Source organism: Malus domestica, chromosome 07 (genome assembly GCF_042453785.1).
Source record: "Malus domestica chromosome 07, GDT2T_hap1".
NCBI classification, from domain to species: domain Eukaryota; kingdom Viridiplantae; phylum Streptophyta; class Magnoliopsida; order Rosales; family Rosaceae; genus Malus; species Malus domestica.
This window is the reverse complement of record NC_091667.1, coordinates 4,767,470-4,889,365: the sequence shown is the minus strand read 5'-3', so window position 1 is coordinate 4,889,365 and position 121,896 is coordinate 4,767,470. Positions and strand designations below refer to the sequence as shown.

Genomic DNA, 121,896 nt, shown 5'->3' with positions numbered 1-121,896 from the left:
TTGCCAATTCTTTTTTTTTTTTTTTTTTTTCCCCAAGAGGGTTATAAGTTATTTTATATTATCAAAATTTAGAGTCAGTTTCACATTGAACAACGAGGTTTTAATTTTTTAAAAAAAATATTTTTGCTAATTACTCTCAAGTGAGAGGTCGCACTTGGTGCGATGGCAAGTGCCTTCGCCCATGAGCGGTAGGTCTCGGGTTCGAGACTTGGGAGCAGCCTCTCCATAAATGGGGGTAAGGCTAGCCGACATTCACCTCTCCCAGACCCTGCGTAAAGCGGGAGCCTTGTGCACTGGGTACGACGACTCTCAAGTGACAATGATGTTCATTACTTTATTTATCATCGTTAAATAATAAGTATGGTGGTGAGAAAAAATACACCTTTTTTTTACGTACACCGTGACAATTGTACGGACATTAAACAAGTTTACACCTTTTTGTTTTTGTTTGTTTTTTGTCGAACAATAAATTTGTTAGATTAGGAAACTGATGGAGATCGAACCTGCATTGTACTGCAAGGGCAATACTCATCTCTATCACTGTAGTAGAAGGCTACTTGCTACACTTTTTGTTAGGTTGACTGTCATTAATTAAGGACATGGATACGCAAGACTCACCCTAAAGTTTCATAGGTGTTTATTTGGGGTACAATACACTTAGTGGGTTTAGAGGGGTGATTGTTGCTATGATATATGAGCAATTAATGGTTGACCATACAATCAATTTAAAAAGACGTAAGTTGGACAAATATCAAAAGGCTAGGGTGCGATATGAAAAAAATTGGAATCTGGTCGTTTGATTTGAAATTGACTCCAAATTTCGATGGTGTAAAATGTACTTAGCCTCTTTTTTAGTTACGAAGCGAGATTTGAATTTGAGTGCAAAGAAAGAATTACAATATTTAAACTAACTTGGCTATACTTATACCTACACCAATTGTCAATTTCTTCAATTATTCCTTCTTTTTGTTGGCGTTTTCTAGTAATTTCAAGTCGAAAACCTTCTATTGGAAGCAATCAGCTTGGTTTGTCGTGAATTTGATAACTGACTAATCTCATTCGATTTTGTACCAAAATCAATCGGGTCAAAGGTCCAACTGGTTTCCAAATCTTGAATAGATAAAGCAAATCCAATCTTTAAACTATCAATAAAACAGAACAAACTAGCTCGATGTTTAGAATTTTTTTCATATTTTAGTGCAGAACTGGAACCTTTTATACTAAAATTGACGAAACATAAATTTTCAATCCAACTTGCAATCTTATATATATCGAACCAAAACCACTCTACTTGCAAGGCTCCACTGTATTACTAGTCCTTTGTTTTCGTTTGTATCGGTCTTGGGTTAGTTAAAGGCAAAGCATTTGGACCATATAACACAGCTTACAAGAAATGGTTGTCGACAGTTTAACCAAAAAATGCTAGGTACTGGTTTTGGGAAGAAGCTAATTAAGAGTACAACAAATGTGTGAATTTGATGGTACCAAAAACAATGTCGAAAAATGCCTTGTCATACGACTATAGTAATAGTATAGAATCCCCAAAATAAGGGAGGACCAATTTCTTTAAGGCTGGCAAAGAGAGGGAGTGGGGAGGGGGCCAGGGGGGCTCACAGACCACATGTTTTGGACTCAAAACATTTTTTGTATTTCAAAGTTGAAGCTGTTGGATCTTTACACACAGTCACACAATTCTCAATGGGACAATGTTGTTGTTTTTGTTTTTGTTTTTGTTTTTGAAGATCCTTACATATACCATTGAGATTTGATGGGATGGGATAGTATAGTTTATCTTTGGAAGTGGATAAAATCGACAACATTTTGGCAAATGAGCTTAGCGTATCTAAGTCGAAATAAAAGATGGCTTCTCTATGTAGCAGATAATATTGATAACATTCTTTTCGTCTATGCATCCACTATGTCTAGGCAATTTTTGTGCTTTCTTGCCTATCATTGTCAAGTCTAAACTGAAAAAAAAGTATAAATTCTCTACGGTCTTCAAGCGCAGTAAAATGTTAGGATCTAATTATCTCTCATAAAAAAAAAACACCATTCTCTTACAAGTCGAATTTTAGGGACAAGTTGTACCCATGAAATCTAAATTCTATTTACTTGTGAATCTCTAGTCCCTTCTTTTCCGTTCCTTTTGGACCACAACGCTGCTAACAAGGAAAGGGTGTTCAAAATATGGTTCAATCATGCATGTTATTAAGACTTGCTTGCTTTCTATTTCAAGCGGAAAGGGGCAGATTCCTTGAAAAGCACCAGTCAGCGAGAAGAGTTTTCTCTTCTGGTCCCAAAGCATCAAACTTTCTATATATTTATATATAGTATACGCAACCTATAGTGATAATAATATGCTTGCTTTTGGTTCTTGCTGTATCGAACTAATTAAGCGATGCTTACAACAAATTCATGTGGGCCTTTGATGCTAACAAAGAATAAAAATTCAAATTTGCCCAGACAGCAGAGACAACAAGTTCGGACTGAATAAATTTTTATGATTTAATATTTATGAGTCAAAATTATTATTCACTATCAACCAATTGTGGATAGTAACTGACATGGAAGTTACTAGTGTAAGGAAATTGGCGTTTAACCATAAAATTCATTGATGACACGTGGAGTGGCTCAACCTCTTATAAGCACATATAAGGTATCTTCTCTCATTAATGTGAGATTCACTCTCAACATTTTTACAATGACTCGTTTTCCTTTTAATGTAGAATTCAACTATTTAATAATTATTAAAAGGATAAGATTAATTTAGAATAGGTGACTATGATTATGCCACTTGTCCATATCTTTCAAAAAACTAGTTTAGATTTTCAAGTAGATTTTGATTTCTCTTGTCATGCCACATGTTCTCATCTCATATTCAGTCATATCTATAAGAAATCTTGTTTAGATTTTCGAGTAGATTTCGGTTGCTTATTGTTCTGGCTTCGATGGGAAATGCCATTTTGTAAGAACAAACAAACTAGGAATGTAGAAAATAAAAGATTGTATAGAATTTTGGTGTGGGAAGTGAAAATGAAAAAAAAATGATTTACTAGTATTTATAGAAAAGAATTACATGTAACCGTTGGAGTTTTTTTTTCTTCTGGTTTTTTAGATATTTTTTTTTAACAAAAAGTATTATGAAAAATAATAACAACAGTTCGATTAAAGTAAAAATTTGAAATGGAGATCTGAGATTAGGCCATATGGCAAGTAGTCATTGGAAGTATCCGTTGAAAGCCATTCAACTGAGATTGGGCCATTTGTTTGTTTGAATGTTTCATATGGCAAGTAGTCATTGGAAGTATACGTCATTCGGTCAAATGCGGGGCATGCCAACTCATCTACCGAACTTGGCCGAGGAGTAAAATGAATGTTGATGTGGCGTTGGGCGCGCTGCTGACTTTTGCATCTTGCGATTGCAGTCGAGTAAGGAATACGTCTCGGCCTTCGGGTTCTAGAGTTTGAAGACAAGACTGCTAGTTCAGTGAAGTTCAATATCAAATTCAGCTTTCAATGTGCCAAATATAGTAATCTGATAGCACCTCACTTCGCCGAGAAGGCTGATGAGATGATCTCTTCCAACAAGGACTTGGAAATCCTTGATGATCAAAACTTGGACAAATAATCAGTCAGTCTCGAAGCAGTGTTGTTTATCTAAACTGAAAGTGCTCATCAGTCGACTGATTCTACGGCTCCAGTTCTGTTTTTCTAAACTGAAGATGCTGTCGGTTGCCTCCACAACATTGTTTATCTAAACTGAAGATGTGTTGGCGGGGAAAAAAAAATAAAAATCTTAGTGTGTGAGAGGTTTGCGCAGGGCAGTTGTGTGTTGAATTGAAGAGGCTTTGAATTATGCACCCCCACTCTCTATTGATGTGACAAGTAACGTGTACATATTACGTTAATTTATGAATACATCTAATTAGATGCATTACTTTCCACATGAGCTAACATTACTAAAAAAAAGATTAAGTCTAATTGTGCCTTATATTCAGTTTAATGGATACATGGGTGTGATAAGTAATTATATTTTAGGGGCAAGTTTTACCTATAAGCTTCTTCACAAGTAGTATTAGAGTATGGTTTTATTAAATTATTGGCGTCTCTACGTTTCATTGTCCCTCAAATCTCTTTGTTTTATTGTCTCTCACTCTATAAGTCTAAAGCCGAAATAAAGGATGACTTCTCTATATAGAGGATAAAATCAATCATTCTTTTTGTCTATGTATTCATTATATCCTGTCAAATTTCTGTGTGTTTCTTGTCTCTCTCACCGTCAAATCAAAGTCGAAAGAAAATATAGCTTCTCTCTGGAGGCCTAGGTCCAAACTAATTAAGCAATACTTACAACAAATTAATGTGGGGCCCCTTCATGCTAACATGTTCAGCCTGAACTATTCTTATGATTTAATATTTCAAGTTTATGATTCAATTAAGAGCTTATAGTCTTGCACTTGAGCTCTTGCATTTGAATTCCGTCATTCAAAAATATCACTTGTATAAACTTCGTTTTGACAACTTAACAAAGTAAACAGGAAAACCCTTCGTTCTTATTCCCACGTCGAGAAAACATCAAAAGAGCAAAATAAAGGTTAAAACTAAGACTAGGTTTCCGTTCCAAGCAGAAAGGTGCAATTTTTTTTTGAGGAACCAGTTGTTGCTCATCAGCTTGTGAGATTTATAGTCTTCTCTTCTGGTCCCCAAAGCATCCAAGATAATATTATTACATTCCAAACAGTAGGCTTACTTTAGGCGTTACAGGCAAAGGCTAAGCATATAAAAATTATAGCTTCCGAAAGATAAAGGAAGAGCATTTTCAATTCTTTTGGTTATAGTATTGGACTGGCTGAAGCATAAAAATATTAAACGATCTATATATATCTGGATCTAGTGACCTTTGTAACATCTTAATCATCCGACCTGCACAAAGAGATTCGAATTTCAAAACCTTGGTAACCCATCTCTGAATTAAAACTCAAATGAATCAAGATTATCAACTTGAAAAATCTCATTGATGATAAGTGTACACAATCCAACACATATAAGCAGGCATCAAGATCATGCATAACTAATAATCGTATGAAACAATCAACAAATAAACGTCCCCATGTTTATTCTTCTGAAGCATTCAAGGTTTTGCCAAGATTTGGACTTTGAAGTTTGAACAATCAGAATAATTTACCAATGAAGATAACCATGCTAATTGACTCGTCACTCTAATCTAGTCTTTCTTCTCGATTCCATCTTCACCTAAGTTAAATTTCCCTCGTTAAACAGAAAAAAGGGGAACAAGATGATGCAAGCATTTGAAGACAAAGATGCAAGAAGTTCACGGTAAAATTTGAAGAAAAAGAAAGTGGACTTGTTTTGTAAAGTCCTACATCGACCATCTAAGCATAAGATTATCCCGTTAGGCCATACGGCCGAAAATAGCACGAAAACCGTCTCCAACCGAGAGCTAGGCCAGAGGGCTCTGGAATCTGAGAGGGCCCCACAGAATCTGAGAGGGCTGGCTGCATGCAGCCAACCAGCCAGCTGGCAATTTTTTTTTTAATGTTTTGTTATTATAACCGACAGTAATACATTTATACTAAATAATAGCATGTATTCCTGTCGGTTATAACCGACAGGATTTTTTAAGAAAAAATTCAAATGCAACGGCTAGTAGCGGTTGCATTTGATATATATATATATATATATATATATATATATATATATATATTTTTTTTTTTTTTACAGTTTTATTATTATTTTTTATTTACAAAATTTTTCATATAACTTCTATTTTTTCCTATAACTTGTATTTCACAAAATTTATTTCATATTTTTTTTAAACTCCATTTTTTTCCTATAACTTCTATTTCACAAAATTTGTTTAATATTTTTTTTAAATTCTATTTTTTTCCTATAACTTCCTAAGCCATTATACAACATTAAATTAAATTAAGTAACATGAAACAACATTAAACAATATGAAACAACATTAAATAACATTAACCAACATAAAAATTATACAACATGAAACTTAAACAACATTTTTAAAAACATTTAAAAACATAAAACGTAAATGCCTACTCCATGCTTCTTTGGGCCCAAAGATGTGCAACAAGATCTTGTTGTAGGTACTTATTTGTGGCACGAGAACGTATCATTCTATAGCGCCTCATGTACTCATCTATAGAGATACTACCAGTTCTTGGATTGAAAGGCAAATTAGGCTCATCATATATTTTTGCACGAGCCCTTCTTGACCTATTTGGATCTTCTTGGTCGTCATCGGACTCTCCATCAATATACCCATCTCGCTCATCCTCCACTATCATATTGTGTAATATGATGCAAGACATCATGATGGAGTCCAAATTTTCTCGACTCCACCCTCTTGCCGGTTCGCTGACGATCTTCCACCGTGCTTGTAGAATACCAAAAGCTCTCTCAACATCTTTCCTATATGCCTCTTGGTGTAAGGTAAACAACTTTTCCGCGTCATTCCTAGGGTTTGGAATTGCTTGGACAAGTGTCACCCACTTTGGGTAGATGCCATCTGCCAAATAATACCCCATATTGTATTGACGGTCGTTGATGTAGTAGTCAAGTTGAGGTGCTTTACCTTCCGTCAAGTTATTGAAGAGGGGTGAACGTTCAAGAACTGTAATGTCATTTTAGGATCCAGGGACTCCAAAGAAAGCATGCCAAATCCATGTGTCATATGAGGCAACCACCTCTAACACAACAGTTGGCTTTCTTGACCTTCCGCTAAAGCCTCATTGCCATCCGGTGGGACAGTTCTTCCAATCCCAATGCATGCAGTCTAATGGCCCTATCATGCCCGGAAACCCACGGTCTTCAGCTTTGCGAAGGAGCCAATTTAGATCTTATTGATTTGGCTCGCGAAGGTATTCGTCTTTGTAAAGCTGAACAATTGTGTCACAAAATTCTTCAAGAGTATCAATGCATGTAGACTCAGACATACTATGGGTTTCATCCATCGAATCAGCTGGGGAGCCATAGGCCATCATTCAGAGTGCAATAGTAACCTTCTGATGAGGTGAGAAACTAGGGCAACCTGCTCTATCCTGCTTCTGTCGAAAGTACGGATTGACCTGCTGGACATCACAAAGTAAACGCTCGAAGACATGACGCCTCATCCGGAAGTGACGTCTGAAATCCTCTTCTGTGTACACCGAGTTGGGGTCGAAGTAGTTGTTTATCATATTTGCATGCGTTATCGCTATGTTTCGTGGTTTGTAAGAGCGACCAGCAATAGAGCCACCCCATTGAGGTTGTTCCTTAGTTGGCTGACACACCATGGCCGCAGCCACAGTAGAAAATATCGATAATATCGGCGAAATATCGCCGATATTATCGTTTTTTGGGGACCCCGATATTTTAGTAACTATCCAACTAGTTTTCGGCATAATATCGCGATATTATCGATATTATCGATAATATCGCGATATTTTCGAAACTATCGCGATATTTGGTATGGACTCGTCGGAGAACACGGCCGGAGCAAATAATCCGAAACCCTAAATCCCCAAATGCTAATTTCCAGCCTAATGAACTGAATCTACAATACAGGATTCCGACAAGAACGATTTCATTACAAAAATCAACATGTTTACAAGCCGAGAAGAACGATTTGAGTACAAAAATCAAAGCAAATGAACCGATCCCTAAATCCCCAAATTCGGATTCAAAGCAACTGAACTGAATCCCTAATTCCTAAATCCCTAAAATCTATTTCAGTACAAAAATCAAGCAACATGCAGATAAATCGCAATCTGTACAAAAATAGAACCCTAATTCCTAAATCCCTAAAATCAATTTCAGTACAACAAAGGTGTGCAACATGCAGAAAAATTAAAATCTTTACAAAAATTGAAATCTTTACAAAAATTTAAAGTAACAAAGGTGTGCAACATGCAGAAAAATTGCAACATCCCTAAAATCCTCACGAATCCAAGACGGCTGGGACAAGTTCGTGGTCCTCAGTGGTGTCGACGGCTTGGACTACGGAGACAGAGGGAGACAGGGAGACACGGAGACACGGACGGTTAAGGAGTGGTGTCGACGTCTGGGTTTAGGGCGGGTGAGATGGGAGGAGCAGAGGGAGACAGGGAGACACGGAGACACGGAGACACGGACGAGGACTGAGAACTTCTCGGTGATGATGTCTCTGTGTGTGTGTGTGGAAGAAGTGGAGAAGGGGGAAGGGAGGGAGAAGACTGAGAACTTCTCGGTGAGAACGAAGGCTCAGACTGACCTCAGAGAGAGAAGAGAGAAGAGAGAGACTGAGAGGATTCGGGAATAGGGTAGTGGAGTGGGAAATGAAAGATCGAGACTGAGAGGATTCGAGAGAGACTGAGAGGATTCGGGAATAGGGTAGTACGTGTGTGGTGTGCGTGTGTGGTGTGGTGGGGGGGGGTCTCGAAGTGTGTGTGTGGTGGAGTGTGAGTTATTCAGTCTTTTTTTACTGTCTGAGTGATGGCATGTTAGAAAAAAAAAGCATCCAATGCTCCAAATTATTGAAAACCAAATCATTCCAAACCTATGTCTACCTCTCTGATACAATAATCCAAAGAACTTTTTGCAATTTCAGAACATGCACAACAAATACTACTGCTTTAATAAAGAAAGCGTGTGACAGTCTTTCATATGCAAAACAGTGTCAATGTCTTTCACATGTAAAACAGTGTCAATGTCTGTTATATACTTACATTCTTTCATCATCAGAGGCATTCACCGAATTTTAACTTACATTCTTCTTCCCATACCATTTTCAAAACCATTCCAGATCCTTTCCAACGCCAAGCAACACAAAGGCTTCCATATTTAAGGTAAGTTTACAAACTTAAATTTATATTATTGTAATTTATACAAAAACAAATAAATTTGTGTGCACTCGTATGTTAATTTTTTTAAGTAATTACTTGCATGTTAATTATGTTAATTTTTGTAAGTAATTAAGTAATGTTAATATTAATTGTTTTAAGTAATTAAGTAATGTTGTATAATTATTCCCTAGGATAATTTTAATATGTTTAATGTTATTTATTATTTTATTTTCCTTACCATTTTCAAAGTCATTCCAGATCCATTCCAAAGCTTGAACACAAAGGCTTCAATATTTAAGGTAAGTTTACAAACTTAAATTTATATTATTGTAATTTATACAACAACAAATAAATTTGTGTGGACTCGTATGTGAATCTTTTTAAGTAATTAATACTTGCATGTTAATTTTTGTAAGTAATTAAGTAATGTTAATATTAATTGTTTTAAGTAATTAAGTAATGTTGTATAATTATTCCCTAGGATAATTTTAATATGTTTAATATTATTTATTATTTTATTTCCCTTACCATCTTCATTATCAAATTGGATTATTATTCATTAATATTAGGTTTTTTTATTATCAAATTGGATTATTATTCTTTAATATTAGATTTTTTTATTATCAAATTGGATTATTATTCTTTTATATTAGGTTTTTTTATTATCAAATTGGATTATTATTCTTTTATATTAGGATAATTTTTTTATCAAATTGGTGGATTATTCATTAAATTGGATTATTATCAAATTGGATTATTATTCATCACCATGTTTTATATTAGGATAATTTTTTTATCAAATTGGTGGATTATTCATTAAATTGGATTATTATCAAATTGGATTATTATTCATCACCATGTTTTAATTTAGGATAATTTTTTTATCAAATTGGTGGATTATTCATTAAATTGGATTATTATCAAATTGGATTATTATTATCAAATTGGATTATGATTCATCACCATGTTTTAATTTAGGATAATTTTTTTATCAAATTGGTGGATTATTCATTAAATTGGATTATTATCAAATTGGATTATTATTATCAAATTGGATTATGATTCATCACCATGTTTTAATTTAGGATAATTTTTTTATCAAATTGGTGGATTATTCATTAAATTGGATTATTATCAAATTGGATTATTATTATCAAATTGGATTATTATTCATCACCATGTTTTAATTTAGGATAATTTTTTTATCAAATTGGTGGATTATTCATTAAATTGGATTATTATCAAATTGGATTATTATTATCAAATTGGATTATGATTCATCACCATGTTTTAATTTAGGATAATTTTTTTATCAAATTGGTGGATTATTCATTAAATTGGATTATTATCAAATTGGATTATTATTATCAAATTGGATTATTATTCATCACCATGTTTTATATTAGGATTTTTTTTATCAAATTGGATTATTATTCATTAAATTGAATTATTATCAAATTGGATTATTATTCATTAATATTAGGTTTTATTATTCCATATTATTTGTATAATTACTTAACTTTTTACAATCATTTTCTTTACTTTGTATTTAATTCTTCTGTAGAATAACTTTATTATTTAGGTTCTCTTATTTTTATCAAAAAATAATTGTCTAATTTTAATGAAAAATAAATATAGGTACGTTTAAGATGTCAAGTAAACGTGATCCAGCTTGGGAACATGGAGACCCAATAGACGGAAACAAACATGGCACAATTTGCAAATATTGTGGTCGGGTAATGAAGAGTGGCGGAGTGACACGACTGAAGTATCATCTTAGTGGATTAGATCCATCAAAAAATGTCCAACGATGCGATAATGTCCCCCCAGAAGTGAAGGCATTCATCAGCACATTATTAAAAAATAAAAAACAGCAGAAGGAAAAGATGACACAAGGAATGGAAAATATTCGAGCTGGGCTATGGGGAGAAGTCTATGGCCAAGCGGTTGACAGTGATGAGGATGACGATGAGGACGAATGTGATGATGACATGGGACCTGAAGAACGACGCAGTTTGAAACAAGCATTACGTGCCTCCAAACAGTCAGCATGGGAAAGAGAACACCTTCATAAAATTCCTAATAGGGGACAAGGTTCCGGGACAAGTGGTGGTGCACAAATGAGACGGGGAGGCAGTCTTAGAGAATCACAACCAACACCACCAATAGCCCCAAGTTTATATAAGTCATCCAACGCACGTCAAAAGAGTGTTTGGAGTTATTTCAAGGGAGGTAATGTGAAGGAGGGAATGGGGCGTCTAATTAGCAAGTTCTTTATCTATGAAAATGTCCCTGCTGCGAAGGCTTCATCACATCATTTCAAAAATATGGTAGTGGGATGTCAACAGGACGGTGTTGGAGTACAACCTCCCACTCCCTATGAGATAAGAAACAAATATTTGGATATGGAGTATAAAGACATTGGCGAGTATGTTAACAAGTTGAGGTCAAAGTGGGAAACTAATGGTTGCACAATCATGTGTGACGGATGGACCGGCCCGACCAGATTATCTATCATCAACTTCATGGTATACTCCAAGGGCAAGACAATTTTTCTGAAGTCTGTTGATGCTTCAGACCATATAAAGAATTACAAGTATATTTACAAATTATTGAGGGATGTAATCATGGAGGTGGGAGAGCATAATGTTGTCCAAGTCGTGACCGACAACGGTTCTGCATTTGTCAAAGCTGGAAAAAAGTTAATGAAGCATCATAATGTGTTTTGGACATCATGTGCAGCACATTGTATTGATCTTATGTTTGAGGCAATGGGGAAGAGAGAGAATGTTGCTACTGTGGTCAAAAGAGCTAGAACGATCACTAATTATATTTACAATCACGGTTGGTTGTTGGCAAAGATGCGTGAATTTTGCAGAGGAGAAATTATTCGTCCAGCTACCACTCGATTCGCCACCAACTATATTGCATTAAACAGCCTACTCAAGAAGAAAGCAGGGTTGAAGCAACTATTCACCAGTGATGATTGGGCCAACCACAATTTTAGCCGCTCAAATACAGGTCGTTTGGTGGAAAGTATAGTGCTTGATCATGCTTTTTGGAGTCAAACAGAACATGTGTGTCAAGTGTTTGAACCTCTTTACAAAGTTTTACGGATCGTTGACACAGAAGTGTATCCTACTATGGGGGCTGTATATGAGTTGATGCGTGTAGTGAAGGATGAATTGGAAAGAAAACATGGTGCAAGGTGGGTCGTAAAAATAATTGAAGACCGATGGTATAAAACATTATACCACGATTTGCATGCAGCAGGTATAAATTATGTCATAATTTGCAATTCATTTCTTTAGTTGCATAAGTATTATTTATCTTATTAGAGTATGTGTTTCTTTGAACAGCATATTATTTGAATCCCCGATACCAATACAGACCCGGTGTTGGAGATGATGGTACCCTTATACGTGCTGTACATAATGTATACTCTAAATTAGACCCTGCATCACCAGCAGTTGGCCAATTTGGAAATGAGGTACACAATTACTTAAATTATAATAATTACTTTGTTGGATTAAACTAACACAATTTATTGTATTCAGCTAACATGGTTTAAAGATGCAAGAAGAACATTTGGAGAACCAACATCAGTTGCTGCTCGAACAAATATGTCTCCTAGTGAGTATAAACATATTTCACTATAAGTTTATAATAGAATTTGTTGGAGTTATTAGGCTTATCAACATTATTTTTCATTGTAGCTGAATGGTGGATCATGTATGGGACCGATGCACCAACTGTGAGAAAGTTAGCAATAAAAGTATTATCACAAACAGCTTCCTCATCAGCTTGTGAAAGAAATTGGAGCACATTTGCACTCATCCATACAAAGCAAAGAAATAAGTTGGCTCATAGTAGCTTGGAAAAATTAGTTTATTGCTACTACAACATGAAGCTTCAAATTCGAGATAAGGAAGCAGAAATCGATCATGTCGACCGTGGTGACCCACTAGATGTGTTTGATATTGTTGGTGAAGATGATGATACGGAGGGTAACCAACTTTTTCAATGGATTAGACCTCTTCATTTAGATGATGATGAAGGCAACCCAGCTCCCAGAGTTGCTGAAGAAGCACGTAATGAAGGGATAAATGTAGAAAGAGTATTAGAGGAGGAGGTGGGATCTAGCAGCGCTGACTCTTTCGAAGAACTTTTGCACCCAATGCCAAGCAACACTGGAATTCCACCTTTTTCCAATCCTACACAACCACAACATCGTGCTGATACTAATGATAGCTCTAGTACAAGATCAGGAGACTCACCTACCACAGGAGGTGGGAATGATGAAGGAAATAGTGGAGCTGGAGGTAGTGGAGCTGGAGGTAGTGGTGGTGGATATGGAAACTATTATGGACCACCACCTCCCGGATATATGAGCCCCTTCACTGGTGAGGCAAACTTCACGCATGCAACACAAGATGATGACCATGGCAGTAGGCGGGCAGGACCAGGAATTGGTGCCATAGGGAAGGACTATACTCGCAGAGAAAGAGGCAAAGGGATTTTGTCAAGTCAAGAAGATGACTCGTTATCTAGAACTTCAGACTCTTTTGGATTGGGAAGTAGTAACTATGGTTATACTCATAACCAACCATTTCCCTACCCTTCATATCCCATTCCTGTTGGGATGGAATCGAGCGACTCATGGAATCAATCCCAGCCTCAATCTTCAAATGATTTTTCTTATGGACAACCTCAACCAATCTCGGATCCATATGGGTGGCATATTAACAATTACATGCAAAACTATTTTGGGGATTTATCATTTGATAACTACTCTTCACAATACACTCATTCTACACATAGAGATGATGAAGATAGTGACAAATTTGAACCTCATAGGAACTCTATGTGGTACTAAAGTGTAAAATATTGTACTAATTCATTATATATAAATGATTATGGTGTGTTTAGACTTCTTTCATTAATTACTACATATTTTCTACACTCATAATATTTGTCAGATCGCTATATAATCAACTTGATAATGTTAAATCCATCATGCAATGCATTTCCTTCCAATTTTTTGTGATAAACTAATAGATAATTGACTAAATAAACATCCTACAAAGTTTCAATACAAATTTCCAAGTTTTTCTTACAATTTCCGTGGTTTCCATGTAATTTTTATCGATATCGATATTTTACCGATATTTCCATCGATATTTCCGTGTTTTCGGACTACCGATATTTCCGATATCACCGATATTTTCTTCCTTGGCCGCAGCCATGGCTACTGCTATGTTTTGTTTGTTACGCCTTACTTGAACTTCTTCATCAGACTCTTCATCTTCTCGTCTCATTGGCGCCCATTTTGCTTCTTTTTTGGAATTGGATGAGGACCCCCAATTGGAATCTGAAGAGGATCCAAAGTTGGAATTCATTGCAAACTTGAATTGAAAAAGATTGAATTGGAAGAGATTGAATTTAAATAGATTGAATTCAAAGTTGTGTGAATTATATCCCAATATCCACCCTATTTATAGCAAAAAAAAAATCAAATCCAACGGCTAGCTGGCATCACTTAGCCGTTGGATTTGAATTTAAGTTGTAGTTTTTAAATAATAAATTATGTTTGGCCCTCGGTTGGAGACTGTTTTTTGTGAAATGGCTAAAACGAGCCATCTGGTCCTTTGGCTCTCAGTTGGAGACGGAGGCAAATATGACCATGTATTGTTCATTAAAATATTAATATCTTGGAGAATCTTGGAGGGTCAGAGGGCTAAAACAAGCCCTCTGGCCAGCCATCGGTTGGAGATGGCCTTATATAGCTGAGTCGTGCACCGACAGTTGCTGAGTTCAGTCACGTGAACTTGTGACCCAAGTGGGGGCATTAAGGATGGTCTATGGAGGGGTTAAAGAGAAAGTTAGCACGTGTTCTTTTAGGGGAACTTTAACGAAAAGTTCCCAGTATTATTCATTTTAACGAAAAACCATATTTTTACACTAAAAAGTCAATCCTGGTACTATTCATTTTACCCTTTATTTTATCTTTATTCTTTAAAATCTAAAGTTTTCAAACATTTTTCATTAGTTTTCCTGTTCTTTTAGGGGGATCATACCTGACGCGGCGCTTGCGCGTGGTAAATGATCCCACCTTGTTTGAACTTCTTGACCTTTGTAACAAAGCTGTTACTTACAGTCCTTGTGGACTAATTCTTGGCTTACTCAGAATCTCTCTGAGAAATACCGTTGGCTTATCAGAGCAATGGGGCTCTTACCACCCTAGGTCCCGCTCTTCAACCCCCGACCTCCATTTTTTTTTTTTAAAGAAAAGATTATTAATTATTATAGATTAATTAGATGTCTATTCGTGATGATATAAAAATGGGTGCGAAGAAAAATGAAGGGGTTAACATCCTGGTCCAACTTTTGACACTCTGAAGAAGACTTCAAACCTGCTCCTCTTCGAGGCATTTCATTGCGTTTTATGTTTCTTGTCTCTCGTTTTAACAAACAATATTGCTTATGCTAAGAGAAGGATGTGTTTAACCTCACAATAAACTAGCAATAATGTGCTTTAAATTGACATTTGACAAAAGTCGAACTTAAGCCCTCTCACTTAAGAGAAATACTACTAAATCGTAGTACCAAATGATGCTCATCTTTGGATTTAGAAATTTAAGGTTTTGGTCGTTAGAATATCCTGCCAAAACAAGATTAAAAAAGCTAACGGCACTAAACACCCAATAAAGAGAAGTTGCAACAAAACATCATGAGTTCTAGCATCGTTTGCAACTAATAGATGACAAAATAAAATTAAGAGTTGGATCAAAATATTGGACCAACAAAAAGTGATTATTTGAAAATGGGTTTATTTAGATGTTTTATTGTGATTATTAATTAAATATTTACTCGTGATTCTTAGTTAGATGTTAATCGTGATAATCTGAACATGGGTTTATTGGAATAATCGGATTATTAATAAGATGTTCTATCGCAATGATATGAAAATAGGTTTGTTGGAATAACCGGATTATTAATTAGATGTTTTATCATGATGATGCGGAGAATATGTTTGCCAGATAATCGGGATTAATAAGATGTTTAAAATTTTTATACTGTGTGTAAAACTGAAACTTTTTAGACTGAAATTGGACGGAACAAAAATTTCCAACCAAAACTATTCAACTTGCTTTTGGTTGTCGACAGTGTAACCATAAAATGCTAGGTATTGGTTTTGGGAAGAAGATAATTATGCATACAGGTACCAAAAGCAATGTCCATTGCCCTTATATTGTAAGGCTTAGCTCATTTTTCATTTTTTTTATGTAGATAATATCGTATGTATTAGAAAAATAGGAAAATGCTAGAGAGGCCACATGTTGGTACCATATTTGCATACTATCTGATGTGACAAATTATGTGTATATGCCACACCAATTACTGAACTTATCTCATTAAATGTTGATTATATACATCATTTGCCACGTTAAATGATGCACTGATATACCATATAAATATGTGGTCTTCCTTGTGCCTTTTATGAATGGATATATGGGTGTGATGAGGATTTATTAAATTATTTTAAGATAAGGTTATTTAGTAAATGTTTGCTGAGTATGTTGCAAATATGATGGACATGATGAGACTCAAAAGTAATGTTCGGAATCAATCTTCCCACATCATAAAATTATCATATGTGATTTAAATTATTTTTATATTTTAATAACTAAAAAGAAGAAAAATTCTATAGTAACTCTCAAGTCGATTCAGTAATTACTATAAAATTTGATTGGACAAACAAAGATATTCAAAAAGAGGGTCAGAAAAGAGGGAGATTAGAGAGAGAGGAGATAAGAGGAGAGATTCACGTTAATATGTGAAGTGTGGACTTGTTTTGTTAGTCCCACATCGACCAGGTAATCAGAAACTTATCCGTTTATATAGTTGACCCGTGCGATTGTAATTGCCGAGTTTAGTCACGTGAACTTGTGACCCATGTGGGGGCATTAAGGATGGTTGGGAGGGGTTTTAAGAAGAGCGGGTCAAACCAATCATGCACCCGAGGCAATCAACCCTACTCGATATGTAGGCGTTTGTCGATCGTCCACCTTGGACGGCACATCTGTCTCAGGTGGTGGCGCGCGCGGTTGATAAGAAGCCCGCCCTGAAGCGCGATGTTTGTTATGGGCCGGTTGGCCGGCTAATAACTGTCTTCATTCCGCCTTGTTAAAGGGACGTTGATCAGTCCTTCCACCGCTTAAAAAAATAAAAAAAAAGCTGGCAGAGGGAAAACCCCGTTGACTAAATCAGAGCAACGGGGGGCTCTTACCCCGTTGGTACCCCCTCTTTGACCCCTACCTCCATTTTTTTTTTTTTTTTCACAACGAAAAATCTCAAATTATCATAATAAGATGTTTATTCGCGCGATGAATAACCTCGCCAAAACAAGTTAAAAAAGATATCAGTCCTTCCACCGCTTAAAAAAAAAAAAAAAAGCTGGCAGAGGGAAAACCCCGTTGACTAAATCAGAGCAACGGGGGGCTCTTACCCCGTTGGTACCCCCTCTTTGACCCCTACCTCCATCTTTTTTTTTTTTTTTTCACAACGAAAAATCTCAAATTATCATAATAAGATGTTTATTCGCGCGATGAATAACCTCGCCAAAACAAGTTAAAAAAGATAACAGGACTAAACACCCAACAAAGAGAAAATGCAATAAAACATCACGAGGTTACTGGAAATTAAGGGACGACAACAAAAGATAAAGAGTTCGATACAAATATTCGACTAACAAAAATGCAGTGAACTCAAATTAGTCAATTCATCTGCTCTAGGATTCAACTTATGATGAACATGAAAGAGCTCACAATTCCATTTCTAGTGTAGAAACACATTCGATTTCACCCACCAAAATATTTTAGGGAGTTTTAACGAAAAGCCTGCGGTACTGTTCACTTTAACGAAAAACCATATTTTTACACTAAAAAGTCAACACATGGTACTATTCACTTTACCCTTTATTTTGTCCTTATCGTTAAAACTCAAAGTTTTCAAGCCTTTTTCATTAGTTTTCCTAATATTTTAAGCAGCAGTTATAGTTTACCATTACGGAAAATTAGGTTCACATCTTTCTTTTTGTTACTCCATTGATTAAAATCCTATTTATTTTCAATTTTTGATCAATGTCCTTGGGTATTAATAACATCATTAATTATTTGAATAATAAAATATTTTTATTTTTAAATATATTCCTTTAATGATAAAAATGTTACAATTAGTATATTTATATTTATGGCTAAATTTTTTATCATATATTTTTATTTTTAGTTTGTACCTATTTTTAATTTGCAAATATTTTTAAATTTGTGCCAATTTTCTTTTCATTTTTAATTTGTACCCATATATTAGTTTCTTTTTGTGCCCATATTTTTTAAAGTTTTATTTGTGTTTGTACCCATGTGTATACTATCACGTGACATTTAATCAATGATAGAAAAATTACATATGGTATATTTATGTTTTATGCCTAAACTTTGTATCATGTATTTATATTTTTAGTTTGTACCCACTTTTAATTTGCAACATTTTTTTTTAAAATTTGTAGTATTTTCTTTTTAGTTTCATTTTGTACCCATGTATTAATTTCTTTTAGAGCCTATATTTTTAAAAATTCATTTGTATTCATAATTTTTAATATTTTATTTGTACCCTAATTTATTTCTAATGTACCCATTCTTCTTTATTAATGTACCACTTTGTTATATGAGAAATGTACCAATTTGTTTGTAAAATGTACCAATTTTTTTAACACTATGGATACATTATTTTTCCATTTATTATTTTTACATAGTTTTTATCCATTTATTCAATCAAAATGTTTGAATTTTTTTATTGTAACCATTTCTAATAGTATTATAATGAGGGATTTTAAAATCTCATAAAATATCAAACAATTAATGTAAAAACTATAAAACTATAAATATTAATAGTGATATAATGAGGTGTACAAAGTCAAGGGACCTTGATCAAACTTTGAATATTTTTAATCAAAGAATGTTAAGGATTAGGGGCTGCATCCAAAATATCCCTTTTATTTAATAACCTCTTTTAAATACTCATGTATTTAGTTTGGGTATCCATTTCCCCAAGTTTTACATAAAAGAGCTTGAGATAAGTGAAACATTTTGCAAATGAATGAAAGAAAACAAAAACATACTGAGATTATTAGAAGACTTAGATATTGTCAATCAACCTTGTATCGTAAATCAATGGATTTTATTTATTTATTTAGGGTTTTGATAATGAAAGAGAGTAGAATGTTTACATGTGATCTCGTGAAAATTTTGATGGAATTTTGACCATATGTGAAAGAAAAAGAGTACCATTAAATTTCTAAAGTAAATTTTTGTCTCCTCGAAATTTGGAAAATTCTCTGTTTCTATACCTGTAACCTGTGCCTGATTTCATTACTGAGCGCATAGAGAGGAAAAGAAAGGGAAAATGACATACACCTAACAATACGTGGATACACAATTACCGGATAACACTAAAATGTCAAAGAGACAAACACGATATCGAGAACTCGAGAAACATACCACAAGATCTCTACCTACCAAGTTACAAATTAAAAGGAGAAAAAATGAATTCATACTTAAAACAGACGTGGCCCGAGATGCCTCTGCACGAGTATGGTATGGAATGGCACTGACGCTACTGTTGCATGGCCATCATAGAAACGACGTTCGGTTCATGTCCGTGCACTCTCAATCGATATATGCAAGTATGAGAAGGGCTTCCATGGTTGGATGTGAAGCCCAACCTCACTGTGTCGACAAGGCCAGACACTGCCGGGTCCAAGACATTGAATGTCTGTGCATTGCTTTTCTCAAGGTCATAAGTAAATTCAGCCAGGCGAATCACTGTATAGACTTCTGGATCATCCCGTCTTCGCAGCCACCCAGAGATCCTGCAGTCCTTATGAGCACTCGATTTGTCATAAGCAACGCTCTGTTTGAAAACAAAAACAGATAAGTCAGCATATATTTAAGCAACGCTCTGTTTCAAAAAGAGGATCGGAAAGGAGGGAGATTAGAGAGAAAGAGAACGAGAGAGATGAGAGAGCAGATAGAGGAGAGAGATTCACGTTAATATGTGAAGTGTGGACTTGTTTTCTTAGTCCCACATCGATTTGCCGAGTTCAGTCACGTAAACTTGTGACCCAAGTGGGGGCATTAAGGAGTGGGTCGAACCAAAACCTACGCGCACCTAAGTCAATTACCTGACACAGGTGTACGCGCGCGTGGTTGATAAGAAGCCCGCCCTGAAGCGCGATGTTCCTGGCCGCCGACGAGCAAATTCTTCCGGCTGCCGCTGTCTGTCTTCATTCCGCCTTGTAAAGGGATGTTTAGTACCTCGGAGGTCACTCTGAGAAGAAACCCCGCTGACTTTATCAGAGCAACGGGGGGCTCTTACCACCATATAGGTCCCCCCCCCCCCCGGCCAACCCTTCTCCAAACCCAACCTCCATCTCTTTTGCTCTTACCACCGTAGGTCCCCCCCGTTTTAAATTTTTTTTTTTCAAACACTCAACAAAGAGAAATTACAATAAAACGTCACGAGGTTTAGAGATTTAGCAATGTTTGAAACTAAGGGATGATGACAGAAGATGAGAGTTAGATCGAAATATTGGACTAACAGAATGCAGTGAACTCAAATTAGTCAATTTATCAGCTACAAAATTCATCTTAAGATGAACATGAAAGGGCTCACAATTCCATTTCTAGTGTAGAAACACATTTGCTTTCACCCACCAAAATATTTTAAGCAGCAATTATAGTTTACCATTATTATCATATATTCTATTTATTTTGACGTTTATAATTTTTCTTTTTCTTTTCTACATCCTATAAGCTTCATATATTAGTAGGCTTCATTGTCATTTTATTTACACGCTAAAAAGTTCTTAAGCGATCGTGAGTTCTTTTATATTTCATACCAATTTTTTCAGTCGTGTGTATTTAGTTTGGGTATTCATTTCCTCCAAGTTTTATATCGAAGGCCTTGAGATAAATGAAACTTTTTAGCAAGTCAATGAAATAAAACAAAAACATACGGAGATTATTATTAATTTTTAACTCCTTGAAGTCCAATTCCACCCTCATTTAAAGTTAAAAAAAATTTAAAAACTTAAAAAGAAAAAATAAAAACTAAATACTATTGAAGAACTAGAAATTGGTCGTCGAACGTTGTATTGTAATTCAATGAATTTATTTATTTATCTAGGGTTTCAAAATGAAAGAGGGTAGAGTGTTTATACGTGGTCTCATTAAAACTTCGATGGGACTTTGACAGCCCGTAAAGGAGAAAAAATACATAGATGAGAACGCATATCAACGAATATATCTAAATATAGTGACCTTTGTAATAACTTGGATTTTTCTCTGAGCTAGGTGTATTAAGTGAAATCACAAATTAGCAACCAAATAATCTCTTACTTTTAAAATGCCCAGCAGGAGAAGCATATCTCGACGAATAAGATAAGCTAGTCATTTAGCTAGCCTGTTGAAGCTTATTGTTTTTTTGCATTTTTTTGTTTTTGTTAAAGTAGCCAAAAAACCTCATTTAACTAGGCTGTTGGATATGCTTTTATCCTGTCTGTGTGTACACGTCTGCTTATAGTTTCCCAATGTCTACAAGAAAAAAAGATTTATGTAAATCCTTCGAATTCGAGGTTGTGAATTGTAGCATCCTTTAATAAAAATATTGGAGCAACAAAACACGAGGAACTTAAATTAGTCAGTTCATTATTTACAAAATCACAAAATTCATCTTATGATGAACAGTTCAAAAGTTACTCTATATATCCTCTTTTAAATGCTCATGTATTTGGTTTGCGTATCCATTTCCCCAAGTTTTACATAAAAGAGCTTGAAATAAGTGAAACATTTTAGCAAATGAATGAAAGAAATCAATGGATTTTTTTATTTTATTTAGGGTTTTGATAATGAAAGAGGGTAGAGTGTTTACATATGATCTCGTGAAAACTTTGATGGGATTTCGATTGCGTGCAAAAGAGAAAGAGTACCATTAAATTTCTAAAGTAAATTTTTGTCACCAAGACGAAAACTAAAACATATCAGTTCGAGGGAGCGCCCAGCCCCGAAAGTGAAGAATCTCCTCCATAGGGGGAGGAACCGCCTTCGTGAGGTCCAAGGTCAAGTACTCTTTCACATCAATGGCAAACCATAATAATACTTCGAAATTTAGAAAATTCTCTGTTTCTTTACCTGTAACCTTGCCTGATTTCATTACTGGGCGCGCATAGAGAGGGAAACACAGAGAGAATGACATACAACTAGCCACTGGCGGATCCATTAAGGGGCAAGGGGGTCAGCTGACCCTCTGAACTTCGATGAACGTCCATAGACACCTAAGTGTTGATCCTCCGAACTTCGGTGAATGTCCATGGATACCTTGAGTGTTGCCTTTTTGAAGATTAGAGTTGGCTTCATACTTGCCCTCCAACCGACTTCAGGCCTACCAAAACCTGATAAATGTCCATGAATACCTTGGGTGCTGCCCCTTGCTTACATTAACATGTCTGTAGTATGCATTTTCAAATGACTTCAGGCTTACCAAGACTCGATGAAATGACAATATGCATGCTATTTCTAGTATAAAAAAAATTTCGCGTTGCACGCACTATTCTTACTAACCCCTAATATTATTTCCTGGATTCGTCACTGCAACTAGCAATACATGGATACACAATTACTAGATAACACAAAAATGTCAAAGAGACGATACACGATATCGAGAACTCTAGAAACATACCACAAGATCTCGACCTACCAAGTTACAAATTAAAAGGAGAAAAAAATGAATTCATACTTAATACAGACGTGGCCCGAGAATGCTTCTGCACAAGTATGGTATGGAATGGCACTGACGCTACTGCTGCATGGCCATCGTAGAAACGGCGTTCGGTTCATGTCCGTGCACTCTGAATCTATATATGCAAGTATGAGAAGGGCTTCCATGGTTGGATGTGAAGTCCAACCTCACTGTGTCGACAAGGCCAGACACTGCCGAGTCCAAGACATTGAATGTCTGTGCATTGCTTTTCTCAAGGTCATAAGTAAATTCAGCCAGGCGAATTTCTATATGGACTTCTGGATCATCCCGTCCTCGCAGCCACCCAGAGATCCTGCAGTCCTTAGGAGCACTCGATCTGTCATAAGCAACGCTCTGTTTGAAAATAAAAACAGATATGTTACTATGTTAGCATATTTTTAAGGACGCTACCAATCAACACAAACAAAATCAAAAGAAAAACAAGCACAAAGAGGTGCTCAAAACACACAGAGAACAAACGCAATGATGGTGAACTCAAGTCAGAAAAGATTTTGAGAGGGGAAAATGCCTTTTCATGATAGCTGGTTCACATGCCATGATACTCCAACATCCAATAGATGCTATTGATGCAATAAAAGCAACAGAGTGATCACTGTCGCATCCTGACCCCGCTCCACCATATTCTGAGCTCGACTCCGCCATAGCACGATATTGTTCGTTTTGGGCCCCGAGCATGCCCTCACGGTATTGTTTCTGGGAACTCACATGAGAACTTCCCAATGAGTCACCCATCTTGGGATTGCTCTCGTGCGAACTCGCTTAACCTCGGAGTTCCGATTGAATATGAAATCAGTGAGCTCCCAAAAAACCTCGTGCTAATTAGAGGTGAGCATGTATATATAAGGCATAGAGGATCAATTCCCTTGGACGATGTGGGATGTTACAATCACGTCATAAAAATATCTCGAACTAATCCCAGGGAGTTGCTTTGCAAAGGAAGTATACAAGCAGGTCAAAGAATTATTGTACACAAAGTTAAATTCAGAGTATAGTTATAAAATCAGTAAGACTATTCAGTTTCTTTTCTTTCTTAATGGAGGTCCTTGCCACTAACCAAATAACATAGAAAACAACGCATGTTTAACAAAAGATAATTATAGTAATGCTTTCTAAACATGCAGAAAGCAAAACCATGACAGATATTGGCAGAAGTAACTACAATATTTGCAACCAATTTTACCATGCCAAACCATAAGACAGAGGGAATATGTAAATTGTTTATTTAACTAATCAGAACGGCAATTGTTTATATAACTAACATATGTTATCAAACATGTTAACTGCCAAATCAAACATGTTTCTTTTCAGACGTACCATTTCCATATATTATACTTAAATCAGTTAAATAAAGGTAACATAAGCACTCTAGTTTGTCCATTAAAGAAATCAAATAAACTTGCAAACATATTCCAGTTAGGACGCCAGGTCAAAACTAAACAACCTTGTGCATAATAGCAAGCAGACAAGAAGAATCAAAGGTTTTTGTTGTCAGAAAAGTACACATACAACTCTATCATATCTTTTAAACACACGAATCCAAATGCGAAGAATTTTTCGTTAAAGTTCTCTAAAAGTAATAACTCTGTTTCAGTTTTATCAGCCTACTATTCAAAACCAACATAGACTTCTTAAATAAAATATGGAGACTTGAAAATATTAAAATAATTAAGAGCATGTGACCAAACCCTCAAAAAATATAGTAGGAAAAAAGACATGATTAAAGCCCATTCCGTAGGTTCACAGGGTTTCAGTTGTCACAACTAGTTTGCAAACCAAGTTAGAGATCCTTTAAAATACAAGTGCGCAAACCAATATATAAAATATCGATGATATCGGAAATATCGGTAGTCTAAAAACACGGAAATTTCGATGGGAATATTATCGATATCGATAAAAATTGAACAAAAACCACATAAATTGTAAGCAAAACTTGAAATTTTTTATTGAAACTTTGCAAAATGCTTATTTAGTCAATTATCTATTAGTTTATCACAAAAAATTGGAAGGAAATGCATTGCATGATAGATATAACTTATTTAAGTTGATTATATAGCGAGCTGGCAAACATTGTGAGTGTAGAAAATATATAGTAATTAATGAAAGAAGTTTAAACACACCATAATCATTTATATATAATGAATTAGTACAATATTTTACACTTTATACATTGCATGGTAAGATACATGAGTGACTTAGCAAGGTCTAAAATATCGATGATATCGGAAATATCGATAGTCCAAAAATACGGAAATTTCGATGGAAATATCGGGATATTATGGATATTTTAGACCATGATGCAAACACACACACAACCACACAAAGTTTGAGATTACTCCATGTATTGTTAATTTTATTTTAACTACAAAGGCTTTAGAGATATATGATGTAAAACCAGCCGCTATATTTTGACATTTTATATTAGTATAGATTACACAATATAAAAAACATTGTAAGTCAGCACATAAAACTACGTACGAATCAACGCTGTGATAGCATACCACATTGCTTAAAGTAGAAGCAAATGAAAGCTGCCCATCAACAAACTAATAGCAGAGATAGCAAAGGATTTCAAATGAGAATATAAATGCAATGAAAATTGTCACTTTTTGTGAGAGATTCATGACTCGTTTTGATGTGCTTTAAAATAACTAAAAAATACTTTTAGAAAAAATGTTTTTGAGTTCCAAAAGCATTTAAAGTGTTTTATGCAAGAATCACTAGTTATGTGCTTCTTCTAGGAAACACATTAAGTGTTTTTTTTTAAATTTACTTGCATTTTTACTAAAGATTGGTTGTAAAAATATTTTTACCGAAAATGCTTTCAATTATTTTAAAAGCACATTCAAACGAGCTGTCACAAGTCCAAAACCCTTCTGCCTCGTGTATCTGCATCATAATACAGCAAAAAATCAGATAGCTCTACTAAATTGACAACCATTTTAACTATCTTGACAAACATCCCAGAGCATTAGGCTTCCGCTAAGGCAGGGCTTAGGGAGGGCAAGACATACGCAGGCATAGCCTGTTCTACCCAAGGTAAAAAAAATCCGCCTAAAGATAATTCACCTAGATTAGACTACTTCTCAACCCCTCTCAGAAATTCTGCAAATTCAAAGTTACATGCTATATAGGCAGGTTGGGATCTAGCACCTAGGCGGAGCTTAGGCGGGCGCCAAGGCAGACTAGGCGAATTTAAGTAAATCCATTATATTTCATGTAAATAAGTGTTTGTTTATAATTTATACTTAAAATATATATAATTTCATCATAAACTCCAAAATAGAATAACATATGTATTATGAAGTATGGCAACATAATGAAAAAACTGGAGAATAAGCATATAATGTGAGTTCATTTAAGTATTCAACAAGTCTCTTACAATTTACTGAGAAAAATAAAATGCAAAATGAAAGTTATCTATTTTTTGTCTAAGTAAGTCATAATCTAGGCGGGTCTGGGCGGGTTAGGCTGGTGCCTAGCAAATCTAGGTGCCTTTTTTTAATTTTCAAATGCCTAGACATTAATCGGATGTCAGTATAACTAATAACCGAAACAACTTGGTACCAATAGGGTAAACACTTCAAATTTCTGAGAACAGTAACTACAATAGATATACTCTTGCATGAAGGTTATTGACTATACATTTCAATCCCACATTTCCTAGCATATTATTGCCTGCAAGATAATACCAACAGACCCTTGAAAAATCTTAAAATAATGTCTACATTTTATTGAATTTATTACTTTGATGGTTCAAAGCTACTTCTTAATGTGAAGATTGACGGAAGTTAAATTATATCCAGCATAACAAATACAAAAAAGATAAAATACACTGAAACAATGCATGAACAAACAAAAGACAAAATAGTGAACAAGAGCATTACCTTTGCAACATGTTCCAGAGTGATAGCCTCGGGAATGATGGCAGTCCGCAGATTAGAGAGAGAGCAGATTCACGTTAATATGTGAAGTGCGGACTTGTTTTGTTAGTCCCACATCGACCAGGTAATCAGAAACGTATCCTTTTATATAGTTGACCCGTGCAATTGTAATTGCTGAGTTCAGTCACGTGAACTTGTGACCCATGTGGGGGCATTAAGGATGGTTGGAAGGGGTTATAAGAAGGGCGGGCCAGACCTATAGCGCAGTCGTGGCATTTATGGCCTGATCGCTCGTCCACCCTGGACGGCACCTGACACAGGTGTTCGCGCGCTTGGTTTTGAAAAGCGCGCTTGGGTTTGATAAGAAGCCCGCCCTGAAGCAAGCGCAATGGTCTTTTCATTCCGCCTTGTTTGACAAGGGACGTTGCTTACAGACCTTCCGCCGCTGAAAAAACAGACCTTCCGCCGCTGAAAAAAGAAGCTGGCAGAGTTCTGGACCCTCAGAGAGAAGGTTCACTTCTAAGGGAAACCCCGTTGACTTAATCAGAGCAACGGGGGGCTCTTACCACCGTAGGTCTCCCCTCTTCAACCCCAACCTCCATCTTTTTAAATTTTTTTTTTTTTTTTTTTACATAGAAGAAAAATATTGAATATTAGAATAACCTCGCCAAAACAAGTTTTTTTTTTTACAAGAAAGAAAAATCTCAAATTAACATTAATAAGATGTTTATTCGCCGATGAATAACCTTGTGAAAACAAGATAAAAAAGATAACGGAACTAAACACCCAACAAAGAGAAACTGCAGTAAAACATCACGAGGTTTAGAGGTTTAAGGGTGTTTGAAACTAAGGGATGACAAAAGAAGATAAGAGCTGAATCCGTGCTAAATTCTTTGTGCCACTTGCCAACCATATATATATAATTACCAAAAATCAGTTACCGCTAACCAACCGTCTTCTTTCGATTGCCAAAAATCAGTTCAACCAAAATTATTGGCTGGTTCGATTGGTAAATGGCATAACCGATAGTTTGCAAATAAGCTACAAAAACAATAGCTCAAGACCATGTACCGACATGTAAACAACAAACCAGAAAAGAGAAAAAGAAGTTGCTGCTACAATTTTTCAATTGATGATAAGCCAATATAATCATGACTTAACAAATTAAAATGGAAATCAAATCAAAACTTAATAAGCCAACAACAATGTCAGCAAACATAATCCAAATAGTTATAAGTTCACAAACTCAAAAGTCTAACTAATATAATTGTCTAAATTCAATTGTAGCAACTATTGTATAAACAAAAAACTCAAAACTCAAAATTTCTGGTTATAAGATCCCCTTATTATAATCCCAAAACAAATAACTTCTTGTTTTGATAATGCAATATCACTGAAGTAGCAGTAACCAATGCATGTGAAATGTTCCATGAATCAATTCTTTGAAGCACTTGAAATTGATATTCCTGCTTGAGATGTAGAACCATCAACTATTTCAATTCAAATGTTACATAAAAAAGTATGATTAGAATAAGAAGAAATATTGAATAATAAATTAAAAATATCAATAAACATTGGATTGAAGTACTATAATTAGAATTAGAAGAAAAAAAATAGCATTACTTACATTTTTCCAGTTCTTCACATGTCAAGCATGTAAAAAATACATAAAATATATAAATAGAAATATATATAAATAGAAATATATATATATATATATATATATATATATATATATATATATATTGGTAGGCATGGCATACCATCGGTATACAAAATCCAATACCAAAGTCATACCCTTAATTGTCGGTTCAGTATAATGCCAACCGAGTATGAAAAAATGCCAAAACTATACCATACCATTATAAACCGACAGATATGGTTTGATCAGTAAATTGGTTTATGGCGAAATTTCTCACCCCTAGTCATTTTATTTACACGCTAAAAAGTTGTTTTATGTTTTATACCAATTTTTCAGACTTTCTTACAAAAGTTACTCTTGTATTTAGTTTGGGTATCCATTTCCCCAAGTTTTACATAAAAAGAGATTGAGATAAGTGAAACATTTTAGCAAGTGAATGAAAGAAAACAACAACATACTTAGATTATTACAAGACTTAGATATTGATCATTCAACCTTGCATCGTAAATCAACGGTTTTATTTATTTATTTAGGGTTTTGATAATGAAAGAGGGTAGAGTGTTTACATGTGGTCTCGTTAAAACTTTGTTGGAATTTTGACCGCATGCGAAAGAATAAGATTACCATTAAATTTCTGAAGTAAATTTTTGTCATCAAGACGAAAAGTAAAACATATCAGTTCAAGGGGGCGCCCAAACTCGGAAGTGAAGAAGCTCCTCCGTAGGGGGAGGAACCACCTTCGTGAGGTCTGAGGTCAAGTACTCTTTCGCATCAATGGAACAATAAGCATGCAGAAACAAACACAAATAAAAAAAATGACAAACCATAATAATACTCCAAAATATACTCGAAATTTAGAAAAATCTCTGCTTCTATATCTGTAGCCCGTGCCTGATATCATTACTGAGCGCATGGAGAGGAAAACACAGAGAAAATGACATACACCTAACAGTACATGGATACACAATTACTAGATAACACTAAAATGTCACAGAGACAATACACGATATCGAGAACTCTAGAAACATACCACAAGATCTCTACCTACCAAGTTACAAATTAAAGGGAGAGAAAATGAATTCATACTTAATACAAACGTGGCCCGAGAATGCTTCTGCACAAGTATGGTATGGAATGGCACTGACGCTACTGCTGCATGGCCATCATAGAAACGGCGTTTGGTTCATGTCCGTGCACTCTCAATCGATATATGCAAGTATGAGAAGGGCTTCCATGGTTGGATGTGAAGTCCAACCTCACTGTGTCGACAAGGCCAGACACTGCCGAGTCCAAGACATTGAATGTCTGTGCATTGCTTTTCTCAAGGTCATAAGTAAATTCAACCAGGCGAATCTCTGTATAGACTTCTGGATCATCCTGTCCTCGCAGCCACCCAGAGATCCTGCAGTCCTTAGGAGCACTCGATCTGTCATAAGCAACGCTCTGTTTGAAAATAAAAACAGATATGTTACTATGTTAGCATATATTAAGGACGCTACCAATCAACACAATCAAAAGAAAAACTAGCACAAAGAGGTGCTCAAACACACAGAGAACGAATGCAATGATGGTGAACTCAAGTCAGAAAAGATTTTGACAGGGAAAGATGCTACTGGTGCAATTAAAGCAACAAAGTGATCACGCCATAGAAGTAACTCAAAGTAATCCTAAGGAGTTGCTTTGCGAAGGAAGTATACAAGCAGGTCAAATATTTATTGTAAAAGTTAATTTCAGCGCATAGTTATAAAATCAGTAAGACTATTCAGGTTCTTTTCTTTTTTAATGGAGGTCCTTGCTAGTAACCAAATAACACAGAAAACAACACATGTTTAACAAAAGATAATTATAGTAATGCTTTCTAAACATAAGGAAAGCAAACCATGACAGATACTGGCAGAAGTAACTACAATATCTGCAACCAATTTTGCCATGCCAGACCACAAGACAGAGGGAATATGTAAATTGTTTATATAACTAATCAGAACGGCAATTATTTGGTCCAGTAGGGACTGGAAAAAGACGGAGAATCAAAATACATTCTAAAATAGTAAAAGAAAAATTCAGAAAAATGTACCCAAAGACTAACATTTTCACATACTTAATATGGTGCCGCCTTACAACTAAAGTTCATTGCAACACCTTAGTCTTAATTTAATCTCCAGTTAAACCAAAATATCCTGCCCAATAGAATTTAGGGTCTAGTTTACATCACAAGACCACATGTATAAAGAATAGGCGACCAGAACCATACATAACTGGCACTGGAAGGCATTTAAAACAGGACAGACATACACACACTAGAAATTAAGAAATTCTGCTTGTCTACTAAGTGTTTCCTGGGCAACATTACTTATTTAGAGAAAAAAAGTTTCTAATAAATTATTTGACCTTTTTTATGCACTGATAAATTATGAGTTCCAGTTCATAGTAGGATTCATGATCCACATCAGTCCAGTGTAACAACTAGAGGATTCTGCTGGTTCAATCCTTTCCTATTTGCTTGCTGCTTAAGTCTACAGATCTCCTAATTTTACAACCCAAGTCATCCTACGATAAGCAAATAGAGGCTGGTTTCTGAATCTTTCCTGTCACCTACCATAACTAACATAAGTTATCAAACATGTTATCTGCCAAATCAAACATGTTTCTTTTCAGACGCACCATTTCCATATATTATCCTTAAATCAGTTAAATAAAGGTAACATAAGCACTCTAGTTTGTCCATTAAAGAAATCAAATAAACTTGCAAACATATTCCAGTTAGGACGCCAACAACCTTGTGCATAATAGCAAACAGACAAGAAGAATCAAAGGTTTTTCTTGTCAGAAAAGTGCATATACAACTCTATCATATCTTTTTACCACATGAATCCAGAGGCAAAGAGCGTAAACAGCCTACCTCAACTAAAATTCATAAAAGTAATAACTCTGTTTCAGTTTTATCAGCCTACTATTCAAAACCAACATAGACTTCTTAAACAAAATATGGAGACTTGAAAATATTAATATAATTAAGAGCATGCGACCAAACCCTCCAAAAAATAGTAGGAAAAAAGACATGATTAAAGCCCATTCCGTAGGTTCAAAGGGTTTCAGTTGTGGAACTAGTTTGCAAACCAAGTTAGAGATTGCTCCATGTATTGTTAATTTTATTTTAACTACAAAGGCTTTAGAGATTTATGATGCAAAACCAGCAGCTATGTTTTGACATTTTATATTAGTATAAATTATAAGTCAGCACATAAAACTACATACAAATCAACGCTGTGATAGCATACCACATTGCTTAAAGTAGAAGCAGATGAAAGCTGCCCATCAACAAACTAATAGCAGAGATAGCAAAGGATTTCAAATGAGAATATAAATGCAATGAAACTTGTCACTTTTTGTGAGAGATTCACAGGTCCAAAACCCTTCTGCCTCGTGTATCTGTCTCATAATACAGCCTTCAGTGTAATACATGTCTTTTTTTTTTTTTTCAAAGAAGGCCGACTGACGCTCCGGTTCGAAGATATGACTACGGGACAGAGGTTCAGGGCAGAAGGGGTAGAGGAAGACGTAGGAAAACTTTGGAAGAGACTCTAAGAAAAGACTTAGAGTACTTGGATCTAACGGAGGACATGACACAAAACCGAGCGCAATGGCGTTCTAGGATTCATATAGCCGACCCCACTTAGTGGGAAAAGGCTTTGTTGTTGTTGTTGTTGTTGTAGATATGGAACCACTTTAGACCTAATGAAGGTGAGTCTTCAACAAAAAATCAGACAGCTCTACTAAATTGACAACCATTTTATCTCTCTTGACAAACACCCCAGAGCATTAGGCTTCCACTAAGGCAGGGCCTAGGGAGGCAAGACATACGCAGGCATAGCCTGTTCAACCTAAGGTAAAATAAACCCAGCCTAAAGATAATTCACCTAGATTAGACTACTTCTCAACCCGTCCCAGAAATTCTGCAAATTCAAAGTTACATGCTATATGGTAAGGTTCTAAAAGACGCTAGGCGCTAGTCGGGCGGCGGGCTGGGGCGCGGCTAGGCGGGGCTTAAGCGGGCGCCAAGGCGGCTTCGTGTAAATAAGTGTTTGTTTATACTTAAAATATGTATAATTTCATCGTAAACTACAAAATAGAATGACATGTATATTATGAAGTATTGGAACATAATGAAAAAATGGGGAACAAGCATATAATGTGTGTTCATTTAAGTATTCAACATGTCTCTTACAATTTATTGAGAAAAATAAAATGCAAAATGAAAGTTATCTATTTTTTGTCTAAGTGAGTCGCAACCTAGGCAGGTCAAGGCGGGCTAACCAGGTGCCTAGCAGATCTAGGTGCCCTTTCTTAATTTTCAAATGCCTAGGCATTAATCGGGACAGTGGTCAGCTGCCTAGTGCCTAACAATGCTGTATAGAATGACAAACACATTAACTATCACCAACAAATTAACTATCTAACATGCTACAAAATTAAGAACTGAATCTGCCTAGCATACCATTTTGTAGTCTAACTGTCAACATAACTAATAACCGAAACAACTTGGTACCAATAGGGTAAACACTTCAAATTTCTGAGAACAATAACTACAATAGATATACTCTTGCATGAAGGTTATTGACTATACATTTCAATCCCACATTTCCTAGCATATTATTGCCTGCAAGATAATACCAACAGACCTTTGAAAAATCTTAAAACAATGCCTACATTTTATTGAATTTATTACTTTGATGGTTCAAAGCTACTTCTTAACGGGAAGATTGACGGAAGTTAAATTATATCCAGCATAACAAATACAAAAGATAAAATACACTGAAACAATGCATGAACTAACAAAGACAAAATAGTGAACAAGAGCATCACCTTTGCAACATGTTCCAGAGTGATAGCCTCGGGAATGATGGCAGTCCGCAGCTTAATCTGGACAAATCCACTACTCCCCTTCAAGGGAAAACAATGGCCAGGTTCACCAAAACTGGGTTTCAACATCTTGTCAGCATCGCTATGCACCCCATTTTTGGAACTCTTCAAGAACCAATTTCCCCCTTTCCCCACCAAATATGGCTCTGAATGCTTCACAACGGAAGCCCCACCAGTGGCCAAAGCATAATCCACCCTGCCAAGTCCATCCGCCGCGTGCTTTTCTATCTCTTTCTCAACCACATTCCTCGCATAGGCCCTTATGTCATCCAAAGTCGCACCCAATACGCTATCTTCACTGCTCTTCACCTTCTTCTTCAAATCCTCATACACGTTTTCAAACTCTTGCTTCGACAACCACTCCACGCTTCTCAAATCGCTCACCGACCTCTCCAACCCTTCATTCTTGGCCTCCAATTTCCTCAAATCACTCTCCAACGCAACCCCTTTATCCTCTATCTTCTTCTCCATTTCTCTCCTTAACCCTCCGACCTCGCTCTCAATCTTCCGGTCCACAACCTCCACTTGAACCTGAACCATCTTCGTAGTGGTCTTCATAAACGCTTCCACCTCCGCTATTCGGCCTTCCAAATCCGAAAAAGCCATGGGAACCGCTACACCAGGCCCAAGAGCAAGTCTCCTGACTATCTGAAACAAACCCACAATCAGAACAAGCAGAATTAAGTTCTTGGAAACGATTCGGAGGACGGTGACCCATCGAGGCTTGGGATCAGCGTCTAGGGTTTTGCGAGAGCGGCGATTGGAAGGCGGCGAAATGGTGGAATTGGGGCCGGTTTTCTTGGGTTGAGCGGACCGGTCAAGACCCGGTTCGCCTCTGATGGAATGGTGGCTGAGATCTTTGGAATTGGTGGCGGTGTCGTCGGCTTTGTGGGTTTGGGGTTCGGCGGAGACAAGCTCGATGTTGGATGTCTTCTTATCGACGGCCACGACGTGTCGCCGCCGAGTCGTCGCCGGGTTCGCCGTTATTGAAACGGTCGACGCCGACATTGGATTTGAGAATTGGGTTTTCTTGGATTAGATCAAAAAAATTTGAATTGAAAAGTTGAGGATTGAAAACGAGGGAAAATGGGGGAAAGCAAAAATTTAGAAGATAAGGGGGGAATTTTGGGCTTGATTTGAAATGATTGAGCCAATTAGAGATCGAGCGATCTGACAGAAATTTAAGAAACAAAAGAATGAGAAATTAGGAATTTGGGCGAACCGGCGCGACGGTTTTGGGCGCTTTGGTGTTTGAATCTCTTTCGACTGTGGCAAGTTTGGGATATGAGCTTGTCAAGAAATTTTAACGAAAAACTCGGTACTCGGTACTGTTTACTTTAATAAAAAATCATATTTTATACTAAAAAGTCAATCCTAATACTATTTATTTTATATTTTATTTTGTCCTTATCGTTAAAACTCAAAATTTTCAAATCATTTTCATTAGTTTTTCTGTTTGTTAAAACTTTTTTTTATGTTTGAGAATATAGTGATGCTGCACGAAAGGAGATTCTTTCATGATCTCTTTCATCAAAGCCACCAAATTAAGGGATATAGGTCCTTAAAATTTGATTCAACGGTTAAAAACATGAGTTCTTTAAAAGTTATAATAACTTTAATGGTTTAATCAAATTTTAATGGTCCGGATCACTTGATTTAGTGGTTTTGGTAGAAGAGATTCGAAGATGATCTCTTTCCTTGCAGCTTGCTGCACCAACTAATATAATCGGTTAAAAAACATTTATAAGTTTTCATGTGATTGTATTATTATACTTGGTTATCAGGCCATGCTCTCTTGTGATTTTGATGAATAAATTTTTATGGGTACGCGTGTGATAATTAGACTTTTGTTTATCACATAAGAAAGTTGAGGTTTTTGTATAAATTAATGGGTAAATTACATAGTAACCCTTCATGTTTGAGGTCTATTACAACCTCATACAACATTTTTAAAACATTTCACTTTCATACCTTAAGTACTATTTTATTTCAATTACATACATCCGTTACATTTTTCATCCATTAATCTGTTAAGTGCTGACGTGCCTGCCAACGTGACACACCACGTGGCAAAAATAATAATTTTTAATTAAAAAAACCTAAATTTTCTATATATATATATATTAAAAAAAAAACCTATTGCCACCCCCCCCCCCCCCCAAAAAACAAAAGCCCAGATCTGTCCCTCAGATCCCCGTAACCCTATATCCCCCAAAACCCATATCCCTGGTGCAATGCTTGTCACCCCAGCCACCCCAGCCCCCCCCCTGCGGCGCGATGCAGGTCAACCCAGAACCCCCTCCCCCCGCGATGCAGGTCAACCCAGAACCCCCATCCCCCCGCGATGTAGGTCACCCAGAACCCGACCCCATCCCTTCTCTCATCCGCAACCCCACCACCCACCTTTTTCTCCTCTCTACACACCCCTACTCTCCTCTAAACACCCCCCACTCCTTAAATCCACACCCGTTCCACGAACTCGGCGATGGCGAGACGGGATCTGGGTTTTTTTTTTTCCTGGGTTGCAAGTAGGGGGTCGGGGGAAGAAGATGAAAATGGGGGAGAATAGAGGGGGAAAGGGGGGAAAGACAAACTGAAGAGGGTTTTTTTTTTTTCTTTCTGGGTTGTAGGGAAAAAGATGAAGATGGGGGAGAGGTTTGGGGGTTGCGGGGAGAAGATAGGAGGATGAGGGGAATAAGGTTTTAGTTTTTATTTTTATTTTTTTTTTTTTTTATATTTAAAAGATTTAGTTTTAAAAAAAAAATTTAAATTTTGCCACGTTGCACACATTTGGCAACCACGTTAGCATTTAACGGATCAATGGATGGAAAATGTAACGGATGTATGAAATTGAAATAAAATAGTACATAAGGTATGAAAGTGAAATATTTTAAAGATGTTGTATGAGGTTATAATAGACCTCAAACCTGATGGGTTATTATGTAATTTATCCAAAATTAATTGGCAATATAAGGAATAGATCAACATAAGTTCTTGCATGGTCCCTTATTGATATGAAATTTGTCTCACATTCTCACACGCTCTTTAACGTCTAGGTGAACAACACAAACGGAATGATATGGAGCACTTGTGGATCAAATTGCCACTGATACCCTAAAAATTTGAGGCCTTAAAACCAAATAACATATCATTCAGCAAAGCTTTATCATGTCATCTATGATGACTGGTTCTTCGCCATTAACAACACAAATAAAAAATGATGAAAAATGATGATCACCTCGAGATCTCATGTTTTGCATGCGTTTCAACATCTTTATTTGTATCTAAAATGATGATTTCACCACACTAACTTGAATTAGTTAGGACTATATAAAAATCTCCTCCAAAAACCACCCAAATGGTATTTCAACATCTAGTGTGTTTATGAAAGTTCAATCTAATGCTTTAAATGCCTCTGTAAATCACACAATAATGGTTAGGATGTGACTAAAATGTCTTTGTAAGTCTTTTCAGCCCTCAAAAAATTAAATTATGATGGTGAAGCCGCAAGCTAATTTCCTTTTAAAAGAAGAAATAAATAAAAATCTAAGAAAAAATTATAGCACTGATCCCTCAAATAAAAATTCATGATAATTTGTCCCTCAACTCATCAAAACGTGCAACTATGATCATTTCGTCAACTCCGTTAAAACTTCTGTCAAAATGAGTCATGTGTAATGTACGTGAGATTGAATCAAGAGGCAAATATGAAAACCTAAATGAGAAAATTGTATAAATGGTCTCTCAACTTTAATCCAATTAGAGCAATGGTCTGTCAACTTTTATCCAATTGGAGCAATAGATCCTCAACTTTAACCCTATTGTAGCAATTATTCTTCTAACATTACTCATTTTGATGGAAGTTCTGATGGAGTTGACGAAAAAGACCATAACTGCACATTTTGTGGAGTTAAATGACCAATAGTAATAAATTTTTAGTTCATAAACCATTCCAATAAAATTAAAGTTGAGAGACAATTGCTACAATTTCCTCAAAATGTAATGCTTCAAATGCATGGCCATGTGCCATTGTGGATTCAATTGCTTTTGTCTTGTTTATATATTTGTTTACTAATTGAACTTGTTGATGTTGCATATGGACTAAGTAAAATCTTCAATCTTTAATTTGTACAAACTTTGTGTTTTATTAATCACTTATGAATTATAAAATTTATATCTGCATCTTTTCCACTCCTTTTAAGGATCTTGAAGTCCTTAATATGATTTGCCGCAAACTTTGTCTTGAAGCCATCTATGCAAAAACAATGTTTAGCTACTCAAAAATGAGTATGAACTCCTACTTAAAACTTTTCGTATTCGAATCACAAAGTTTTGTACTTATAATCAAAACTATTCTTATTATGAATCACTCTGTAATTATGAATCACTCTGTAAAGATCATTTCTGCAAAAAGTGAATTAAAAACAAGATCGTTTAGTCCATCTATTGTAGCAAATACATAGACGGTTCGTAATACTTTTACCAATTTCGTTCATATGTTTTTATACTATTTGATGACTAAATGGCCTTAGTTTTAATTCATTTTCTGCAAAACTGGTCTTTATAGGGTGATTTATAATATGAACGGTTTTGGTCATAAATAAGAAATTTGATAAATCGGCAAGGAACTGTCACATCCCGGCCCGGGACGGATCACTTCCAGGGCACACTCCACCACCGTAGCACGATATTGTCCGTTTTGGGCCCCGACTACGCCCTCACGGTTCTGTTTTTGGGAACTCACACGAGAACTTCCAAGTGGGTCACCCATCATGGGAGTGCTCTCGCGCACTACTCGCTTAACTTCGGAGTTCCGATGGAACCCGAAGCCAATGAGCTCCCAAAAGGCCTCGTGCTAGGTAGGGATGAGAATATACATTTAAGGATCACTCCCCTGGGCGATGTGGGATGTCACAATCCATCCCTCTTAGGGGCTCGACGTCCTCATTGGCACACTTTCGGCCAGTGATTGGCTCTGATACCAATTGTCACATCCCGGCCCGGGGCGGATCACTTCCCGGGCCCACTTCCCCACCGTAGCACGACATTGTTTGTTTTGGGCCCCGACTACGCCCTCACGGTTTTATTTTTGGGAACTCACACAAGAACTTCCTAGTGGGTCACCCATCATGGGAGTGCTCTCGCGCGCTACTCGCTTAAATTCGGAGTTCCGATGGAACCCGAAGCCAGTGAGCTCCTAAAAGGCCTCGTGCTAGGTAGGGATGAGAATTTACATTTAAGGATCACTCCTCTGGGCAATGTGGGATGTCACAGGAACAGTTTTGAGTAGGAACTCCTACTCATTCTTTGAGTAGCCAAGTATTATTCTTTATTGAATACCTTTAAAAATCTTTCTCACTGTTGATGCAAACACTGAAAACATACGATTTTGTATCCAAAATCAATTGTCAAGCATAGAAAGTAGTATTATTAACCCGACCACCCATTAAATATGTGGGTTGAGTCGGGTTGAAGTGTTATTAATTCGAACAAAACTAACTTACCCAAATAACAATTCTTGAACATGCATGTAGATTACAAATTAATACATATAAATCTAAAAGTTATTAAACACACTTGTTATTTCAATAGTGAATTTAAATATCAAGTAACAAGTAGTGATTATGCAACACCAAATTCACATGATTTAAGCCAAATATGATATGTATTTGAATTTTTTGTCAATCATACTCACCTTCAGGAGAAGAAAGAAAGTAAATAATCCCAAACCGTGAAACCCGCCCAACTCAACCCGCCTTAGAATGGTTCAGGTGAGTTGACTTACCTATTTTCTTGGGTGGAAATGAATTTCAATAATGTCAACCCGAGCTTATTGGGTTGGCCAACTGGTTGAAGTCCAACCCGACTAACCCACCCAACAAAAGATTCCAAATAAAGATAAAAAGGGTACCTACAATATTTAATTGTCAAATGAATGGACGACCTAAAGTTTTTAAATTGTCAAGTGTGGATTTGTAATCTCTTATGATAAATTAAGTAAACTTTTCCTTATCAACCACTTTTTTTTATTTTATACAAACGATAATACAACTCTAAGTTATACTAAGGAAATAGGATGAGCTTGAACCAATGATGCAATGAATTATTGAAGAATATCTTATTCAATAGGGCAATCCACCACTTGCTTATCAACTATTTTGACAAATCAACAATTTTACCTCTATCTATCGCATTGAGTTTCAAACTCTCTCCTTTCTTGTTTAGTTTAATAATATTACTTGTAATAAAAAAATATATATAATAAAGGTGAAGTTCTGATTTTACAAATTTTTTATAATTTGTCTATATATATAAAGGGAGCACACTAATTTGGTGAAACTTTCATAATATCGAATTAATATCAACACAATAATATCTAAAATAGGTAAATAAAAATAAAGTAAAACAATTAAAAAAAACGCGTAGGCATGTAGTAAGAACTTAGTATATAAATAATTAAAATATCTATTTTTCTTTCCAACCTTTTCTTTTTCCTATTATCGCTTCAACAATAATTGATTCGCACGCATACCATGTGTGAGATTGCTAGTTTGAACTAAGGGAAATGATTTTGACTCCTATTTTCTCCCTATGCATTTCTCTATTTTTTTGGTCTAGATTCGCCTTGAAAACTATTAGAAGAAAGGAGTGCAAATGAACACAAACGAAGCGTTAAAGTCATTTTCATTGAAATAAATGAAGCTATAACCATGTATAGTAGACACTGTAAGTAGACATATCTATAACGTTTGGGTTAGAACGGTCTAATCCAGATTTCATAAGTTTATTGATTAGATTTTGAATTCAAATCGCATTCGTATAATCAGATTTAACTTGTCAATTCATATTTAAATAGAGTTGAATTCGAATTAGAATTAGATTATTACAAAATAAAGCATCCTTTTATTGATTAGATTTCTACTGTTTTTTTTAAACAAAAAAACTGCTTTATTTTAAAATTAAGCAATAAAAAGTGATTGTTTAAAAAAATATTTAGTGACACACCTTGACCCGGAATGTTCACTTGGAAATCCAAATCGAGCTGTATTGGCCGACACCTAGAAGGTGATGAAGCGATAAAGTTTAGTGTAGTGGAAAATGTAAATAAATTTAAACCTAGAAGTGCCTAAATATAAGAGTGCGCTATGAGCGGGAATGAACCTATTTCACACGTGATGTCAGAGCATAAGTACAATACAGTAAGATAGGGTGAGAATTATACCATCGAAGGTAATTGTCTACACCAAGATTTGCTAAGAATCCTCGTCAACATGCAAGTTTAGCAATAAAACCTGGAGGGGCGAAAAATAAGGGTGAGTGGTCCTAGAAACAAATATTTGTAAAAACCTTTTTGAAAACATAATAACCCCTTACTGTAAAACAAGTATAGTATCCAAAATATGCATACTACGTATAATAAGAGAATACTTACCGTAACCTGCAAAATCTCAAGAATTTATTACGGCACAATATCTCGTAAATAAGGGCATGACATCCATAATCACAACATCTCACATAAGCAACATATCATATCTGGTGCTCATTGACACATGTTGGCACATAAGTTCATGCAAAGGTATTCTGACATGAACCGGACTGGGTGTAATAATAATATACGCTCTAGTATTACAATCACGTGAAGACTAATGCTATGTGCAACACATACAAGTCGGAGTTGCCTATTGCAACTTGTACGACAAGACTAATAGCTACAATGGATCCAAGGTGAGTGTACAGTGCAATGTGCACATACACGTGAAACAATGGCCCTGACCCGGATGAGTACTAACATCGGTGCAAGAATGATGAGCAAATAACTTAAATATAGTCATGCCACAATGACTCAATAACTCTAGTCAACATCACATTATTCATGAACATAAATATAATTAAGGCATCCCTTTATAGTAAGCTTACCTGAGTATCCCGTATGATTATTTCATACTTTCCCAACCATAAGGCATTTCTTATAAACGTTATTTTAATCATGGCCATCACGTAGAGAATTTGTTTACAAATGTATATATGGAAACTAACCAATATATATATATATATATATATATATGTATGTATGTATATATATATATATATATGTATGTATATATATATATGTATGTATGTATCAAAGAAAAGACCCACTCACAGATCATGTCACCTAGTCGAACCCGCCTCGTAGCATCAAGAGTCCTTGCGATCCACTCACAGATCATGTCACCTAGTCGAACCCGCCTCGTAGCATCAAGTTTTAGCTAGGTTTTATTTAAGTTTTTAGTCCATTAGCTTTTATTTTTGTTTTCTAGATTTGTTTTGCTTGAGGACAAGCAAAAAGCTAAGTTTGGGGGTATTTTGATGAGTAGATTTTATATTATATATTTAACCCTATTCTTAGTATATTTTGGTTATTATTTTGGAATAATTTTGATAGTGTGAATTGTATTTTCAATATAAAACTTTTGACTTCCTCTGGAGCAAAATGTGATCAAATGGATGAATTTTGGAGTAATTCTAGTTGGAGGGCGTTCGCGAGTCACTTAGCTTGATCATGTCAAAATATCAGATTTTTCCACCAAACGGTTATTTTCTGGCAAGAAAATAAAAGAGCAATGCACGGTGCTGGAAAAGTGACGTGTTGGGCTTGAATTGCGTTTTTGGAGCCCAAGATGATCTGATGGATTTGTGGCCTTCTGAAAATGTGTTCAGAACGTTCCGATCTTCAAAACAAGCTATCATAGGCCCGATTTGGAGGATATTTAAGGTTAAAATGTAGCTGGACCGTTTCTTTGCAGACTCTGAGTCCTTGCGATCCATTTCGCCTAGAAATGAAACCATTTAGGTAAATATAACGTGTCACATCCCGACCTGGGGTCCACCATATCTCGGGCCCGCTCTACCATCGTAGCACGATATTGTCTGCTTTGGGCCCCGACTACGCCATTACGGTTTTGTTTCTAGGAACTCACATGAAAACTTCCTAGTGGGTCACCCATCATGGGATTGCTCTCGCGCGCTACTTACTTAACTTCGGAGTTCCGATGGAACCCAAAGCTAATGAGCTCCCAAAAGGCCTTGTGCTAGGTAGGGATGAGAATATACATATAAGGATCACTCCCCTAGGCGATGTGGGATCTTACAATCCACCCCCCTTAAGAGGCCCGACGACCTCGTCGGCACACCATGGCCAGGGTTAGGCTTTAATACCAATCTGACATCCCGGCCCAGGGTCCACCATATCCCGGGCCCGCTCCACCACCGTAGCACGATATTGTCCGCTTTAGGCCTCGACTACGCCTTCAAGGTTTTGTTTCTAGGAACTCACACGAGAACTTCCCAGTGGGTCACCCATCATGGGATTGCTCTCGCGCGCTACTCACTTAACTTCGGAGTTCCGATGGAACCCGAAGCCAATGAGCTCTCAAAAGACCTCATGCTAGGTAGGGATGAGAATATACATATAAGGATCACTCCCTTGGGTGATGTGGGATCTTACATAATGTGCTAATGAAATTAACCGTTTTCGTACAACGTACGACTAATAAAGGAACTATCCTAAAACGGTCAAATTTCGAAAAACAGACAGTGGATTCGGAATCAGCGCGTCGAAATACGCTAAGGAATGTCTCTGTCAAATTTTACAAAAGGTCAACGGTTAAGCCTAAAAGTTAGCCGATGTATATATTATATGGGATAACTCACTAATCAATATAGGTCCACTAAGCCCTACATATTCTCTAGTAATACTAATTTTAATATTTGAGATCAATTCTTAGCATAGTGTCCAAAAGTCAAGTCTCTATCAAAGGTGAGGTCCACAACCTTATACAAGTCAACATGGAACATTCGCCCATGAATTTCCAATCCGTAACTTCCCGTAGTCCACACTATGCTTCTAGAACAACATACTAAAACTTTTTTACGATCCAACGGTCGGATCCCTGCCAATTGCTAGAATTAGGTTGCTATCAACGTTTGTTTTACAAACTTAGAAATTCAATTTTGGAAGATCCGTACGTCGGATTCCCAATTTATCAGTTCCTATGGTCCTCAAATATTACGTACTATAACATATTAAGGTTTAGTGACGATCTAATGGTCGGATCGTCGAATCAAGAAATGGTCAAGTGGCGTAGTATTCCATACTAGGTTCAAACTATCGAACTATATCTGTGAAATCCCATCCCCGGAATTTCACCATTTATTACGTATTTCGTAATTTAAATTCGTATTTCGAGATTACGTTATCTTTATTAGTTAATTTTAATTGTACTAATTATAAGTTTAGTAATTGATTAGTTATCGAGTTGGAAGTTTCATAAACAATCTTTATCTTTCGTTGACATTTCAAAGTTACAACTAGTGTTTTTAAATAAATCTTGAACCCACAAACGCATAGGAGAAAGCCGTTTGCAAATCTGAATTATAACGGTATAGTTACGGACATTTGAAGTGGTGAAACTTTAGATTGTGGGAATCATTTTATTTTCCACTTATGGGTAAAAGACGCAAACCGTACCGGCTATTATAAGTGGAATTGGGCAAATTAGGTGGTGGAAAAAGGTTAGGCAGCATCCACTATTAAGGGGACCCAGCAGATTTTTTTAAAGAGGAGAAATGATCAATATGAAGGAGGAAAAGGTTGACATTTTCTTTTTCCATTGGGTGAACCCGTGTACCACCACCAAACCCTTTTTATTTTCAAACCGGCCAATGTTAGGCCAATTCCTACCATTTCTCTTCTGATTGTCCTGCCTCATTCACCTGCAACTTGCTCCACTACCTTCCTCCTTCCCTCTCTACAAAAAAATCAAGGGTTTTAAGGTCTATTTCATGTAGAACTCCATAGGAGAACCAGGGGGTTCTCGACAATGAATTGTCATTCCGGAGAGTATCACCATTCACCATCACCCTTAATCAGTTTCCCTTGGACCCAAGAACAAGACCCAATTGGTGGTTGGGGCGTTGGAACACCAAGGAAGCCGAATTGAAGAACACCCACCTTAGGGTTTCGTTGGGTGCGAGCCAGTTTGAGGGCCTTCCTGGCCAAATTGGACTTGGCCACAGGTATAAAGTTTACTCTACTTGTTGAAATCTTCATTCTTGTAAAATTTGAGAATTTTTGGAAAAAGTCGAATTTTCCGATATGTGACATTCGATTTATGAAAATGTTGTTGATTGTATATATTATCGATAAGGTCTGCCACTTGATTATTTTAACAATTGACAATCTTATCATTGAATTGAGACAAGATTTTAATATGCTATTGTAGATTGTTTAAGGACATTAGGGACTTATAAGTGAAAATCTAGTGATTGGATTTTACGAAGCAAATGACGTAAGATCATGGACCCTTCATTAGAACGACGGTTCGATTCCTCATTAAATGTTGTTATGGGAGACATATGAGAATTTTTGAGTATATGAATTATCGAAGGAAATCTAAATGTGGACTTGTGCTTTGTTAGGCGGTGATAGAACGTGATGCCTTGACTATCGTGCTAGGGTACATTAGCACGGACTCCAGGTGAGTGACTTTAATATATGTGATATTGGTAATTACTAGGTTGTCATAATTATGATCCTGTGTGGATATGAATTTGTTTATGAATATGTTCTATTGAATTGTTATTCCAATACTTCGACATCAATTTATGTTTATAAAATGGGGTGTGGCATGTATATTGGAAATGTGGTTTGATTTGTATGATTGGCATGTTGAGATTAATGTGAGGACTAGTAATGACCGTTAACCATTATGATGGGGATTTGTTGCTTCGATATGGTTTCACCTTCCGCTTTGGTGATTGGTTCTAAATTTAGTAATTGTGCCTAACCTTCCTTTGTTGAGTTTTTGTAAATTAAGTAGCATGTACTTGTCTCATTTCTTTGAGCCATCGTACATTCTGATTGTTGGTCTTCTGCGATTCCGTTGAGTGATGGTCCGGAATCGTATCCACTCGGATTCCGTTGAAAGATGGTCCGAAATCTCTTCTATTTTGCGATTCCTTTGAGTGATGTTCCGGAATCGTATCTAAATTGGGTTTCATTTAGTTATTGTTACGTATTGTATTTAGCGATTTCGTTGAGTGAGGGTCCGGAATTGTATCCACTTGGATTCCATTGAGAGATGATCTGGAATCCCTCCTATTTCGCGATTCCATTGAGTGAAGGTCCGAGATCTTACTCACCTTGGGATTTATTGAATTTGAATTGAGATGCCTTCAAAGGGGTAGGCTTCGGTCAAACTGTGTCGCTCTAACTCTACTTTTCATTGTGTTGTATGAGAAGATGGTTGTGAGATGTTGTGATTGGTTTCAGATGAACCGTTGGGTGTTTGGGTGACTCATTCGGGGTTTGCAAAAGTTGGTATTGATTTCTTATGAATGATTTATATTCAAGATATGTAAATTGTGTTTGATGGTTGGCATTAGCATTATTCTCACATACTTGATATTATTGTCACTCGCATAAACTTCACAACTTATCCAGGTTGTTGTTTGCCTAGTGCACCATTCCGATGGTGTAGGCACTGATCATAAAGGTGACAGGTTTAAGTAGACTCTGGGAAGTTTGTAGGTGGGGATAGCAGTGCAGTTATCAGAGGTTTGGAGCGTTAGGTTACCCTTGTTTCACTCTTGTACTTTATCTTTTGGGACTTTCTTTTGAGCACCTCATACTTGTTCTTAGTAAAACAAAGATTATGCTTCTTTTTGGGATGTACATATTTGTAAATATTTTGTGGAGAACTTAGCCACCTTCACGTTATTTTGGGTTTTCAGTTAAAGTATTTCATTCTGTAACTTATACCGTATTCAACGAACATTATTTTCTTTGTCACGTGTCGATTTTCAACGTATGTTGGGATCGGGACGTGACAATATCAAACGGTTATCAAATTGAAATCAGAACATCGAATTTAACTTAAAAAGGTAGCGTCAGCCCGTTGGTCCCGTGTCGCCGCACGTGGTGGTTTCCGACGACCGAAAACTCACTTTTTTTACTAACTCCAAATTTTACCAAAATTTACAGGAAGATAGAGCTCAACAAGAGGAACAAGTTTTATACCTGCCATGAAGTCCAAAAATGGACGGAAGATGATCAATTTACCGATAAAGCCGGTGGGTGCCAAAAGCTTCTCGGCGTCAATTCGTCGCCTACGATGGTCCAACGAGGTCAAAGCTGGTCAGGATTTACTCCTGGGATGATGGGCTACAAAACCCAAGTGGTGGCATCGGCCATCGCTTTGCCGATTCACCGAAAAAAGGAAAAGGGTGGGCGGAGCACCATTGGTTATCATTAGGTTTTGTGGCCTCGCACCACCACGTACGGTGGTTAATCAAGGTGGTTCTTGGTTGGGTTTTGTAGAGGGGAGTGAGGGCTTCAAGATGGTGGTGGTGGCGTCGAAAAACTCCACCGGAGTTGGCCGGAATCGGCGTTGGAACATGGGAGGTCGCGGGGGTCAATTGGGTCGCGAATTGGGTTTGGGTTTGGTTTTTGGGCTTTTGGGTCAGTTTCCTCAAATGGAAACTTCCTAATTTGGCTGACTAATTATAGAGACTTACTACTAATAGTAGGTCCACATGTCTAAAAGGTCTCACTACTTCTTAGGCTCGTAACTTCTTCGTTCTAACTCGGAATTAAGATCCGTTTGTGCCCGCGCGTTCGTATCGTTGAGTACTTCGAGAATATGGTAAAATAACAGCTGGTCGAGTACTTCACAAATTGACGGTCAATGAAGGTCAACAATCTCGTCTCAAGGGCATTTTCGTCCATTCACTCTTTTAAAATTAATAAAATCATAAAAGTAGGAACGGGTCATCACATTTAGCTTATCTTAAAAAAAAAGTGACTTCTAGACAGTAGCTTTTAAAAGCCGCATGTAGATTGCTTTTGAAAACTATTTTCATAAAAAAAACAAAACTCACCTTTAATACTTTTAATACCTATTTAGTTTTAGAAAATGACATTGCTTATCCTTGTACACATGCTTTTCTCCCTTGAGGAACAAGGTGACTGCACCAGTTAACACTGCAACCACCACCCTTACGCCACCACCACCACCTTTGTTGCCGACATCATCATCACCATAATTCCTACCAATGCCACCATCACCTCAATTGTCACCACATCTAACCGCTACCACTGTCATCATTGTCACAAACATTGTCCCTACCATCATAGCTATCTTTACACGTTCAACGTCAACACCCCACTATTGACACCACCACCATAACACCGTCATTAACATTGCCATCACTAACACCACCATCCAACGTTGTTATCCATGCTACCTATATACCTCTACAACCACCAACATTACATCACCGTCGTTTCCACTACTATTACCACAACCATCGCTACTGTATATATATGTACGTATAAATGAATAAATAGAATTAAAAATGTCTTGAAAAGGTCCTGAAAACGCAAAACTTACAAATGAGAACTTTAACGAAAAGGTCATGGTACTGTTCACGTTACCGAAAATTCACATTTTTACACTAAAAAGTCAATCCTGGTACTATTCACTTTATCCTTTATTTTATTTTTATAGTTAAAACTCAAAAATTTCAAACTATTTTTATTAATTTTTCTCTTACAAATAGGCAGCAGGAGCATGGAGTGCCACGCGGCCGTTATCTGTTGCATTTGAGTTTTTAATTGGGAACTTTAACGAAAAACACCTGGTACTGTTCACTTTAGCGAAAAACCACATTTTTACACTAAAAAGTCAATCATGGTACTATTCATTTTACCCTTTATTTTGTCCTTATCATTAAAACTCAAAGTTTTCAAGCCCTTTTCATTAGTTTTCATTTTTTAATTTGATTTTGTGCCTACAAAGCATATCCCACTTCCACAGCGTTTTAATCACTTTTGGACAAAACTCTCGTTCATTGAGTTCACTCCATTCACACCTGCTCCCCTGCTTGCCTTCCCACGCTTATTTCTGTGGGACGACCGTTCCAGCCAATACAAGTAAATCTCCTTTTTGGTAATTTTGGGGTCGAATATTTGACTTTCTATTTTGTTCAAACTAAAAAATTACAATCATTATCAAAACCAGTAAACAACTTTAAAATTTTAATTGATCCGAACCATATGACTAAAACATAATGCTCGGTTACGTGACATCAAACATAACACTCGGTTATGTGACTTCTAACCTAACGTTTGGTTATGTGACATCTGATATAACGCTCGGTTATGTGATGTCTGACATAACTCTCGTTATTATGTAAAATAAGACATAGCACTCATTGTATGAAAAAATGTAGTGATTTTGCACTCTCTTAGTTCTTTTAGACACAAGTTAAATAAATCAAAGAAAACTAAAAATAAGGATAAATTGAATAAGTTTCATCAGACAATCATAGTCAAACCTTATCGGATAACTTTTATAGACGGTGACATTTATTTGGTCACCTAGTGACTAATAATCCATGATTACCTAATATCTATAGTTGAATTTGACATCAAATTTAAAATTAAAACATTAAAAACACGATTTAATCTACACATTTAAAATCGAATCTAAGAGCAAGTGAGAATGTACATGAACATTTAAAGGGTCCAAGCAAGTTTGGAAGACCATAATGAAGCCATGAGGGCGCAAGTAGAGGACCCTAGCAAGGAAAAAAAAGCACTAAATTTTATAAAAATGAATTTGGGAATTTTTGGTTTCTGCAGAAAGCCAGAAACCTCTCTCTCCTCTCTCTCTCTCTCTCTCTCTCTCTCTCTCTCTCTCAACTGCGCTTTTTGAGTTTTGTTTGTGTTTCTGCAAATTGGATACATTAAACAAATAGATACAGTTGGTATGTGTGAGTGCTACTGCTGATAATTCCAACCTCAACACTCAAACAAACAGCAATCTCTTCAACCCAAACTCTCCCTGCGATTCAGATCGGACTCTCTCCCTCTCTCTCTCTCTAAAGTGAGTGCTCTCTCTCTCTCTCTCTCTCTCTCTCTCTATATATATATATATATGTATCCGATGCTCCTTATTCAGGCAGACCTCTCAGTCAGTCATTCTTCTTCTTGTAAAAAATTGAATTTGTTGGAACTTTTGTTTTTTTTCCTGAGGATAAACATTCGTGCATTTGGGAATGAAGTTGGGTCAGTGATTTTTTTCTTCGTTTAATTAATTAATTTTATTTAAGAACACACTTATTTCTGTTGCATGCAAATCGAATTTCTGGGATTTGGGGTTTTCTGTGGTGAAGTGATGTGAAATTTTGTTCCTTTTTGGAGGAATAAGGTAATTTCATTTTTCATTTTTCATTTTTCATAGTGTTGCTCATTGATTTTCTGGGAAAATTGGATTTTTGGGGTTTTTCTTTGTGGGATTTTGATGGTGGGTTTAGGGTTTGAAAGCATTGGGTCAAATGGAGGCTCTGCAACTCCTTCAATCACTTGCATGCAAGAGTTCACAGCTTTTTCTGGCAAATCCTCTTGTTAGTTTAGACCCTTAATTTTTACCTTTTTTGCTTTTAAATATCTTTATGTGCTTGATTAGATTTGGGTTTCAATCACTTAGACCCTGGTTTATTAGATTTCTTTTTTCTCTATATAGAGGTTCATGATTTTGAGTTGAATTTGCAAGTTGGTAATCTTTTGGTTTTTGTTTATATTTCGAATAAATTGGACTGCTCTTAATTCTTATCCATTTAAGGGGGAAAGCTGTAATTTTATGGGCATTAATCTAGCCTTTTTTTTTCTTCTTTTTTTTCTCTTCATTTTTTCCTTCTTGTTAATGTCAGCTTATGGTTCTACTGATTGCATGCCTCCATGTTTTATTCCATGGAACTGATGAAATCATTCTAACCGTCATTCAACTTTGTATTCATTTGCAAATCATGTTGATATGTACTCACCGTCGTTGTCATTCTTCGTCTAGTTACTTGGTATTTTGACCATGATCTTGTTAAATACTAGAAAATTCAGAGTCTGAACCGTCGATGTTTTTTTGATATAGGTTTCTGATATTCAGGTTGATTGAAGATTGCGTCTTGTGGGTTTAAGGCTGAACTATGTTATCGTTTTGTATATTTGAAAATTTAGACTTTCAGTGTAACTGACAATATCTTATTAAGAATTGGTGAATGGGGATACAGACAATGGGATCTCAAGGTGGGGCTGATGGTAATTGCAAACAGCCACAGTTTCAGCCTTTGGGACGGCAAAACTCAATGTACAGTCTCACATTGGATGAGGTACAGAATCAGTTAGGTGACTTGGGGAAGCCACTCAGCAGCATGAACCTTGATGAGCTTCTAAAAAATGTATGGAGTGTGGAAGCAAATCAGACCATGGGCATAGATATTGAAGGCACGACACTGGTCAATCAAGCTCAACTGCAGCGTCAAGCAAGCCTGTCATTAACTAGTGCATTGAGCAAGAAGACAGTCGATGAGGTTTGGAGAGATATTCAACAAAGCAAAGACGAAGAAGAAAAGAAATCTCAAGAACGACAACGGACTTTGGGAGAGATGACTTTGGAGGATTTCTTGGTCAAAGCCGGAGTTGTTGCTGAAGCTGAAGCATCTTCGGACAAACAATGTGCTGGTCCTCTTGTTGGGGTTGATGCGAATGTGGCAGCACAGTTTCCACAAGGTCAGTGGATGCAGTACTCACAACCACAATATCAGCATCCACAACAAAGTATGATGGGGGTATACATGCCAAGCCAACCTATACCACCGCCAATGCACGTAGGGGCTGGAGCTATGATGGAAGTCCCGTATCCTGACAACCAAGTTCCATTGCCTTCACCCTTAATGGGTGCTCTATCAGATACGCCGACACCTGGGAGGAAAAGGGGCAACCCTGAGGACATTGTTGAGAAGACTGTTGAGCGAAGGCAAAAGAGAATGATAAAGAACCGGGAATCTGCTGCGCGTTCGCGAGCAAGGAAGCAGGTCAATATTTCCTATCTTTTGGTTTATAAGTCCACCACAAGGTTTTCTTTTTGCAATTTTAGCTGAATTTTGTAAACTGTTAACAGGCATATACAAATGAACTGGAGAACAAAGTTTCACGTCTGGAGGAGGAAAATGAAAGGCTAAGGAAACAGAAGGTCAGGTTTCTTTTTGTCTGTTGTATATTTGTATTTGCATCATTTGATTTCTTTAATACATCTTGAATTGTTGACTGATGATTGTAGCTTGCTTCAGTATAACTGCAATTAGTAAAACATTTTATTTCCTTGTTAGAAAAGAGATAATCTAAGTTGGCTTCTTTTCTTTCATTTGGTAGTAGGAAGTTGTTTGTTTTGCATCAAATTTAATTATTCAGATACAAGCCTGTAGGTAATTGAGACCAACGCACACAGACACCGCTAACATAAATTCATGGTTGCAATGGATGATTATTATGTTTCTTGATTTTGGATATTGGCATACTGCTGAAATCAGATTAATCTGATGCAGAGTCATTGATTGTAGAGAAATAGTGATGTAGGTATTAGGATAGGTTTGAAAACCATTCTATAAAAGGTTTAACTGGTAATTTAGTAGCTAGAGTTTGATAATATTACAGATTGGTAGCTGCATGATTGAAAAACATGATTCTTTTTTCCTTAAGAAAATTCTATAGAAGGAATGAAGAATGCTAAGGGGCATTATCCAATATACAACAAATTAGAAACATAAGAAGCAAAAAGAAAAACTCATGAAAGAACCAGGAATACTGTATTTTTCAGTTTTATGAACCTAGTAAATACCAGAAAAACTCATTCTGGCCGGTACCAGTATTTGGCCTGTACTACGGACTAGTACAAATGATAAAATGCAACAGTTTGGTACGCCAAATGTAATGGACAAGCATGGTGTCCACACAGGTTGCCATATAAACCACTGTTTATGGGTCATGATAGCTGATACATTACAGTTTGGTGATGATGGGTTGCGCATTTTTTTTGGTTCTATTATACAACCTTAAAGGTGCTGGGGGCTCATCCCTTTTCACCCCCTCTTTTACATGTGGCCATTAGTTAGCTAACTGAGGAGATAGTTTTGAATGTCTAGATGAAGTTTTACCTGTGCTTAGATATATCAGACTCTCTGTCTGGATGGCTTCCGTATATGGCTATTTTCCTCATACATTAGAGTTTGCTTACAGAAAGAAATTCTATAGGTATGCTACAATGCATACTATACCGACCTACTATTATGTAAACTCCAAAACCTCCGTTCACCCTCTGAACATCATCTTTTTTTACAGGAAAACAAAAACTAAACTGCTTCTGCTGCCGGCTCTGGTATCGGCGTGCCTTCCTGCAACGGCAGGGGAGCCGGCAGGGAAGACTTCTTTTCATTTTTTAAAAAAGTTTTTTTTCGTTTTTGCTCTCTTAAGCTTTTACAAATCGTAAAGATAGGAAGTTTCGGGAAAATAAGGTGCGTGGGTAAATACTGAGTAAATTGTTGGGTACCCCTATTGAATTTTCCGTGATGTTATGACTTATTATCAATGTTTTTACTCTACATGCTTTCAAGACTTGTGATCCAGAGTTAGTAGTTTAGAGTTTTAGCGTTGTAAGTTTAGGTAGTAGTTTGTGTAGTAGCCGATGAATGTTCTTACTACTAGTTCCACCTTGAATATTGGGATTGTTTCCTGCTCCCTCAATGCTTTTGTTGACAAGCAGGTACTCCTAGTTGCTAATGAATGTTCAAGTTCAAGGACAAAGTTGGACATGGCATGATTTTTCGGAAAGTGGTGATAGATTGTGGATGAGGTGTAGAATTGTGTGTGGGTTTATTTTTCTACTTTTCTTTAGGTTTGGGGAATGGGTCTGAGCATTTAGCATAATAATATCTCTAGTGATATCCCTATGAGGAGCACTTGGTTCTTTGAAAGTTTGGCCATAAAAAAGATTTCATGTCCAAGTATTATGGTGAAAGTGCAAGATTGCAAGGATTGATATGCCACCAATTTTTAAGTTGTAAATATGACTGGATTACCCACATGTTAGGGCCTTGCTGTTCCAGTTGTTAGTGATGCAACCCATTCCGACACGTGTTAACTCAAATTACCTCCTAGAAATTACTATAGAAGAGAGAGTGGAGAAACTTTAACTTCATTGAGGACTCAAAATGGGCAGCAATGGTGCAAACAGAATTGTACCTTAAAATGATAGTTGGGAAGCCAAATGCTACATTTGTTGGACTTCTCGCTTGTGTTTGAAGTGGACTTCTTGTCCACTGCCATTTTACTTAATAAAATGTTCGTTTCCCCCCGCATATGTAATTAAAAGAATGCTGCTTAAGATGTCCCAGTTTTTAATTTTCATCCGTAGTTTGGACTAGTGTTGTTTTGGAGGATCTACTTCCTCCTTTTGTTATCTACACTTTGCATTCAACTTGCTTTCCATTTTTCCAAGCTGGTAGAAAACTTGTTGCCTAGTTTGTTCTTGACTTTGCACGACGTTGAGATAACGCCATGATTAAACGATCATTTTCTATATCATTTCTCTTTCTCCATTACTCAAATATAATTGAAAATAAAGAAATTTCGCAGACCAGGCTTGGGAATTTTCTGAATTTTAAATTAGCAACGAAAGAAATTATCGTTTATTTTTATATAATAGATATCTTATTCGTATTGCTTTCTGTCGTTGCAGGAGCTAGAGAAGGTGTTGCCCAGTGCACCGCCTCCGGAGCCAAAGTACCAGCTTCGGAGAACATCATCAGCTCCACTCTGAAATTTGTATCTATATGCACCAGCTGCTTGTGCTTTCCTTTTTTTTCACTTTGTGACATTAGTCTCGTTAGGAATTTTCGTCGAACCATTTTACTCAATTGTCTGTAAGACTTGTCCAGAAAATTTTAGAGTTGTTTTCGAAATTGTTGTGTTCATGGTCTCTCTCTGCCTGCTGCAACCCATGCCGTTTGGAAACCATGTTCTTTGCTGGGGTTCGGGTTCGGGTTCTGGTTCTAGTAAACTAACTCGTAGTACAAATATATCTGGTTAGGGTAAGTGATGACTCTTTGACATCAGGGGTTGAGGGTTGGCACGAAGCGCCATTTTCAGGTTTTATTCGGGGTGGTGCTACGTACATTAAATTTATGCGCTAAATGATGTCGCACATTCTACATCATATAAATTTTTATTACAATTATTAATCAAATTCTAACGAACAAATTTGATTGATGTCGCATCATTTGGTGTACCTAGTATTATTCCTTTATTGGAGCTGTATAAATTCCCGTGGAGATGTTAAGAATTGTTCTACATCGGAAAGTTTAAGAAACCGTGTTTGGGTTTATAAGGAGTCCGAGTCACCATTCTATTGTCAATTCTTCCCAGAAGATGTTTATGAAGAAGAGAAGGTAGGACAGAAATAACTCTTGGAAAAATGACCTCTGAAATCCATAGGGTATCCAATATTTTCAACAGAAAAACATTGGGGGTCATCACATTCTTATTTATCTTGCGGAATTCTGGCGCTGCCACACTGCCACCACCAGTGGCGGATGCATTGAGGGGCCCCCCGGGGGTGTTAGCTGATCCCCTGAACTTCGGTGAACATCTATGGATACCTTGGATGTTGACCCTTCGAACTTCGGTGAATGTCCAGGGATATTTTGGATGCTGCCCTTTTGAAGATTAGAGTTGGCTTCATACATGCCCTTCAATTGACTTCAGGCCTACCAAGAACCAATGAATGTCCATGAATACCTTGCATACATTAACAGGTGTGCAATATGGCTTTCCAAATGACTTTGGGTCTACCAAGACTCGATGAAATGGCGATATGCATGCTATTTTTGGTAAAAAAAATCTACGTGTTGCGCGCACCATTCTTACTGACCCCCTAATATTATTTCTTGGATCCGCCACCGTCACTTCACGGAGTCTCTGACGTTGCATCTGAGCGGCTACCAATATGGCCGCAGCGTACTGGTTCGACTGTGGTAAAGAGAAAACAGCTAACTGTCAGAAACTTTCACTTGCACATTTTTTCTTCACAAGTGAACGGTTGAGATTTAATTAATTGAGCAAAGCTCGCGTATGGTGCACCAGTCTTCTTAATCAAAGACATATATGACAAGTATCAGAGGGACAAATTCTGAATGTTTGTTTGTCTGGAAATTTACGAAAGTAAAGAACGTCAAACATAAATGGCACAAGTAGTTTCCGAAATAGTATCTGAACATAAATATCACACGAGTTCATATGCTATTGTAAGGCCAAAATATCTTCAACAAAAGAACATGTAGTTCTTGACATCTTCATGCAGCTTTGGTAATTCAGGCACCGCCACACCACCAGCTACTGTAACACTACCACCTCGGCTTGAGGAAGTCTCCGACATTTCATCGAAGTCAATGAACTGCGACATCTGAGCGGCTGCCAGATGAGCATAGCGTATCGGAGCAACTGTAGTAAAGAGAAAACAGCAACCACCAACAACTTCATCATACACCAAGCAGAAAAAAAGTAGGGAAAAATAACCGGAAGAGAATATATTACCTACTGATATGGCTGTGGTACTCCTTTGGAACCTGTATATAAATTATAGCAGGGTTTCAGGTCTGAAGCAAACTCATACTTCGGAAAACATAACCAGAACCTATTTTTCCCGACTTCAAAGATTTTTTACGCAAAACGAGAATATGAGTATACTTACACATACGATAAAGAGTGAACAAGTTCTTGCAAGTCATCTGCTGAATAGCCAAGTTGATCAAGTAGAACATGATAATGAGTAGGTCGTGTAGTCCCCTACATCAACAATCCAAAGTCGACTGAATGTTTTCTCTTCAACGTAGCTCAATCAGATAGTTATACGGAGTAAAACAATCCAAAACGCAGAACAATGTCGAGTAGACAAGCAATAATATGTGCTGGTTACAGTAGATAAACATAATCCACTAAACAAATTATTAGACATAAGTTAAAATTTCTTGATTCCATTAAATTAGCAGATAAAAATCGTTCTGGGGACGACCAACTTGCATCGCAGGAAACACATTCTCTAGTTTATCTGCTGAGGTATATTATCTTCCATAAGAAGAGCAACGGGTTCTTAAGAATACTCACAATCATCCCAGCATGAGCACACAGGTAGAAATCATTGTTAGTTGGATGACAAACTGTTCTGTCAATGATAGTCCCTGCATTCAAGTTATGAAAGGAAACTTCTGATTATGGGACAATTACTGAAAGTGCATTTCCTTCTGGTTTTCTGTTCAAAAATTCATGCAGCGATGGGAAAATGACTAACCCGGTGGAACATTATGAGGAGAACCGGTCTGGAAGAATTTTGTATGGTGATTCTTTTGTGCTACAATTACCATGAACTTTGGAGACCACCCCTCATCAAGAAACTTGCAGGCCTGAAATACGTATTTATAGATATAACAAAATTTAGATATGAACATCTTCTATTTCCAGGAAAGAATTAGAAAGAAAATTTAAATTGACCAAGAGAGACCTGAATGATCTGGCTCATTTCATCATTCAAGACTTGGTCGAACTGTGATTCGCTCGTTCCATCCCTAAGCAAAAGAAAACCAAAACAAGTTCAGCAGGAATTGTACATGACCTTTGTGAAACTATTCAATGAATGATTCAACATTGTTAGACAAATATGAACCAGAGCTAATTTGAAGATTCATTTAAATGGGAATGGGATGTCATCAACACCGATCGCTTGAGATGCTAACCTTTCAAGATATGATACTAATAAAAATTGGATATAAGGATGAAACGCATAACAACTCTTACACTTAATCACAGAGAACATTAACAAAATTTTATTTTATTTCTCTACTCATTGTTGTAGGACATTGCCTAAACAGGCAAAGAACAATACCACAGAGAGCCTGCAGTTGTAGATCTGTGATTATATATGTCAGAATAATTGTTGTAAAATGTCAATATAACGATACTACTATACCTCAAGAAAATTTTCTAGCTTTTTATTTAAAGTACAAAAAAGGACTCGCAATAGTTCGCTGGTGACGATCAAGGGCATAATCAAAATGAATTTTATAACTCCCTACATATGTGGCATAACTCTTATGAATAATACTACACCTGAAAATTATTATCTGAGCCGGCTTACAGCTGTTTGATGAACGATAAAAGTCTAGTAGCAGTTCCCTGAAAAGAGCACATATGTTACAGAATTGAATGAAACAAGTACACCAGAAGTAAGTTTTAAATAATCAGATAACAGATAACTGGATGCAAAAATATTAAAGTGGCGAGGTCAATGTAAGTGGTGGGAGAGGCCAACCTGATTATGCCCTCATCATCTTTTTCTGACACAGGCTTGAACAGAGAAGCAATCATTTCTACTTTCGGTGATTGAGTACGAACTGAGGCGCGATAATGAGAAATTGAGGGCCATTTCCTCGAACCAACCACCTACAAACCTCCAACTTACAATATGTAAAGAGGTATGCATCAACAAATGCACATGACATGATACAGCAGCAAACTTCCCGGGTGACATGATTGAAAAAAAAAAAAAATCAGTTTAGAGGTTGAAATGGTTACCACTGCAATAGAAGGAACATCTGACCGCCCAGGTGAGCCATGGGACACATCCATACCCAAAATCATAGTAGGAGACCTGGAAGCCATAGGTATAGAACGAGAATACTCCGCTGTTAGATAGGTGTTCATTCCACCAAGCTGCATATGCGACATTAAGACAATAAGATTAAGGCATGACTAATAACTAAAACCAAACCATAGACGAGATGACAAGAGCCAATTTCCACAAATACCTTAGCATTGATTTTGAGGAGCACATTTGTGATATACTGATCATTCATCCTTTTACCCTTCCAGATAATGCACTGTGTTATAACCCCGACCTCGGAGAGACATTTCCTTTTCCATGGACCTTAAGTGTAAGGAATTGTTAGTACAGAATATATACTCCCAAACTAAAATGTGAAAACAATAAATAGATGAAAAAAAAAATTGTGATCTGATTGTGACCATATATGTTATTCCTCTCAGGAAGAATACACAGCAGAAGCTTTGGTATTTCTTTCTTAATTCTCAATCCTCTTTCTTCAAACACCTTGTCCACTCGGACCGCAGCTGGCTCGCGCTTATGCTGATTTTTCTCTTGAAATACATGACTTGGAGGATGTATGGCCTACCGAAAAACAACAAAAAATGTTTAGAACAAAGAATTAAGGGATCAGATGTACAGCCTGGAGTAGATCTCATAATATAATTCAGAGGAAAGGGAAAATCTCACAATTCCTCTCATATCTCCACACTTCAACATAGTTTTGATCAGGAAATCAATGTCACGGAAATCAGAGAAGTTGACAATTGCCCACGTCTCAATTTTTACCGGTTCCACAAAACTCTACATGCAGGTAAGCAAGCTAAATTCAGTACAAGAAATTCAGAATTTGAAAGTGGTGAAACAAGAAAGCACAAGAAAAGAAGAGCACCATATTGCTGAAATTCCAGCGCCCATTCCGGGGGAAAAAATCATTCCCATTGCCCACTTTTAACTGCAACAAAAGAGAGATGATAAAAAGGACATACATCAATAAAATAATAGTAGCGACATGAAAAGAAAGGATCCAAAATTTTTACCCTTGGGGCTGACAGCACACGGCCTTCAACCTGCATAAATTCAGGACTGATTGATATTCCAGAAGATTGAAGCATCCGGTCAGCATTGTAGTTACTACTTCTCAGCTCCTGCAAGAATATAACATATGAGACGAAAGAAAGTGTTAGATTCAAAATTTCAAAGTTTAAACTATAACACATGGAGAGAAATAACTCACACGTTGCAAAACTGAAATCCGCTCCTGGGGCTTCTGCCGGGACTCCCCCACTAGTGTAGACCTTTGCTTAGTGGACAAGGCTTTGGTATAGCGTTGCAATGGAACCAAGGTACAAAGCTATACAGGCAAAGGAGCATGAAAAATAATTCCAATATTAACCATAGTAGTTATCATTTGAAGTTAATGTATCACCTCAAGTGGAAAGAAAGATGGCCGCTTTGCTTTCCCAACATTGATGCATGGAAAATCTGCTGACTCACGTACAGGTATGTGTTTATGGCGAACAAAGTAGTCATAAACAGTAACTTCTTCTCCGTCACCATCTTGTCCTTTACTCTTTTTTAGAAAAAACCTTCACATAGAGAAAACATGGTGAAATATTTCAGATAAACAGGTTCATACATATTAGAATACAAGAACTTGAGATGATGTTTAGATGGCATTGGTAATGCACTGAAAGAACTTACGTCTGCTCTTTGCAGGAATCGTCACTCAATCCAGTGATTTTGTACTCCATACCAGAGGATTCGATCCTGATCCGTAGATTTTTTAGCGTCCTTTTAGCCTATGATCAAATAAAGAAGCTCAGAGCCTAAGACTCATGAATGAAGTCATATCAATGCAATGCCAATACTGTATGAAATCACTTTTAAGTACCTTGATCCAATCAATATGGCGAAGGTGATTAACTTTTTGGTTCTCCAAGAGGAAGTTCAAAACGGGACCTGGTTTTATGATCACTGTAGTGGATACATCTGCATTCAGGCAGGGATAGTGATTAATGTGGCAGTAAAATGACAGAGAACAAATGAAAGCTTAGAAATTTACCCATGTTCAGGGAAAGACCCGCTTGGGTAGCTCGGAAACTTGAATGGAAGCCCGAGCAGCCTGACAAGCCTTCTCCCAAGTCTGGATTCCTTGGATTGTTACGGAAGAAAGACTGTCGGACAAGGAGACAACCCCTGGACAGAAACAGTGTATGATGAACCAACAAGGGAAGACTGATCGAGGGAAAGATACAACATTCAACTACTTACTGCTTTACTGCATGCTGCCTTAGAATGATGTCCAGAACTCTAACTGCTTCCTGAAACTCCTTTGAATCCTGACCTCGTGATCCATTTACGATCGCTTGCATTGGGATTTTAGTAGCATAATTTATCAGCACCTTTATTGTTTTGGATTGAAATGAATGCTTAAGTCTCTTCCTATCGCTTCCACTCTCAGCTGGGTCGTAACTACTACTACCTCCAACATTCCCAATTCGCCTAGTGTGTGAAAAATAGCCACTGAGCCAATGATCTCAAGAGAAAATGAGAGCAAGATAAATTCAACATGATCATCCACAAATCAGTACCTGCTTGACGAGATGTTGTCCAATACTACCACAAAGTCGAGTCTTTTATGAGGGAGAGAGCCAACAGTAAACAAGTTCTTCTGTCCATCATAAGCAAATTCTTTTCGTCCTAGATCCCTGTCATATGTCTCTTTAACTTTTTCAACAACTTTGCGTCCAATAGCGTTCGCTGTAACTGGGGTTCCATCCTCATAAAACATGTCAATCTGTACTAACAACATATCTAACATCAATACATTATACAAACATTAAGCTGCAAAATAGATGCTAATTAAGATAGGTAGGGACGAGCAAGTTACACTATAATGGAAAAAGTAGCCATCCGAAATTTTCACTCCCACTTTGAAATGGTTAGTTGTTAGTTGGATGTTTTTTCCTCTAGATCCAAAGCCTGGCCTTGACATGGGAACAAGTTTAGAAGTCGATGGTTTCTTAAACACTTCAACAGATTTTCCTTCTGCCACAGTTGGGACAACTTTTGGAGGAATAATGGCGGGAGGAGGATGAAGCTCAGCTCCTTTGGGATCGGAAGACTCCATTACCTTATACCTGCCAACCCCGCAATTGATAAGCAATGTAGGTGTAAACTGCAGGTAACAAAGAGATACATCTCTACCAAATTCAAACTTGAGCCAGTTTCTCTTCCAAAACAATTGTCCTGCCACTAACTCATCAGGAGGAATACACATGGAAAGCACTAAAAACTAAATCAGGGAGAATACATACAACAGCAAAGAAACGAAGACGAGAACTGAAATAACCAATTCATGCACAGCAAAGGAATAAGATGATGGTTTCAAGGATTTAAATAACAAATAAATTGCATTTTGGATCATACTCAAGCATTCTTCAAAGTATAATCTTAATCTGTTAATTTATTGATTGCTAAGAAATGGTAATTTTCATTTTTTAAAGAGTCCATTACCTCATCATTTGTTTCTGATATAAAAGCAAAAAACTTAAAACACTTGGGGGTCTTTTGATAATTATTCCATTCTCAGTTTCAGTTTCAGTTTTTGCGTTCACTTTTTTTTTTTTTTTTTTTTAATTTATTAAATGACTGCTTATAGATTTCAATTTTCAGAAAAATGAAAAATGAAAAAAATTGAAATGGTTATCAAACAGGCCCTCAATATTTTTCAAGACTGAAAATCTCAATACAAACAAGAAAATAGATAAAGAAAAGAAACAATTCATCTAATACTCAAATCTAAAGCCAGCCAAAGAACATTGCATCACAAAGAAACGGTGGTTTCTGGCGGAAATGCAGACAAGAACAAAGAAAGAAGAAAAACAAGCTACATATAACCAAAAACCCTACGAAAGCAAGGGAAAAACAAACCTTTAAAAATATTGCTCCACCACCGAGCAGATCTGTTGTACAAACTACAAACACACTTTTAAATAAAAAAAGAAAGAAAAGAAACAGCCTTTAGAAAAAAGATTGCTGTGAACACGAAAAATTCCTGAAACGAAAGAGACAAGAACGAACGCGCACAAACAAATATTTGTATTTTTGATGATTTTGGGTTACAATCTCTCTCTATTTTGATCATCTGATTCGATCTCCGTAAGGTGTGTATTTGTGGATGTGTGATTGATCCAAAGGGCCGTTGGGCTTGATCTAAGGATGAACGTTCTTCAAGGGCCGTGGACTTGATCTTGAAGGTGGATTTGAGCGGATCTTCAAAGGGGCTTTTGGGCTTGATCTTTGAAGAACAGTGATGAACGGATCTCCAAGGGCTTTTGGGCTTGATCTTGAAGAACAGTGATGAACGGATCTTCAAGGAGTTTTGGGCTTGATCTTGAAGAACAATTGGATTTGTGGATTTGTCGACGTTGTTGATCCAAAGGGCCGTTGGGGCTTGATCTTGGATGAACGGATGATGAACGATGGTGCTTTCTTCAAGGGCCGTCGGGGCTTGATCTTGGAAGAACGATGAACGAAGAACGAAGAACACTTTCTTCAAGGGCCGTCGGGGCTTGATCTTGAATTGGTGGATGATTGTTGATCCAAAGGGCCGTTGGGGCTTGATCTTGGAAGAACGATGAACGAAGAACACTTTCTTCAAGGGCCGTCGGGGCTTGATCTTGGAAGAACGATGAACGAAGAACGAAAAAGGCTTTCTTGATTCTTCGGGAACCTGGATGCTTGAGAGCTTTGGAGTTTCAGAGCTTCAAGGTGTAATATGAATTGGTTCCCCAAATGAATGGAATGGGCTTGTATTTATAGAATTTTCCAAGGCCTAATTTTGAATATAATATTCCAGATGAAATAAGTCGTTTCTGCCAGGTGTTGACACATGTCCTATTTGATGACTTTTCCAACTCATTTCAATTTTCGTTGAGTCACACGCTACGTGTAAAATTTATGTAATACATGAGCGTTGACACTTTGATTTACCGGTCAACATTTATTTACCGAAATTTCGATGTCTACAAATGCCCCCACTTCAAGGCACGTCGTATACATGTGCTTGTCACGTGTAGGAGATGTGTTTTGAAGTCCCTTACTGTAGATGTCGATCCAAGGGCCGTCGAGGCTTGATCTTGAATTGGGCTGGAGATTTCTTCAAGGGCCGTTGAGGCTTGATCTTGAATTAGGCTTGAGATTTCTTCAAGGGCCGTTGAGGCTTGTTCTTGAACTTTTGTTTGAAATTTCTTCAAGGGCCGTCGAGACTTGATCTTGAAGGTTGAAATTGGACCACCAGGAGCTTCATGTGGTAGATGATCTTTGGCTTTGGTAGTGGGTGAATCGGCACGTATTTTGTTGCGCTTGTTGACTTTCCACAGCTTTGATCTTGAACTGGGTTGAAGGATTTTCTGGATTCCTCCAATTGTTGATTTTCCACAGCTTATTCTTGAACTAGGTTTTGATTCAATGGTGGTAGACACTTAATCTTGAATCGGACTTGTGATTTCCTCAAGGGCCGTTGAGGCTTGATTCTTGAAGGTTGACTCGAACACATGGCAAGCAGGCACGAGGTAAAGGTGACAACCTGTTTCTTTGTTCAATCTTTCTAATTCACACCTGAGCAGTTTGGTCAACGGCATGATCTTCAAGATTGATGAACTCTTCTTCCAGTTGGTGACTTGATCTTTAAGGATTCGATTCAAGGGTGGTGAATCAGCACGTGCAGCTCACAACGCCTAGTAAGCCGACCCAAGAATTTGAGGGTCAAAACAAGCTCACCGTCCTCAGGCAGATGCGGCATCTTCTCAAGTTCTTCATCTCAGACTCTTTCTGCTGAGTTGACTGTGCATGCTGCATTCTTCTCTGCTTGTTTCTTCAGGCAGATGTGGCAGCTTCTCGAGTTCCTCAGTTCGGACTCCTTCTGCTGAGTTGATTATGCAGACTGCATTCTTCTCTGCTTGTTCCTTCCGCACCTTGTCTCCACATGCTGCAAGGTATCATTTTCACTTGCCTTATCTGTTCCCCAAGCAGATGTGGCAGCTTTTTTGAAAGTACAGCAGCATTGGAAGGCGAGTACTCGAGAGCAGTGCTAGGTAGGCAATCAGGGAAGGGTTCCAAGCAGTCGGTTCCTTACCCGAGTTTGAGTGGAAGTTCCGGCATATTGTTTTCTTTATCCTTGTCTTTGTAGGTAAGAACAAGGACAAAGGAAAGGACAGGGAGAGCGCATGATATGAGATACTCTTGCTTTCTACCCTGCTGATATGAGATACTTTTGCTTTGGAGTCATTGGCTTGCAGAGGTACCCCAAGGAATAAGGAACATTGAATGACTCGAGAGGCTTCGTAGGGAAAGCATTTTTTGGAGATGAAGAAAGGCTCTGTATGTCTGCCTCGTTATGGAAGGTGAATGTAGACAATTATAGGAAGTTCTTTGATGCCTGTAGAGGTACTATTCTTTCACTCGTGTCGGCAACCAATGCGTGATTGATCTATATGGCTTCACGTGCTTTCTTCCTTATCAGAAATCTTCGACAAATTGTCCGTAATTTCCGCCAAGCTGAGTGTGCATGTGACAGGTGTTGACGCGGCTGAAAAAGACTGGCGCCTCTTCGATATCTGGGATCGGCGCTTCGACAAATTGCCCGTGATTTTTGCAAAGCTGAGTTTGCGTGTGACGGGTGCCAACGTGTCTGGAAAAGCAAGATGCTTCTCCGATTTCTGAGCTTGCCTCTTCGATTTTTGAATGGCCTCTTCAAATTCTGAGCTCGCCCATTCGATCTCTGAAACCCCGTCGAGTGCTGATTTTTATAGAGGCATGCAGTTCGTTTCAAAGCACACTCGAATTTTCGCTTGTGAAAACTCCCCTCTTGTACTTCTAAGATCTTGATTTGTCCGATCTCTTCTTCCTTCATCACTTTGAAAATGTCTGGACCCTCCGACCGTCGTTTTGACTTGAATCTTGGTGAAGAGGCAGTTCCGCCTTCACCAGACAACATATGGCGCCCATCCTTCATATCCCCTACTGGTCCTCTTACCGTTGGGGATTCAGTGGTGAAGAATGATATGACCGCTGCGGTGGTGGCCCGGAACCTTGTCACTCCCAGAGATAACAGACTACTTTCCAAACGGTCTGATGAGTTGGCTGTTAAGGATTCTCTGGCTCTCAGTGTGCAGTGTGCAGGTTCTGTGTCTAATATGGCCCAACGCCTATTTGCTCGAACCCGTCAAGTTGAATCATTGGCGGCTGAAGTGATGAGTCTCAAACAGGAGATTAGAGGGCTCAAGCAGGAGAACAAACAGTTGCATAAGCTCGCACATAGCTATGCGACAAACATGAAGAGGAAGATTAACCAGATGCAGGAATCTGATGGTCAGATTTTACTTGATCATCAGAGGTTTGTGGGTTTGTTCCAGCAGCACTTGCCTTCGTCTTCTAGGGCTGTACCGCGTAATGAAGCTCCTCATGATCAACCTCTGGCTCCTCTTCTTCCTGGAGTTCCGCCGAGTGATGAGGCTTCAAACAGTCAACCTCTGGCGCCTCTTCTTCCTAGAGCTCTGCCGAGTGGTGAGGCGCTACCTGATCGTCCTTGAAAATCCCTTCCTGTAGATTTGATTTGACTTTTTTTTTTTTTTTTTTTTTTTTTTTTTTTTGACTGGATGTAAAAATGTATATTTCTGTAAAATTTTCAGAAAAATAAATAAAATGGACTTTATTTCTCTCAATGCATTTTTTATTTTTTATTTTTTTGCACAAAATAATATTAAATGAACATGGAATTTGTAAATGGGTATATATATATATATATTTTTTTTTTATGTGAGAGCGAAATGCTCTCCCCTTGAATGCTTCCTTATGCTTGCTTTTCCGCTAGTAATGGTAATCTCCAAAAATGAAGCTGTTGGCCAACTTCCCGTCTCATCCCTCCAATCTGCTACTTTAAACAATTGGCAGCTGGGATTGCCTTTGAAAGATGCTTCCCCTCATCACCATTGCTGCTCCCTTTATTTTTTAAATCATTTCTCCCTTTTTTTTTTTTTTTTAACACATGGTGCTGTCCACCACGATTTCTTCTTCTTGCCTTTGAAAGATGCTTCCCCTCATCACCATTGCTGCTCCCTTTACTTTTTAAATCATTTCTCCCTTTTTTTTTTTCTTTTATTTATGCACATGGTGCCAGACGCACCATGAAACTTTTGATCTACCATGGGGCTGTTCCCTATCTTTGATCCACCATCCCCTTTCTTTATTATATATTTTTTTATATAAATTTGGATGAAGGGTAGAGGAACTTCTGCAGGAGCAGAGCAGGGAGGACGGAGAAGATGGTGCTTCGAGCTTCACGACCGGCTAGTCGTTTGACGGCGGTCGTTGAAGTCGTTGGCAGCTGCGAGGCAAGAGACGGAGGAGCACGCAAGAGAAGAGTGGTGCAGCCTTGATGTCGGAGACTTTGCCGTCGCCGTTGCTGCTTGGAACTGAGCTGCAGAGATGGTGATGAAGAGTCCTGCTCGCGACTACTGCAGTTGTTGTGACGATGGTTGCCTGTTCGTGGCAGAGCTGGAGTTGTAGGCAGCGGCGCAGTGGTGAGGAGAACAGAGGAGGACGTCGTCGCCGCCAACGAAAATCACCAAGTGTTCATAGCCTTAACACTTGTTCCTTCGCTGCAACTTTAGGCTTCGCCGGAGCTGCTGCTTTCTTCTTCTCATCTCTTTTGAGAGTCTGACCAAAGCTAGAAGCAGCCGCCGAAGGTTTTAACGAACTGGAGCTCCTTTTGCGGCAGACAATGATGGGTGCAGTACGCTTTTGCTTAGCAAGCAAGGACTCTGATCTTTCAAGCTGCTCAAGGTGTTTGGGTTGCTGACTTGTGGCGGGTGCAGGAACTACGGAGTCTGATGGCTCAGATGAAGGGTCGTGGTCGGGCCGAGTGATGAGATTCCTCTTCTTCATTAATTTCATTGAAAACTCTTGGTTCATTCTTTACGGGCAGTATGTCAAAGGAGAACTTACCCCCAGCATTTCTGTCCTGATTTTGGAAGACACCGTCATCCCAAGGTTCATCCTTTACTTTAACAGATGTTGACGGGGTTGAACAATGCCTTCTACTTGTGCATGTAGGCAGATAGTCCTGTCCCCCACATGAACTTAACTCCGTGGCATTAGGAGGCATTCTCTCAGATGAGCATTTCTTATCACTTTCAGAACCTTTTCCACCATAATTGGACTTACTGGAATTAACTGAATATTGATAGGTTGTAGAAAATGCTTCAACAATGACATTATGAGGTGAACTAATCATAGAAGTTCTACAAACAACTGAACTATTTCTTCCTGAATTGTCATGAAGTGAACTGGTAGCCACTAAAGCTTCTCCACCGGCACTACTAGTATCTGCCTGTCCTTTACAAGCAAGCTGTTGCATAAGGTCCTTTGATAGTGGCCCTGGAATATCCTCAATAAGTGCTTTTTCAAACCCGAAGAGTTTCCTTGATTGCAGCATCTTTTGTCGCTCTTTGAGGGAAATGTGGTCCAGGTGATCATAAGTAGAGTGATCAGAGATCTCACTTTTCATTTGAACTGCTAACACAGAAGAACCAGCAAAGCCATTCATACCACCTCCAGATGAACAAAAGAAGCTGCAAGAGTCATGTTGTAAATGCTGATCAAGTGAGGGATTTGTGACTTGGAGAGCTCATCTTCTTCTTTAACCGTAACACCAATGAGGGACTTCAAATTTTGCCTTCCAACGAGTAACAAATTGCGCCATTGTATCAATGGAAGATAGTCAAGCTCATCAGACGAACCAGCACCATCAATTTTAATATAATTACCATTTGAACCACAAAAAGTAATAGCCATTTTTGGGTGCACCTTCTCTCCACTTCAGTTCAGGTGCTTAATTCCCATAAGTTACTGGTTGAATAACACTTGTGGCGCATCAGAACAACTCTACAGCTCGCTTTGCCTTCTCCCTCTAATCTTCCGGTAACAGCACAACCATCAGACAAAGCACAAGTAGGCGGAGCGAGGGACCGAGAAATTGGGAAAATGGAGGGTGGAATGGACTAAGCGGCTGAGATAGGAGGTGACGAGTGGAGTCCGGGGTGCTGCGGTGCGAGAATGGCTCTGATCTTCAGAGGACGAAGCGGAGAAGAAGCTCGACCGTACTCTTCGATGATATTCGCCAAATCCTCGTCGGACTTTACGGTAATCATGGTCTCTAAATCTCCGTTCGGCAATGGACACTTCAATTCCACAGAGTAGCCACAGAACTCCTTAAGCTTCTCCACTAACTCTGTACATGTAATGGAGGAATCGACGGCAAGGACGCGGTTGTGGCCGCCGACGTATCGGAGCGTGCCGTCGGAGTGGCGAAGGGGCTTTGATGCAACTGGGTTTTCGTGAAATTCGATTTCTAAAGTGGGTTTCTCGGGAAAATCATCCATGGGGACTTTCTGGTTTGAAACCCCTTTAAACTACCAGCAACCTCGATGCATCCATCTTCGTGAGCAGGCGGCAGAACGGTGGTGGAGATCATGAGATTTGAAACTGAAGTTTAAGATGGTGATGGTGAGGATGAGGTCTTCTTTTCGTTGACAAGGAACGTGGGCTTCTGGGCCTGGGCCTATTGGAATTGCAGATGTGTTTTGATCTGCTTCTGAGGCTATATATATATATATATATTTATTTTTTTTAAGCTGTAGTTTTTTTTTTGTTTTTTTGTTTTACAAACAATGTGTAATTTTTTTTCGTACAAAGAATGTAATAATATTGACTTTCAATAGCAAAACACTTAATAAAACCTTATTTTTTTTATTTTTATTTTGACGTGACTGTACTCGAAGTTGAACGTTCGAGTTGCCTACGTACCCTTCCAAAGAAGAGATCAAGTCATAACGTAGTTCAAATACATACATATTTTTTGTATTTTCTTTTTGTGCCGTTTGCAGTTTTAACTCATGCAGGCAAGGAGTGTTGGTGTCGTTTGCAGTTTCAACTCGTGCAGACAAGGAGCATTTGGTGCCGTATTGCAGTTTCAGCTCGTGCAGGCAAGGAGCATTGGTGTTGCCTTTTATGCTCGTGCAGACCAGGAGCGTTGGTTCGTGCAGTTTAGGCTCGTGCGAACAAGGACCATTGGTGTTGCCTTTTATGCTCGTGCAGACCAGGAGCTTTGTGCCATGCAGTTTAGACTCGTGCGGGCAAGGAGAAATTTTTTTGGTAGATTTGTCAAGCAATTTTGGAGAAGCGTTCCTCACAATTTTCATAGCAAGGAGCTTTGACCGTGTGATTGAAGAAGTCTTCGGGCAAGAAGTCGCGCATCGTGATGGCAACGGACGATCTTTGTGTCGCAATTTCATCATCTTCAACACGTTCACGTTGCTTTGAAGGTTGACAATAGCTGCTTTGCCCCCTTTCCGATTGGCGGACTTGTGGAGGAAACGTATGCTTCTTGTGCAATTTCTTAGGAGTGACTTGAGTCCATCCTTCAACTTTGCTTGTCTTTGAGGATGCCCCCAGCGGTTGAGGTGAAAACTTTGAGTCGGAAGAGCCAGAAGTGAAGGTGGTATAGTTTGACTTCGCCACTTCGTCAAGATCTAGCTCGATGATTCCTTTCTGAGCCAACTTCATGATGAGATCTTTCAGCACGAAACATTTTTCTGTCGGATGACTGATGAAGCGGTGGAATTTACAGTACCTTGGACTGTCGGCGCGATTCATCTCTTCTGGCCGTTTGCACTCAGGCAAACTGATCACCTTCTTGTCCAACAGGTCATCTAGCATGGCAACCACATCAGAGTCGGGGAATGGATAAGTCTTCTCCTCAAGCTCCTTCAAAGTGCGTCTACGTGTCTCTTGATCACGAAAAGCTTCGGTTTGAATCGCCTTGCCTCGTGTGGATATTTTGACGGGAGATGTGTTGACCGTCATCGCTTCCTTGGTGGGTTTCCATGCAGCCTTTTCCACCTTTGTCCCAAGAACTTTGTCGTTCTTGTAGTCGGCGATCGATTCTTTCTTCCCATGATGGGCGATGCTCAACTCCATGTCATGGGCGCGAGTGGCCAATTCCTCGAAAGTCCGTGGTTTAATGCCTTGAAGGATGTATTGCAAACCCCATTGCATGCCTTGGATGCACATCTCGATTGAAGAGGTTTCCGAGAGCCTGTCTTTACAGTCGAGGCTTAGAGTGCGCCATCTGTTGATGTAGTCAATGACTGGCTCGTCCTTCCACTGTTTTGTGCTTGTTAGCTCTAGCATGCTCACAGTGCGGCGGGTGCTGTAGAAGCGGTTGAGGAATTCCCTTTCCAACTGTTCCCAGCTGTTGATGGACTCAGGCTCTAGGTCCGTGTACCACTCAAAGGCGTTTCCTTTCAGCGAGCGCACAAACTGCTTGGCGAGGTAGTCTCCCTCCGTCCCCGCGTTGTTGCAAGTTTCGACGAAATGTGCAATGTGCTGCTTTGGGTTTCCTTTTCCATCAAACTGCATGAACTTTGGTGGTTGATATCCCCTCGGCATCTTTAGGGCATCAATCTTCTTGGAATAGGGCTTCGAGTAGAACAAGGAGGTATGTGAGCTCCCTTCGTACTGTGCCTTGATGGTATTGGTGATCATCTCCTGCAGCTGCTGGATAGAAAGAGATGCCATGAGTGCCGCTGCTTGGTCTGGCTCCGGCTTCGCATCGTTTTTCTCCACCTGAGGCTCTTCTTCTTCATCATCTCTTCTCTTTAGTGGATCATTCTCTGGGTCGGGTTTATCGCCGTCCTGCGCCTCTAGTCGATTGACGAGTGCTGCAATTTGCAAGTCTTTTTCTTCCACAGTTCGGGTTAGCCTTGCGATTGCTTCATTCATCTGAGCCAGCTGCTCATCGATTGAAGTTGCTCCAATGGTCATAACTTGCATGGCTGCACTGCCGCTTGAATCGGCATCGGAGAGCATGGATTCGGAGTATTTCCTTGGGCTTCCCCCCCTTGGTGCCCTTAGTGAGGCTAAGGTGATCAAAGGCTCGTGCCTTGGGTGCTTTTGTTCCTTTGGCAGAGTTGATGCAGAGGTGAAAGAGGCGGCAGAAGTAGCTCTTGCCATGCTTCGAGTCGTGATGCCCAAAGTGACACCAGTTGCGACGAGGACGCTCTTGTTCTTTGCGCCGGTTGCGGGAACAGATTGAGCCTTCCTTGATGCCATTAATTTTGGAAGTGCGCTTGAATTTCTTGAACGGAGAAAGAGATGAGAGGCAGAGATTGTCCCACTGGGCGTGCCAATTTGTGAACACGAAAAATTCCTGAAACGAAAGAGACAAGAACGAACGCGCACAAACAAATATTTGTATTTTTGATGATTTTGGGTTACAATCTCTCTCTATTTTGATCCTCTGATTCGATCTCCGTAAGGTGTGTATTTGTGGATGTGTGATTGATCCAAAGGGCCGTTGGGCTTGATCTAAGGATGAACGTTCTTCAAGGGCCGTGGACTTGATCTTGAAGGTGGATTTGAGCGGATCTTCAAAGGGGCTTTTGGGCTTGATCTTTGAAGAACAGTGATGAACGGATCTCCAAGGGCTTTTGGGCTTGATCTTGAAGAACAGTGATGAACGGATCTTCAAGGAGTTTTGGGCTTGATCTTGAAGAACAATTGGATTTGTGGATTTGTCGACGTTGTTGATCCAAAGGGCCGTTGGGGCTTGATCTTGGATGAACGGATGATGAACGATGGTGCTTTCTTCAAGGGCCGTCGGGGCTTGATCTTGGAAGAACGATGAACGAAGAACGAAGAACACTTTCTTCAAGGGCCGTCGGGGCTTGATCTTGAATTGGTGGATGATTGTTGATCCAAAGGGCCGTTGGGGCTTGATCTTGGAAGAACGATGAACGAAGAACACTTTCTTCAAGGGCCGTCGGGGCTTGATCTTGGAAGAACGATGAACGAAGAACGAAAAAGGCTTTCTTGATTCTTCGGGAACCTGGATGCTTGAGAGCTTTGGAGTTTCAGAGCTTCAAGGTGTAATATGAATTGGTTCCCCAAATGAATGGAATGGGCTTGTATTTATAGAATTTTCCAAGGCCTAATTTTGAATATAATATTCCAGATGAAATAAGTCGTTTCTGCCAGGTGTTGACACATGTCCTATTTGATGACTTTTCCAACTCATTTCAATTTTCGTTGAGTCACACGCTACGTGTAAAATTTATGTAATACATGAGCGTTGACACTTTGATTTACCGGTCAACATTTATTTACCGAAATTTCGATGTCTACAATTGCACCTTAATGTTGCACTAAATTAAGAAATAATAGGATCAAGCCCGATTGAGCAGCGAAGAAGAGTGCAGAATTATAGATCAGCAGTTCATCATCGACAGAAATGAAGAAATGAAACTACTTCGACAAGAACGAAAAAAATGAAACAAGTAAACTCTATTATACTTCATTTTTTTCTTTAGGAGAAAAAAGGGAATTTTTTAGTGTAAAATTAAGTATGAAGCAAGTAAACTCTGATTATAACAGCAAAATAAAACCCACAAATTAGCACAAGTTAAGAAATGTACCCTCTTCTCGCTCAGACTCATAAACCAAAAGGTAAAACCCACAAACACAAAACTAAGAAAATCACATAGAAACCATACAAACCCAGATCTACTTTATTAACTAATGGCTTTCACCAAGATAAACAGAAGTTTAGAGAGAGAGAGAGAGAGAGAGGGGAGGGGGGGGTTTCTATGCGTGAGAGAGAGAGAGAGAGTGAGTGAGAGAGAGCCGGGTGTGTGTGTTCCTTGCGGAATAAGGCAAAGAGCATTGAAAAATGCAGGCTACTACAAATGGATATATGTGGGGTTCCGCCCAATTGTCTAGTGCCGCGTGTCTCTGCTGCTGGTTTGCCTTCCCAACGCTAAGCCGCTCTGTTTTCTACTTTCCTTTATTGACCCTGCCTTTTAATTTTCTTTCTGGTTTTGTCATCTTAACGCCGTTTGGGCCTCAGTTATTATTTCCGTTTTGAAATTTACAACCTTTCGCTTTCCTTACTTTTGCCAGGCTCATGCGGAAAAAAAAAAAAACTTTAACGAAAATTTTTCGGTATTGTTCAATTTAACAAAAAAATCACATTTTTATATTAAAAAATTAATTATGTTACTATTTACTTTACCCTTTATTTTGTCATTATCGTTAAAACTCAAAATTTTCAAACCCTTTTAATTAGTTTTCCTAAAAAAAATTAAAAATTAATTGGAGGTGTAACGTGAGCCTTCTCATCAATTAACCCAAATAAATTTAAGAAAAACTAATGAAAAATGCTTGAAAACTTTGAGTTTTAACGATAAGGACAAAATAAATGATAAAATGAATAGTACCATGATTGATTTTTTTAGTGTAAAAATATGGTATTTCGTTAAAGTGAATAGTACTAGGAGCTTTTCGTTAAAGTTCCTATAAATTTATGATTAGACTTCACCTACTTTACTTATTTTTAACCCACTTTATAAGTACTTTTTATCCTACACATTAAGGGCTAATGTGAGATTGTAGTGCTTCTAAAAATAATAATTTAGGGTAAATTATATAAAACTACCTTAACTATTAGGTCATTAACAGTTTCATACCTCATCTTTAAAAAGTTTCAATATCATATCTTATGTACGAATTTGTTGCAATGTTTTACCTCCGTTGCGGTGTCTGTCAATTCCTCCGTTTTATGCTGATGTGGCTAAAGTTAGGTCCCACCCTCTCCACATATGAACTTCCACATGATCTGCCATGTAGATTTCCCGCAAAAATTAATTTCCACGTCATTTTAAAAAAATTGAATTTTTTTTTTCAACATAATTTTTTCTTGCTAAAAGTAGTCCATGTCAGCTAAAAAAATAATTTTTTAAAGGGAATTTTGGAAGATAATACAACCTAAAAAAACCAAATGGAAATTCTACATAACCACATGATCCCACATCAACACATGATGTAAGTTAGAGATGAACGCAAATCCTACATAAACACATGATATAACCAAAAGATGAACTATAATTCATATAGCATCGTTAATCCATCTAACATTTATAAAGATATGCATTAGACATCCTTAAATATCCCAAAATGCACAGTGCACTGATTCAAAAAACCTACTGAAATCCATCTAGCAAAACAGTGCAAAACAGTGCATATTCAGGGTTACAAATTAGTTCAAAAAGCCAAAACAAATTCAATGTTTGTGATGTCTAATTCTAGAACCCATGTACCATAATGCAAATAAAACATGAACTAAAAAACAGCAATTTGTTACAATTTCTGGCATCTTTAGGTCTTAGTTTGCCTTGTCTTTCTCTGCTTAGTGACTCTCGGTAAATGAGCTTCAGGATTTGCAGATGAACCATCCCCTGTTTGTGATGCCTAATTTCAATGTTCATTACAAAAGGTCAGATGCAAAGCAAGGTTCTAAACTAAACTTCTTGTTGTAAACTACAAAGGAGAGGATTAGGCTTTTACCTTAGATTTCATTGTCCTCTTTTTAGGTGCAGCTTCGGCTGATGATGATGCTCTCCCTGTACTGATTTGGATGCCTATAACAAAGTATAAAGTCATTAATTAAAGGATTAAATGATTAAATGATTAAGGGTTAAAGGATTAAAGGATGAAAGGATTAAAGAAAGTACAAAATGTTACCTTTTGTCCCTTAGAGGAAGATGTCGATGATGGATCCTTGAATTATGTCCTTCTTGCTTGCATATAGTAACTTCAAAGCACCTTGCCCTTTCCTTCCTAGCTTAAGTGGCTTACGATGACCTTCAGGATTATTTGGTGGGTTGGTGGGATTTTGTTCACCATCTTTCTCCAATTCAACAGCTTCTTTGTTTTTCTTCTTCCTTGGTCTTCCAAGTTGTCTTGTATATAATGGAGGCAAGATTGGTGGGTTTTCAAAATCCTCCCACAATGACATACCATTAATTGACATTATTAAGTGAGAATAAACTTCCAAGTACCGTGTCTTTGAATAGTAAGCATCCACATAATCTTCAGGTTTTTCTCTCTTGAAATGGATGACAGATATTGCATGGTTGCAAGGTATTCTCATCAAGTCATACTTCTTACAAGAGCATGTCTTCTCAACTAAGTCCACCACATATTATTCCCCACCTCCAGCATCTACTTGAAATTTAGTCCCTCTTGACCATTGTGCAATGCACCTACCACTTAAGAGTTTGGCTTCCTCCAACTTTTTCTTAATCTTAGGGCAGAGATCTCCTACTTGCTTCATCATTATACCTCTCCTCATTTGAATTCTCTTAATCAACATAGTGTGAATCATTTGCAGCATAGTTATAATAGGCTTTTGCCTTGGCATTAGTATGACTGCATTGAATGATTCACACAAATTATTTAGCAACATGTCACACTTTGGATAGGTTTCAAAGTGGGACTTGCTCCATTGATTTGCAAGCTTCTTCACTAGCCATTTGTAGGCTTTCTCATCTAGTTTCTTAACCTCCTCCATTGCTTTTTTGAAGTGTGGAACCGTTGTTGTTTTGGCAACTGCCTATAGAGCATCTTTCAAAGTTTTCCCCTTGAACAAATTCTTATAGTTTGTGTACAAATGCCTCACATAGAATTTGTGATGGCATCTGAGAAGAATCTTTTGAAATGCTGGAATTAGCCCATTTGACTTGTAACTGATAAATGTCCATCCATTTTGGTTTTCTATACCCACATCAACATCTAGCAGTTGTAAGAACCAAATACAAGCTACCTTATTTTCTATTTCCACCAATGCATAAGCAATAACCCATGTCTCATCGTTTGGATCAATGCCAACAACACATAGTAATTGCCTTCCATGTAAAACCTTTAAGTGGCACCTATCTAAACCTATCAAAGGTCTACATCCTGCCTTTAAGCCTTCTTTGCATGCCCCAAGCAAACATATATCCTCTTAAACTTTTCCCCATCCAACTTCAACTTCACAATGCTTCCAGGGTTAGTCATTTTTACTTCCTCAGCAAAATCTCATAGTTTTGTATATTGCTCTGCATGTTTCCCTTTAATAATCTTGAAAACTTTATTCAATGCCTTATAAGCCTTCATATTTGTACACCCATGATTCCACTCGGATTCCACAGTGAATAAAAAAGATTTGACAGGCCATGTAGGATTGAGTTTTATCCGATCAAAGTACAAATCTGTGAGTAAAGAAGCAGTCATGTTCTTATTTGCCCAAGTCCTCCTATAGGTGTGGTGATCAAAGACTGTCTTGATTTGGATGTTGTTTGATCCATGCATCTTGCCAGCAGCACACATCCAAAGGCAGTCCTTTGCACACTTGATAGTAATCTTCAATTTCTTATTCCTATGAAAATGAATTTCCCTATATCCATTCACTAAGGAATACATCATGACGACTCTATTGAATTGCACACTGTCTCAAAAAATAAGCCCTAGAATAAGCTGTGGATTCTTCATGTCCATTTTCTCATTAAACTCTGGATAATGCTCTCCTTTTTTTGCCTCATTCCTCATCTTCAGAGTGTACACTTTCCAGATCATGAAAATTATAATCTGGTTCATGAACCAGATTTACCTCCCCATCTCCAGCTTCTTCAACCTCTTGTTGTCCTTCTTCTTCTTGTCTTTCATCTTCTCATTCATTGCTCTCATCAGTTTGCCTTTTTTTCCTTTTCTCAAATTGCCTTTCTGTTCTTTGCTCATATTGCACCTCATGGGCTTCCTGAATCACATCATACTTAGCAAATTTTGGGTTATCTTCATCACTCCCATAATCACTCTCTACAAAGTCATTGTCTTATTTAGGATCTTCTTCATCACTTTCTTCTTGGTCTCCTTCAAAATCGACAGGTACATCAAAGAATGTATCACCGTGTTCCCCCTCACCTTCTTCACCAACTTGTACACCTTGTTCATCAACTTGTACATCTTGTAAACCTCATTCTCGAGCAACTTGTACATCTTCAACCTCAGCCACACTTTAACCAACCATCTCTTCTTGGTGAAAACCATCATTCGAGCACATAATAGTTAACTCTTCTTCAACGAACACCCCCTTATTATCTGAGGGTCCTTCAATAGCTAGCAACCTCTTTCTTTTTCTTGGTTTACAAGTTATTGCCATAACATCCCATTCCTTATCAATTAATTCCTCAATAACCATTGTGCTTGGACCGGTGCACTCCATTGACTCCATAAAATGTTGTTCCTTGGTAAGGGTTTTTTCTGCAAACAATTATTCAATGTACATGTCTAACAATCAAGCCTTTGGAACAAAGTTGCACATCTTCTGTACATTGACATCACTCTAAATGGGGCTTCAAACCATTACTAATGTCTATATTGGGAATCTTGTAGTAGTAGTAGTTCATAAACATCTCACTATATCCTACAGCTTCCACCATATCATCTATCACATGGAGTGACATTAAGTCATTGTTGCAATAATCTATATAGGCAACTTTCCCCCCATAGTAGTATTCATGACCGGGCTCTCCACCATGATGCAAACGAATGGAAAATAGTTCTAGATAACCTAAAATTCACAAAAAATAAAAAAGAGTTAAAACCCTAGTTAATGCAGCCAACAAACCGTTGGACCACAACCCATCCCAAATGTAAACAATTGCAATTCAACATATTCAACATCCAACAACAAAGCAAAGGAAAAAGCACAAGAAGACCCAAAAGGACCCCTTTATCCAACAAATCAGTAAGCATTTTGAATAAACAAAGAAAACACTACATCTTCTTCACCAACAAACAAAGCACAAAAAAGATCCTAGTTAGTGCAGCCAACAAACCATAGGACCACAACCCACCCCAAATGTAAACAGTTGAAATTCAACATATTCAACAGCTAACAACAAATCAAAGGAAAAGACACATCATAGAAAAAAGCACAAGAGGACCCAAAAGGACCCTAGTTAGTGCAACCAGCAAATCGTAGGACCATAACCCACCCCAAATGTAAACAATTGCAATTCAACATATTCAACAGCCAACAACAAAGCAATGGAAAAAGCGCATCACAGAAAAAAGCACAATAGGACCTAAAAGGACCCCATTATCCAACAAATCAGTAAACATTTTGAATAAACAAAGAAAACACTACATCTTCTTCACCAACAAAAAAAGCACCAAAATGACCCTCCATTATCCAACAAACAAAGAAAACACTACATCTTCTTCACCAACAAACAAAACAAAAGAACTCAAATTTGAACTTTTGTTAAACAATTATCCAAATGACCGCCAGGACCACCAGCACCCAAACTACCTTTTTCCTGGCAATAATACACAAAGCACCCACCAGACCCCCTGGACCACCAACACCCAAACTAATTTTTTCTTAACAACAATAAATAAAGCACCCACATGACCCCCATTCTACAACATACCAGTAAGCATTTCGAATAAACAATCAACAAAACCCACAAATCGCCAACAAAGATTTTGGAATCAACAAACCTAGAATAACAATAATATAAAAAATAAAAAATAAGGAACCAACAAAGCACAAAACGAACTGAAATTAGTACTTACAGTAGGTAGCCGTCATTTGCTCGGGATCCTCGTGCAGATTCCACCCCATTTTGAATCATTCGAAATATTGTCAAATCCTTTGAAAACCAGAAGAACTAAGGGTTTTCAACAAAAACAAACAAAGGGAAGGTAGGCGATGACAAGACGAAATTAGGGTTTTCGCTGAATGAACTATTGATCGCGATTTGGGACAAGTGATATGAAATGAGGGTTAAGGTTCTTTGATTTGGGATCTGGAATGAAATTGAAATGGAATTGAATTAATTGCATGGTTGGGGCTTTAGGCTTCAATTTGAATTGCACGATTCACGAGGGATTTTTTTATTTTTATTATTATTATTTTTTTAAATTGTAATATACACGTGTCATCCTTTTAGATGATCCACGTGTATCAGAAATCAACGTGGAAGTTCATATGTGGAGAGGGTGGGACCAACATAAGCCACGTCAACATATAACAGAGGAATTGACAGACAACGTAACGGAGGTAGAACATTGCAACAAATTTGTAAGAAAATGTATGACATTGAAATTTTTTAAAGATGAGGTATGAAACTGTTAACGACTCAATAGTTGAGGTAGTTTTTTGTAATTTACCCAATAATTTATTAAAAAAATTGGAACACTAAATGTGTTTGATAAAACATAAAAAAAAAGTGTTTTTTTTTTCAAAGAATAGTGAACAGTTCCAGTAATGAAATTTTGAGATGACAAGTATACCCTGCATATTTTGCAATTTACAATTTTGTCCCTGTATTATTTTCTTTGGTAATTATTATATCATATCCAATATCATATGCTTTCTAGTTATTTAACATATCCACAATATTTTAATATAAAAATTTACCAGACACTCAGACACTATTCTTTTTGTTAAAAGCACTTATACAAAAATAAGTTTACCGAACACTCAACGACTTCATTTTACAACTGTTTATTTTTACAGCACGTCAGAAATAATTTTTTTTAAAAGCACAATAATACCATTGTGAGATTTAGCTCACTCTTCTATTTTTTAGTATAGATACTATCATTTGTTCAAAAAAACAAAAAACACCGCAATACCAAACTTGCTTTTACATTAGTTGAGTTCGTAAAAAATAAGAAGAGTGGATGGGCAAAAAATCAGTCATTAAATTATGCAACCATTATCTCAACTTTTCACATGACGTTGGACATACAGAGTGGTGAAATCATTTAGGATCATGTAAATGCATGATTTCTTAAAAAAAAAAGAAAATGTAGATGCATGATTTATTTTAAAGGAAAACTAACCAAAAGTCCAAAAAAACTTCTCTTTTAACGAAAAGCCATTTTTAAAGGTATAGTGAATATTGCTAGTTAAAAGTAAAATTGAGGTTTTTTGTTAAAAGTGAACAGTACCGAGAGTGTTTTATTAAAACTCCCTTATTTTAAAGGCGGGTAAAATTTGGGTTAGTTCAGTTTAAGCACACCATCGAACGACAATGGTTTAGAACTGATTAGATCGGTTGACCAACTGTTGTGTTTGGTTTGATTTGGTTATATTTTAGGAAACTTTAACGAAAGGCACCCGGTACTGTTCACTTTAACGAAAAACCACATTTTTACACTAAAAAGTCAATCATGGTACTATTCACTTTACCCTTTATTTTGTCCTTATCATTAAAACTCAAAGTTTTCAAGCCCTTTTCATTAGTTTTCCTTATATTTTAACATGCGCTTATTACCAAATTAAAAGAAATTTATAAACATATTAACTGAAAACCATTCATCATCAACTGTGATGTGATCACGACCCAACTTTTAAGAATAAGGATTCTCTCCGGATCATTTTTGTGAGAATCCAAAAGATTCTCAAATCTTGTTCATTCATCGTACATTGTGCGGTCAATTTTTGTCAAGTATTATTTATATTTAATTTTAAATAAAAGTATTTAAAATGATATCTTGCTGTATGATGTATGATAAACGGACATAATTTGAGAACCCTCTAAACTAATAGTTAGTCAAGTCCAATGTTTGTTACTTCATGGAACTAGCTTTAGTGGGAGTAAGCCAGACTTGCCTCGACTAGGACCGTGCTAGACGGTTTTAGCGATAGTCGTCGCGAACCATAAGACTCCTTCAATCACTCTCTGCTCGCATTCTTTCCCTCTCCTCGTCCCCAACCCTGAATCATGAATAAAGACCTCGATTCGAACTTCAATCGGAGAACTCACGAGCTCCGTCGTCCGATTCACTCCGCTCAGACCAAGCTCATCAGTCTCGCCCTCCAATTGGGCTCCTTCCTCTTAGACCTCAATTTTCGACGGCAATGACTTTGTGCTCCATCCTCCTTGACCTCTTCCACTGCTTCATCTCCAACAACGGTCTCATCAACTGTGTCATCTCCGTCGCCTGCTTCGCTTTTTGGGATTCTACATAAATAGCATAGGGTATGTTTTTGAATTCTCTCTCTCTGTTTCAGAGCTTTAGTTTTAAACAACGTTACCCAGATGCAGAAACCCAGATGCAACACCTAAATCTCAAAACAATAACAACAATCCCAATAACAGAGTCTTGTGCACAATTTCAGCGAAGGCGAGACGAAACCTCTGTACAACCGGCAATCTGACGAAGCATCTGAAAATTCTGATGAATCAACTGCACAATGCGACGAAGTCTCTGCAAATTGAAAAAAAAAAACAATTTGGAATTTTTTCTGGGTTTGATTTGAATTCTTTATTGTAATTGATATTGGAGAAATTGGGTACAATATTTGGATTATGGGTTGAAGTACATATTCACAATTTCCTAAATTGTTGATAGGAAATGAAATGAAAAGAAGAAGAAAAGTTATGGGCGGTGCGAAGAAGTCGGGGATGAAAAGAAAAGAAAGGTAGAGAGACGGGAGAGAGAGTGAGCGAAATAAAAAAGCATAGAAAAATAATAATAAAATATCAACAAGATAAATTAAAATTTGACAAAAAAAATATTTGAATTCCAATAATAACTTAGTCTGTGATTTAGTCTGGTACTACACCAACACTTCACTGTTTTTATACTGCTTAGTCCAAGTCAAGTCAGTCCAACTTAGTTCTTAAAGCTAGTTCAGTCTGAAATAGTCCGATGCAACAAACGCACCCATAAATTCCTAGCTCAAAGTCTCGAAACTTTCAATCTAACAGTTTCAAAATTCAAAAAAAAAAAATTATCACAAGTGGTCCATGAAATTAATTCATAACATCAAGATGATCCCTCAAAGCAAAAATTAATAGGGAATTTTAACGAAAAGCACGCAGTACTGTTCACTTTAACGAAAAACTACATTTTTACACTAAAGAGTCAAACTTGGTACTATTCATTTTACCCTTTATTTTGTCTTTATCATTAAAACTCAAAGTTTTCAAGCCCTTTTTATTAGTTTTACTAAATTAATATGCGTGTGTTGATGTGCTTCTTCTAACAAATTTATTAGACTTATGGCTCTACATATATGCCACATCAGCACACACTAACAGAAAATTTGATGGAATTATAAATGAATGATCACATTGACTTGCGGACACTCATATTCAAAGACAACAATGACCAATTTTCATTAGCAAGGACGGTCTTGAGGCTATGGGTCGACCTCATGGATCACTTGTGATAAAAATCCACATTTAAAAAAATAAGAAACCTTGCATGGATCACTTGTGAGTTTGTGATTCCCTCATCTCTCTCTCCTTTTTCTCCTTCCCGACATTCACAAAGAAGAAACTTACTGTCTCCCTTTTCTCTCTCTCCTTTCTTCTCCTTCTCCAACAACTGCGAATTGAAAAACAACGGCGAATTTCACAAGGACGACATGTGCATTTTTCTATTCTTTTCTTTAATCTTCCTAATCTGATTACAGATCCACCAAATTTAAAACCAATTGTCAAAGTAACGATATGTCTATACCAATACATAATTTGAACCCTATTTGATCGAATCCGACGACTATGATTAGAGCATCTCCAATTAGATGTCAAAAGATAAAAGTCAAGTTTTAAAACGGTTTCACCGTTAGAGAGAACAATTTACATTGAAAGGTTTCACTGCCACTTAGTGTCCTGATCCGATAATTATAATGGCATGTGTTGAAAAACTTACACGTCATTATTTTGTTAAAACGGGAAGATGAGTGACGGTGAATCGGTTTCATACAAGTCATTCTCACGAGAAGGCCAATTTATGATTTAGCATATATAGGAGTATATGTAACAAGTAAGATAATAAACTCCAAGATTAATTCTCCGAAACAGACATCATCCATACATAATTTCTGAAGTGTTCCAGCACCAGATATTCTCAAAATACTGGTGAATGTCAAACACCAGACCAGACATAATATATATATATATATATATATATATATATATGTGTGTGTGTGTGTGTGTTATATCAGCAGCGTGATATATTAGTGAAAGTTCCTGCCAAAAATCCCCAAAGCTTAAATAGTTGCTGTCAAAACCACTAGTCAAAGTTCATATGCTATTCTAACGGCATCGAGCCGTGGGGGATAAGAAACTGAAGTCTGCAACCAATCTTTAACAGAAGAACATGGAGTTGATCACATTTTTATGCAGCTTGGGTAACTCGGGCACCGGAACAGCACCTGGAACTGTGATTCCACCACCATGGCTTGAGGCAGTCTCCGACATTTCATCAAACTTGATGAACTGGGAAATCTGGGCAGCAGCTAGATGGGCGTAGCAGATTGGAGCAACTGCGGTATAGAGAAACCGGAAAAAACTTATCAAGGATCTCATAAAACACCGTGCGGAAAACAGAGCAAAGGAGAAAATAAAGAGCAGCTTCTAAAGACCGGTTCATAACCTTTACTTAATTTTCTAGTCATTACTACCATTTAACTGTTCAAACAACTACATGTACAAAAGACAGCATGTTCTGTGATTTCCTTTGCAGAACAAGGTGTGAATGTGAAGTGACTAAAATCATTACTAGTGCAGCAACAAAGAACTCATACAGGCTTATCGGAACATTAATCAGTGTAGTCACGCTCGCAAGAATGAAGTCAATTGGACATTGGAGCAGAAAACAAAACAGGACAGATTATATTACCTACGGATATGGCTGTCGTGCTTCTTTGGTACCTGTACAAAACTCAAAGTAAGGAGTCAGGTTTAAAACTCGCGCTAACTACTTGACAGATAAATATACAAAAAGCTATTGTTTCCTGGGATGGAATTCATTGTGCAAACTCTAAAAAGATGTGACTTGAGAGAATACTTACACATAAGACAGAGAATGAACCAATTCTTGCAAGTCATCCGTTGAAAACCCAAGTTCATCATACAGAACATGATAATGGGTAGGCCGAGTAGTCCCCTACATGAACAATCCAAAGTCAGTTTAATCTCCATTCAGAGTAGCTGAATCAGATAACAATACTGTCTAAAACAAATTAGCAGAAAGGGACTCAGGACTCAAGTTTTGTTTATTCCTTTCCGTATTAAGCTTGCCCAAGAAACATGGAGTAAATTTGTTATATAATAAGTGGCAGGTTTTGGTTTAGGATACTCACAATCATCCCAGCATGAGAGCACAAGTAGAAATCATTGTTCTTGGGGTGACAGACTTTGTTGTCTATGATGGTTCCTGAGTTCAAGTAATCAAGGAAAAAACTTGATTTAGAAACAAAAGAACATTTCTTTGTTCTTTACTATTCTGAAATCCAATTGATGGTAAAATGACTAACCCGGTGGAACATTGTCAGGTGAATGCGTCTGGAAGAACTTGGTGTGATGATTCTTTTGTGCAACAATCAACATGAACTTTGGAGACCAAGTCTCATCAAGAAATTTGCAGGCCTGCAAAAAGATTAAAAACACCAAATTACAGTTGAGACATTTCCTCTTGCAAGTAAAGAATGTAAAAACTAATAAGAAAAATGTGGATTCGCATCGTGAAAACCTCAATAATCTGATCCAGTTCCACATTCAAGACTTGGTTGAACTGTGATTCACTCACTCCATCCCTAAATAGGAGAAAAACCAAGTGACAGGAAGATTAGCAAGAGTTGAGTGTTAATGTGCAATCTTTTCAAAACCACTATAAGTGATACAACATTTTAACTGTTTAAACCACTAGTCTTTTAGTTAATATGAAATTGAAAGTTCATTGATTTGTTGAAAAACGTATCACGTTGAGAAGCCTGTTTTGAAACTACAAAACAAAGCATCAAAAAGATGTTGGCAAATTGGTACAGAAAATAATGTACGCTACATGTACACATACAGAAACTAGAGTTAATCCGAACATGCATTTAAATGGTAAGTTCCAATTGAATGCAAACAATAAGAGATAAAATACACGTTAGAGGATTAATGAATGAAAGGGTTGAAAGAGTGATAAGAGGGATAACACTAGCTGATATTCATAGTATTACAAAGCATTTCTAGTGACTAACATTAACAGGTTCCTCATCCTTTGATTATATAGTAAATTAGGCCATATTCATTGGGGTATCAAATGGTAACGATATGAGATTAATAACAAAGAGAGCAGATCATTCTAGAGAAGGCACAAACTAGAAATGCAGTTGTTCATTTGTGGCTCATTTATTACTCCTTGAATATATTAGGAATACCACACCTGAAAATAATTATCTGATCCGGCTTCCTGCTTCCTGAAGTAGCATAAAAGTCTACCAACAGTTCCCTGAAAAGAACACAAACGTTACAAGATTGATTGAAACATATATTGTAAAATTTTAACAATAATCAGATAAGAAAAACTGGATGCAAAAATATCAAAGTGGCAGTTTGAATGTAGTGGTGAAAGCCCCAGGGGAGCCAACCTGATTATGCCATCATCCTCTTTATCTGACACAGGCTTGAACAGAGAAGCTATCATTTCCACTTTTGGTGATTGAGTACGCACAGCAGCTCGGTAACGAGAAATCAAGGGCCAGTGCCTGGAACTCACCACCTACAAAATTCCCAAGATAAGCAGAGAGCTACATATTAAATAGACACTTACAACATGACACAGCAGCAACTACCAGGTTGACGGTATAGAGTGAAGTTCTCTAACTAGTCCAAAAAGCATAGTAACAATTATGGCAGAGAACATAATTATAACAAGTTCAGTGTCAAGGGAAAATATTACCGCTGCAATAGAAGGCACGTCTGACCGCCCAGGTGAGCCGTGTGACACATCCATACCGAGAATCAGAGTGGGGCGCTTGGAAACCAATGGAATAGAAGGAGAATGCTCCACACTTAGCAACGAATTCATTCCACCCATCTGCACAAGCTCATATAAAGCAAGGAAGACAAAATTAATGCATGAGTCATAAACCACAAGACAATTCCACAAATTAGATTTGTAAACGGAAATTTACCTTTGCATTGATTTTCAGTAGCACATTTGTAATGTACTGATCATTCACCTTTGTAGGAGCAATGCACTGTGTTACAATCCCAAGCTCAGAAAGATTCTTCCTTTTCCATGGACCTTGAATTTGAAGAATAATCAATACATGAATACTCAACATAAAGGTGCAGATAAAATGATATAAGAAAAGAATAATGAGCTAACCATATATGTCAGAATTCTTCCTCTCAGGAAGAATACACAACAGAAGTTGAGGTGGTCCTGGAAGTTTTGACTTTATGTATTCAAACATCTTATCCACTCTAACGGGAGCTGGTTCACGTCTGTGCTGGTTACTCTCATCAAATACCATAAACGGTTCCTTTATGGCCTATATTAAAGAATAGTTCTTTTTAGAATAACAAATAACCAAAGGAATTGATTTACAGTAAAGGAATAGTTCTTTTATAATATAGTTCAGAGAGAGATTCTTACAATTCCTTTCATATTTCCGCACTTCATCATATTGCTGACCAGGTTCCGAGTGTCACAGCGAGCAGAGAAATTGACAATAGCCCAACGATCTATAGTCACAGGTTGTACCAGTTTCTGCGCACAAAAAATAAAGGTGAATTGAGGTGAAAAATAAATCTTGATTCTGGTGAAACAGAAAATACATAGAAGGAGTGGTACCTTGTTGTTAAAATTCCACCTCCCGTTGCGCGGAAAAAAGTCCTCTCCGTTCCCAACTTTTAGCTGCAGGGAAGTATCAATAAACAGAGAAAATCAGAACATAAGAACTTCTACAGCATCCAAAAGACAAGTCAGATCAGTTTTGAAGGAAACAAAAATGATAATAAAAGATGTCTACCTTTGGAGCTGGCAATACACGGCCTTCAACATGCACAAAGTCAACACCAATGGACACTCCAGAAGAACGAAGCATCAGGTCAGCATCATAATTACTAGTCCTCAGTGCCTGAGAGAATTAAAATTTGAGGAGTCAGTGAGTTTTAGATACGAAGATAGAACAGTACCATATAGATGGCACACATAACTTTACTTACATCACGCAAAACTGACATCCTCTCCTGGGGCTTCTGCCGAGACTTCTCCACTAGTGAAGCCCTTTGCAAATTGGTTAAAGATTTTGTATAGCGTTGCAGTGAAACCAAGTTGCAAAGCTACAGAGGCAAATAAGAATGATAAAACAATTATGGTATTAAGCTTAACAATAAATAGTCGAAAGTTAAAAGTATCACCTCAAGTGGAAAGTAAGATGGCTTCTTTGGTTTCCCAACATTGATGCATGGGAAGTCTGCTGAATCCCGCAATGGTAGGTTTTTATAGACAGCAAAATATTTAGAAACCGTAATTTCTTCTCCATCACCATCCTGTCCTTTTTTCGATTTCAGGAAGAACCTAGACAAAAATGTGTAGAAGTAAATTATTAGATTAAACACGAAACCAGAAATTGAGATGATCTATAAAGCCTACTTCTCATATGGCATGGATATAAGAATAAAAAAAAAAGATCACCTCTGCTCTTTGCATGGTCTATCACTCAGTCCAGTGATTTTGTACTCCATCTTAGATGAATAGGTTGTGATCCTCAGATTTTTCAGCATTCTCTTAGCCTAGTATGAGATTAAAGAAAGCTCAGACCATGAACAATGCCACACCAGTGCAATATAAAAAAAGTAAGCAACCAATATTACCTTCGTCCAATCGATCTGGTAAGGAGTTTTAACGTTCTGGTTTAGCATCAGAAAGTCTAGAACGGGGCCAGGTTTTACAATCATTGTAGTGGATACGTCTGCATGGAAACAAGGTGTCAAGGACAGAGATTAGATTGACAGTAGAGTAACAAAAACAATCCAAGCATTCTCGCTTAGAAGCTTACCCATATTAAGAGATAGACCCCCTTGGGTGGCTCGGAAACTTGAATGAAAACCCCTGCAGCCTAACACACCTGATCCCAAGTCCGCGAAGTTCCTTGGATTGTTGTGGAAGAAAGACTGTCGGACAAGAAGACAACCCCTGTAGAAAAACACATTATTATACACCAAATGAAATAGTAGACAATCACTGAGGAAAAGATACAACAACAGTCAAGTACTTACTGTTTCGCTGCATTCTGCCTCAGTACGATATCAAGAACCCTCACCGCTTCCTGAAAATGTTCTGAATCCTGGCCACGTATTGCATTCACGATTGCTTGCATTGGGATTTTAGTAGCATAGTTGATCAGCACATTTAATTGTTTGGATTGAAATTGCTTCTTAACTCTCTTCCGATCTCCCTCACTGTCAGCACGGTTGGAGCCACCTCCTGGGCTTGCAGTCCTCCTAGACATTTGTGCAAAAGGACCAATGAGACAATTTCCTGATCGGAAACAAGCGCCGGAAAAATACATAATAAACGACATGTCAGTACCTGGTCGATGAGATGTCATCCAGTACAACTGTGAACTCAAGTCTGTTGTGAGGAAGAGGGCCAACGGTAAACAAGCTTTTCTCTCCGTCATAAGCAAATTCTTTATCGGCAAGCTCCATTGCGTATGTCTGTTTCACTTTATCAATGACCTTTCGTCCAATGCCTTTCCCATCGACGGGGGTACCATCTTCATAAGACATCGCAATCTGTACCACCATTTAAGTATTTAACACCAACACAATTATACAAACATAAACTTATCTTCAAAGTATAAAGCAAGAGACAACGAGTATAGGTAATTACACTGTAATGGAAAAAGTACTCATCAGACTTGTTCACTGCCACTTTGAAATGGTTGGTCAGAAGAGGGATCTTCTGCCCTTTAGTTCCATTCCCACTCCTTGCCATGGGAACACGTTTTGGAGTTGATGCTTTCTTATATAGTTCAAGAGACTTTTCCTCTGCCACAGTCGGGACAACATTTGGAGGAATAATGGGTGGTGGTGGAGGAAGTTCGAGTCTATCGGGATTCAAGCGCTCCATGTCCTAAGACCTGCTCAACCACAAGCCAATTCGATCAAAGGACGTCGACACAGAGAATTGCAAGAGGATCCGAACCCATGTATTGTGGCAATCATGGCAGACAAGTAAGATGATGTGCGCACTGTCAATATTTCTTAGATGCAGGGGAAAACAGGAGGAGTTTATTTCTCTAATTAGATAACTTCACTAAATTTAATGAACAGGTTGAATCCGCATTTATAAACTTGATGAGCTCCGTTAAAAGGAAAATCATCGGAGGAGAGGAAACAAAGCGTTACGAAAACAAATCTTGTGTAGATACTATTCGTTAGGAACAGTTTAGGACAAAGCAGATAAATTAACGGAAAAACGTTCTACCGAATGTGTTCAAATGCGATTCTTCAAATATAAATGTTCGTTAGAGTAATGTTTTCTTGTCTCACTCATTTACTTCATTTTCAGTCTGCAAGACTTCACATGAAGGAATTCTCAAACATTCGAAAAACCAATTATTGTGTGTCATTCAAGCAAAAGGAATTTTCGTGAGGGAAAACGTTATAAAAACTTGTACCATATTGGCCTACCACAGTATCAAATCTGTACTGAAAGAATTTCATAAATCTTAAAGGCAACCAAGAGTTTCATAAATCTCAAGGACAACCAAGAACCGGAACTTCGCAAATAGAGTAATGTATCGACAGTAAAATTAAAAATATATATACAAACATGAAAACTGTAAGCTCAAGGCTTCTTAATTAAATGGTTACATATAATCAAAACACAGCATTCATGAAGAGAAAAGAACAATAACGGTGTTATGGAAACATTAAAAAAAAAAAGCTAATTAAAGCCCAATATTAAGCCAATGGAAGTAAGAAAATGGCAGCAGAACAATCAAACATTCGTACAAAACGTTGCAGTAAAACAGCAAAAAAACATCCACACACATTTTCACAAGGAAAAAAAAAACCATTTTCTTGCTCAGAAAATTTTCTGATCTTTTTACATACACAAAAGAATATGCCAAAACCCAAGAAAATATACACATATATATATATATGGATGTGTATATATATACACATATTATGTGCTTTATTACTCAGATCTAAGCTCCATAAACCAAAAGGCAAGCCTCTAAAATGGCATTTAAAGAGAGACCTTTGAGAGTACAGAATTAATAGTAGCACCCAAAAAATATAAAATTACAAAAATCAAACTCAATTTGTAAAAAAAAGGTCAAGCCCTAAAATAATAAAAATATTATTATTTGCTTTCACGTAGGAAGCAAAGAGACAAAAGGTTTAAAATAATGAAAAGGAATCAGAAAAACCCAAACTTGTGAAGCCCCAAATGCAAATCTCAGTCGTCAGAAGCAACAAAAACAACCCGTAAGCGCAGATTCAGAGAAATCAGAGACGACCCAGCTCTGAAACAACGTTTAGCTTTCACGTATTTGGCATAAACGTGAAGCCAGAGTGAAAACAAAAACGAAAGCCCAAAAGCATGCAATAACATCACCAAAAGTTTCAAATTCCAAAAGCAATTCCCAGTCGTCCGATGTCTCATATGGTTTCTGTAGCAGTAAGGCTAAAAATTTAAAATAAATAAATAAATTTAAAAAATAAAATAAAAGCAAAAATACCCACTGTTGAAGGAAGCATGAGAGCTCTGAAAATCTGGCTTAGTGAGCGTATCTGAGCTTTTCAGCTGGAGTAAAAACATACCAAAACAAAAAACTAAGAACCCAAAATCCAAATCTTTCTCAGAAACCAAAGAAACCCAGAATCTAAACGCACAAATCAAACCAAAAAAAACGCGATCACTGCTGAAATAAGCATGAGAGCTCTGAAAATTGTCTTTTTAACGCAGTGAGCATATCAGAGCTCCCCGTGGGAGTGAAAAAATACTAAAACCAAAAACTCGACATCCCAATCGTTTTCATAAACACAAAAAACCCAGAAATCTACAAACACAGACAACAAAAATCAAAGAAGGAAGACGATCCACTGCTGATATAAGCACGATAGCTCTGAAAATCGCTTTTTAGCGTAGTGAGCATATCAGAGCTTTTCAGTGGGAGTCAATAATACCATAACCAAAATCTTAAAAAAATCAAAATGCCAATCGTTCTCTGAAACCCACAAAAATCCATAAGTTTACAGAGACTAAGAAAAATCAAAGAAAGAAGAAGACCCACTGCTAGAACGAGCATTTCAGAGCTCCATAGCAAGTGGGTTTTCACATAGCAAGCACATTGAGGCCTATCAGCGGCCTAAACCAGAACAAACAGTACGAAGAAGATGGAGAGAGAGACCCACCAGAAGAGAGAGAAACTCAAAACCCAGCAAAGCAAAACAAAACCCAGAATGCAAAATCGCAGAGCGATTAGGGTTTTCTGCTTGCAAGCTATGGCTTTTAGGGTCCTTGGAAATAAGAGTATATCTATATATCCTACACTGTATTTATATGCGAATGGGAATCCCAGCAAACGGAGAGAGTGGTCTCACAAAAGGCTGCTGCTTCCTGCAACGTTTGTTTTGTCTGTTTTGTGCGCGCTCTCTTCGTGACGCGGCAGCCGTACGGACGCAAGGGCATGATGGCATTGTACGTCGTCCAAATCCAATGCGAAGGGGCCGCGTGTCCTGCTTGCCTTTCGATACCCCAGCTCCTAATTTTTTGATTCCGATATTGTCCCTGCCTTTTCATTTATTCCCGCTTTGTGTCTCGTTAACGACGTTAAGACGCTGTTCAGAAGGGTTCGGTTTTTTGTCCTAATCCGGATTTTAATGAAGAGAAAAAAAGCTGCATAAATAAAATCTCTTTTCTTATTTTGTTGTCTTTTGGATTAATGCGTAATTACATTTTTTGTTGTTGGTAATTATTTAGTTTTGCCAAAATTTGCATTTTTTTTTGTGTCAAGCACAATAAGTTTCAACTATAATACAAGGCAGAACCGGATTTTAATGAAGAGAAAAAAAGTTGAATAAATAAAATCTTTTTTCTTATTTTGTTGTCTTTTGGATAAATGCGTTATTACATTTTTTGTTGTTGGTAATTATTTAGTTTTGCCAAAATTTGCATTTTTTTTTTTGTTGTGTCAAGCACAATAAGTTTCAACTAATACAAGGCAGAAAAAAGCCCAAAAAAGAAGCTCAAAACAAAAGCATAGCACAACATAAAAGGAAATGAGACAATGGCAGCCGCATTATAAAGAAAATTAGGGGTGATTTTCGGAAATTCGGACACAGCATTTCCAATTTTCATTCTAAAATTTCAGGATCTGATCAAAAATAACATTCCAAGTTTCATTCTAAAGTTTGGGATCAGATCGGATCGGAAACAACGTTTTTAATTTTCATTCTAAAATTAAGAATTTGATCATATCATAATTTTCAAATTCAAAATTTCGAAGTTTGGAATCAGAGTAATCTCGAAATTTCGGAACATGCTTTGGAAGTTCATATATTTTACAATTTTTTTAATATTCTTGAACTTTACCGCACATAAAATTTATTGCTCTTTCTTAATAGTTGATATGATTAATGTATAAATTTAATTAATTTTGTGGTATACTATATTCTTGTCCTTTTTAATATATAAGTATATTTGATTCCGATAAATTTTATATTATAAAATGAACAAAATATATTCAAATTTAAAATAAAATACATAATATTAGTTAATAACTATAAATAAAGGGGAATATTTCGAAATTGTTTTGATCAGAATATAACTAAACATAAAATAAAAATGAGGAAAATCTTTTTTTTTTTAAAGTAACTAAACATAAAATAACTAAATTGACCATTTGATCGTCAATTGGCCGTAAAGTAACTAAACATAAAATAAAAATGAGGAAATTGTTCCGTAAAATCGTCCTATTATTAAGTTATGCAATTCATATTCGACAAGTGCTAAACTTAAATTGACCATTTGATCGTCGATTGGCCTCAAAAGTATTTTTGTCATTTCGCTCATTTTAGTTCTCTAACTCGTCATTGATCCAAAAACCTTAGAATGAACTCATCTGGGTGTATAAAGGTTAGATGAAACTTGGCTAACTCATCTTCTTGAGCGTGCACCTCAATTTACTTGCGAATACAAACTTTCGCCAGACAAACGATATGGTAGTGTCATAAATTATTCACACCATATTTTGTACTAAAAGGGATTAGATTTAAGGGTTCCAATGTGCACTTCTTAGTATTTATTTTAGGCTTATTAGTCGAAATACCCGTGAAACTAGTTTTGTCTCACTTTGCCCCCTAAAACTAACATTTTCAACTCTTTTGTCTCACTTTACCCACTTATGTTAATGGATTGTTAAATTTAAGAGTATTTTAGACATTTTAATTTTTACACATTTACTTACTTCTAGCCTACATTTTAATTTTAATTTTTACCAAACAAGTTTCAATTTTATTTTTGACAACTCTAATTCCAACACATAAATTTTGGGCATTTTAAAAAAATAAATTATTGAATCAATAGAAAATTTCCAAGCAACAAAATCATTTTGTATCAACCAAAATAAGGGTTACATTTGTTCGTAGAGTCATTTCACTTGTAAGACATCCATATATTTGCTCGAAACTTTACAATTAAAAAATATTCATTACAATAAAATCATTATACCATTAAGCTATTCTACCCAAGCAAAATACTTTCCAAACCAAAAAAATCATTTAAAGCAAATGTGCACAGTTTGAATAAGCTTATGCCTAGGGGAATCAGTGCTTAACACTGTGAAATTTTTTTGTTTCAAACTAGGCACATTTGCTTTAAATGATTTTTTTGGTTTGGGAAGTATTTTGGATATGATAGCTTGATGGTATAATGATTTTGTTGTAATTAATATTTTTCAATTGCAAATTTTCGAGCCAATACATGGATGTCTTGCAAGTGATGCTCTACGAACAAATGAAACTCTTATTTTGGTTGATACAATGATTTTGTTGCTTGGAATTTTTCTATTGATTAAATAATTTATTTTAAAAAATGCCCAAAATTTATGCGTTTGAATTAGAGTTGTCAAAAATAAAATTGGGACTTGTTTAGTGTGTAGTATAGAGGCAAATAAATTTGTAAAAATTAAAATGTCTAAAATACCCTTAAATTTAATAGTCCATTAACGGAAGTGGGTAAGTGAGACAAACGAGTTGAAAATGTCAGTTTCATATGGCAAAGTGAGACAAAACAAATTTCAAAAAGTAACTAAGACTCAATGGCAGTTTCAAAGGGCACTTTGATTAATAAGCCGTTATTTTATGGCACAACAATGACTATATATATGTAATTTTTGCCTCCTAATTACATACTAAAAAAATTAAGGATTTTATTCTTTTTTAAAATAAAAATACGATTTTTTTTAAAAATAAAATCTTAGTATAAAATTGAAAATCATGGCAGTTACTTGCATGGATAACCTGATTGGTTCGGTTTTAACCTCCTTGTAAGAACACGAGAAAGCCTAATGCAAGCGACTCACGTTTTTCTTACTTGGATAACGACAAATACAATCCAGCTACATTAAATATTCAATTCCGTCTCTCTCTTTTTTTTCCCTCCTTTTCATTTTATTTAAGGGGGTTAGCAAATATAAAAATAAGTAAAAAAGTTGAGATGTTTCAATTTAATGCACTATTGAGATGTTTGAATTTAATGCACTATGTATAAATATACTGTGTATATAACATTATATTTCATTAAAAGAATGAAGGATTTGGATTAAACCACAAAATATGTCAGATACACTAATTTAGTTCAAATCTAGGGGTTTAATCAGAATTTTAAGTGATTATCTGAAAGCCTAGGTGTATTCAATCAGGATTTCAAAAACGTTTATAACATTTAGGTGTATTCAATTAGAAACTAATTTTAAAGGATTTTAACAAATTTAGAAATTTGAGAGAATTCGACAGATTTCATAGTATATTTTTTGCATTTTCAAATCTCACCTCACTCCCTGAAATTTTGAGAGAATTCAATCAAAATTTTGCATAAATCGATAAAAATTAATTAAATTCTATCAAAATCCACAATTTATAAATTCATTAAAATATTTTAAAATTCCAATTAAATACACTCCGAGTCTATGGATTTGTTTTAAAGCAAGAAGCCCATAGATTTGTTTTAATTAGTTAGATAAGAACAAAATCATAAAAGCTGGCTCCATTAAATATCCACTTGAACATTTCGTTTCATATATATTTTTCTTTTTAAAAAGCGCTCCATATATATTTTCTTCCATAAATATTTTGCGACTTTACCAAAAAGACAAATATATTATTTATTGCATGGCTTTCATGCGTCCAATGACAACCAAATGGAAGGTCTGCAATTACACAGCTCGGATTTTTCACCTGGATTTCTTACCATGCTTGCATGCTTCCCATATGTAACATATTCACACTTGGCGGTAAAAATAAATTAACCAAAACTTCATCAAACTCTAGTAACTTAATCTTACCAGCTTCCTTTCCTCTCTCTCTCTCTCTCTCTCTCTCTTCTATATATATATATATATATAACCAACCCTTAACATTTACTCGTTTCTGCTAGTCACTATTCTCATACACATGAATCCTTGATCATGGCCCCTTACCAAGCCCTGAAGATCCATGCTTCCAACGCCGTTGTGTGGGACTACCGCACAGGGCGGCTAGTGGCTCCCCCAAGGTCGCCGCCACCACCACCGCGGGATTTAGTACGCTATGTTATGCCTAACGGAGAAGAGGCAATTGCATCGCTTGTGAATGGAAATATAAATGGGCACGATCATCTCTTACATCAAGAAACTATTGATACATGTTATGCCCTTCGCAGAAGGGCAAGAAAAACAAAAGGGAGGAGAAGAATTTCTGTCTACTATGATAGATTTTCTGCTGGCCACGAATGGCTTTTGGATGGGTGGGTGGCTGAAAACAGGACTACTCCATCGGGGCAACATTGGGTAACATTCTCTACTCTAGTGTCCAAATTAATTATTTCATATTAAGTGATTCTATATATATTTTTGCCCATTTATATTATTTTTCTAGACTGCATTTCTATATATTGTAGATTTAAATTAAAATTTCTTCTCTATATGTAGATGTTATACTCTTCTAGCTTAAATTGTAAATTTTTTTCTTAATTAGTTCTCTATTTGTGGATTTGTGATATTTTTTTTTATCTTTTTAGTTTAGGTTATAGTTTTATATCTGGCTTTTAAGCCAAAATAGTTTATGAGATTATCATAACTTCTCAATTTGGTTCCTAATATTTAAAATTGATAGAAGTGGGATTGTCTACCGTCAATCATCTTGGTCATTATGTAATATTTGTTAAATTCAATAAACCACTAGTTCAAAGGGAGAAGTTGATTTGACAAAAAAAAAAAAAACCTCAATTTAACAGAATTTTCTTACAAAATAACCAAAATGATTGACGGTAATCTCGGGACCGGTTCTATCGATTTTAAATCTCATGGACCAAATAAAGAGTTATATTAATCTCAAAAACAATTTTACATAAAAAGACCTCTTATATTCATAGTAAATTATTAGGGACTTACCATAGACTGAAGCCATTAAATTGCCCGACTTTTTAATGTGTCGAGTATGGAGGTATTAAATTTGGGAATTTTATCACCAGCAGTCCTTGTATTATTCCAAACTCGTCAAATTAGTCCCATTCTTCCGATTCAGTCGATGTCATCCCATTATATTTCCAAACTAAAGAATAAAAATTAAAAACAAAAACAAAACAACACAACCCATTTATGAAACACCCAAGCCCAATTAACCAAAAAAAGCCCAAGCCCAATAATAAGTATATGTTTTTCCTGAGGAGTGAGCTTAGTCTCACGATAAGCTAGCAATAATGTGGTTCAAATTCGCATTTGACGAGAATTAAACCTAAGACCTCTCACTTACAAATAAAGATAAATACTACTAAACCGTAGTACTAAGTGGCAAAATAAATATACGTTTTAAACAACTCATCTATCGCAACTAATTACCGAACGACATCGCGGCTCCAAATCACCTTATGATCTTGAAGTACCATTTAATCGTAGATCCATAAAACTCAACTAACTCACCTCAAGTACTATGGTGAAAACACTAAATCAACCTCATACGACCAAACTCGCCTAGTGCCAGACAAACAAAGCTCGCCTAAAGCGAGACCACCAAACTTCCATATGACAAAACCAAACAACTCACTGAGTTTTTGGAATTATTACACTACAAAACTAAAATAAAATAATAAATCAAATAACAGTACTCAATTTTATTTGGCAAGATCCAAGCTTAGTTTTACTATGCATGGTCGAATCGAGAAGTCCAGCACATCATACTGCTGAATGAACATAAACTACTCTAATGACTTGAAAGCCTCAAGTGCTTGTGAGATCCGAAGTGGAAAATTTGACAATTCGTCAAGACGATAAGGAATCAAGACGAAACAACATCAAAGGAATGAAGATCTCACCATGATGAATGAGATGGCGGAGGTTCAACCGTGAAAGGCCGCCGGATAGAGCCACCAAGTGCCAAAAGAAATATCATAATGAAGATCTCACCATGATGAAAGAGATGCCGGAGGTTCAACCGTGAAAGGCCGCTGGATAGAGCCACCAGACGCCTTTCACGGTTGGAATTATTATAACTTTCCCTTTTTGTATCATGATGATCAAATGATCGCGATACCAACTTAATTGTCTTCTCACTGTGTGTATCAAATCGTTTATCTATGTAAGGTTGTAAGTTTGAGAATGGCTCTTGAAATTTTGAAGATGGATGTTAATGTAACGTCACTTAGGGTTGTTGCTGTTGAGACACGAAGGATCACTGTGATTAGTCCATGGGTTCCCCTTCAAGGAAAGATTTGGAGACACTATTTTTGCCTAGCTATGGTAAAAGACATATGTCGGCCTAACTAGGTTAAAAACAACATATCTTCATGGTACGCTATACTATATGCGTCAATGGGAGAGATCATCTGAATCCGGCCCGTAAAAATGACCGACTAGGGCCCTATTGATGAATGAAAGAAGGGGTTTATGAGTCCTAGCCTTGTAAGCCCACACTTGCGCAGAGTAAGTCGTTCAACATCTGCGATCAATGGTTTCAATAAACTCCCCGCATTAGTTCATTTTGGACGGCCAGATCTAGAACTACCTTCAATGGTTTATGTAGCCATAATATTTTATATTCACTAAGATTTGTTGACTTTGTATACCAATAGATCTATTGTGGTCTTAAAACTATATAATAATGGAAACATCAACCCTAGTTTATGGTTGTTTAGCAATTCCATCCATCTCTACTACAGAACCAGACACGAAGTCTATTATCATCCAGCTCCTCGCGAATTAAACAATTAAAAAAATTCAACAAAAGAAACTACACAGTTATTACTATATGGAATCGTGGGATTCTTTGAAATTTGATCTAATCAATTATAAATTAAATTTTTTGTTGTGTTTAGTATATAATTTAACACGTATTCTATTTATAGATAATGTCGTTTTGGTAGACGCTCCAGACCATACAAGTGCACAGCGAGCCCATGCAAAGGGTTTGGTTAAGATATGCCAGATTCCGCCAAGTTTACAAATGGAACCTAACCATACATGCCCTTCAATTATATCTTCCAAATTGTCTACACTAACGATACACCCTTCTCCGCCAAAGGGGGATTTTAGTAAATAACCAAATACAATACTTGAGCTAAGGGTCAAGTTGGTACGTTCGCTCTATAGGACTTGAATTCAATCACTAAAACCGATTAAACACATGTTAAGAGCATACTCGCGGATGAGCAGGTCAACATATTGATCGGTTCTTCTGGGGAGTTCCCTACTTCGCTAACGCTATAATCCGATCAGGGTGAATGAATGTAGTGAAGTTACCATTTACTACTTAAGATATGACTTCAAGGGTTAGTCACCAAGAATGGTAGAGAAAGTTCCCTTTTTGTTCATCTGACCCAGGAAAAATGCTCTTTATTGGTCTCAATAGGCTAAGCAAAAAAAAAACTACGATCTAGCACTAGCAATGAGGAAAAATAGGTCTTTTGCCTAGTAGTCGCCTTTCTCATGTCCAGATCACCAAGAAATTACCCGAAATTTAATCTTGGTCCATTTGACATTGTTCCTTTTAATCGTAAGCAAAGATGTTTTCTTGTCTCTCGTTTCTTCCCTAAACAAATTGAAGAACCTAAAGTCTTTATGAGCAGCATACCAATGTATTTAATGAATCCTGGTGATGAATATATTCTAGCTACCTTTCTTCAGCTAATGCGTAGCCGTTTTATTGCTTTTAAGAGTTCCTTACTCACAAATAGTACAAGAATAAGAACTTTTTTTAATATAAATATCGCTTAACCGTTAACTAATACAAAAAGAGCTTAACTGATTGCTCGAAAGCCTTCCCTTCCAAAAAAGATAAACGATAATATATTGCAAATTTCGTACACATTGTATTCCAAATTTCATAGGTTGTTTGTCATTCACTCCACTACAAGAAAAGGGGAAATAGGCACAAAAATGTGTGGCTATTGTTGAGGTAATAATAGTGTTACTGACATAAAATTAATGATTAATGATTAATGCTCAAAAAGTGTCAATTTTAGTGTGTTAGCCACGATTGTCAATAATGATTTTGTTGTTGGTAACACCATTTACCAATAACCTGTATGGCGATATGCAACATTGTATTACCCATAATAGATTGGATGAATCCTCTTGAAAGGGAAAGGATCATCTCCAGACCCATTTCCACCGGATCCTCTGGATCCTTCTTCTTTAAGGGCCGAGTCGGCATCGTGGCTTCCCTAGAGTCAGTGTCATGCTTCCCCTGAGTCGGCGTCGGCCTGGAGTCAACTTCGTGGCTTCCCTGGAGCTAGTTGTCGACAACGTTGTAATAGTAGTCGACGACTCGCCGTTCTAAAGTTTCCATAAACAAACAAAAAGAGTGAAGAACTACTTAGAATTGAAGAAGAAAGGATTATTGAAGTAGAAGAATTGAAAGAGATGAGGAAGTAGAAGAACTGCAGAGAAAAATGAAGAAGAAGGAGGATCCAAAGGGATTGGGTTCGGAGAGGATCCTCTCCCCTCTTGAAATGGGTCCATCAACCCTAGAAGACTCGATAGCTTAACATGCCCAGTGAATAACCTGATTCACAGATATGATCGGTAATTGTTGAGAGTTAGGGCTAGTTTGGTATTACTGTGCTTTGAAAAAAAAATTGTTTCTGCTGTGTTGTGAGAATAAGCTCATTTTTGCTGCTTCACGTTTTCAACTTTTTTTCACCCAAAACTGTGAAAATAAACTGTTTTTAAGTGTTTACCAAACACATTTTTTAGCTCAATTTTTTTATACCTACTTTTTATAAAAGCACCTCAGTACCAAACCAGTACTTAGACTCTACTTTTAGTCAGGACGAATAAGTGACTGTGCGACATGCTCCTTTATTCTGATATTTGACTTTCACCTCTAAGCTTCCCCTTTACTGCCAGCTGAGACTTTTTTCCTCTCGACTATAGTTGAGCATGGATTACCTCCACAACTGGTCCACAGATAAATAGGTCCATTATGGCTCCGAATCCAAAAGACCTAACTTTTTAATAGATCCTTCCATCTATCCATGAAATCAAAATGGAAGTCACGAAATCTTTTTAATAGATCCTTCCTTTTATTATGTAGTGAGATCACTAATTAACAGTTATGTTCTCTTAGGTCCCGAATTTGAAATCTCAAGTGTAAAGATAAATGCTCTTAATCAAATAAATTAGTTACAGTTACTTCTTGTTATTATCATACCAAGCAAAACTCACTGAAATCAAATTTCTTTCTTTTAGAATAAACACTTTGTTCGTCTATTTCTTATGTTATTGTTTGACGACTTTAGTGTTTTTTTAAGTGAAGACTCTTGAATTGAACTTTAAATTTGAACGATTCGGTCATTGAACTACATTGATTGTTGGTTCATATGCAATATCTTTAGAAAATGAATCCTGATCTTAAGAAGGGCTCCCATATATGTGTCTGTGTGTCTATATATATATATATATATATATAGTGTTTTATTTCAAGATTAATTATTCTACTTTGCATGTATGTGCAGCTGTATTATGACCCCCTGGGAAAGCAGTACAAATCCAAAAAGGAAGTCTTGAAATTCTGGCAAGACCAGCGACGCTATGAAAGATGAAAAGGCAAAACTTGAAGACTAGCTATCGATCCAAAGCATTTGAATGATATATGATGGACCAAATCATGAAATTATTATCTTCTTTTCCCAAAAGTGGTATTTTAATTGGATATTTTTAAGTGAAACAAAAAAATCATGTTGCAACTTTGAAACTGTGCACCGTTTTCATGAGAAATGTATGTTAACTATTTATATTTTCTGCACCATTTCTTTTGGTTTGGAGAGAAGGTGATGCAGAATAATGAATTTGGAGTTTTATTAATTTTAGTTTGGGTTCTATTTTATTTGTTAGTTTTGAGTTCTCCAATTTTGGTTAATTAGACAGGAAGCAAGTGATTTTGTTTGAGATTGTTTAAGGGTGGGCTAAAAGTGCTTACTGCTGGACAGAAAATATTTAAAGTGCTTTTGATAATTATAGGCTATTTTGGAGAAGCACTTGCTATATACTTATTTAGAAAGCATTTTCAAATAATTTTTTTTTAGAAAGAACTTGAATTGTTACTAAACTTTTCCAATTGTTTTTAATAGAAACATTTCTAGAAAAAAACGCATATGAATATAAAATGCTCTTCTTGAAATATTCAATAAAAAATTGTCGTAAATATTAAACCCGAGACTCTCATAAATACAAAGACTATAAAAAATTCAAGGTGACACACCCCGACCTGGATCGAGGAATGTTGGCCGTCACGTGAGGGTGACGTAGTCATGTGCACAGTGCGGAATCAATATTAATATAGGAAATGCAAATAAACAAAAACCAAACCGACTACAGCACTAGATGAGATAAGGTGCAAGTGCGATAGTGAGTGTGAGTTTACAATCAGAGCATAAGTACCTAAGTGCAGTACAGCAGGACAATTACTAATTATACAACACCCAAAGAGAATCCTACATTAGTGATAATCTATCAGAGCTGCTGTGAGTTCCTCATAAGCCACCAACCAGCACTCTTACCTAAAACCTGGAAGGGCGCAAAACAGAAAGTGTGAGTGGGTAAAAACAAAGTTTTTCAAAACCATTTCATTTATCAAAAGTTCTAACTCCTCGCCGTAAAACCTGTATAATTTCTCAAAAAATAGCATATATACATATCTCAAAACCATGCTCAGAAAACGATATTCATAAGTATGCCATGCCAAATATCTCAAAATAACAGAATAAGTGACTCAGGTGAAATAAACTCATGAGAAATAACACACCAGCCGAATCCACCTAAAGTGGCATGTACGGCTGGGTCTATAGCTCAACAAGTATGCATGCACACGAGTCAGAACCACTTATGGTGGTCTGTACGACAGGACTGGGTGTAAATAAATACGCTCTAGTGCTACGATCACGTGAAGACTGTGCGAATAATCGCGGGTCACCTGTGAGTCGGAACCACTTAAAGTGGTATGTACGACAGGACTATGAACCTAACCTGGATCCAAGGTGAGCGTATGATGCGGGAGGTGAACATCACGTGAAGGACTGTGCCCCTAACCACAGGCGAGAGCACTAACACCGAGGTGCAGGTTTATGAGCTCTCAACACATCTCACATAATCATCAATTCATATAAACAGTCTACAACTTACCTGATACTTACCTGAGCGTCCACAACGTCAAATCACATTTATGCATACTAAACTAATTCATAGTCTAAGCATGATACAATAGGCATGACATTTCAAAACATAATTTCATTTAAAACTCGTTTTCTAGGAAAAATACCAAGTATATAAGTATATACTAAAAACCAAAAGCCCACTCACTGGTATGTGGAAGGGTCGTAGCCCCCGAGTCTCTCTTGATTGCGCTCGTCCTCAGGATAGGTCTCACCTATATGCGAAACAACTATATAAACGTTATTTTAGGTACCGTTTGGTACGTGGGACGGGACGGAATAGAGTGGGACAAGGCGTTCCGCCCACGTTTGGTGCGCCTAAAACGGGTGGAACGCGTTGTTCCATGGGACGAATTTTGGGTGAATTTTTGTTCTGCCTCACCCTCCTGGAACAACTCGTTTCACATCCATGAAACACAAAATTATAACCTCTCCGTCTCCTTCTTCTTCCCCCTTATTTCCATCCGAGGGCATCTTTGCTCCCTCTCCGTTCCGTTCGGTCCTGTCCCGTCTCGTCCCGTCTGCATACCAAACGATACCTTAAAGCACATATACAAAACTAGGTAATAACTTTTTCTACATTGCTCAATTGGGGTATTTGAATATACCATCAAGACCTACTCAACCTCAGGAACATCCCCATATTTTTAGAAAAAAATTCCGAGCACCCACTCGCCCTCACGCGCCGGCCAAGGCACGACCAAACACGCGGTCCATGCTCAGGCACATGCCTGGCACACCAAACGGATTCCCTAACGGCGTTAGGGAATATTTCGTTAAAAATCAGCATATACCGTTATAATTATCTGACGCCGTTAGCATATTCCGTCAAAGTTAACGGAATATTCTCCTCCTTCAACCTTGGTTCGCCAGAGTCCAATGTCAGTGCCGCTGCAATCGCCGGTTTCTAGAAAATCTTAGAACTTCAATATCTTCTTCATTTCTCAACCAAAATTCACGAAATTTATACCAAATTGAAGCTTAGGACTAGAGGAACAAAACCTTACCACTTTTAGGTCCTAAAACTCAAAGAATCTCGCCGAAAAAAATCACGATAATCCGGCCACCCCTACTACTCACTAAACCCTAGTGTTTTAACGTCAAAACCACTCCAAAATTGATCCCACGTGCTAGAAAAGCAAGAATAGAACCTTCTTAAGTCTCAAAACTACCTGAAACCTTCGCAATCACGTCGGGTCACTGTGCACCTCTTCGAGGGTTTCTTGGTTCTCGGGTTTTCGAGGGCCTCACGTCTAACCAATATTATTGCTCGACTCCTGATCTTGAAAGGAGTACCAAAGTCACCTTCACAACCTCGATTCGTGCTTGGTGAAGCTCGTTGAGAGGTCGACCGTACAATTGTACGGAAATGGAAGAAAATTCTGAGAGAGAGAGAGAGAGGTCAACGGGGTTTGGGTGTGTGTGTGTGTGTGGTCCAGCTTTGGGCTACCAAACAACAACAAGGACAATTAACTTAAGTTCCAAAACTTAGGAATAAACTAGATTGGTCCAAAACCTTAGCCCATTTACACACACACAACTCAACACTCAAGGGCATAAAAGTTATTTCACGTCATCGATAAAATATTTCGGGACGGACTGTCACACAAGGACTTTATGCCATTTTAAAATAAAATATCAAAAATAGAAATAAAAGATAAAAAGTTAGAAATTTGAAAATCATGGCAGTTACTTCATCCACAACCTAAATAACTTCCAAATCTCCTTGTAAGAACACGAGAAAAGTGCCCAAGAGCATTTCTAATGAAAATGTCAAGTGTTAATTTAATGGTTGACGTAACAATGTTGGATGTTATTTTCCTCCAATCCATATGGTTTTTTTGTTATAAATGATATTTGTAATACCTTTTTTTAAATAAAAAAATCAATGAAAATAATTTTTTAAGATTTATAATTGGTCCATTAATGAAAATGTCAAATGTTAATTTTTTTAATATTCATACAAAAAAATAATTAAAGAATTAATTCACAGCACATTTTTCATATGTCAAATTGGACACCAAAAGACTTATATATCAATTCACATATGATTGTGTTGACCCTAAAAACTATCAAGCCTACGCGGCGCACAGGCTGAGTAACTAATGAGATAACTACGTCCTTTGGTTGTATGCGGGCATGGCAACTCGTCGGCCGAGCTCGGCCGATGAGTAAAATATGTTGATGTTGCGTCGGATGCACTGCTGACTTCTCGATCTTGCAATTGCGGCCGAGGAAGGAACACGTCTCAGCCTGAAGACAAGGCTGCTAGTTATCCGAAGTTCATAAATCGTCGATATCGGATTCGGTCACGGTGATTATATTCGTAAGAGTATAAGCACGCCGAATAGACACCAGACTATATGGACACAAGTATTCAAAGCAGATGTACATCTTAATCGTAAATGTGGTTCGGCCGTCAGAATACCGAACTCTAAATCCAACTTGTGAGTATCCAATCATAAAATAACTCGGCGTTCAATGTGCCGAATCTAGTGATTCGTAACACCTCACTTCACCGAGAAGGCTAGTGAGATGACCTATGCCAATAAGGATTCGAAAACCCTTCTCGACCGAGACTTGGATAAATAACCAGTTGGCCTTGACTTAGTGCTGTTTATCCAAACTGAAGATGTGTTGGCGAAAAAGAAAATAAAAATCTCAAGGTTGTTGAGAGGTTTCACTTAGAAAGAAGGTTTGCGCAGGGTAGTTTGTGTGTTGAGTTGAAGAGGCTTTTCCATTGCCACTGCCTCTGTATTTATAAGGACACATACGCGTTGGTTGATAGGCTTCTGCCATGTATTAGAATTCTTCCACTGATTGCGTCAGATAAACCTTATTATTCCCAAGACTCTGAACTTAGTAAAAAATGCAACCCAATTCAATCTTTGCGCTCAACCTTATCACATCAAATCCCAAGATAACCTACATGCTTGGATTTGATCAAATAATGCCCATCAAAATAACCACCAATCCACGTACACGGCTGTGGTTGGTTGCTTTCTAGAGATAATCATCACAAACTTGTAGTACGTAATTACATAGGAAATAGTCTCCTAACCTTCCACATATATGCATGTGCTGACTTAAAGAATTGCAAATGAATTGCAATTCTTCTATTGGTTATATAATATTATCCCATGCAAAGAAAGGCTAAAATATATTAAAAGATAGTGCCATGATTAAAACCACAATATATCTTTCAATAATAGCAAAATTATCCTCACTTTTCATCTGACGGTTGGGAGCTATGTCCACCCAACGGCCTTGATTGCACGGGCCGATGATGTAATTTTGGGTCCAAACACAGCCCCCAAGTTTCCTTGAGCTTTGGCTCTTAAGCCGAATGGTTAAGTAAATTAATCGTCAGTGCCAGCAAAGAGTCTTTGACAACCAAATAACATCATGGTTCCCTCGGCCAATACAATACCAAATGAATTGGCTCACTAAATCTTTGCATGCCATGATTAATTTATGCATGCCATACTTTTTGGCCTAGATTCCAATTCGATGGGATTTGTCCTGTTGCAAATATTGCCTCGCCAAATTATACTATGGTTTAGCTCGACCAAAAACTCTCAGCCATTGAATTCATTATGCCGCAAAACAACTTTTAGCCTAGCCTCGGTATGCAAAACTAGCCTTGGTGCGGAAAAATCATTCTCGACCAAGCGAACACCTTTCTCAACCTAAATAATATTCCTTGATCGAAAAAGAAAAACCTCAGCCAGGTGAGTAATGTTGAGACTCCCTTTGGATAGCAAAGCCACTATGAAATAGTGCCATGCTAAACACGAGATGTGGAGCTTCAACGCCGACGAATGAAGTAATAACAATAAGCAACACCGATCTCCGAGAGTTATCTTGAGGCTAACAGAACTGAAAACGTCGTAGCTATAGAATTTGGATCTTATTAAATTTCGAGTATCCTCGCCTGAGTCCAGAGCAAACTGATTTGTCGATGGTAACAATTTCTAATAGAAACGTCCATCACAACGGCATCTGCATAGCCATACTGCGCAGAGAACGTGCTTGTCAGGCTCAACGGTCTTCTTGCCCGAGCCAAAACTGAACATCTCCTTATACAATAAGACTATGCGATGGAAGAAACGAGGAATTCGCATCATTAGTTCTTGTAATCTAGGCCCTGAATCGAGTTGACTGTCAAACAGGAGTTTCAAATTCGAATAGTTGACATCCACAACGAACATTCAAGATTGACATCGACGCCACCGAATGGTCTGATACCACCGAACTCGGCACATGTTGCATGATCTCTATCCAACAACAAAACTTTATGCATACTGAGTGTTAGCGACCCCAAAAATCAAAGAGGACATACATATGAACATATATTATCTTAGCCTTCCAACTGAATGAGAAATTACATTTTCCTCTTAACAAGTGCAGCCATACGCAAAGACCGAATGATCATGTTTCCAAACGTGTGAGACTCGGTCGAATGTAAATTTGAAGACGAGTGACATGATCACTACGGCCGAATACCATCAAACAAACCTCACCTCATTGAGATCCAAGGTCGTGCAGACCCATAGTGAATGAAAAATCCAACTCCACCGAATTAAGGAATACTCCAAAAATTGGGATTAAGTAGCTGCACCAACGCCGAATGTCTAAAAGTTCATAAGGTTGTCAACTGGATTTAAAAAAAAAATTATCATGAACAATTCATCTGCTTACCTGCCTTAAGAAAGGATGCAGCATGGCGCCGAAAGGCCACCAAAACAGTCGCCTACCTTTCAGCTATTATAAAATAAAATGAAGGTGGACATCATGACGTCTAGACATCATAATTATGCTTTTTCAATTGCAATCACATCTCTGCTTGTCTGCCCTCTATTTTCTTGAGTATCGGCCTAAGAAGCCAAATAGTTAAGAAAAGAAGTTATTTATTTAACAAAAGAAAACAAAAGTGGTCGAGCTATAAAGAGGAGGAGGCCAACGATGTTTTATTCCGAGTAGAGATCTTTTTATATCAAAATTTTCAATTTGATTTCGCTTTAGGCCGAATAAAGAATCACTTCCAAATACTTTTGACTTGGCGAAATATTTTTTTTTTCTCAGCCGCCGAATGCATTGAACAATTATGAAGCCCTTTGGGCATAATAATTTCGTCAATTTCGGCTTTTAACTCGAACAACTTAGCCGAACGGCCATATCGACTTATCGCAAATAACCATATCGACTGTCATGGTTTCGGCATCTAAGATCACGTCTCCAATTATAGTTTTATGGTCTAAAGCCGGTATTGTTTGTCGTTGGAATACTCATCTGACGAATCGTTTTCTGAGTCGATTTTGGCTCAGAAACTTGAACTTTTTCTTTTAGGCCCACCACACTTTCAGTCTCGATTAAAACAACAGGTGGCCTAGGTTTTTCTTCAGCGTTCTTGACAATCTTCTTAGGCCGAATTTTAATTGTGGCTGGAGAGAAAAATTGCCCCCCAGCCTTTTGAGCCAACCATTCTTCAAATAGAATTGATTTGAACCCAAAAGGCGTTTTCTTATCGAGCCACTCATAATATCGAGCTCTACCTTCATTTAACCATTGATCTTGTAAGCTGTGATGAACCTTCACCTTTATCATTTGAGAGAAAGACTTTTGCCTTTCTTCATTTGCTTCAATGATTCAGCCAAGGCGTTTTTGTTGCTTGACAATTTCCTTGAATAGGCGTCGAATCTCATCCTGATTATGATCTTGACGTATCATGTGAACTTCGTAGTTTTAGCACTGGGTCCCACTCGACGTGCCAAAATGTTGACCCTAAAAACTACCAAGCCTACGTGGCGCGCATGCCGAGTAACTAATGAGCTAACTACGTTATTCGGTTGTATACGAGCATGCCCACTCGTCGGCCGAGCTCGATCGAGGAGTAAAATATGTTGATGTTGTGTCGGATGCGCTACTGACTTCTCGATCTTGCGATTGTGGCCGAGGAAGGAACACGTCTCTGCCTTCGGGTTCTAGAGCCTGAAAACAAGGCTGCTAGTTCTATGAAGTTCATAAATCGTCGGCGTCGGATTCGGTCACGGTGATTATATTCATAAGAGTATAAGCACGCCGAATCGACACCAGACTATATGGACACAAGTATTCAAAGCAGATGTACGTCTTAATCGTAAATGTGGTTCGACCGTCAGAATGTCGAACTCTAAATTCAACTTGTGAGTATCCAATCATAAAATAACTCGGCATTCAATGCGCCGAGTCTAATGATTCGTAACAGCTCACTTCGCCGAGAAGGCTCGTGAGATGATCTCTGTTAATAAGGATTCGAAAACCCTTCTCGACAGAGACTTGGATAGATAACCAGTCGGCCTTGACGCAATGTTGTTTATCCAAACTTAAGGTGTTTCGCGATCGGCTGATTCTACGGCAAAAGTGCTCTTTATCCAAACTCAGGATGTGTTGGCGAAAAAGAAAATAAAAATCTCAAGGTTGTTGAGAGGTTTCGCGTAGAGCGAGGGTTTGCGCAGGGCAGTTTATGTGTTGAGTTGGAGGGGCCTCTTCCGTTGCCACTGCCTCTGTATTTATAAGGACATATGCACGTTGGTTGATAGGCTTCTGCCATGTATTAGAACTCTTCCACTGATTGCGTCAGATAAGCCTTACTATTCTCAAGACTCTGAACTTGGTCAAAAATGCAACTCAATTCAATCCTTGTACTCAGCCTTATCACATCAAATCCCAAGATAACCTGTGTACTTGGATTTGATCAAATAATGCCCATCAAAATAACCACCAATCCACGTACACCGCTGTGGTTGGTTGCTTTTTGGAGATAATCATCACAAATTTGTGGTACATAATTACATGGGAAATAGTCTCCCAACCTTCCACGTATATGCATGTGCTGACTTAAAGAATTGCAAATGAATTGCAATTCTTCTACTGGTTATATAATATTATCCCATGCAGAGAAGGGCTAAAATATATTAAAAGATAGTGCCATGATTAAAACCACAATATATCTTTCAATAATAGCAAAATTATCTTCACTTTTCATCTGACGGTTGGGAGCTATACCCACCCAACGGCCTTGATTGCACGGGTCGATGATGTAATTTTGAGTTCAAACATATTGACATATTGTTTGAAACTTCTTTTTACCTTCAAATTTAATTACATAATAAAGAAAAAAAAAGTTATAAAATTGAAAATCATGGCAGTTACTTGCATCTACAGCCTAATTAACCTCCATATGCTCACTGTCCAGTGCTTGAGTAACTTGCAGAGCTTCACTCTCCTAGAAGAATCTGTTGCGCGTTCCGCTCCAAGGCTAGGAAAACTTCGTCACGAGCTGCTAGGGCCTCAACAATTTTTGGGGAGGTGACGTGAGATATTTTGCGAGTGAAACCTCCAACATAGCTACCGGCTTCATTGCTAAATGCGATCCCGACATGCCCAGTATTTGTTGTGGCGTTGAATGCCTGCCCCATCAACGTTAACTTTAATCCAACACGGAGGAGGAGTGCGCCACAGTTGAGCCTCTTTTCTTTTGGAGTAATGTTTTCTTTTTTTTTTTTGGAAACTTTTGGAGTAATGTTTAGCAAATATAAAAATTTAGAAAATTTTTAATAAATAAAAGTTTAGCAAATATATAAAATTTCTCCTAGCTAGGTGTAACATTCTTTTTCGTTATCAATAAAATCATCCTCGTACCGTCAATGTTTTCCAAAAAAGAAAAGCAAATATATATATATAAACATATATATTGTATATAGCAACATATTTCCACTGAAGGGGTGCCGAACTTGGATTAAGTCACAAAATATTCCAAGCATAATGATAAAATTATAAAAGTTGGCTCCATTACATATCCACCTGAACGTTTCGTTACATATATAGTTTCTGAATATAGGAGTTGATAGTGATCATTTATGTTTCCGTTGATTAGTGATACTATAGCCTCTATCCCATTTGGCAAAGCATAACGTATCAAATCTCAAGATGGTGGCAGCGGCCACTGGACGACGCTCCATTACCGCCGCCGCCGCCACCTCAAGATATGATACGCTATGCTATGCTATGCCAAATGGGGAAGAGGCAATAGCATCACTAATCATTAGAAACATAAATGGTCACCATCAACCCTTAAATCCAGAAACTATCAATACATGCTATGCCCTTCGCATAAAGGCGAGAAAAAAGAAGGGGAGGAGAAGTATTTCTGTCTATTATGATATATTCTTTGCTGGCCATGAATGGCTTTTGGATGGGTGGGTGGCCGAAAAGAAGACGACGCCATCGAGCCAACATTGGGTAACAATCTCTACTCTCGTATCTAAATAATCATCTCATATTGGGTGATTCTATATGTTTTTTGCCAATTTATATATAATTTTTTAGACTGTATTTCTATATATATTGTAGATCTGAATTAAAAATTCTTCTCTAAATGTAGATATGTTATACTATTCTGTAATTTTTTTTTCTTAATTAGATCTCAGGGAACAAAGTGAGAAGTTATGTTAATCTTATCTCTACCAATTCTTTTTTTTTTTTTTGGTGAGGATTAGAAGGAATAAGTTTCTTTAATAAGAACCAACCATTTTCCCCTTCCAAATTTGGCAAAATTTTAACATTAGAAATCCATTTCTTCATTCAGAATTCCATGAATCTAATTAGTTATGAAATCCATCCAATTCTAGACGCCGAATTCCTTTGGGTTTGATTATTTGGGACCTAGCCATTCATTTCCACCTTTTTGGACAAAAAAAAAATGTTAGACAATAAGCAAGCAATCAAGTAAAATAATGGATAAATGAAAAATAAAGAACAGGGTCTAGAAATTTGGGAGGAAGGCCCAAAAAGGATTAGCCATCACACACCCAAGAGGCATGTTTGGTTTTATAATTTTTGGGCTAAAGAATTTTAGGAGGCCCTGTACAGTCCCATCGCTGATTCAAATAATAAATTAATCTCACGCAACATGTCAACACAATGACCATTGGTTCCGAGAAAAAGGGCTCCATCCAATTTAGGTTTCATTTTTCTTAATAGAAAATCAAGTTAAACATTAATTTATATTTTTTACGGCTCCGAAGTTAACTTACACAGTTACACTATTTTATGAAAAACTACTAATTTACTTTCCAAATGTTAATTCCATACATTATTTCTTTATGAAAAACTATCAACCTACCCTCCAAAGTGTATCATATGCAATATACATGACTTAAACTGATAGAAAATTGATTATAGTAGCTTTAAATATAATATTATAGATGTAATTGGTAGATTTTTATGATTTAAAGACTGATTTAAAAAAAATAGTTTAGGGACCTAATTTTCAATGATGTGATAATTCAAAAACTAAATCGACAGTTCCCCTATTTTTTTATGTCCACACTTAAAAAAAATAGGGAATTAAGCAAAAGATAATAAGGATTAAGATATGGGTAAAAACAAGTCATTGGTTGACCAGGTAATGTTCAATTGTCAATTTTTTTTAAGTCATTTTCTATGGTGTTGATAGTGCAAATTCTGTACATAAGAGGATGAAAGTGTCATAACCCTTGTTGGTGGTGTGCTAGATTGTAATGTGCAGTTGATGGACTCACTTATATGATTGTGGAACTGAGGCTGCTTCATATGAGTGCCTATGTGTGCACTCTTTTTTTTCTTTTTCTTTTTTTTTTTTGGAAGGTGTGCACTATTTTGGCAAAATGTCATACGAATGAGGATTCTCTTCGAATCTTCTTTGTGAGGATTATGAGGATTCTCAAATCATGTTCGTTTATCGTACATCATATGGTCAGTTTTCGTCAGATACTATTCATATTTAATTTTAAATAAAAATATTTAAAATAATTTCTGACGCATGATATACGATAAACAGAAACGATTTAAGAATCACCAGGATCCTCACAAATAGAATCCGAAGAGGATCCTCATTCCTGGCAGTCAGGCTTGACGTTTTGGCTTCTGGCAGAATGCAATGTGGTTTCTTAGTTGCCTTATTCACGCTTGGAATATTTTTTTCATAAATTTTTATTTTCTTTAAATTTTGTGGGTTACTGCTAGCGAACATTATGGATTGTTCATTGCACATTATATGAAAATTTCACGAGATATGATGGGGTATTTTTTTTTCTCTAAAGATTATTCTCTTTCTCATTTTTTCTCCAAATTAAATATATTGAATTTTTTTTAACAAACGATTTTATCTACATTAAAAAAGAGGGGCGTTGACTTAGCTTCATTATACCATTAGATCATAGTACTAAATAACAATATATTGAATTTTAATGACATGGTTTTATGCAAGTGACCCTTTACTATAGTGGTGGAAATGTGTTGAGCTATTACATGACGACGTGTGAAACCCACGTCGGTAACTAATCTAACATATAATAAAATCTATTTTTTGACCAAAAAAAAAACAGAGTTATAGGAAAATTTTAGATGACATGTAAATCTTTGTTATTTTTTTTTAACAATTAAGGACACAGTTTAAAATAAGTATGTGGAAAAGTTTTGCAAATCGTGTATCAACCTTTAAAGCTGTTTTAATGGTTTTTGTCTTTGATTGTGTGGATAATTTTGTTACAAGTTTTGAGAGAAGTTAAAATTCTGGGTAAACTATATTTTACCATCTCAATTTTAGATCAAATTACAAATTCATACCTTATTTTTGCAAATTGTAATTTCATATTTCAACTTACGAATTTGTTGCAATAACAGACATCTTTCTGTCTGTCAATTTGTTTGTTAACTCCTAACATAGCAAGCGCAGGGCCTACTCCCTCGTTTAACTTGAACTCCATGTAGCTTTATAAAGTACATGAATCCTGTCATTGATTGACATGTGTACTATTTTTAAACTAAAAAAATATATATAGAAAAGTTAAAAAAATTAAATAATGAAAATGGTCTAACAAAACTAATTGTTTTTAATGAAATTTTATTAATACTAGACGGTGATAGTATTGTAAAAAAGTCGAAGTTTGGGTTCAGTAGCAGGATCATAAATAAGTTGAAGTTGGTGGCACAGACAACTGTTTCTTATGAAACAATCAATATTTATAAAGAAATATTCAATTATGAAGAAGTAATCACGCCCAAAGTTTAATTTATTTACGATACTGCCGTTAAACTTTAACTTTTATGTGATATACTACAGCCATCAAATCTTAACTTATTTACGATACTTGCACCGCCTCCTTACTTCAATTTACATACAATACGACAACTATCCCTTGTTTTTGTCCTTGTTATTAATAAAAGTTCATTAAATATTTTTCATTTAAAATTCATCAAAACTCTCTTAATTTACTAATCTAGAGGGAAAAAATAATCATAATTTAATATATACTAAAACTCAAAATCAACTGAAACACTGTTCATAAGAACAGTGTCCTTCCTATTTTTCCTCGCTTAATTTGTATTATTATGGGTCTGCTATGTCTGCTCAGTTTGGTGACGTCTACATGCTGTTGTTTCAGTTTGAGACGTTTGCATGCTCTCTCTCTCTCTCTCTCTCTAAACCAAATGTTCCTCTTCCACCTCCTCCTCCTCCCCCAACTTCCTCCACGACAATGTTTGGGATTAAATTCCCCATTTTTGTTGCTACAAACATGAGGATGCAGCCTAGATTTCTTGTACCTTATTCTACCACTATTGTGATATTTTCCACCCCAAGTTTGTGTTGATTTGTTTTTCTAGGTTTTGGCAAAAAAGTGGTAAATGTAGATTTTTGATATTGAAGGGTTGATCGTTTGGGAAAATGATAAAAAAAAAGGGCTGAAAGATATTTTTATAGTGATTGAGGGTTTTGTGTGATTGTATTATTGTTCAATTGAATCCCCAAGATACCAAAAGGGGATTAGTGATGTTCTATTTGAATTGCAGTTCATTAGGGACATTTTTATTAAAGTAGAAGGAATAGCTTATGAGGATGAATGTGAACTGATAAACTGCACCTTATACAATATTATTACAATAATGCTCACCTAATGTATATCTCTCACCATCTATACGTGTGTACGCTAGATTGTGAGGTGCACTGCTGATCTGTACACGGTTTTATTGTGAACTAATTTAAGTTTTACATGAGAAGGCAGATTATTTGCCCTCCCACTTCCCGTGCCCTTTTGTGCCCTCTTATTTTGTGTGATCACGTTTAAGTCACGTCAACATTTTATATTTTTTTTTTATAAAGATAATAAGATAAAAATGAATAGTAATATAAAATGTTGACATGGCTTAACCGTGATTACACAAACAAGATGACACGGAAAGTGGGATGGCAGAGAATTTGCCTCCTTTACATGAACCGTGAGAAGAGTACATTGTAAGAAGGGAGGCAGATTTTTTGCCCTCTCACTTCTTGTGCCCTCTTGTTTTGTGTGATCACGGTTAAGCCACGTCAACATTTTATATATTTTTTTTATAGAGATAATAAGATAAAATAAATAGTAATATAAAGACGTTGCTTAATAGTGATCATATAAAACAAGGGTATAAAGAAAGTAAGAGGACAAAGAATCTGCCTCCTTTAAGAAGAATGATTGGATGTCCTATCAGACAGTACTGACTGCTGATATTAATACAAATAGTGCTAAATTTGGAAACGTGTCTCGTGACAAACCAAATTTCTTTCTGGATGTAATTTTCTTGCACATTGAGATTCCAATACCTTGGAAAATTAAGGGAGTAAAAAACTTAGCTTTATATGTGATCAAATAGATTTTCGTGTTCTTAAACTAAACCATAAGTCTGCTTACTCCTGATCAAGATGGGCTCTTAAAATGGGGAAAAAACAAAACGAAACTTTCATGCAGTTGTCATAATTTTTTATCTTGTAATTTACTAAACGCTAAAAGTAAATCAATATAATACACATAAGAACAAGAAGATGCGCAATTTAAAAGAGGGCTGCGCCACCACCAACCATGTGCAACGGTGCATTTCCATGTGATGCGACTCAAAACAACTTAGGAACTTTTTTAGCACTAAAAATTTGATGCTATTTGTGAAAACTTGTCGTAGTGTTTTGATTCAATAATATTATGACACTATTAGAACGAAACAGTATATAAATTCATTTCGTATACGTTGTTCTCTAATCACTGCCACTTGCGTTAGGACTTGTCGCATTGGAGATGCTCTTATTTTTGTCGATTATGTCAGTTATTATAATACAATTTTACCGATTGTGTTTATTTACACCATTGGATATGCTTTTAGGATCTAGTGTTGACGTTCTCTTTTCTTTTTGTCAATTAATTATAAATCGGATGCTCAATTTTTAATATATTATAACTATATTCAGAGTGATCAAACAAAACACCTTTCTTAAATAAACAAATATTTTAACCACTTGAGTTATAAACTCTCTTTATACTTAAGGACCTGGATTGTCTGCCCTCCCTCATCTCATCCCTTCCAATTTACGTGGTCACGGTTAAGCCACGTCAACATTATATATTAATTTTTTTTATAGAAATAATAAGATAAAAAGTAATGGGAATATAAAATGTTGACATGACTTAACCGTGACCACATAAATAGGAGAGGATGAGAAGGGTATGAGATAAGCAGGGCAGACAATCCAGGTCCTATAGGTACCGTTTGGTATGTGGGACAGGACGGAACGGAGTGGGATGAGGCGTTCCGTCCCACGTTTGGTGGGTCTAAAACGGGTGGAACGCGCTGTTTCACAAGACGAATTTTGGGTGAATTTTCGTTCCTCCTCACCCCCTGGAACGACTCGTTCCACATCTGTGGAATACAAAATTATAACCTCTCCGTCTCCTTCTTCTTCCTCCTTGTTTCCATCTGAGGCCATCTTTGATCCCTCTCCATTCCGTTCCGTCCCATCCTGTCCCGTCTCATTCCGTTGCATCCCGTTCTATCTGCATACCAAACAATACCTAACACTAATAAATAAGTGAGTTTAGCTTTTAGCGGTATATGATTGATGTGACCACCAACAAACGAATCAATTGTCAAGCAAGTATTTGAGAATGCGGTATTGGTCAAATTTTCTTTTAAACTAGTAAGAGCACCTCAAGCAGGGGAGGTTGCTCGGGGGCCAGGCCTTTAAATAGTGACAAATTGCTGGGGGGATGACCTCTAGCGTTGGGAAGCCCGAACGACAGGCAAGGCCCGAGGAGTAGGCCTATCGAGGATTGCTAGCCCGAGAGCCCGAGGGTTGCGTCAGGCGCATGCGTGTCACGCGCGCGTGGGCACGCGTCTTCAGACAAAAAAACAGGCCAAGGGCCCGCGGCGTGTCCGTTCGATTGAAACGGTCCTATTTTATGGACCGTTGGATTTCCAATGGTAAAAAACATTTAAAAATCTCATTTAATTTCATCCGTTTGATCTAAGATCAACGGTCCACGTTATTAGGCTTTGTAAAATCTAAAATGTTACTGTTGTGACACGTGGCACAATCTGGAGTGTTGGAATTTAATTTTTTTTTAAATCCAAAGGCAGAGATTAATTAGGTGAATAAAAATTAAAAAAAATGTAAAAAATCCGAAAAAAAATTATAAAAAATTTTGATTTTACTTTTCTATAAATACCTTCTCATTATCTTCTACCCTACACCACAATTTCATATTTTCTCAACTACTTTCAACCACATTCCTATTTTTCTCTCAAAGTTTCAATCCAATATTTTTCCAACAAAATGACTACTCAATCAGGTACGAATTGGACGCTTCTTGAAGATGTTGCGTTGTGTACTAGTTGGGTTCAAGTTACTCATGATTCGATTACGGGTAATGAGATGCAGTTGCGAGAAATGTGGAGTCTTATTCATACCAATTATCTTGAGAAAATGGGTGGGCAAAGAACTAAAGAATCGATGTCCAGTCATTGGAAATTACTTAGTCAATCGTTTAGTACGTGGAGAGACGCATTGGCACAAGCTAGTGGTAATCTTCGAAGTGGGGAAAATTTAGCGGATCAGGTAACAATATATTATTTATTTGTTTGTATTATTTGTTAGCTACTTTCATTATATTTATTTGTTTGTATTATTTATTTGTTACCTACTTTCATTATAATTATTTGTTAGCTACTTTCATTATATTTATTTGTTTGTATTATTTGTTACCTACTTTCATTATAATTATTTGTTAGCTACTTTCATTATAATTATTTGTTTGTATTATTTATTTGTTACCTACTTTCATTATAATTATTTGTTTGTATTATTTATTTGTTAGCTACTTTCATTATAATTATTTGTTTGTATTATTTATTTGTTACCTACTTTCATTATAATTATTTGTTAGCTACTTTCATTATATTTATTTGTTTGTATTATTTGTTACCTACTTTCATTATAATTATTTGTTTGTATTATTTATTTGTTACCTACTTTCATTATAATTATTTGTTTATATTATTTATTTGTTACCTATTCTCATTATAATTATTTATTCTCCCGCATTGTGTAGGAACTTCAAGCACAAGCTTGGTATGGTGCCAAAACCAAAAGTAAAAACAAAACATTCACCCGGTTTGAATGTTGGAATATTGTCAAAGATTGTCCTAAATTTAGAGTTGTGCATGTCGGTCCAGAAGTTTTCATGAACAGCAACCCTCTACACTCTACACCCGAGCATGCCTCACATGATCATGATGAAGATGATTATGAAGAAGTGCCTGAAACGCCCCCTGTTGAACAAGCGTCGGGGTTGACCCGTTTTCCAATTAGGCCTCAAGGTAAGAAGGCTTCAAAGAGAAAAGATAATGCTTCCAAGAATGATTATGCAAAATATATGGAAGAACTTGCCCGTCAAGGTGAATTGAATTTGGCCCGGGAAATGGCTAAATTTGAGGCTGATAAGGCTAGAGAGGATGCAAAAGCTGCAGCTTTTGAGAAAAAAATTGAAGCTGATGAGAGAGAAAGAGAACTACTTCGGCAAAAAAAAGAACATAGAAGAGAAGAAAGAATGGCTGAACGAGATCGTGACATTATCAAGGAGCCTTTAGAAGGGAAGTCTCCAGACTCTAAATATTTTTGGAAGTCGGAGAAAGCGGACGTGGTGCGAAGGAGGCGTGTAAGATAAGCGAGAGCAAGAGGAGATGGTCCTAGTACGACAAGAGAAGATCATCCTAGCACGACAAGAGAAGATCATCCTAGCACCACAAATTGGTTAGGTGATGGTTATCCATTCACGAACCCATAATTTTCCAATCAATTCGGGTTGTAATTTCTTATTCATTGAATAGAGTACTTTATGTTGTTTCCAATTTATTGAATTTAGTACTTTATTTTTCTCTAAAAGTATATTTATTTCATTTGGTAATTTATTGAATTTAGTACTTTATGTTGTTTCCAATTTATTGAATTTAGTACTTTATTCAAAACACATTTAAACACACCAAATAAAATTACATTTCAACTCACTAAATGAACTAAAAAAACACACCACATAAAATAAAATAAACACCAAATAAAATTACATTTCAACTTACTAAATGAACTAAAAAAACACACCACATAAAATAAAATAAACACACCAAATAAAAACAAACACTAATGAACTTAAGTATCTTCAGCACCCCTCAATTCCCACTGGTGCTTTATCAAGTCAATTTGGCGGGTATTGTGCATATATGGCATTTGAAGTGCAGTATATCGTTGAATGATCATTTCATTGTAACGTCCATCCCTTTCTAATGGCTCATGTTGCACGGGCTCATCGGTGGCGTCATGAGCACAATATATACGTGTTCTTGAATTGTTCATCGTGTCTGGCTCATACTTATCAACGGCTTCATAATCGTACTCATCTTCCACAATCATGTTGTGAAGAATGATGCACGTCATCATGATGGATCGAAGCGACTCTACATCAAACAATCTGGCAGCACCCCTGATGATCGCCTAGCGAGCTTGGAGGATACCGAAACAACACTCCACATCCTTCCTGCACCCCTCTTGACATCTTGCAAAGTGTTTTTCCTTTGCACTTCGCGGACGTGGCATTATTTTGACAAATGTTGACCACCTTGGGTAAATGCCATCAGCTAGGTAGTATGGCCCGTCGTACATATGTCCGTTGACCTCATACGTGACTTTTGGTGCATTTCCTTGCAGGACATAGTTGAACACTGGGGATTGGGTAAGGACGTTGAGGTCATTTTGAGCTCCTGGAACCCCGAAAAAGGCGTGCCAAATCCATGTATCAAAAGATGCCACCGCCTAAAAAATGATACTTTTTGATCATTTTTTGTCCCCATAAGTGCCTTGCCATGCACTTGGACAGTTTTTCCAAGTCCAGTGCATACAATCAATGCTTCCAATCATCCCTGGAAAACCTCGCATCTCGCATTTCTTCAGAAGCCTTTGCAAGTCCATATGAGTAGGTCTCCGGAGGTACTCTGCGGTGTAGATAGATTCGATTGCCGAACAAAACCTCATTAGGGACTCAAGAATGGTTGATTTTCCCATCCTCGTTATCTCGTCCACTTAGTCTGCAGCTGCTCCATATGCAAGCATCCGCAAGGCAGCAATAATTTTTTGCTCAGGCAGGAGACCTATAGCACCAAAAGCATCCGGCTTTTGCACAAAGTAAGAATCATGGTTACAAACAGCGCCCATGATTTTGTTGAACAAATGTCGTTCCATTCTAAAACGATGTCAGAAGTATGTATCAAGGAATGCATTGTTACGGATAAAATAATCGTCCAAGAGCTCCTGACCTCGTCGTTGCCTATTTCTATCAATGTTTACAGCACAGTTAGGCCTGCAGATATGAGCCACAACTTGGACGACTCGATGAGATTGTGAGGCTCCTGCCATTCTTGATTCGTCATCTCTTCGTCTACACTCGTCATCCTCTTCCATCTCATTTTGGGCCCAATTCCTAACATTGAACATTCCTTCTGATTGGTTAAACAATTCTTCCTCTTCTTGATCGATTTCCCACATCATCTTTGAAGAAGAAGAAGAAGACATTATAAAAAGGAAGCAGAAACTATGAATAATGATAGGGATTTTGGTGAAGAAGGAAGCAAAAACTATGAATAATAATAGGGATTTTGGCGAAGAAGGAAGCAAAAACTATGAATAATGATAGAGATCTTGAGAAAATTGGTGTGAGATTTATGAGGATGGATGGTGGATTATATGGAGGATTGAGAAAGGATTATGTTGTAGATAATGCCACGTGGCATGCCGTCATTCGTTAAAAATTTGGTGGAAATTTATCCTCAAAGATTGTAATCGAATTGTGACACGTGGCACGACATGATTGGTTAAAAATCTTATCAAAAATCCATCACCAATAATTGTCTTTTCAAATAATGACACTTGCCTTGACACAACGATTAAAAATCTTATCGGAAATCCATCACCAATAATTGTCTTTGCGGATAATGACACGTGGCGCAACGAGAATGATTAAAAATCTTATCCAAAATAAAAAATAAAATTCTTTTGAATTATTTTATAAATACAAAAATTTTATTGCTATTGGCTTTTAGGATAATGACACGTGGCGTAAGGAGAACGATTAAAAATCTTATCCGAAATTACAAATAAAATTATTATGTATTATTTTATAAATAAAAAAATACTAATATTTTATTGCCAATTGCCAGGGCTATTCAGTGCAGGGGTGGAGATGCAAAAGGCAATTGCCAGGGGAATGTACTATTCATTAAAGGCAGTTACTGTTCACTATATGGATTAAATAGTGAATAGCCTGGGGGGAGAGCTCCTACACTGGAGTTGTTCTAAGGGTCTTGACCCTTTTTTTTTTTTGAACTTTAATTTTAGACACTTACCCACTTCAAAGTCTCATAATTATTCAATTTTCCCTCTGCTGGGAAACTTTTTCTAAATTTAAATGTTTACTCTCGCTAATGGAGGTCTCCTCCATGGCCTGGTTGTGTAAAGAGAGTTTTAGGGTTAGTTTAGGATTGTGGTGCTTTCAGAAAGAAAAAAAAAAAAAAAACATCTTATGAAAAAAATCTAGAATGTTAAAGTTTTTGGTAAAAAAAAAAAAACTTTTTAAAAAAATTATTGTCAATGAAAGTAGAAAAGCAGAAGTAGGTGCTTCTAAAAAAAAGTATTTTTTTTCTTCAAAGCTTAGCAATTAATGCTCATTTAATAAAAAATTTAAATAGCAAGTATACCTCCACAAGTTTTACAAAATTACAATTTTTGCCTCTACATTATTGTCTGTGACAACTATTATATCACCTTACATTATTGTCATTGACAATTATTATATTACATTAAATACTATATTATTTTTTGTCATTAACATACTCAAAATAATTTATATAAAAGTTTATCAAACACTTAGAGTCTGTTTGGATGTACTTTTAAAATGACTGAAAGCTCTTTTGGTGAAAATAATTTTTAAAACAATCATTTGTAAAAATGCAAGTAAATTCTGGAAAAGCACTTAAAGTGCTTTATAGAAGAAACATATAACTGGTGCTTCTTGTAGAAAACACTTCAAGTGCTTTTGGAATCCAAAAACCTTTCCTCCAAAAATACTTTCGGTCATTCACCACGTCATCAACAAAACTCAGCCCAACAACACCCTACTCCGCTAATTACAATCCTAATGGTGTTTTGCTTTCTTTCCTTGTCGTGT

General features: G+C 37.0%; 6 protein-coding genes across 10 annotated transcripts; 2 read left to right on the top strand and 4 right to left on the bottom strand.

Annotated features, from left to right (window-relative positions):
- Positions 1–9,083: 9,083 nt before the first annotated feature.
- On the top strand, positions 9,084–13,783 carry LOC139197318 (uncharacterized). Its single transcript, XM_070824486.1, has 5 exons — positions 9,084–9,139; positions 10,479–12,113; positions 12,200–12,330; positions 12,398–12,473; positions 12,557–13,783. Exons 2-5 carry the CDS (start codon positions 10,490–10,492, stop codon positions 13,714–13,716), a joined length of 2,991 nt encoding a protein of 996 aa, XP_070680587.1. The 5' UTR covers positions 9,084–9,139; positions 10,479–10,489; the 3' UTR covers positions 13,717–13,783.
- Positions 13,784–29,091: 15,308 nt separating this feature from the next.
- LOC103438648 (SUN domain-containing protein 1-like) lies at positions 29,092–34,461 on the bottom strand. Of its 2 annotated transcripts, XM_029105224.2 has the most exons (3): positions 33,102–34,449; positions 29,348–29,681; positions 29,092–29,254 (listed from the first exon to the last, which is right to left on the bottom strand). In XM_029105224.2, the coding sequence occupies exons 1-2, from the start codon at positions 34,164–34,166 to the stop codon at positions 29,385–29,387; spliced, it is 1,362 nt and encodes a 453-aa protein (XP_028961057.1). In that variant the 5' UTR covers positions 34,167–34,449; the 3' UTR covers positions 29,092–29,254; positions 29,348–29,384. The 2 variants fall into 2 exon arrangements, with proteins under 2 accessions (XP_028961057.1, XP_008375408.2); XM_008377186.4 differs by having other exon boundaries at positions 29,092–29,681; positions 33,102–34,461.
- A 14,366-nt stretch (positions 34,462–48,827) lies between these two features.
- BZIP15 (ABSCISIC ACID-INSENSITIVE 5-like protein 2) lies at positions 48,828–53,993 on the top strand. 4 transcript variants are annotated; one of them, XM_008377184.4, is made up of 4 exons: positions 48,828–49,087; positions 50,247–51,071; positions 51,158–51,229; positions 53,771–53,993. In XM_008377184.4, the coding sequence occupies exons 2-4, from the start codon at positions 50,256–50,258 to the stop codon at positions 53,849–53,851; spliced, it is 969 nt and encodes a 322-aa protein (XP_008375406.1). In that variant the 5' UTR covers positions 48,828–49,087; positions 50,247–50,255; the 3' UTR covers positions 53,852–53,993.
- A 1,182-nt stretch (positions 53,994–55,175) lies between these two features.
- LOC103438743 (protein argonaute 4A-like) lies at positions 55,176–61,721 on the bottom strand. Its single transcript, XM_029105223.2, has 23 exons — positions 61,622–61,721; positions 60,579–60,828; positions 60,280–60,485; positions 59,960–60,190; positions 59,751–59,884; positions 59,580–59,677; positions 59,390–59,487; positions 59,115–59,274; positions 58,923–59,039; positions 58,726–58,833; positions 58,578–58,640; positions 58,376–58,489; positions 58,108–58,270; positions 57,891–58,009; positions 57,658–57,795; positions 57,395–57,525; positions 57,193–57,258; positions 56,588–56,651; positions 56,378–56,489; positions 56,194–56,267; positions 55,781–55,875; positions 55,624–55,655; positions 55,176–55,530 (listed from the first exon to the last, which is right to left on the bottom strand). The coding sequence occupies exons 2-23, from the start codon at positions 60,816–60,818 to the stop codon at positions 55,352–55,354; spliced, it is 2,742 nt and encodes a 913-aa protein (XP_028961056.1). The 5' UTR covers positions 60,819–60,828; positions 61,622–61,721; the 3' UTR covers positions 55,176–55,351.
- A 6,031-nt stretch (positions 61,722–67,752) lies between these two features.
- LOC103438742 (RAF-like serine/threonine-protein kinase PRAF) lies at positions 67,753–68,133 on the bottom strand. The gene has a single exon (XM_008377285.1). It carries the CDS (start codon positions 68,131–68,133, stop codon positions 67,753–67,755), a length of 381 nt encoding a protein of 126 aa, XP_008375507.1.
- Positions 68,134–82,422: 14,289 nt separating this feature from the next.
- Positions 82,423–90,954, bottom strand: LOC103438646 (protein argonaute 4A-like). The gene is made up of 23 exons (XM_008377181.4): positions 90,811–90,954; positions 88,274–88,523; positions 87,971–88,176; positions 87,658–87,882; positions 87,438–87,574; positions 87,253–87,350; positions 87,074–87,171; positions 86,797–86,956; positions 86,602–86,718; positions 86,406–86,513; positions 86,228–86,290; positions 86,030–86,143; positions 85,760–85,925; positions 85,563–85,675; positions 85,328–85,465; positions 85,017–85,147; positions 84,812–84,877; positions 84,131–84,194; positions 83,916–84,027; positions 83,742–83,815; positions 83,451–83,545; positions 83,279–83,310; positions 82,423–82,922 (listed from the first exon to the last, which is right to left on the bottom strand). The coding sequence occupies exons 2-23, from the start codon at positions 88,511–88,513 to the stop codon at positions 82,744–82,746; spliced, it is 2,736 nt and encodes a 911-aa protein (XP_008375403.1). The 5' UTR covers positions 88,514–88,523; positions 90,811–90,954; the 3' UTR covers positions 82,423–82,743.
- Positions 90,955–121,896: the final 30,942 nt, after the last annotated feature.

Excerpts from the sequence above, each read along its gene's own strand:
- LOC139197318 (XM_070824486.1), top strand. The coding sequence starts at position 10,490 with ATGTCAAGTAAACGTGATCCAGCTTGGGAACATGGAGACCCAATAGAC. Across the intron at positions 12,331-12,397 it reads TTGGCCAATTTGGAAATGAG|CTAACATGGTTTAAAGATGC; the intron begins GTACACAATTAC and ends TATTGTATTCAG. Across the intron at positions 12,474-12,556 it reads TCGAACAAATATGTCTCCTA|CTGAATGGTGGATCATGTAT; the intron begins GTGAGTATAAAC and ends TTTTCATTGTAG.
- LOC103438648 (XM_008377186.4), bottom strand. The coding sequence starts at position 34,166 with ATGTCGGCGTCGACCGTTTCAATAACGGCGAACCCGGCGACGACTCGG. Across the intron at positions 29,682-33,101 it reads CTCTGGAACATGTTGCAAAG|AGCGTTGCTTATGACAGATC; the intron begins GTGATGCTCTTG and ends ATTTTCAAACAG.
- BZIP15 (XM_008377184.4), top strand. The coding sequence starts at position 50,256 with ATGGGGATACAGACAATGGGATCTCAAGGTGGGGCTGATGGTAATTGC. Across the intron at positions 51,072-51,157 it reads GTTCGCGAGCAAGGAAGCAG|GCATATACAAATGAACTGGA; the intron begins GTCAATATTTCC and ends AACTGTTAACAG. Across the intron at positions 51,230-53,770 it reads AAAGGCTAAGGAAACAGAAG|GAGCTAGAGAAGGTGTTGCC; the intron begins GTCAGGTTTCTT and ends CTGTCGTTGCAG.
- LOC103438743 (XM_029105223.2), bottom strand. The coding sequence starts at position 60,818 with ATGGAGTCTTCCGATCCCAAAGGAGCTGAGCTTCATCCTCCTCCCGCC. Across the intron at positions 58,641-58,725 it reads GTGTGCTGTCAGCCCCAAGG|TTAAAAGTGGGCAATGGGAA; the intron begins GTAAAAATTTTG and ends CTTTTGTTGCAG. Across the intron at positions 56,652-57,192 it reads GCTCAGATAATAATTTTCAG|GGATGGAACGAGCGAATCAC; the intron begins GTGTAGTATTAT and ends TCTTTTGCTTAG.
- LOC103438742 (XM_008377285.1), bottom strand. The coding sequence starts at position 68,133 with ATGGATGATTTTCCCGAGAAACCCACTTTAGAAATCGAATTTCACGAA.
- LOC103438646 (XM_008377181.4), bottom strand. The coding sequence starts at position 88,513 with ATGGAGCGCTTGAATCCCGATAGACTCGAACTTCCTCCACCACCACCC. Across the intron at positions 87,172-87,252 it reads ACCAGATCGATTGGACGAAG|GCTAAGAGAATGCTGAAAAA; the intron begins GTAATATTGGTT and ends ATCTCATACTAG. Across the intron at positions 83,546-83,741 it reads GCTCTCATGCTGGGATGATT|GGGACTACTCGGCCTACCCA; the intron begins GTGAGTATCCTA and ends TTGTTCATGTAG.